This window comes from Anabrus simplex, chromosome X (assembly GCF_040414725.1).
Source record: "Anabrus simplex isolate iqAnaSimp1 chromosome X, ASM4041472v1, whole genome shotgun sequence".
In the NCBI taxonomy this organism is placed as follows: Eukaryota; Metazoa; Arthropoda; class Insecta; order Orthoptera; family Tettigoniidae; genus Anabrus; species Anabrus simplex.
Window position 1 is genome coordinate 3,544,671 of NC_090279.1, and position 144,179 is coordinate 3,688,849.

General features: G+C 39.8%; 1 protein-coding gene across 1 annotated transcript; it reads left to right on the forward strand.

Annotated features, from left to right (window-relative positions):
• Positions 1–23,578: 23,578 nt before the first annotated feature.
• On the forward strand, positions 23,579–109,491 carry LOC137503149 (zinc finger protein OZF-like; the record flags this gene model as incomplete). The annotated part of the gene is made up of 4 exons (XM_068230624.1): positions 23,579–23,583; positions 24,516–24,948; positions 108,778–109,052; positions 109,221–109,491. Coding segments are annotated over exons 1-4 (984 nt in total), but the record flags the coding sequence as incomplete, so codon positions are not given.
• Between the last annotated feature and the right edge of the window lie 34,688 nt (positions 109,492–144,179).

Consider the following 144,179-nt stretch of genomic DNA (forward strand, 5'->3'; position numbering starts at 1 on the left):
TGAGGACAAGGGTCAGATCGCCCCGATGACAGCCGACATATGATAAGGATATTGTAGAACAAGAACAAGAAGATGAATCATTGCTAGATTTATATTGTGAATATATCTGCACAACGTAGAATGCAATAAGCCTGAATTATTCCGCCTCGTGTGGCTTAAATACTGTTTTAATAATAGACATGGCCTAACTGTCACTGCTGAATATTTCATACGGCACAGCGACACACGGCGCACTTCCGTCTCGGAATCCAAGAGAAACAGTGCTTCACGACGGCGTGGTGGAACATGAACCACGTTTCATAGCTAAGTCTAATTCACGGGCTAAATTGTTCGACGTTCTAATACAGATAAAATATGAGGATAATGAAGTATTTAATGAGCAAATGTACAACGTACAGTATGATAAGTATATGATGCACAGTATTGTAGTACCAGTATACAGTACCGGTAATATACAGCGTTTCCTTCCTCATTACGCGCTTACAATGGTACTAAAAGCAATCAATTTTTCCGTTAAATGCACATTCAAACAGTAACTAATGTGAATATTTATAAAATGATTAACGAAATTTAAAAACAGTTCAAAATAGTTATTCTATGTATACGTAATCCAGTTGCAAAAGTAGTCTAAGTAAGTGGACCAACTTGAATAATTATAAAATGAGTAATAAAATCTCAGAAGAGCCCAAGATCGGTATTATGTGTATAGTAGCAGACTTGGTCTATTCCATTTTAAAATTTTACTTCAAATTTAAGTTTTAAAAAATAATTTTAGAAACATTTGCGACTTTCTCTTATAATGTGACCCTGCTTTGAGAACAATAATGTAATGTTTCCGTGTGAAAGACCTTACATTGTGGAGTGTATTGTTAATTTAATCACTTGACTCGCGATTCGGAATATAAAGAGACTCGGCTCCCTAATTACAATTTTTAAATCAGCGCTACTGATCCTTTCAATCAATTGTCAAGGAGACGAATCTTCTAGTTTCTACATCAGGGGAAGAGCTTTTTGTTCTACAAATTCACTTTTTTTGTAGACTATTCTCGAAATTTACAAGTTCCTGGCCTATCCAGGCACAACCTACATTTAACAAAATGAAACAGTACTCACTGCCCTAACTGCTCAACAGTCTAATTGCCTAAAAATGAAGTGAATGATGTTAACTGTAACAGGGGTAACAAGTGCCCATTCTACCTGGCTTTTCATAAAAGCAAAAGGTAAAGTTACTGGCCGAAAATCAAAATGGTAAGGAGGCGAACACATTCACTACTTGATACTTACATGAAATTCTTAAGACCCTATTTGGGCTTATGGCCCGACGTTAGAGAGGTGACTACATGGAGAAAATATTTAATTACAGAAATGCTAGGTGGATTTTAACGGTTACAAAATCATGGTCACCTCAATGTCAACTTGAGAGGGAATACATGAGAGTTACTCTCTATTCTCTGATTATGGTTCAGTTCTTTTGACTTGTTTGAATTTTACAATTAAAGTTTGAAATATACATGTGACAAAATAAAAGTTACATTACTAGACGTTTGAAACTTTCCTCTCAAGCTAGCTCTCAAAACTATCAAATAGTTAAGACGAAACTGCCATTATCTCGAGCTCGTGGACCTCCAGAAGATGGACGAGGGAGCCTCCTTTACGTACACGCTCTAGACTGGACATCATGGCTCATCAGAAAATTTTTGATTGGTCGATAAATAAATATACAACATTTTTCAGCGGCTTTAAGCGTGTGGGAAGAGATAGCAGTGTTGATAACTTTTGAACATCTAAAACAAACACTAAATATTCCAGTTTAGGAAACCTTAACGCACAAAATTTATCCTGAATTTTAATAGTTCATCTTCACCCCAGAGGGCACAACATAAGTCGATAGTAGTGACATATGTCGAGAAACGTTCACACTATTTCCAAAATGGGTTTCAGACTTCATGATCTTTATGGACTTCTACAAGTCACTAGTTTTAAATGCACGAGTCGGGCATACCTCTGGTACAGTAACCATGGCATGGATCTGTTATGTTCTACCACAGCAGTGGGTGCGAGATGTGTCGTAAATGTGGATTTGACTCTTGTTTGCGATCTGATGCTCTTCCCGAGGCCAAGACTACGTGATGGAATGTACGGTAAACCCTATTGCGTGTTGGTAGTGTTGCGTAAATACGAAGAGGAAAATTCTGCGACAAACACAAACACCCAGTCACCGATCGTGAACCAAGTCCAATTGCAATATTATAAGACCTGAATGCATACAGTAGCGGCTCGGGATCAATTCCGCCAGTGGGGCCCGATATAGAGTTTTCGGCCATGGAAATGGGATTGCGGCAGGTATTTCTGAAACACGGGTATCTATACCGTACCACAAAAACTCCAAAGGAGAGTACGTATAGCGAAATATATCCGCCTAAATATATACACTAAGTAGTTAATAATGAAGACATAGAAGTGAACTCACCAAATGGCACATTACTTATACAGTGGTTGAGCACTGGCAAACATTTCTATGACTCTGTTGTTGAAGTTGGGCATTTCACCAGTGTCCTCCTTATGAATTGAACAAACAGTGAGCGAATTCAGTCTGCTTTGAAACTTCGCTCTGATTTCGCTGCTGAAACTGGCGTAGTTAGTGCAATTTGTAGAGTTTTGTGTTCCTCAGAGAACGATTCTTCGGAGGAATGCTTCATGAAGAATGTGAAAAAATCACAGGCAGAAGGAAATATCCTTAAATTATAATTGCGATAAATCACTGAAAGTTCATTTCTCAATTTATCTTGGTAGACAAATGGACTGAAACTTAATGAAAAAGTATTGACTAAATTCGTTGGGAAAATTTCTATGAACGTAGCAAACTTTTCGGAACAAAATTTCGAAACTCCTTAATGTATAAGACTGTGGGAATCGGTCTTTCACTTGGTTGATCACTATATCCCACACTTCGTTGGCATCTACAATCAGATTTAAACCAGAACTCTGTTTAGAGCTTTTTGCTGCTGGAGTAGAACATTCATCATCATCTATCCGATACCTTTCATTATTTTCTCTCTTATTTCTGAAACAGCTGATTCAGAATGTTGTAGTGCATTGGGTATGGTAACTTCCTTGGCACTCTGCATCGCAATCGTGTTATACAAAATAAATATATTTTATAGTCTCAAAGAAGAATTCCAGAAAAAAATATTCTGAATTGTTAAAGTAATATTTTAAACCAAAACACTCCCTTATTGTTACATCATCCCAACCATATTCGTTCTCAATCTTCTCAAAACATTACAATAAATGTGATTTCTTTTAAGACCATACGGCATTTAGTTGAATTGAAATAGTCCAAAAGGGTTGATTACTGCTGAGATTTCTTTATCTTCATCTGCTAAGCATGTCTGCGATGGTTACCACACACACACACACACACACACACACACACACACACACACACACACACACCAGTTTAAACTGCCAATGCCCACACAATGTACGAAATTGATCTATGTATTTCATTTTAGATTATGTTAGCTACATTACGAAAAACAAAGCAAAACTAAAAATCTAGAGGAAAAGTGTTCCACAAAAAAAAATACAGGGATGCCACCTGTAGATTACATTGGTCAGTATAGTTACAGTTTGCAGCCTGCTTAGGCAGCTGCTGCTCCTAACGCATATTGGACTGTCGCGGATGCTGGGCCGGTTTAGATCCTTGGTAAGGCTCAAAGGCTACGAGGTAAGCAAATCGCGTAGGATTTGATCACAGTTTGAGTCCGAACCTTAGAGGTTTCCCCTTGCTTGTTGCTGTGACGGCTGTAATAGGAAACCATAACTTCATCCACTGCAAGATCACTTGAACCGATTCCCTCAAATTGCTGCCCAAAGTTTTGATTAAGAAATTTGAAGTATCTTTCTACCTTACTATGTTCGTTATTGAGGGGAAGGTTCATATTTTCTGAAGGGTACAAATACTGATTAATTTTTGGAAGTGTATTTTTTCTCATGCTTTGGAAAGTAAGTTATTGTAACATCTGATTTTATTTCCAAAAACATTCATATGTTTTCCAGATGCGTTTTGCCAGTCAAAAATAGTACAGTCATATAAAACCTTATGCCATCTGAGCTTATGTCTAACATATGGTTCCTGTGCACAACGCATAATTTTGACATTTTCACAATGAGATTCTTCTTCTGCAATGAACAGTAACTCAAAACATTGAACTGGAGACAGTTGCGGTCCGTCATACTCTGAAGGTTCCTCATGCCCGTCCCTCACCCAATCGGAAAATAAAATCTCCTCCGTAGCTGCCCACACCTTATTGTATTTTTCCTTAGAAGGTGCTCGTTTATTTGCCCCAGAAAAACCAGGCGCCTGCTTTATTTCATTAGAAGGTACCGGCTTGCCACCATCTGCTGTTCCACTGTCAACTTCAACATTCTACCGGGAATGGGATTGAGATCGACAGAATTAGTTGCCTCACCGCCACTTCTCTCATCTGTATTAAATCTGTCATTTTGTAGAAACATAGTAATATCATCTATAGATCTATAGATCTTCCAACATTTCTAGTACCTCATTCAATGTAAGACTGAAAAGGGAGAGAAAACATGAACTGAATATCAGATACTATTCATAACTGAAACTGGACAAAAGTGCCTACTTTATGTGACCAATGACACAAATAGGTAACATCATGCCTTTCATGTCAATAACACATGTTTAAATTATAATATTATGCTTAAGAATGTATCACTTTCATTTCTGACCCTTTAAGCAATATACAAGCATCAACTGCAAAATATAATTACATTTTATCACACCCTTTCCATGCCATAATAACGCGCAGTTGCAATTGCTTCTCCTCTTCAATCCAGTCTCTTACCTCTTGTACTTGAGCGTGAGTTGACTGACCAGTGCAGGTTGCGAATTTAAAATGTTCCATTTCAAATTCCAAGACCTTTCTTTGAGTACTTCCAAAAGGCAGAGAAGTTCAAACAGGAAATTTGATTAATATTAGGTCTCACCTGTAGGTGACATTGGGCTTTGACAGATTAAGAAAGGATTTCAGCTTCGTCATTCCACAAAGAGAAATGCATTTTACTGAATGATTCCTTTTTGATAACTCGTTGAGTTATGGATGGGTAGGGTCCGGGCACTCACCAAACCATTGGGATGGAGTCCTCCATAATTTCTGAAAATTGTCACCTGTACTTTTCAACACATGTGCCGACAAGCCTGCTATGTCGTTCTACATTTGTTGTTGTTTTTGTTTGAGTCATCAGCCCATAGACTGGTTTGATGCCATCCTATTCTGTACCAACCTTTTAATTGTACATAACTGCTTCACCCTACTTCTGCTCTAATCTGCCTTTCATATTCACACCTTGGCCTACTGGCTACACATGCTGAACAAGTGCTGGGTGTATAACATTTTATCTCTCCCTCTCATCAAATTTAGCCAAATCGATCTCCCCTCACCAATTCGATTTAGGGTGATGATGTTAGTCTCTTACGTATCTTATTGCTTTTGGTGAAGGGAGTGATAACCTTGGGAGCTACAGATTTATGTCGGTTCTTGTATGAATGATATGTAGTTGGAGCAGAATGAGTGTTGTCCTTTAGTAAGTTGGCAACACAGGAAGAAGCTGAACCACGGCTTATAATTTACTTTTGTTATACTGAATAACGCTGCTTTAAAGGCTCATTTGTTCATAGGCTGTCTGAGCTTGGCTCCATACTCTTTGTATTTCCCCCATATTATTCTCTTGGAATCCTGAAAGTTAACTGTGAATTATCCTGTTTTAGAAAAACAAGACGGCAGGAAGTGGGTACTTTAGTTGTGATTCAAATTTTGCTGTAATTTTCAAAATGAATTGATTATAATTTTTACGTTAACTTAGTTTAATGAATGAATTAATTAATTAATTAATTAATTAATTAATATAACCTTTCCCGCAGTATCAAAAATGTGTTTGGAATAATGAAATGTGTATAAACAAATCAACTTAAATTAATATGACATGCATTGTGAGATTTTAGAAATCTACTCAATAATCTCGTATGGTAAAATACGATCAATCATGAAGTTTATTGTCTTAACTTACATTTCCATATCCTCGTCCAGGGATTCAGTGCCACAAACAAGAAAAATCATGAAGGTATGTAATATATATGTAACATGTATCACTCATATGTCTTCCTTTTCCATATCATACCAATATTACGTCTTATTTACCTGTAACAATACTTAACATGTTTATAAGTAAAAAGTCTCCCTTCGGCAAACTCGTGTCTATATACATGCTTCATAGAGATTTAGAGAAGAGGTGAAGCTCGTTGTTTAATGAAACTGGTCTCCGCTGGCAATAGTTCCCCCTACACGTGACAGCTTACACTGATAAAGAGCAGGATCATGGAGGATGAGAGCTATCCACGGGCTTTTGTCTCTCTGTGTCTCTGCTCGTCTGATAGCGATCGCATGATTTCATTGGTACAAATTGAAATATACAAAGCTCATAGTTTCCATGGCATGGTGTAGCTGGTCTGAGCGCAGTTGCTGTTGCTGTATCAAAATGGACAGCAATGCTGAGAGACATGTTAATTAGCAAAGTAGAGATGAGACCCTGGTTATGGCAGCTTTCCAACAAAGGCATGTAGAGAAGTGTAAAAGCACCCTTATCTCTTCGTTGGACAACTCGCTGATGTATCCGAAAAAGTCTCCTTCGCTTATTCCACCTCCTCATATGTTTGGATAGGCACTGAACAGCTGTTACTTCATTTTGGAACACTGGCACGGACTGATACACACTTCGCTGTGCAACTCCGTCAAAATGTGCGGCGCAATGCAACACGCCCTGTTCCTAAGATTGCTGTGGATTGTGGAACATGTGTATGAACACTGGATGCTGCAGACAGTCTTCTCTCGTAATTCATGTGCATTCCTAGACAGAGTCGTTTGACTGGTAAACAAATTCTTTCAGCACGTCCTATATGTAGGTGTCTACAGGTGTGAGATCTGGAGTGCCGAACAAAGGACCATTGTGAGGTAACACGTGCTGTACCAAAGAACATAGACATGTGACCCAGTGGACACCTTTCATGTTACAATGACAAACCTGATCTTCATAGCTTGTTTGTAATTTCAGCATTGTTTGTTTCTTTTACCTCAAAATGTATTTCTTAGTTCTTTTACGTCTGAAGTTGTCTACCAAGTGATTGAGACTGATCCACACGTTCATCTTATAGGGTGTTTTACACAACTCTACGTACTTGTGAATGTAACAGTTATTGCGAGAGAAGCAATTAGCTCTGTAACACGTGACCTAGCTGTGTACCGGCCATCACTTCCTGCAGCTTGTCACACTCTCTTTTCTCCGTATAACTTGGAAGGAGTGATAAGGTAAGTCTGTAAGGCTTCGTGGCCTCATTAAATTTCATACCTTTAATGTTTACCTCATTAGAAACTGAGTCTAACCATCGTCGTCTTAGTCTGCTACTTCACTTGCCCTCTTTGTCTGAGTTCATTATTCCCCTCGATAACACATCCTCCTACATCCGCCTTACATGATCCCAAAAATAGTCAGGTTTACACATTTATCGAATGAGTTCATTCATAACTTGGCCTTTATCTCCCTTCATTCTGAATAATCTCCTGCCATTGTCTCCACCTGTTTGAACCAGCAATCATTCTAACTCATTTCATGTCTGTTACTTAAAACTCATGAATAAGATATCCCACTTCCACCAATTTTACTCCCTTGCAGCAAAGTTCCTCGGAAAACAGACCATTGTAGAGATGCTGTCTCACAACTGCGAGCTACTTGCAGTAACTTTTCACAAGCAGGGCCGTGACTCTCAATTTTCTCGAGATGTCCACTCCTATTCTGTAGCAAATGGTATCCAGAGTCTCAGTTCCATTTACCAGGTCATCCAGCTGTTGTTCCTGATTCTAAAACTGACTACAGTAACCTACACCACGAACTATTAATATTAATATAAATTTTATACCATGATAACCGGTTTAAGACTTAGTAGGATAACTGCAAGGACTCTGTAGAAAGTAGGCCTAATTTTCACAAGCCCACAATTCAGTAAATGTGGTTGTTAACATACTGAGTATCAGTTCCCATTAAAAATATTAAAATCGTATGATCATCATCCCAATATTTATATTAAATTGTTGTGTATTCTCAGAGTAAATTCAGTTTGTTGAGAAAGGTTGTTTGAGGAGAAGTATTCTGTTCTCTTGAGTGTATACTTTATTTTATTGATAAACAAATTATTGAGTGCCTGTGGATAATTGACGATGCTCGTTCTGAAGGTTTATTTATTTATTTAATCGTATGGTGGTTATAACTACAAATTTATAAGTCCAGGTCCAAGTGTTTCAGCCACTCTACAGCACTTTCTGAAAGATGAAACAGGTCGCTGGGGCTTCCGGAGTAGGCATGAAGAGGGCAGCGCGGGATGACATGGTCCATGGTCTGCTCCTCTTCATTGCATTCACTTATTGAAGAAACCATCCAATCCCACTTACGGCGTAAGAAATTGCAACATCCATGCCCAGTCCTCAGTCTGTTGAGGCGACACTGTAGTTTTCTTGGGAGGTCGAATCGCTTCATTTTCAGGGTTGGATTTAGGTCATGAGCATTTGTTCCAGATGTAGAAATTGACCACTCATCCCGCCAGCTCTCGTTTAGATTAAAATTATCCCTCAAGAGTCGGCCAGCGAGTATAATTGCTGGTCTCCTAGATCGAAGTCGTCGTGGCGATGTGTAACAAACTTTCTGGTGAACTGGTAATAAGGGAGATGACCAGATCTTCTTTGCTTCTCTCAGCAGAGCTTCCTTTCTCCTTAGGTGGAATATGACTATGTATGGGTAACCAGTGGCGAGGTGTTGACTTTACAGTACCAGTTATGCAGAGCATGGTACCATTCAACTTAGTATCCACTTTATGCACATGTACACTTTCCAGCCACACTGGGGCACAGTATTCCGCTGAAGAGTAGACAAGACTGATACCCGTTAATCGTAAGGAGTCAGCCCAGGCTCCCCAGGAACTGCCACAAAGCTTGTGTAGGATGTTATTCCTTGTAGCGATTTTGTGAGAGAGCTTGGTGAGATGTTCTTTGTAGCTCAGAGTTCTGTCCAGTGTGATTCCTAGATATTTTGGGAACGGGTTGTACTTTAGGTTTTCACCAAGGAATAAGACAGATGGCTCATAGTTTGCGAGTCGGTTGCTGAGATGAAAACATGAAACCTCGGTCTTAGAAGCACTTGGGATCAAATGCCAAGACTTGAACAAAGTTGCCATTTTGACCAAGTCTGCTGAAAGAATGCCTTCTCCATCATCGAAATTTCTGCATGAGCTACCAATGCAATATCGTCTGCATAGATGAACTTAGTAGCTGTGGTTGGTGGTAAGTCAAGGATGTATAGGTTGAAGAGAACTGCGGCCAATACTGATCCCTGTGGCAGACCGTTATTTAATTTTCTTTTGCGACTTTTAGAATCACATAGGAATACTACAAACTCTCTTTCACAAAGCATGTTGGAAATTAGGTTTGCAATTTCGAAGCAGGAAATTACTCCCAGCACTTTAAGAATTAGTCCATGTCGCCTGACATTATCATATGCACTTGTCAGATCAATAAAGAGAGCTGTTGATTTTAACTTCTTTTGGAAGCCTGCCTCGATGTGACTGGTAAAGACAAAACTTGATCAGTGCAGCTACGATTTCCTCTGAAACCAGCTTGCTCCGGAAAAATTACAGCGTCAATGAGTGGTGCTATCCTAGTGAGGAGGACTCGCTCCAAGAGTTTATAAGTGTAACTGAGAAGTAGTATTGGGCGGTAGTTTTCAGGTCTCTGCTCCGACATTCCAGGTTTAAGAAGGGCGATCACCTTTGACCGTTTGAACTGCTTCAGTAGTATAATAGGACAGTTCTGCGACCTCCTCCTCCTCCCGCGGGAAATTAGAATTTTGGCGGGAAATTTGAATTTTGGCGGGAAATTTGAATTTTGGCGCGAGATTTGAATTTGTAAACAAAGCAACGTGCTTTTTGACAGCTGTCATAGAAAACAACGCATCGCTAACCTCACTGCTGCGATCTTGACGGGCCTGAACCTCAGTGGTACCAACTTAACCTAACTAGCGCGAGATTTGAATTGGTAAACAAATCCACGTGTTTTTTGACAGCCACGTGCTCTTTGACAGATAACAACGCATCGCTAACCTCACTGCTGCCATCTTGACGGGCCTAAACCTGAGTGGTACCAACTTAACCTAACTAGCGCGAGATTTGAATCTGTAAACAAATCCACGTGTTTTTTGACAGCCACGTGCTTTTTGACAGACAACAACGCATCGCTATCCTCACTGCTGCCATCTTGACGGGCCTAAACCTCAGTAGTACCAACTTAACCTAACTAGCGCGAGATTTGAATAGGTAAACAAATCCACGTGTTTTTTGACAGCCACGTGCTTTTTGACAGACATCAACGTATCGCAAACCTCAGTGCAGCCATCTTGACGGACCTAAACCTCAGTGCTACCAACCTAACCGCACTAGCGCGAGATTTGAATCGGTAGACTTATCCACGTGCTTTTTGACAGCTGTCATCCGCCATCTTTAAACTACAGAGCACCGTGCTGCCCTCTTTATCGCAGTAGCTGTAAATTCGTCACCTGTCATCGGCAGTGCTGCCATCTTGGCGGGTCTAAACCTTAGTGCTACTAACGTAACCTCACTAGCGCGAGATTTGAATCGGTAAACTAATCCAGGTGCTTCTTGACAGCCACGTGCTTTTTTGTCAGCTATCATCGACAACAACGTATCGCAAACCTCAGTACTACCATCTTGACGGGCGTAAACCTTAGTGGTACCAACTTAACCTAACTAGCGCGAGATTTGAATCGGTAAACAAATCTACATGCTTTTCTGACAGCTGTCATCCGCCATCTTTAATCAAGAGAGCAACGTGCTGCCCTCTTTGCGGTGGCGGTAAATTCCACGTCCTGTACAAGCTCACGTGCTTTTTTCTAGCAGCTGTCATCCGCCATCTTTAAACTACAGAATACCGTGCTACCCTCTTGCGTCAGCTGTCATCCGCCATCTTTAATCCAGAGAGCACCGTGCTAAACTCTTTAGTTGAAATGTGGTGGCAGACAATTTGAGAAGCCGCACTCTTGCGGACAATTTCGTCAGCTGTCATCCGCCATCTTTAATCCAGAGAGCACCGTGCTAAACTCTTTAGTTGAAATGTGGTGGCAGACAATTTGAGAAGCCGCACTCTTGCGGCAATTTCGTCAGCTCTCATCCGCCATCTTTAATCAAGAGAGCGCAGTGCCGCACTCTTTAGTTGAAATGTGGTGGCAGCAAATTCTACATTCTCTATCTTTAATCTACAGAGCGCCGCGCTGCACTCTGTGGTGACGGACAATTTGCAAAACTGCCACGACAGCATCGTGTTGGCATCTTTATTCTTTGACATGTGGTGGTGGCAAATTCCACATCCGCCATCTGAGAGCACCGTGCTGCGCTCTTGATCGTAGTAGCCGACCTCCATACGTGGTATAGACACCTGCAGGCCCAACATCATTTTGTTGCTCTTAAAGTAATAAATGTTGTAGAGATGGAAGTGGTATACCTTTGACGGTAAAGATCTCTACCTTGCTTGTATGTATGAATCATCCCAAAGCAGTGTCTCTGTCTTTCTCTATGAAGTGTTTGAAATAGTCCGATCCCTATCCGCTTGAGAGCACGAAGTCGAATCTAGCAGATGTTTCCTCACGTAGATTGATAGTAGAAATCGCAATCTCTTCAGTGATATGAATGTTGACATCATCTGGTGAATTCATATACCGTAGTTCATTCAGTGCCTTGAAATCTCCTATGACACCTTATTAGTTGAGAAAAAGGATGTAGAGATAACCACACAATCAATTACAAAGTCAATACGGCCAATTTGAGCTGATTATCATAATTAATTGACCCGCTGTCAATTTGAAATGACATTGCGTGGAGCAGAAAGACGGCACGGTGCAGTTTGAATGAAAGGGAAGTAATACAGGTTTAATAAATCAGACGATATCGGCAGCGTGTGTAGAAAAGGAGTCGTATATGATATATGGATGTCGGTGTCAAAGGGTTAACGTGGGGCTGTTGTCAGTTGCCTCAATGAAGGAGATTAAGATACAGTAATTAAGGTACAAGTCTGCAGGAAGTATGACTTACCTTTTGTTCTAATTCATGTAATGAATTGATTACAGTTTTCACTTCATTTACTGTAACTATTAAATATCACCCTTCCTGAAGTATCACAAATGCAATTAAAATAAGGAAATAGGTATAAATATATTTACAGTAAATTTTTGTGACGTACATGGTCAGTTTTTAGAATTCAACTCAATAAACTCGAATAAAATTAAAATAAATCATTATGTTTATTAACTTACTCTTGTCACCCTCTCGTCTGTAAATTCACGGCCACAACCAAGACAAATCACGAAATTATTTAATGTTTATGTTACATATATCACTCAAATATTCTCCTTGTCCATATCGTACAAATGTTATGTATTATTTACTTGTAATCATAGTTAGTAATTTAAGGGAACATGTACGCGAATTTTTAAAAACAAACTAAAACATTACTCTCATACTATCCCCCAGCCTTTCCTTAATCCAACCTTATACAATAAGGACAGGTTATTAATATTTTAGGACCTTTTACAGCCCTAATCTTAAATATCTGCAGAACTCTGCCACGCCCCTTTACATTTCTAATGTATTTAAACTTCATAATATTTCCTGAACAAGTCACTTTGTTGCAGTAAATGTAATATCTGTGCAAAAATAGTAAATTTCACTTTCAAAAGTTGGCTAACCTGCACGATGTTCATCTTACTCCACATCAGTAATAAATAAACTATAGTGTTGATCACAACAGTTTTTCTTAAAATATAAGTAGCAAATATTTTCATAGATATGCCGAGGACAAGGAAATTTGTTTCTGGCAGGCGCAAGTTCTACGGAAATAGATTTACATCTAAGGAGCAAGAAACACAAATCAATACCAGTAATGGTTCTGGCGAGAGTGAGGTTAAGGTGCAATGAAGTGCTTCAAAAAAGAAACTGAAATATTTGGACGACTCATACAGCAGTAACTTTAGTGAAGAAAAGATTCCAAACATAAATCCTGGGTCTGTGATAATTGAACTGAGTGTTGTGTGCAGTTTACTGAACAAATGTTTAAAGTGTAAATGTTGTGAAAGTGAAAGTAGTATTGAACTGCTTGAAGATGTTAATAGTAGGAAGAGTTTAGTCTCAAAACATATCATTATGTGCAGTGTCTGTGGTCATGAAGAACTGTATATACCTCAGGGGTAAATAATAATAGGCTTTATAATATGAACACAAGACTAGGCTATGGTATGCGCTGTATAGGCAAAGGATATAAAGCAACACAAACTTTCTGTGCAATTATGGATTTTCTTCTACCTCCTCACTGCTATTGACAGAATAGTTGCCGAGGCAAAGAGAATGTTCAAGGTGACTTCCAAGGAGGCAAGAACCAGAAAAAGGAATATAAGGAGGAAGAAAGAGGATGAAGAACTTCCGAAACGAGATGATTATGGGACTGGAATGCATTAAACATATCAGGTTACGCCACAACTTTCATTAAAAGCAAAGTTAAACTTTAAGTCCAATTTCCACGAAGTTTAGTTTTCTGACATATTTAATTTAATAGACCAAAAGTACTCAAGCTAGAAGGCTGAAACTTCGTGCATAGAATCAGTACGATAATTGAAGAACAGTAGACTACAATCATGGACCTATCTTAAAAAGTTAGGACTTGACTTCAGCTACACCCAACAAAAAATTGCTGTACTTTTATGTACCAAGTTTTAATTAATGTTGCTAATTCATTTCTTTCTGTATGTTCTCCGTAATAGACTACTTTATGCACACATTCTCTGTATACAGTTAAAAATGGTGGATTTTATTGATAATTTTCAGAGATAAAGGTACCTAAAAAACTGTCTACACTCCCAAAAAGTAAATTACATACAAAGGATAAAGTAGGCTAATTATTAATATACTAGACTACCTAATTTTTCTTTTTTGTTTTATGGTTCTAAAAGGTTAATTTCACTTGTACAGTGAATTTCGGGTGTATATAAAGCAAACTACTGGTGATATCTTGTGTGTGATTTTTAATTAAAATTATGGTCCTTCACAGACATGTACCCTTAAGTTCAGGTTTATATGCAAATACTCTCCCTTAAGCATAACTGGTACCAGTGTGCAACCTTCATAATGATAATTGTAGAGATTTTAATAAGAAATTAGGCTTGTTGTGAAGTGAAGTGAGTCTCCCCAATACCTGGAAGTAGTTGTCTTATACAAGACAGCTTACATGACAAAGGGAGCACATTTGATCACAGATATCCAGGAGCAATTGTCTCTACATACCTCAAATTCTCCCGTAGGAATCACATGATTTCATTGGTACAAATTGAAGCCTACAATGCTCAGCCTTTCCCTGGCATGAAGTAGCCGGTCTGAGTGCAATCGCTGTTGATGTATGAAGATGAACTGAGAAGCATAATAATTAGCAAAATGGAGTTGAGATCCTGGCTATGGGAGCTTCCCATTGAAGACATGTACAGAATTGTAAAAACGCCCGTAAATGTTCGTTGGATAAACGGCCGATATCTCCTTCGCTTATTCCTTTTCCTGATATGTTTGCGTAGGCCGTGCGCAGTGTGTTAATTTTGAAGCACTAGCACGAACTGGTATGCACTTTGCTGTGCAAGTCTGTCAAAAGTGTGGCCTAATGCGTCATGCATTGATCATAAGATTCCTGTAGATCGTCGAACATATTTGTAAATACTGGTTGCAGCAGAGAGTTTTCTCTTGTAATTCATGTTCATTCATGTTCATTTCTAGATAGAGTCGTCTTGACTGGAAAAAAATTCTTTCAGTATGCCCATATGTGGCCATCTACAGGTGTCACATCCGGGGAACTGAACAATCTCCAAAGGACCGTTGTGAAGTGAACATGTGCTGTACCAGAGCACGCAGATATGTGTTCTGGTTGTTATGCGTTAGATTAGGTATCAAATGTTTAATAGACTGAGGTAAATTGACTTTAACTCAAGCGAGTTGGCTATAATGATAATAATACTCACGAACATCAATACAAAAACTAATGTCCAACCGACCAAGAGCAATGATAATAGGAATTAACTAGGTTCGTGGAAGCATTTCGGCAACCAGAGATTTTCGCAGGAAAGTACATTATTGACAAAAGAGAGTAGAAAAATAGTTCAAACAACTCAACGTTTAGCACGTATTAATGCTAAGAATTAAATACACAATTCAGAGGACAAAGTTAAGAGAGCAACACGGAATAACATTCATAAAACGAATCACTGACCAAGACGCAGTGTACCAGCCGCATATTACTTGAATGGTCGCAAAGATAACAACAGTGAAAGTTACCTTAAGAAAATAATCCGGACACCAAATCTCAGATAAACAATAACAAGAAGTGGCGAACATTAAAAAGGAAGAACCCCCATCATTGGAAAAAGGAAAAGGGGAACTCGGGGAAGGTACATGAATCGAAGCAACCGTCCCGCGTAGTTGAATATGGCATAAGTAAAGAAAATATTTCACATGGCCACACACAGTTACGTAACCAAAATAATGCAAAGGATCGTTAACCACCTGTAATCACTGTGCTTCTCAGGGAACTTCATACATTTCGAGATAGCATTATAAACACTCGTAGATGATTGGATAACGGAGCTGCTGAAATGAATGTAAATAAGCCGTACTGTGAGGACTTAATGCTCACAACAAAATATAAATGTCAAGCCTTTTCTCACCCATGCCGTGCTGAACAAGAGTCCAGATAGCGAAGATGTTAAGTCAACTTTAATACACCGAAAGCAGAACCACACCGCTGTCAGAATTGAACTGATTTGTAGAAGCGGAGGGCTGATCTGTTATAGGGCGAGTGTAGAAAGTTCAAAAACACATTTATCATGAGATGATTCCAGACGGCTGATGTTGTAGTGACATAGAGGTTCCCAGGTTGCAGAAGTGAGGAGAATCAGCGAAGGTAGCAGCTGTACGGCGAGGCAGTATAAAGTCAGTAGCGTAGCAGCAAGCGAAGTGACGTTAGCAGCAATGCAGCCAGCGAAGTAACGGTAATTTTTTGAAATCTTGAGAGTTACGTGTTATAATGAATAGTTTTGACGTTAACAAGTTGTTTGTAATTTCAGTGTCGTTTCTTTTATCTCAAAATCTACTTGTTAATTCTTTTCTCCTGAAGTTGTTTTTCCCATATGTTTGAATACATCAGGTATTCTGAGAGAAGCGACAAGCTGTGACACGTGACCAAGCTGTGTATCGGCCATCTTCTCCTGCAGCTAGCGGCATCTGGCGTCATTTCATCCCTGCGCATCTTGGAAGGAGGAATATTCGGAATAAGGACAGGCTTGATACAAACACAAATTACTGTCAAAGGCTCGGGAAGTGTGTCTTATAAGTACTTCTTAATTTCCAACTGTCACGTATTTTGCGTTCAGTCTGCAACCCTATGTGGTTCATTTGTTTTCATAGCTTTAATCTTTATCTCTTTCAGAACTGAGTCTAACCATCGTCGTATTGGTCTTCCCTGTACTTCTCTTACACTCTATTGCAGTATACATTATTTTTCGCCATTCGCCAAACATGACCCCACCACCAAAGCCAAATTAAATCAGCAGCTGTACTGTACGAATTGGGATTGAACTACCCTCATTTCGAATATCCTCCTTGCCATTGTTTCCACCTGATTGTACCAGCAATCATTCTCACTACTCTCAGGTCTGTTACTTATATCTCATAAACAGTGTACCCCCAGATCCACCCAGCTTTCACTCCCATGCAGCAAAGTTGATGTGAAAACGGATTGATGAAAATATAGTGTGGTCTGGGAATTCTTTCTCACAGAATGCCGTTGATCAAACTCTGAACTCACTGCAGTGGCCTTTCACAGGGAGGGCTACAACTCAGAATGTTCTTGAGGTGGCCACACCTATTCTGTAGCAACTTGTATCTCGAACTCATCTGTTGAAGTACGTGACTACAGTAACCTGCACCATGAAATATTAAAATTGAACTTATAATATGGTAATAAGTTTAAGACTTATCGGGGTAACCGCAAGGACTCTGTAGAATATAGGCCTAATTGTCACAAATCCACAATTCAGTACAAGTGTTTGCTAACACATTGAAGCACATTGCCTGTGATATATTTCCAGCTGAAAGTAGGAGTTTTTATACCAAGGTTTAGCTCGTCCCTTGGATACAATACTACAGCTGTAGAAGGGATTTCTGGAGATTATGATACTAGACACGCGTTACGTCCTCTGACACCTTCAGAAAATACGATGCCGTTATCTTATGGAATACTGTCGAAAGAGGCTACTAAAAGAGATGCCTGATTTGAGAAAGCATGGGTTAGCGAATTGAGGGCTTTAGCTGAGTCTAGGCATGATGTATTCTAAGTTGTTGTGTATCTAACCCCCCTTGGCCAACTCTTGTAGGGCACTTTATTCTGATGCTGTGGGGTTCTAAAAGAGTAAAGCTACTCCAGGGGCAGCCTTGCCTTTAATAAGAGCCGAGCAACCTGTGCCGTTGTTGTGTCTGTATTTGTGAACTAGGGGTATTTAGTTGAATCTAGACATATTGTGTGTTAAGCTGTTGTCTATCTAACCTCCTGGGCCAACTCTTGTAGGACACTTCATTCTGATATCGTGGGGTTCTATAAGAGTAAAGCTCCTCCAGGGGCACCCTTGCCTTAGGTAGGAGCCGAGCAACCTGTGCTGTTGTTGTGTCTGCATTGGCGAAATCGCGGGGGTCTGTATCTGAGTCTAGGCATGTTGTGTGCTAAGCTGTCGTCTATCTAACCTCCTTGGCTAACACTTGTAGGGGGCACTTAAGCCCTAGATGAGCAGAGTAAATGCCACTCCTAAGGATTCGAACGTGGAGTTGACATAAACTCAGAAACCAAAAGAGCTTAAGTGCATTTCAAATATCCTCACCCTGATTGAAATATGTGTACGATGAAGATGTACTGACTACAGTAAATTTGGAGACGTGTACATGTCAGCAGAAAAAAGAAAAGAATGACTTTGCGAGCTAAGTTGTATTTTTCCTATCTGGCGTTGTAAAGAAATGCGGCAGTGTGTTATGACCAAAGACACCTGACTTGAGAGAACTTGGAGTCTTCAGCTACAGGTCAAAGCTTGTCCGCGGTGACGTCACTACAGCTCTTGCTTCTATGATGACGTCACTGCACACAGATCCTCATTTTTATGAGGTGAGGTGGAGGGGTAGAATTGCATCAATGGTGTACTGCCAGTCGTAAGGGTGACTAATATGGAGGCTAACTCAGGGGAGAGCTCTGCTAGGACACAGGGGTAAATAGACAAACACAGAGCCTTATAGAGGCAATTCGTTAATTATTCCTTCTTCTTCTTCTGCTTCTTCTGCTTCTTTATCCGTTTACCCTCCAGGGTCGGTTTTTCCATTGGACTTACCGAGGGATCCTACCTCTAACGCCTCAAGGGCAATGTCCTGGAGTTACAGACTCTGGGGGTCGGGAGATACAACTGAGGAGGATGACCAGTACATCAGCCCGCCTCACCCACACGTTAACATCTCAAGATCTAATTGCTGATGTGATTATGGTCAAAAGTGCTAGGTTAAGGCATGCGTTTGACGCCAGGCTTAACTTTACAAGGGCGTTACAGTCTCAAGTTTGAGATTCGACTTTGATGTTGAGATTTGTGGGAGCTTATGGCTACACATAGGACTAGGGATATGGTGTAATAAAAATGTTTTATTCATACGGGGCGTAATATTGGGAAGCATCTTGGAAATTGTAGAAACGGTGAACCTAGGATACATATATCAGCAAACAAATAACTGCTCGTGCAATTTGACTAGTTTCGATGTATTTGTTGACACGTGGAATACAAAGTTCATTTTATCTACAAGTTCGCAACTTAGGTACAATCACGCAGGAAGACCTAAACTATATTTGTACTGAATACCCAATATAATAGGTAAAAATTAATGTAGTGCCGGAATTTAGCTCTGCAGGATTTCGCGTATTATCAGAATTCCCGAATATGGAATGAAATCCCTACCTACACTACACATTCGATGCTCCTGCAGGCCTAACGTCGCGTTGACCACGCCAACCTCCTAGGACTTGACACTGTACCAGGGAGATGGTGTAAGTCTTAATGCACAATGTGCATTATTCACTGAGGCTTAACGCTGAAAAGCGTCATTAGGTCTTGGAGAGTGGAGCGACCGCGCAAGGTATCAGCCAAAGAAAGACAAGAGCTACGAAAGGCGTGGAAATTAAAGACTCTTTAGCCCTCGTAAACGCAATAGCGTGGGGGCCGGAAAAGAACAAGTGTCAACTGAGGAAGGTCGGATAGGAGAGATAAAAGTGAGTGGCCTTACACAAGTAAGTAGAAGCACGCGCATACTGCACCCATGGAATTGAGCTTAGTTGCATTATATTAATAAATTGTAGTCAATATCATAGGTGGAATATTTCCACACAGTGGAAACTCTGTTTCTCACAATACTACAGGAAGCAAGACCACACACAATAGAAGCTTAAGCTGCTGAAGCCTCTCTAAGTCACGTTTTGTTGCCCCCCAATAAAGTAATTACCTCCGAACAATACAGCGAGAGGACGCGTAGCTACCTACGAATTTAGGTCATCCCGATGTACTTTTCCGCTGTTTGTAAGACAGAAAACACCTACCAGACACCCCTCAAAATTCAAATGGGAACAGTCCAACGTCCCCCGCTTAAACCCTCTTATCCAATCAGAAACCTGTATTTGAAATATTTCGAATGGGGCGCTCTTGAATATTCAGTCGTTTGACAGAAACGGAAAGTAATTAATAACTTTTCGACGGCAGTAATACTCCAATTTGTGTATCGTAAAGAGTGAGTGAGGTATGTCGTGTTAATATGCAGCAATATTGAATTAAGTGAAAACGTGTCTGTGAACGAGAGTGAAGAAATATTCGCGCCATTACCGTCTTACATGCAGTAGTACGACAGAAAAAATATTCCCACCGGAGCCATCTAAATTATTTGAATTTGTGTGATAAATTCCGTGATCACAGTGTATTAATGGAACCACCGGGAGTTTATTTATAAATTAGGACAATAATGAAATTACAGATAGGGATGCATGAATTAAAAGTCGCTCCCGAAATCAGTTAGTATTACTCCGCAGACGCACCGAAGGAGGCACAAGCCGTCAGACAAGAAGATCACTCATTCGTCAACAGTTGTGAAGTTTAGACGTGTAATCTAAATTCTCTGACTTGAACAATGTAAGATATCTGCTAACAGTTAAACTCCTGAGGAACTTACAGGTTTACTGAAAGACATTACAGTACACTTTACTACTTTATTACATCGAGAACCTTATACTAAAATTTGGTGAAAATAAGCTATTCACACTTGATATTTGCGATCCAGAACACTTAGTAACATTTTAACATTACATGGGTGACCGAATGGACTTCCTTCAATGAAAGACAGGCTGTCCTGGAAGTACTTCTATTTTGATTCATTCATAAATACCAGGTAAAGGGAGAGACTATGGATGAGTAATTCCACTACAAACAGGTCATTAACACCACTACAAGGGCAAGAAACTCGTAAGGGGATTTAAGCAGCTCGGAGATGTCAGTCCAGGTGCGGGGAAGTACTTTCACTGAGAAGAAGCGAGCCCAGCGCGCACATAATTAGCTCGTAGAAAGCTCCAAGCCCGCGTGTGCCGTGAGAAGAGAAATAGTGTATAATAATTGTCTTCATTTTGTGTATATATCTTTAAGTGTCATTGCGTTAGAATTAAGGCAGCAAGAATATTAAATGCGTGTGCATAGTGTAACAAATACCATGGAGGGATACATCGATTTTGTGAAGATGTATAGTATCTATACGATCATGTTCTAATTCCAAGTCGACGGGCGCCCGATGGCGGGCGAAGCTTCATTGCAACATGTGAGTAAATTCCAATCAGATATATGACTCTAACATGGAATGTACTACCTAATTAGATAGTTACGTGAGCTACCAATTAGATGTTTAAGTATTGTATTTTCATCCCAGGGTGTAGCACAGAGGAGATTTAATAACGATGATTTATTCACGCATGATGTGTTCAATTTCATTTATTTTCTTCTTATTATTATTATTAATATTTCTTTCATTGTTGTTATCAATTTCGATTGATTTGTTTAAATGAATAGGCCTACATTTAAACGATATCAGGGATCATTATTATTTGTTTTTTGTAAGATTGCACATTATGACGGTTCGATTCGCTTAGTCACATGACAGAATTTTAATGGAGTGTAAATTTATTTTATTCATGGTTATTTTGAAATAGTTTATATTAGTTTTAAATACAGTTCGCCTGAATAACGATTATATGGACAGGTGAAAATCGATTTTATTTGTCAACTGATCATAATGGATTTTGGTGAAATAATTTTATATTGTTGTGATATGATAGAGGCATTAAATTGGGAGATAATAATTGAATATTTCGATAATGGGGAATTGGTACCCCACTAAGAAATGATGCTATGTCATTATGCTCACACGACAATAGAGGTTAATATTATGTGATGATTGAATATGCACTACTGGCAATTATCTCAAAATATGAGAAGTTATTGATATATTATCAGCCGGGGAGCTGAGGATGAATGAACAAGCCGTTGGGGCTAAATAAATGAGATGATATTCAAGCTGTGAAAGCTCGTATCGCGATGTTGGAAATATGTGCCGGCCATGAGGAGCCGAGGAATGAAAGTGAGCGGGAGGACCAGTCTCGCAATGAAATTGAAGTACATTAAAAATGGCGATTATCACGATGAATGCATGAGAAGGCAACATGACATACCATCTTATACTAAAAAAATTATATGTAAGCATAGCAGATTGACCCATTGTGAATGACTCATAAGAATAGCCAAAAATCCCACTTAACATGCCAAGATCGTATTACAATGGGTATTCTGGTAATTTTTTTGATGTGAGTCAGTGTTTTATCACATTTTCCTTAATTTTATCGCCACCTGATTTTGAATTATTTTACTCTAAATTCTTCCTCGGTATATATATTAATGAATAAAATTAGGGAAGCCATGAGAAGCTAATATGGTCATGGTAGAACGATATCCTTAATCAGAGATTTGGAATTACTGGACTCTGAGTAGGAAAATATATTATCCATAATGATGCAATCTAAATAATATTATGTTTGATTTATATACGGCTAATTGCGTGAATGAATAATTGTTATATACATAGTGTAAATATGACATCAATTCGTGCGTTAGAGAGCATTCAACCCTGACGGGTATATTTTAATCATGTTATGAGTAGAATTAGGTAATTCCTCTGTGACTACGATGTAATATAGCTATTTTCCGTAGTTCTAAGCCTATTTGTGTGATAATTAATGTGTTAATTTAACTGTAAATAGAACAGTAGCTCACGTAAAATAAGTACATGAAGTGGTAGATTTGATTATACGCTCACATAACATCGCACAACCAAAATTTGTAGAAATTACTGAACGATTAATTTGGTTACTAAATTGTATTTCAACAGTAAATAATACGATGATATTGATGTTTAATAGTCATGAGAATGTTATGAAAGAAATAATTTTGTCAAATGAGAGTTTACGTATTTTGAGTGTTGTTTAAATGTAAAACTTGGTTTAATTGAAGTTCAGTAATATCCAGAGTCAACAATTATATTTCCAGACTTATTGAGTCGAATTATATCACGTTACACAGTGATTTATGTTGAAGATTGCATCGATCCTCAGTATTTAAATGAGGAGATTTTAATGTCAAATAATTTATATAGAATGTGGAGATTATGCTCCCAAAAAGAAACAAAATGATGGAATGTTCTAAATGTTATAAAAGGTTGGTTTAAATTGATAATAACATCGTAAGTTCTTTGTTTGCTATAGTGTGATTTTCTAATTCAGACACACACAACTTAATTGCTTTTATAATAAAACAGGTGATTGTACTGGAGATCATTGTGGTATAAATACTTAATTCAACCAATTTGAGTACTTGACGATGAAATATGATCAGACAATTATAATAAAATTTATAATGGATAAATGTATCATAATTATTTTTTAGTTATTTAATTAGTCAATTAATCAATTAATCTTTTTAAGTTAATTACAATTAATTGTGGTTATCTACGATGGTGAATTTGCATATATATATATATAAATTTGGACATTCAACTGTTGGTCAAAACCTGATCCAGGATTATTGATTTTATGCATTTGGTAATAAAATTTATTTTATTTAAATTCAGTCTGTGTCATGACAGTTATTTAGTGAGTAGTCATATAGCAACCTATAGCTAGGCAATCCCTCAGCGGCACCCTCCAGGCGACCAAGGCCTGAGCACACCTGTGACAGAATCTCAAAAATGCGGTGAGTATTTTATTTACAGCAGCCGAGGCAAGTTAGAAGAAGATGTTCCGCAACTCTACCGACTAAAGGGTGCAATACATTGACTCTTATGACACTATCCCGGTGGAGGCTGTGCTAGGGCTTTTTTCACGTATTACCCCAATTCGAGGTTCTATCCTTCTAACCGGATGCCCTTCCTAATTTGCGACTCTCGGTGGAGTGTTGTAACATAGGTAGGAGGGTGGTGGAATACTTCTGTAAGAAACGACTAAAAAGGGATGTTATGAGCTCTTAGCTTCCGAGCGTGGTATTAGCGGCTAAAGGACCTCAAGCTGAGTCTGGCATTAATTGTAGTTGTTTACATTTCTTTGAATAGGGAATCGAGGTTGCTATTACTTTGAAAGTATGAACTATTCCGTAGACAAACTGAGCTGCCAAGAAACCTAAGACAGAATAATAGAATTTTTAATTAAATATACCCGTATATTAACTTTAAAACTAAAATTAAAAAGTGAAGAATATAAATTCCTCTCACAGCAAAGACATCTCCAAAAATTCATATCATAGGTAATTGACAGGTCGTAACAATCCTAGAAGTAAACATTCAACCGTGAACATTGAGAAATACAGGTAGTTCAATATAAAACGTGGGGCATTCAAAATGACAGGTGAGGGATCTACATTGAAAATAAATTCAGTGTTTAAATCAACCTTTTAGTGTGCAATTTTTTCTTTCTTTTTTTCTTTGTTGGCAACCTGACTATAGTGCCACTCAGCTGACGAAGTAGGTTTCTTGAACATTATAATAGCGTTGCCATGTCTGCCGCACTTCGTAATTTAATCAATTTCCTTTCAGGTAATTTTCATGGTGGCCAGTTTCATTAACATGATCCCATGTAAACCAGCTCTAAGGAGGACTATCTGTTAATTTGTGGTGTTATTGTGCCTTGCAGACTCGGTGCGACTGTGTGCGGCACTCCATGGGTCACTGCGGAACATGTGGAGATGAGGGAATTGCAGCTGGAAGATGACACCAGAGTGGTGGAAGAATTGGTGAGAACCCCTACGGAGACAGAGAACAGCACGAGTTCATGGGAAGATGTGCTGAAAAAGAGGGAGATGGTGATAGAACAGAGGGAGGAGGCATTTGAGAAGAAAGCAAAGGATGTGGAGAAAGCGCGTAAGGAGAGAGAAGAGGAGTTGGGGAGAGAATGTAAGAAGAGAGAGGAGGAAAACGAAAGAGCATATAAGGACAGAGAGAAGGTTGTTGAGAAGAGAGAGCTTGCTTGCGAGATGAGAGAGAAACCTCCTCTCCCGAGAGAGAGGATTGGCGGAAAAGAGAGGAAGGTCCACGGTGGCGGGAACTGCTCGTCCAGTACGAACCAGGTCCCGAAATCCTTCAGCAAATTCTATATTGGTCCGCTGATCAGGGATATATCAATGTGGTGAATTTCCTTCTTGAAAGAAATCCCTGTGTGGACTGGAAACGAACCGATTTGAACCATGCTGAAGAAGGGGACAGCTGCATGTTGTGGAGGCACTGGTAGGAAAGGAGAAAATCGAGGTCGAGAGGACTGTCCTTTGGAAGGAGTGCCATTGGTGTGAACATTGGTACCCACAGATAAGGAGTGCCTGCACTTTCCTTGTCAGCCGTACAGGACCACGTGGAGGTGGTGATGTACCTGGTGGAGGACGGAGGTGTTACTGGGGAGTTGCTGGGTACTACTATTGTACAAGCTGCTCAGTGGGGTCACCTAGATATAGTGAGATACCTCACCACACAAGACCCACTAGTTTCAATGCAAAGACTAATAGTTGCACAGCTCTAACCCTTGCCAAACGGAGGGGGGAAGGCACCATGAGGTGGTACGTTTCCTAGAGCAGTGCTCATTGAATAAGTAAGTTACTTGGACACACAGCAGTAATCTAGTGTGTCTCCCTCTATCCGTAGTACGATCCTTACCTGCGCCTTGGAGGTGAGGAAGAGCCTTTCCTCCTCTCAGGAGGTTCAGTGCTATAACAGTGAGGGATCATGCCGGTAACAAAGAACTCTGTGTTGTGCCGTTGCCTGGAAGCGAATGGTATTCTATGCTAAGTCTTGTATCAATGTAAATAAATTGTTTCAAGGTAATAAAACTGTTAAATATGAGTTAGTGCTGGCCTCAGCCCCATCTTCCTTGTGATTAAATTATCAGCTCTCTGCCTCGTTTGTTCCCGAGGGGTGCAGACCATATGCCGCTCTCTAATTGGGAGTTGAGTAGAGTAATAAACAGTATCGTCGAATTAAGTGGTTGAAGCCGCTCTACAGGCTGAGGACAGTGTGGATAGTCAGCACCACAGATCATCCAGGTATGTGACCTCGAGGAACGTTACCGTCGAAGACGCTGGCATGAAATATGTAGCTTGATCTCACTTCGGTAGGTGGCCTTCAGATATGGCACAGATGGGAAACTTGAAGTTATGTACGTAATTTTCCCATCACACAAATGACAAGCACATCAGTCATCTTATAATTTTCATGTTTTCACTCCTCACCATTACGCTTACGCTTTCAGTAGTTCCTGCATTGATCCCTGCAGAAGCATTTGAATTACTTTTTAAACAGGGGTGAAAGTGAGAATCGATGCAAGTGGCTGTGTCAGCGGAGAATAAGGCAGACTAATGATCCACGTCCCAGTGCTTGAAATGCGATTTTACTAGGGTATAAAATCAGGCTTGAAATTAGAAACCATATTTTGATATTAATTACATAGTATTTATCAAAATAATAATGAATGATCTCAATTAACTTATGACGATAAAAATATATTTTGTATTGAATATTTGGTTTGAAAATCTGTTGGCTCAGTAAACTCGCGTCCTCACCCTGAATTAGTGCAGCTAATTTCAGGTGCACACCCCAATAGAGCCGCATATAACTTTTTAACCACTTAACTGGAATCGAACTCAAACAGTGGCGTATGCTGCCATCAAGACATGGGCTATCACTAGAGTTAGGTTACCCATTTTCGATAGTTGGTTTAGTGAACGTCAAGCCTTAAGGGTTTTGAGCTGCAGCTAATAGCCATCGGAGTAGCCTGCTGTGTTAAGGATGGTTCACAAGCCCTAGCCTCTGCTACTGTAGATGGTAGCAAAAGCATCAGCCTCCTCGTATTCGTAATTCCCCTGGCTCGGGGACTGGGTGCTTATGACGTCTTCAGCATTCACTTCATCAGGTCACCATTAAGCCTTTTCAGAGGCTATGCATTATTATTATTATTATTATTATTATTATTATTATTTCTTAATTCGTTTGTCCTCCAGGGTTAGTTTTCCCCTCGTACCTCTACACTCAAGGCCAGTGTCCTGGAACGTGAGACTTTGGGTCGGGGGATACAGCTGGGAAGGAGGACCAGTACCTCGTCCAGGCGGCCTTGCCTGCTATGCTGAATAGGGACCTTGTGGGGGATGGGAAGATCGTAAGGGATAGACAAGGAAGAGGGAAGGAAGTGGCCGTGGCCTTAAGTTAGGTACCATCCCGGCATTTGCTTGGAGGAGAAGTGGGAAACCACGGAAAACCATTTCGAGGATGGCTGAGGTAGGAATCCAACCCTCCTCTACTTAGTTGACCTCCTGAGGCTGAGTGGACCCCGTTGCAGCCCTCGTACCACTTTTCAAATTTCGTGGCAGAGTCGGGATTCGAACCCGGGTCTCGGGGGGTGGCAGCTAAACACACTAACCACTACACCACAGAGGCGGACATTATTATTATCATCATCATCATCATCATCATCATCTCAGTTGCAAACAATGAAGTTTGTGAAGTTCGCATGAGCCACATAACCACAAATAACTTATTTACGTTAAAATACCCTTTGTATGGATTCTTGTGTTTCTCATCCTGTTCACACTGTAACCGAGTAAGAGGTGGGGTAGGCTTATTCTTAATTATCAGCAATTTAACTTCATATTTCAGTTGCGAGAATGGTTTATCCAATAGCTTACACACGGTTCAGCCATTTCACAGAAGTAACATCACAAGGTCACTGTCACGTTAAACACTATAACTTCAGATAAACTAAAATTGTTCTGAGATCAACTGAAATATAAGGTAAATCCGGGACAGACGCCGCCCCGGTAGAGATGCCGCATACACTGTAGCTAAAGGTTCCCATCGTTACAGCTAGATGGCAATATGTGTGGTTTTTCAGTTTCTAAGGAAGAACTACTGTCTGCGAGTGTGACGAAATTTGCTCGTATATTACGCCAATTATAGCCGATATCATGAGGCGAGTACATGTTTCCTCCTGACAAAGTTTTTGCGTGTGTTCATTTATTGTATATTAAGTTGGCTTCAAATGCTTAAATCAGACGTTTTTAGTACAGTAGACGTCTGAAACATAACTGTAGTTGAGAGTAAGCTAATTTTGGGCCATGATAGCCTTGAGGTATGAAAACAGGAGGGTGCGGCGTCTCTCCCTGATAGTTGGCCTTCGGGCTGAGCAGCGGTCGCTGTGCAGGCCAGAGCCATTTCAAGGGTGTTAAGTGCCGTGGGGTTTTATATAACACAGTGAAGAATCCGTTGCACATGCACATTTATAGTAAATCGAAATTAAAATATGATTTTAATGTTGCAAATTATCAGATAGATTTTTTCCATTGAATGATTATATTATGTGGATATAATTGTCTTGTAGTACCTTCTAGTGTTTGGTTATATTAAAGTTGAAGAAATTGGCTTAAATTTGATTTTTTCATTAATTATTTTACTCGCGGCATCCCTCCCGAGCGAAGTCGGCATCTATACCGGGATCCAGGGAGAGACGCCGCAGATGCAACAATTCCTTTGTTCACTCCTTTCTCCAATTTACTTTCAATTGCCAATATTTTGTTCATCCCTGATCAAATGTACATGTTTTCAAATAATGCTCGATGAATTTGCAACAATTTTTAAAGTAAATATACCGAGATATAACAAAAGACATAAAAAGTGCGGCAACTCTCCCGGAATTACCCTACCAATAATTTCCAACTATAAGCAACCCGTAAGATGTCCTGCACATGCAAAAGCAAATCGTGATACAGTAGCACATGGGTGAATCCCATCAATTCGGACATTTCCGGAGAACTTCGAGTCTTTGGGCCTTCTCTTCCCACCACTGTCTCTCGTTAGCGGCGGCGATTTGACGGACCGAAGCCTAGTACAGCTCAAGGTTAGTATCCCCTCGTTCCCCGCACCTTTCCGACATTCGCCAGCAAGCCTCGCGAGGCGAGTCGAGGGGAGTGAGCAGAAGGCCTGGGCTGCGATGTTAGTCTCCGTTGCCTTGCTCTCAGAAATACGAGCGACGTTCTTTCTCAATGCTTTCGCGTTGTGTAAATGGAAGAATGTGTCAGATGCTTACATTATAATATTTACATTTCCATCGTTCTCATTTGAGGCTTGGGCTTCACTGATAGCCTTGGTAGCCCTCAGTATACGCCACTGAACCCAAGCTAAATTTTATGCTGCCGTAGTTTCAATGAAATGGCAGAATGGGTTTGAACGTAACACAGGTTGAAAGGAGGGAGCTGACGGCTGTCATACTGAGCTATGCACAGGGGAGAACGCCCAATGACATAAGAGGCCTGTCGCTACAAAAATATTGATCCCATACGAAACATGAGTGGGTCACTAGTTGCACTATGCGATATTATGCATTTCAATCTAAACATTTTAACTCTTACTTCCAACAAATCCTTTGCGAATCTTCCCCCAAGAAATGCCGCATTTGATTCCTTGATGCGCTTATGAATAACCGTGGTATCGGAAAAGGAGGCTGCAACTTTCAGTCTGTCGCCACTGATCTGCATTTAGGGCGGTCACCAGGTGGCAGGTTCACTATTAGATGTTCACCCAGTATTTTCTCAAACCGACGTGCACAGGTCTTACGGTGACAATGAGACAGGGAAGGAAGTTACACTGGCCTTAGTTTGCCTGGTGTGCAATTTGGAAACCACAGAAATCAATATTGAAGTTTGCTGAGGTGGGGTTTGATCCCATTTTCTCCCGACAGTGATGTGGTCACTCGCTCTGTGGAAACATTTTAGTTATGCTGAAACTAAGCTGTGATGGGAAAAGTGCAAAATAAAAGTGATTGGGTTCAATTAATTACCCGAGCAGAAATTAATTTCTGAATGTAATCAGTAAAGCTACAATAATCGTAGGACGCGAGTCTTCAGAGAACCACTGAGTTTTTTTACATGGGTATGCCAGAAGGAAATTCATTTGTCTGTTTTGTACCTTTTAGTACAAGGACATTAAGTGGCTATCATCGCTGCGTTAGACTAAATAGACATTCAAAATGATAGCTCCCGAGCGAAAATAGAATGTCACTTTCGAGTTTTCAGGGTAACTTACTGAAATAGGGGAGTGGAAATGCCTTACCCCGTTCACTGTCACGTGCTTATTCCGGCTCCATTCTCCACGACGTGGGGGCTGTATGAGGCGACTTTAAGGGAGACCAAGGACTGTCAACTTGGGAGTGTCGTTTGGTGACCACGGTTCCGCTAGCTGAGTCTGGTATGAGGCTCCTCCACGGTTTGCGAGTCATCCCTCTATTTTGCCAATACCTTCACTTCTCCTCCATTTTCCCTCTGATTTGTGTTAATAGAGGTTGGTTGCCCAGTTGTACTTCCTCTTAGAACAATAATCACCACCACCGTCTCACGATTACCTAAATCTCAACAAGTTGTGAGTAAATGAACGGGTGCTGATGCTCCAAAGTTACCAAGCTCTCGATGCGATGTACATCGATTACTACAATGTATCGATTACAATTTTATTTTCAGAAGTAAATCACAAGTAAAAGTTACTAAGAAGATATTGGTTACAAGTAATTCAATTACTTGCCAACTCTATAAGTAAGATATTCGTGCTCATGACACAAGGTCGTATTACTACGTGTTAACGGTACTGATGTCGGACCAGAGTACAGCTTACTGTATTGTTACATCCTGATTGTTACAGAGCACTTCATAGGCAAGTAATACCTGTTAGCGCTTGTCCCGCAATGGAGCAGGGTCTGGTGTCTCTTGTAAGCCAATGTTCACTTGGTTCTATAAGAGCATCATCTGAAACAAGATGAACATCCCTCATGTCTTCTTGAAGGTGTTTCTAGGACCGACCACGTGGCCTGTTTCCAGTTGGTGTGATGTGAAGTGCCCTCTGTACGCATTACATGGCCATACCAAGTAGGTTATAAAGATAACAGCAGAAACACTCTCGAAAGTGCAAACACTACCACTATCTAGCGGCTCGCAGTGTGAAAACGAACCGCTGTTGACTGCTCCTTGTGCCTGCTATGACATAATACCTGAACCAGACGTCTCGAAATTTCACCTGCACACGAAAATATATTGGTTTTAAGTTTTAGACGAATTACGGAATTGCTATCTAAGTACAAAATGTTTGATCTGCGGTTATAACATTTTAGTAGTCACGAAATACCCTGAGGCATGAAAAGTAACATCCGTTTTAGGCCTACACCTAGACCAAAACTACTGGATTTTACATGTGATAGTCCACTGTCTACAATTTTTACATACCATGTCATATTCTTTCAAAAATAAATTATCCTCCCGTTCTCAAGCTATTTTCTACTAATTGAAGATTAGTCATGACAAATTTCTGTAACAATTTGCATAAACTACAGGCCAGGCAGCTATATATACTGACAACCATGCACATACCATAATTATATATATACTATCTTATATACATCCCAATGCACTTGGATATGAAATTACATAAGCGTTACTTTCTGTAATTTGGCATTTTTCTTTATCTACTGAGATGTGTAGAAACCATTCGTTTTATTTACAAAAGCTTTTTTGAGAACTGTAAACTATTTTTGGGCCAACAAGGAATAACAGTTGTTACAAACACCTTCTACACTAACATATTAATTCACTAGCTGATGTACCCGTGCTTCGCTACGGGATTCTCAGAAAGACTGACTTTGTGGTTTTCTTAACCTGAAATCAACATAGGTCATTACAAAAACGTAAGTATGAATGTAGCGATTAAGGGCAATGCTATCATATAAAATACTCGATCAAATGGAAAGCCGCACGTTTTATCACTTTTAACGAACAGTGCTGCGGTTAGATTGCGGTGCCAATCTAATAGTACAAAGTTCCAAAGCTGGGATGACCAGGCCACAGATTGCCATGAACACTCATCTGCCATTATTCCGCTAAATATACACACTGTTCATTCCAATCAGTGCCTCAGAGTAGGGATTAAATAGCCCGAATGCTATGATGATCCAGTGTGTTACGTACCAGTAGAATCAGAAAATTTATAAATCAGGGGAATGTCATGCTAAAGAAGAAAGTTATCTAACTCCCCAGCTACTTCCCATCAATATTCAGGCAGGCTGTTACACTCGGTACGACTGGGCGTGTTGGCCGTGTGGTTAGCGGTGCGCAGCTGTGAGCTTAGTGGATTCGAACCCCATTGTCGGCAGCGCTGATGGTATTCCGTTGTTTCCCACTTTCACACCAGTCAAATGCTGGGCCTGTACCTTAATTAAGGCCTAAGGCACTCCTAACCCTTTCCTATCCCATAGTCGCCATAAAACCTATCTATGTCGGTGCGACGTAAATCAAATAAATACTCTGTACGCAGCAGTAATCCTATCTACCGGAGATGAAGGGCAACAGATGACACAAAGCACATCACGACAAACAATGGTCAATGTAATGTTATTGTTGATCAATGTTATGAGCTTTCTATATTGTAGGCCTTCACATTTAGTTTTCTTTCGACTCTGTGATTTGTAAAATATACAATAAACTGTAGTTTCTTATTCTCCGACTTTACATACCGATTTTCATTAAATACTGTTTACCCATTTCTGGTTACTCGGCGCTGATATGGACTTAGTAACAAAAATCCAAAATCATTAATATCTTTGTGATCATAGCCAGTACGGTAACAATGTATAAGACATGAATAATAGAAAATTTAATACTATATAACCCTATTTATGTAGCATTCATCGATTATACCTCTAATAAGAAATATGTGAGAATTACATTTTAAGCCTTCCCCTAAATTACCATTTCACTCAGCGTGAATAAAATAATTTTCAGCCTAAGACTATAGCGACTTATTTCCTGACTTTGCATACCGATTTTCATCAAGATAGGACTACTAATAACAATATTTGAGAATTATATTTTAGGCCTTCCCCTAAACTACCATTTTTCTCAGCGTGAATACAATTATTGATAGCCTAGATTGTAGCAACTTATTCCCCAACTTTGCATACCCATTTTCTTTAAAATATGACCACTAATAACATAAATAGTTGAGAATTCAATTTTAGGCCTTCCCCTAAACTACCATTTCACTCAGCGTGAGTAAAATGATTTATAGCCTATATTGTAGAGGCTCATCCCCTGACTTCACATACCGATTTTCATTAAATTCTCTTCAACCGTTTTCTCGTGATGCGTGTACATACATACAGACAGACAGACAGACAGACAGACAGACAGACAGACAGACAGACAGACAGACAGACAGACAGACAGACAGACAGACAGACAGACAGAGAGACATAAATTACGGAAAAGTAAAAAGTGCATTTTCTTGTTACTGTGGATATGACCGATACAGAAATACCATTATTTTCAAATTCTGAGCAATGTACAGACAAAACTCTTATTTTATATATATAGATGAAGGTCTTCACTAACTTGTCTTTGATATCTTGAGTGTCCAACCAATGACATAATTGTCTGCCTTTGCCTGTGTGGTTTGCACATTACTGTCGACGATCTCATTTTCTTCATTACAATTAGGTCTCTTATCACTAATATTTAATCTTACATTCACAGTGTAACTTAGTTTAAATTATTGTGTTTGGTTAGGGGTACTGCAACATCAGCCTCACAATTGCTATCGTGTGAAGGGGATAGTAAGTTATTTATCTAACAGTTCTTAATGCACTGTAAAAATTAGATGCATCTGGAGCGATATTATTGCCCTCTTTATCCCTGACAATGGGAAATTAATTTTCCAGACAATCCTGTGCCTGTCTTCTAGTGAATAGAAATTGAAAATCTATTGCTCCAATAATTCTGACCACAAAATCTTAAGAGCAGTGACATTATCTACCCAACATTGATACCACCTCTGTTTAACACAGTGATCTGCCTTAGATATTTTCAATTTCTACCAATTTTCCTAAATTATTATAACTACTGCAAAGGTGTTTTCAATACTGCTTAGGGCCTGTGGTACTACATTTTGAGGAATTGAAGATGTCAAATAGTATGTCACATATTTCAATTAAATCAGCTCTAATAGCTGCAGAGGGTGACAGTGAATTACACTGAACACGCACCTTTATGCCACAAGCAACAGATTGACTCACAGTCTGAACAGCTAAACACACTCTCATTGGTGAAAAGGAGGGAAGAGAAATACATTGTTTTGTTAAGTTTGGGGCTAGTCTGGGAACAATGGTTGAATCTTTGTTATAAAATTCTTCAGTATGAGACTAGGTAAAAATTTCCACTCCTACATTTAAATCATACTTCTTTAGATAGTTTTTGAGTGATTTAATCAAGTGAGGGGCATTATGGATAAAGTATATTTTTTCACCATTTATTCCTGTTACTGGGATACCGTGGTAGACAGAGGGGAAACAAGGTCGCTCAGCAACGGAGCAAGGTTTCAGGTACAGAAGTAGCTCGGTAGCTTAGATATGTACAATCTTCCGTGAGCACCTTTTGCTCTACAACGTTACCACCTTCCAAAATGCACCATTCAATATTTACACTAACACCTCTACAAGAATAGAAAGAGCATCTATGCTCTATGAACTTATCTAGGAGGCTGCGCTCCGAACCTTATACCCTTACTGCCTCCTCAAGGCAACCTGCAACTTTTATATTTACAACCAGAGCATCTGTGCCCAATAAAATTAACACTTTCCAGGCCTCTCGAGGCACAACCGACATTTTACAATTCAAACCACATTCACTGTCTTAAACACTCAACAGTCTAACATCTTAACATAAATAATCTATTTTACAGAAGTATGGAATACCCATTCTACCGGAACTTGGTGGGAGAAAAAACACAGATTAAAGTTACTGGCCCAAAAATCAAAATGATGCGGAGGCGGACACTTGCACTCCTTGAAATTTGCACTCAAAACATCAAAACCCTATTTGGGCTTCGGCCCGAAGTTACAGAGGCTAAGCCTATACTACTGAGGTGACTAGATGGAGAAAATGTAAGTTAGGAAAGCTACAGACAGAAAACGGTTACAAAGTCATAGTCACCTCTAAGTCAAGTTGATAGGGAACTCAAGAGGTGTCACTCTCTCTAGTCCCGAATTTTAACTAAGTGCTTTTCGGCTCGTTTAAAATTTACATTATACGTAGATATTTACATTTTAGAAGACTGAAAATTTAATGTTACATTATTAAAGATAGGAAACCCTCCCCTCGAGTTAGCTTTCAGAGGCTGTCACATAGTTATTAAAGGGCTGCCATTACCATAATCTGCTGGAATACTCGATGAAGGGCGAGACGCCGCCGCTTCATCTATTAACACACACTCAGTAGACTGGACGATCAATAAGGCAAGGTAGCTCGAAAAGGTACCAGATTTTATATCCGAGAGAAAGGTTCTAGAGAGCTCTGGGCTAAGGCTCAACACACCTCCAAAGTTTATTGGATAATCAAAAAGGTACAAGACGGATCCTATTTGCTAAATAGAAGAAATACAAAATTTTATATTGGTCGATATTTGAAGTTAGTGGACAGAGATAGAAGTGTTGCAAGCTGTAATACACCCAAAACAAAGCATAATCAACCCAGTTTAAGAAACCTCAAGATAAACATTTCGTTAGGATTTGAATAGTTCCTCTTCACACTAGAGTGCATAACATAAGGTTTTGGGCAGAGATATCTGTAGAGAAAAGTCCAAACTTATTGCGCTAGTAGCTGCGACATTCATATATCAGATGGCATTCTTCAAGACGCTTCATTTCCCTTAAAGTCTCTCCTCAAAGTTAAAGTTTGACATTTCGCTGGTTGTTTCGCTGTTCGCAAGTTGTATTTTACAGAGATAAATTTTCTTGAAAAAGTTCATTTTTAAGAAATTACGTTAAAAACAAGTCTTGAAGTCTTCTTCCAGCCGTACCAGTGTAAGATATACAGTTCAAGTTTTGACGGCAAAAGCAGCCGCCGCAGCCGGTGCCAAAGTTGGGTCACCCGGATCCCCCAAGTACTCTCAGATACATCTCTCCCGCTACCTTGAGAGGGGTAGCCATGGTGATGGTCGCCACAGACCAAATATAGTGATAATGCTGCAAGATGGGCAGGCACCACAGCGCTCGCCGGAAAGGATGGTGTTCCAGTACGCCGTTATGCAGGAGACTGGGCCAGAGCAGAGTGGGCCGTTACCACACGCCGGCATCAATCGCCAGATGTTGAGACACGGCCGCAGGTGAAAGAGAGGGCACTGAAACTGTCATTTATTTGGCGACAAAAAATGTTTTTGTGGGGAGCCAGAGTTGTGTATTTTTCTACGTTGCAGTTTTTGATCAGGCCGGCTGCATGTGTGACTAGCAGGCTTGGGCTTAGAGGCGCGCAACTGGATAAAATAAACCTAACTAGAGGGGAAGGTTGTACAGGATTAAGTATATGCAAAAGATACTGCCGTCAGGTGGATATGTGAGGGCCAGAAGGCCTCCCCATATACCTTACACGCTGACATTTTTTAAACATTTACAGAACTGACGCCGAATAAATATAGCTGATACCTTACTGCCATGACTTAGTGGCCTATACTGCAAAACAAAATATTATGCCGGTTTAATCTGGGAAAGTGTTCTCTAAATATCCTCTCAGTGGCTAGGTAACTGACCAGAAGAATAACAGGAGTAAAGAAGTCCAAAAGCTATATATGGCCCATGAAATCTGGGGGCAAGATTTCCTGCAGGTACGAAATTCTTAACCATAACTTGATCTCCAACCTTTAAATTGGTGGGCCTACGTCCACGATAATATATCTCTCTAACCTTTTCATGAGAAGCCTTCAGATTACTTTCAGCCTTCTTCCATAGGTCTCTGGTATTATCAGGACCTATTGTCTCTTGTAATCTGTCATTGAGTGACCAAAGATTAGACAGCGGCGTGTTGGGAATAAATTTAAACACGAGAGAGGCGGGAGTGAACTTGTGGGACTCATGAACAGCCGAATTTAAAGCAAAAGATAACCAATGCAGAGAAGTATCCCACTTGGAATGATCTCCATGATGAAAAGCGATCAACACGGATCGAAGATTACGATTGATCCCCTCAGCCGGAGATGATTCAGTGTAATAAGCGGAAGTTGTTACATGGGATATGGACAGATTGAAACAGAATTTCCGGAATGAGTTAGATATGAATGCCTCTGCATTATCAGAAACTATATATTGACAGGGGCCAAAAGAAGCAAAGATAGTATTAAGACAAGAAATAGTAGACTGAGCGGTAGTCAGCTTAGTGGGAAACAACCATGAAAATATAGTGAAGCCGTCTACACATACAATAATAATAAATTTATTCCCGTTCCCCTTTGATCCCTAATGGGGTCTCATGATAGTATCTGAAGATCATTAGCACAAGAAAGGTTGGAACCACAACCTTCATTTTCTGATCATGTCTCGAAGGGCAACACAAAACGCCGTTCCTCAATACATAAGGGACAACATGTTCCCCAGAAGAAATGGTTTCCGTTATCGGATCCAGCACGGGATCTTCTGGTTGATAATTCTCAGTGTCACGAAACAGAGTCAAAATAGCATTAATACTAGGAGGTGTGGGCATAGAAAGAGAAGAACAAACTTCCTGTTCACTGGTCTCAATATCACTAGAAAACATGTGGCTTAGTCCACCAGCAACTACATTTTCTGATCCCCTAATGTGTCGTACATCACATAGGAAAGCTGAGATCCTGATAGCCCGACGGGCGTTACGTCCGTTACTACGAGGCCACCTTAAGGCTGCTTGTGTCTTTCCAATTCAAATTTGACATGTTCCAGATAAAGGCGGAACTTCTCCGGGGCAAACAAGACTGTCAAAGCCTCTAATTCATAGCTAGAATACTTTACTTCTCGAACCGATAAGGTCCTAGACGCATAGAAGGTATGCCGCCTTCCGAGTTCCGTTTCCTTAAAAAGGACAGCAGCCACAGCAGATGAACTGGCATCACTTTGGACAGTGAATTTCTTAGAGAAATCGGGCATGACTTGTACAGGGACGTTACAAAGAGCTAAATTAAGGTTTTCAAAAGCGGCTGGCTGCGACGGCCCCCATTCAAATTTTACACCTTTCTTGCGAAGTAAGTTCAAAGGGCGCCGCCCTAATAGCAAAGTTAGGAATACATTTCCTGAAAAAATCACCATGCCTATGAATCTAGCCATTCCCGTTATGTCCTTCGGAGGCTTGAAGTCACGAATAGCCTGTGTTCTGGAATGGTCAATATAAACACCATCGGGCGACACAGTATGCCCTAAGAACAACATAGAAGGATTAAAAAAGGGTACCTTAGATAATTTAATGGTCAACCCAGGCTTCCGAAGGTGATTGAGGACTTCCGTCAGATGATCTAAGTGCTCTTCGGAGGTCACTGAAAACACGACGACAACATCGAGGTAATGTGTCAGATATTCGAATTTGATATCGGAGAAGACCCTCTCCAGCTGTCTAGTAAGGACAGCTGCATACGTGTGGATCCCGAAGGGGCGCGGTAGTATTGATACAGATTCCAATCCGTGGCGAAAGCTGTCAGGTGTTTGGATTCTTCTGCCAGAGGTATTTTATTATATGCCTGGTTAAGATCTAATATGGTAAAGAACTTAGCCTTGCGAAACCATGAAAACAAGAATGAACATTCAGAAGGGGTACAGATTGTAACAAAACCGATATATAAGGCCCTCAGGCCTCCTCTTCCATCTATCCAGGAAGTGAAATATACATTTTTTTTTGCTAGGGGCTTTACGTCGCACTGACACAGATAGGTCTTATGGCGACGATGTGAAATATACATATATTACATTGTGTTACTCACAATAAGTAGATCCCATACAAATTAAATTAATAAAAATACAAGGATGGTGGGATTACATTAAGATGAAATAAATGAAGATTTAGTTAAGATGAAATAAATCAGATATAATGAAAGGAAAAATTCCTTAAACTAATATTCTACATGTAAAAGAAAGAGGTAGTACATAAAACTTGATTTTAAAAACAAATTGGATAAGAATTTTGGACTCTCTACCAGGACATCCATAACAAGAGAATGGTTGTAAGTAGCAGCATCAAGTTTACAGATGATCCTTACTAGTGCGTAAAATGTCTCCAAAGTGCTTCCTTGAAAGTGCGAATAGCGCTTAACCCCCTGAAACTTTCGGGAAGGAGGTTCCACTCACGGCAGGCAATTACTGTGATTGATTTATCGTAGATGGCAGTTCTATGGGTAGGTAAAGCAAGGATGGAATTATTAGCAGATCTGGTGTTAAGAGTATGATAAGAGGATAGGTATTTGAAATATGAAGTAAGGTAAAATGGCTTTGAAGAATTAAGGATTTTATGGAGATGGCATAAGGTATGCACAGTGTGACGGATTTCTAGTCGGGGTCAAGATAAGTGGTTATATGAAGGAGTTACGTGGTCATAGTAAAGTAGGTTACAGATGTATCTCACACATGCATTTTTACCACGTTGTAATCTGCTCAATAACATGTTCCGAGTGTTTCTATAAATCGCGTCACAATAGTCAAAATGAGGGGAAACCAGAGCTTCTACCAGTATTTTTTGGGTTTTTTAGGAAAATAAGTATTTATACCCGCGCGGCATGTGCAATGCAGAGAATGTTTTCTGGGTGATGTTTGTAATATGCGTTTTCCGTGACATGTCATCATCGAAAGTAACACCTAGGACTTTTACTGATGACATGAATGGTATGCCAGTATTACACAACCTTATAGATGGAATCTCTGGTGGATTGACTTTCGCGAGTATTTTCGGGTATCCAAAAATGATGGCCTGCGTTTTTGCAGGGTTTAACCTAAGACCAAATCTCAAAGACCAAGAAGAAAACGATATTAAATCCTGATTGATTTTGTCTAGGGTCAAAAATATTAGATTTGGAGATGTATGGAGGTACATTTGTACACCATCAGCATAAATATGGTATTTGCAGTGTATTAGGATTTGGGAGACGTCATTAATGTAAACAGAAAAAGGAAGGGGTCCTAACACCGACCCTTGGGGTACACAACACTGCACAGACCGCCAAATTGATTTGTTTATTCTATCTGTAACACACTGGCGACGGCCTTATAAGTAGGAATGCAACCAAAGAAGGGCGCTGTCCGAGAAATGGAAGGAATACAATTTCGAGAGCAAAATGTCAATGTCAACAGAGTCAAAAGCTTTGCTCAAGTCTAGGAGTATTAAAACTGTCACTTCCTTGTTGTCCATAGCTTCTCGGATGTCCTCTGTGACCTTCAGTAGTGCCGTTGTAGTACTGTGTGCTTGACGAAAACCAGATTGTAGTGGATCAAGTATGTTGTAAGTCGTCATGTAGTCTGTTATTTGTCTATCAGCGATGAACTCTAGCGCATTGGATAAAGCAGAAAGTATGCAGATGGCTCTGTAGTCAGATGGTTCAGAAGGGGATGCTACTTTTTTTAGAGGACGTATAATGCCCACTTTCCATATTTCGGGAAATGTGCTCTCTACAAGGGAAGAGTTAAATTTGTTAATTAGTGCAGGTAATATCACACCCAGAATAACTTTTATCGTCTCTATTCCTATACTGTCATTTCCTTTTGCCGCTGATGTTATCCGATTTATAGCAAACCTGACTTGTGAGTGGGTTGTTGGACGGAAGTAGAAGTTTTCTCTATCTGTTCGCGTCTTTGCATTATTCGCGTCTAGAGCTTCCTGTTTCAGGGCTGCATTTAATGTGCAGTTAGATGAAAAATAATCGTTCAGTTTTTCCAAGGGTATTTTTTTTCGTCGTCGTCTCTTCCTTTGGTAATTCCAAAGCTCTTTATGGATTTCCACAATGCAGCTGTTAAAGCATTTGTTTGAATTAAACTGTGAGCGTGTCGTAGTTTCGCGTTTCTAATCTGTTGGGTCGTAGCGTTTCTTAGTCTCTTATAGTTCAGTAAATTGTCAGGAGTGCAATGTTCCTTAACTCGTTTATAAGCAGCATCGCGTTCAGCCATTAGTGCTCTAATCTCATCTGAGAGCCAGGGAGCTGGTTTTCGCGTAACTCGTGCCTTTTTTCATGGGCATATCTATCGTACAGTTCCGTCATATGTTGATTGAAGAGGGTCACCTTGTCATTTATGTTTTTAAGTTTAAATATGTCATGCCATGGCACTGCAACTGTGTCTTGTAAAAGTTTATTCTTATCAATTCTTCGTAGATCTCTATATGAAATTATTTTAGGTTTCAACTTGGGACTTTTCATAGAATAGGCCATAAATATAGCATCATGTCGCGATATCCCTGGGGCACTAATTTGACCGCGAGGAAGAAGTAATTCAGGTTGGTTAGTGGTAATGAGATCAATTACAGTGTGTGATGTGTCTGTGTGGTGTGTAGCGTTGAGAGGGAGAAACGTTAAATCGCAAGCTTTAAAAGAAGTCTGAGGAGAGTTAGGTTCAAGAAGGTTTATGTTGAAGTCAACCGTCATAATTATTTTTGAGTAATCAGGAACTCAGTCTTGTATTTGAGTCTCTAGATCGCATAAAAAAACCCGCTTTCGGTGGTTTATATGCTACACCCAGAAGACATTTTACTTCACTCACAGTTATTTCCAGGAACATGAACTCAGGTTTTCGCTCGTACGGACCTGGAGATCTACAGATTATTTTAGGGCGTAAGCTGGTCGTAACATATGCGGCAGTACCCCCGGAGGGATTACTAATCTGTCGGATCTGAGAAATGTATTACCCGCCAGCTGCAGTCTTTCTATTGCGTGGTGTGGTTTTAACCAACATTCAGTGATTAATATTGCGTGGAAACTGGGAGGCATAAATAGGGCTTTTATTTCATCCATTCGCGCCTCCGCAAGGAAGTTTTGAGCGTTTATATTGCAAATATTTAAAGCATTACTGTACGCAGAAAGCTGGTGGTTAATGATGTCCCTTGTCGACTAGGAATGGCAAGAAAGCTCAGATGACAATAGATGTGTGTTGCCTGCACAGCTGGTTCCAGCGACAGTGGGGAAGGGTGGAGTAAATGAAAGGTTTTGAGGACTGGTTGCAAGGAATAGGGGAGCCTGTTCGTTTGTCTCAAGTTCATCAGGGGGACTGTGTTGTTCTCAGTTGCGTTGGAGATGATTATGAGAATAATGGGAATGGAAATAACAATTTACAGCGATCAATACGATAATGGCAATGTGTCAATAATGTAAGTGGAAATAAACACGACAAAAATAAGGCACTGAACCAAGTCTGCTGCTACTAACACCAATCTACCACTACGGCAAGCAAAAGTAAACTATATTACTAACTACGTTCTAATAGAGAGTTAAAGTTAAAAATTACGATATACTACAAGGATAACTCTAAAATTAAACTACAATAGAAAGTTACAAATTGCTGTGACCATTTCTCCCGCATATCACTTTAGTTCATTTAATTGTTCCATAGTGCACACTTTATACTTATTTGATCCTATTTTTATATTAATTAGCCCATCAATGGTCCATACCTGGCACAGAATAACGCGAAACACAAACAGACAGTTCTTGAATTAAAACAGAACGGAGTGTTTTAGGCAAGTAGAAATAATAAGTTAGGAGTATGGCCCCCAGTAACTTAGAAGTAGTAGTAGAAAACCAGTTTGAGAGATGAGCATGATGTGACACTAATTTCTACAGCGATAGCCAGTCCAAAACATAAATGGGGAAGGCTAAAATCGTTACCTCGGTAACGGTGTGAGACACCTCCACGGTTCTGCTAGCTCAGTCTTGTGTGAGGCTCTTCCACGAATCCGCTAGCTCGGTCTTGTGTGAATATCCTCCACGTTTCCGCTAGCTCAGACTTGTGTGAGGCTCCTCCCAGGTTCCGCTAACTGGCTCTTGTGTGAGGCTCCTCCACGGTTCCGCTAGCTGGCTCTTGTGTGAGGCTCCTCCACTGTTCCGCTAGCTGAGTCTTGTATGAGACTCCTCCACGATTCCGCTAGCTGGCTCTTGTGTGAGTCTCCTCCACTGTTCCGCTAGCTGAGTCTTGTGTGAGGCTCCTCCCAAGTTCCGCTAGCTGGCTCTTGTGTGGGGCTCCTTCACGGTTCCGCTAGCTGAGTCTTGTGTGAGGCTCCTCCACGGTTCCGCTAGCTGGCTCTTGTATGAGACTCCTCCACTGTTCCGCTAGCTGAGTCTTGTATGAGACTCCTCCACGATTCCGCTAGCTGGCTCTTGTGTGAGGCTCCTCCACTGTTCCGCTAGCTGAGTCTTGTGTGTGGCTCCTCCCAAGTTCCGCTAGCTGGCTCTTGTGTGAGGCTCCTTCACGGTTCCGCTAGCTGAGTCTTGTGTGAGGCTCCTCCACGGTTCCGCTAGCTGGCTCTTGTATGAGACTCCTCCACTGTTCCGCTAGCTGAGTCTTGTGTGAGGCTCCGCCACGATTCCGCTAGCTGGCTCTTGTATGAGGCTCCTCCACGGCTCCGCTACCTCAGTCTTGTGTGAGCCCCTCCACTGTTCCGCTAGCTGGCTCTTGTGTAAGGCTCCTCCACGGTTCCGCTAGCTGAGTCTTGTGTGAGTCTCTTCCACGGTTTTTTGAGGTGCTCGAGTCCTATGGAGTCCACTCTTTCTTTTGCCGATACCTTTAAATGTCATATCTCCTCCATTTTCCCTCTGTTTAGTGTTAATAGAGGATGGTTGCCCAGTTGTACTTCCTCTTAAAACAATAATCACCACCACCATCTGAACAATGTAGTACACGATTACCTAAATCTCAACAAGCTGCGAGTAAATGAACGAATGGCGCCACGCATTTCGAGTGTTGGGGCTCCTAAGTTACCAAGCTCTTGTTGCGATGTATCTCGATTACTACAATGTAACGATTACAATTTTAATTTCAGAAGTGAATTACGAGTAAAAATTACAAATAAAGTAATTTTTACATGTAATTCAATAACTTGCCAATTTTGGAAGCGAGGTCTTCATAAATGTAGTGTTCGTGCTCCTTACAAAGTATGGATTGTGACCAGGACGGTACAGCGCGCAGGTAAAACAAAAGAGAAAATAGAATGCAATGAAGACATGTCCACGGAAAATGGGGTCTTCACTGTGCGTCAGAAGAGACCAGGACTTTCCCAAGAGAAAGAAGAGGTAACCTCTCCTTGGCTCTACGCTTGGTGACCACGAAACTCGTAGCTGAGTCTAACACACTATCTAGTTATTTGTGTGAGCTTCCTAACTTTCGTATTCACTGTCCGATCTTCCTTAGTCAACTCCTAATCTTTTCCGACTATGACGCTATTAGGTTTGTATCTTCCCTTCCTTTTATCGATAGCTTCATTGTCCTCTGATTGGTGTTAAGAGAGGAAGGTTGTCATCAGTTCTGTAACAATCTGTTCACGGTCTCCTGGTCCTCTGCCATGAGCATAACTATCTCTTCCTATCGTTCAATTACTTGACTGATACTGACAATCTTGTGCTCTCAGCCCACACACTGCCTGTGACTGATCAACGAAATATCTTCCCTCCATCTCCCTTGCTCATGGATTGGTGTTCGCTAGAGGTTCTCTTTCCAAATGCCCAATACAAAGGGCACTAGGAAAGTTTTGCAATGTGAGTGAACGCTTTAGACTTTTTCAAAATAATTTCCACCCCACTCAATTTACTTCTACATACCGTACGTCGAAACCAGTCACTGAACCAACTCTGCCACTTTTCTTCGATTACATTTTCACACGCTTGATCCCATGCTGCCAGAAGCTCTTCGTCGGATGCAAAACGCCGCCCTTTCAGCTTCATCTTCACTTCTGGGAAGAGTGCGAAGTCACAAGGACAAGATCAGGACTGTATGGAGGGCGAACAAACACAGTCAACCCTGATCTGGCAAGAAAATCCATTGTTGCATTAGCACTATGTCCCTCTTGCTGCAATATTTTCCTCACAGCTTCAATGTTTTCCCCAGTCACTGATTCAGACGGTCGTCCAGAATGAGGATCGTCTTCAACCCCAAAATTTCCCCTGTGGAACTCCTTATACCAGCCGAAAATTGTATGTGCTGGAGCATTGCCGTGATGCAGGAGCCAAGTGTTGAGCCGTGACCTTGGACGGAGCTGCTTCAGAGCCTGGGTGACCTGAGGCAGACAAGTCTCACTGTACCACTTCGCAGTAACTCCCCTTTTTGTTTGTAGCACAACCCGAGTCAGGATGACCTCTTTAGTGAAGAATACTGCAATCATCCTTTTCTTCACTGACCTTGACTTTCGCTCAGTCACAGGAGTACCTTTATCTTCAAACAGGCACACCTTCTTCTGAGATTTTGTTGGGACATCGTAATAATGGAGTCAAGTATCGTCACCTGTAACAATGCTATTGGCGTTACGTGAAGTCTCATTTTCAAACTGTTTTAGCATTTTTCGGTACCATTTCACTCGATGTGCCCTTTGCTCTGAAAGTGAATGGGGCACCCAAAGGGAACAAACCTCTCTAACATTGAGATGGTCGTGTAGAATTGAATGAATAGCTGGTGCAGGGATGTGGAAGGTCTCTTCTACCTGCCGATATGTCATCCGTCCCTCTTGCTGCAACACTTTCCTCAGAGCTTCAATAGTAGTATAATAGGACAGTTCGGCGGCCACCACCACCACAGGCTCCCAGAGGCCTCCACCACCACCACCACCACCACCACCACCACCACCACCACCACCACAGCCAGAGGCCTCCCAGAGGCCTCCTCCACCTCCCGCGAGAAATTTGAATTGGTAAACAAAGCCACGTGCTTTTTGACAGCTGTCATCGACAACAACGCATCGCTAACCTCAGTACCGCCATCTTTACGGGCCTAAACCTCAGTAGTACCAACTTAACCTTACTAGCGCGAGATTTGAATTTGTAAACAAATCCACGTGCTTTTTGACAGACAACAACATATCGCTAACCTCAGAGCAGCCATCTTGACGGACCTAAACCTTAGTGGTACCATCTTAACCTCACTAGCGCGAGATAAACAGATCCACGTGTTTTTGACAGCCACGTGCTTTTTTGACAGCTGTCATCCGCCATCTTTAAACTACAGAGCACCGTGCTGCCCTCTTTATCGCAGTAGCTGCAAATTCGTCACCTGTCATCGGCAGTGCTGCCATCTTGGCGGGCCTAAACCTTAGTGCTTCCAACTTAAGCTCACTAGCGCGAGATAAACAAATCCACGTGCTTTTTTTGACAGCTGTCATACGCCATCTTTAATCCATAGAGCACAGTGCTGCCCTCTTTAGCTACTTACCTTTGAAATGTGGTGGCGGGTAATTTTTACGTCACAGCTGTCATCCGCCATCTTGCATCGCAAACCTCAGTGCTGCACTCTTTAGCTAGATACCTTTGAAATGTAGTGGCGGCAATTTGAAAAATTCTTTATGCTCTTGTTTGGAAACAAAGCCACGTGCTTTATTGACAGCTGTCATCCGCCATCTTTAATCAATAGAACACTGTGCTGCTATCATGCGGGTAATTTCGTCAGCTGTCATCCGCCATCTTTAATCCAGAGAGCACCGTGTTGCGCTCTTTAGCTACTTACCTTTGAAATGTGGTGGAGGTAAACTCTACGCGCTCTTGCTTGGAAACAAACACATGTGCTTTTCTGACAGCTGTCAACCGCCATCTTTAATCCAGAGAGCACCGTGCTGCCCTCTTTGTGCCGGTGGCAAATTCTACGTGCTCTTGTTTGGAAACAAACTCACGTGCTTTTTGACAGCTGCCATCCACCATCTTGCATCACAAACCTCAGTGCTGTACTCTTTAGCTAGATACCTTTGAAATGTGGTGGCGGCAATTTGAAAAATTCTATGTGCTCTTGTTTGGAAACAAAGCCACGTGCTTTTTTGACAGCTGTCATCCGCCATCTTTAATCAATAGAACACTGTGCTGCTATCATGCGGGTAATTTCGTCAGCTGTCATCCGCCATCTTTAATCCACAGAGCACCGTGCTGCTCTCTGTAGTAGCGAGCAATTTGAAAAGTTCTGTTAGCTGTTATCCGCCATCTTTAATCAAGAGAGCACCGTGCTGCCATCTTTAGCTAGATACCTTTGAAATGTGGTGGCGGCAAATTGAAAAATTCCACGTGCTCTTGTTTAGTAAACAAACTCACGCGTTTTTTGTCAGCTGTCATCCGCCATCTTACATCGCAAACCTCAGTGCTACACTCTTTAGGTACATACCTTTGAAATATGGTGGCGGATAATTTAAAAAGAAAACTTCTACAGCAGCCATCCCTCGACGCTAATTGCACAAGATGGTGGCTATACATGACTCCTTAAAGGTGCTTATGCAAGATGGTCGCTATACATAGGTTCTTATGAGACGCCCTTGGGATGCTTGCGCAAGATGGCGGTTATACACGGCTCCTTATGAGACACCCTAGGGATGCTTGCGCAAGATGGTGGTTGCTTCTATGAGGCGGCTTAAGGGTCCTTGCACAAGATGGCTAGAGACGCCCCTAAGGATGCTTGCGCAAGATGGCGGACGCAAGGTGGCGGCTATACACGACTCCTTATGAGGCGCTTTAAGGGTGATTGCGCAAGATGGCTGCCGCTCGTAGCTTAGAGGCTAACGTGTCGTGCTAGTTCGATTCATTAAATTTAGGGCTTAAATGCAAAATGTTAAATATCTCGAAAACGGTGCACCGTAGAGCAAAACGGACAAAATTGTTCTGCCTAATACGTAGGTTCGCAGTATGAGGAACAAGAAACACATTGTCTAATGATGGGATCAACGGTTCGATTCCTACTTAAGCCCTTTGGCATTGGCAGCTATCTAATTCTACAAGATGGTGGCTGCTCTTATGAGACACAAGATGGCTTGAGACGTCCTAGGGATGCTTACGCAAGATGGCGGACACAAAATGGTGACTATACATAGCTCCTTATGAGACAGCCTAGGGGGTGCTCGCACAAGATGGCGGCTACTCTTATGAAGAAAGCTAGCTTAGAGGCTACTGCGCAAGATAACGGTTGCTGTTATGCATGCGGTGGAGAGAAAATTGAAATTCTATGTGCTTAATCAACAGACCACCCTGCTGCCCTCTTTAGCTAAAATGTGGTGGTGGATAATTTGAAAAATTCTTTTGACAGGTGTCATCTTTAACCAATGGCGACTATACATAGGCTGTTAAGACCTTATCATTCTCCTCCTCCTCCTTCTCTACCTCCTCCTCCTCCTCCTTCGCCTCTTATGTCAAGGCATAGCTTTATATCGAACAAGTTTAAACCTGCATCGCGAAGGCAAGCGTGTGCAGCGATAACATTATTGTACATGTTTAGACTTGCGAAACATAAGAAGAGTAGAATCAAACGCTGTACTCGATACAACATGTGATCAGAACATTGATTGATGTGTTCAGAACACAAAATAAGTGATCAAGACTAGAATCGAACACTGTACTCGATACAACATGTCAGGGGATAGCCTTGTTCTAAGAAGATCAGATTGACACATAACAAGACTTGAATCGAACACTGTACTCGATGTCGTTAACTTCAACATGTGATTAAAACATTGTTTGGTGTGTTCAGAACACTACATAAGTAGAATCGAACGCTGTACTTAATACAACATGTTAGGGGATACCTTTGTTCTAAGAAGATCAGATAGAAACATAACAAGACTAGTATTGAACACTGTACTCATTGTTCTTTTCTTAGCGCGACGATGTTGACCTTTCCATGGAACTTCCGGTAAGTTGTACGTTCCTAGTAACGGCTAGACTTGATAACGTTATTGACAGTTCCTCGTTCTACTGTTAGTAGTTATCAGAAAGAACTGAGTTCTCTCATCTCTGGAGCCTGTTTCTGTTGTGCACAGCAAAGTTCTACTGCTAGTAGTTATCAGAAAGAACTGAGTTCTCTCATGTCTGGAGTCAGTTCCTGTGCAGCACAACAAAGTTCTACTGCTAGTAGTTATCAGAACGAACTGAGTTCTCTCATGTCTTGGGTCAGTTCTTGTGGTGCACAGCAAAGTTCTACTGCTAGTAGTTATCAGAAAGAACTGACTTCTCTCATGTCTGGAGTCACTTCTTGTGGTACACAGCAAAGTTCTACTGCTAGTAGGTATCAGAACGAACTGAGTTCTCTCACCTCTGGAGTCTGTTTCTGTTGTGTACAGCAAAGTTCTACTGCTAGTAGTTATCAGAAAGAACTGAGTTCTCTCACCTCTGGAGTCAGTTCCTGTGGTGTACAGCAAAGTTCTACTGCTAGTAGGTATCAGAACGAACTGAGTTCTCTCACCTCTGGAGTCTGTTTCTGTTGTGTACAGCAAAGTTCTACTGCTAGTAGTTATCAGAAAGAACTGAGTTCTCTCACCTCTGGAGTCAGTTCCTGTGGTGTACAGCAAAGTTCTACTGCTAGTAGTTATCAGAACGAACTGAGTTCTCTCACCTCTGGAGTCAGTTCCTGTGGTGTACAGCAAAGTTCTACTGCTAGTAATTATCAGAACGAACTGAGTTCTCTCACCTCTGGAGTCTGTTTCTGTTGTGTACATCAAAGTTCTACTGCTAGTAGTTCTCAGAACGAACTGAGTTCTCTCACCTCTGGAGTCAGTTCCTGTGGTGTACAGCAAAGTTCTACTGCTAGTAGTTATCAGAAAGAACTGATTTCTCTCACCGCTGGAGTCCGTTTCTCTGGTGCACAACAAAGTTCTACTGCTAGTAGGTATCAGAATGAACTGAGTTCTCTCATGTCTGGAGTCAGTTCCTGTGGTGAACAGCAACTTTCTCCTGGCGTAAGTCAAGCTGAGCGATTGGCACTGACTGAGTCGGTCATCTGGAAAAGGGGACACGTCCAAAATATTGCATATAACAGGAGAGATACAAAATGGAATTAACAAACGAAATTTTCGAATTTGCATATAACTAGTAAAAGGCCATTTATTCCTATCATACGGATTTCAGATCCCATCCCTGAAGGTAAAAAGAAATCAAATTTTGTTTTCGGGATGCGTACAGTTTTCCAAGTGAACTGACTTTTCTTAGAAAATATAAACGAAATTTTCATCCCTGTCCTTTAGTTTTGATTTTAATTTGAGTTTCCGTCACAACGTCGCATTTCAATCAATCTATAACATTTAGAAATAAGAGAATTATGAAGTGATCCTAAACAACGCACATATTATAGTTTTAACAAAAAAAAATCAGCAAACATATTCATTCCGTCTTATAGGACATTACATTTTTCAATACGGTTCATGTTCTCTCATCGAGAACTGACCTTGTAACCATTGTAATGAACATACTGTAGTCCCTGGGCGTAGGTTAAGAATATAAAACAATAACTGCAAGTAGCTTCTCTTTAAGGGGATCAGAATTATTCTTCATGCAGAGCTTCCTGCTCAGTAATTGGACAGTTGTTGACAGTGTCATGGTAGACTTAGTATACCTTATACTGAGAGAACGAATGGAGAATAACGTAAAATAATTGAAGTATTATAAGAAAATTAAGTATCACACTTGACAACTGTTTTGACAACACTAAGTATGTCGTACTTTTCGTAAGAATGCAAGTGTATTTTGCACAAATACATCTTCTGACAGGGCACACTTACATTCAGTGAATTCATCTATATCAGGAAGTGTATTTTCAGCTTTCGCAGTGGACTTCAGCTTCGAAGACTGTGTCAATCAGCGGTAAAGGACTAACAGATCCTTGTACTTTTGCTTGGAAATCGGAAGTGCAGTGTTGTAAACATATTCGGCTGTAGTTTCTTCGATACAAGCAGGTTTGTGTCATCATTCAGTGTGTATTCTGATTTCAGTCGAACTGAAGGATTCACCTGATGATGAGAAATTTCACTTTTGATCTCTTGTTCTCCTTAATCCTTGGCTAGCTTCAATTTCATTTGTAGAGTTCCACACTTGTTACATGTTTGAAAGATATTCCCTAGAATATAGAGTGCGACCGACACGGAGTACATAGTGAGATTCAGCCACACATCGCATCACCAGGTGACTTTAATATACAAAACATTTCTCAGCTGACAATGTAGGGTCCCAATACTGCGAAAACCATAAAAGTGGGGAATTTCCTCAATTGTGCCGAGAGTTGAGGGGCTAACGTGTTATGTTGTGAGCACTGGAGAACTCTATCAAACTAAAAAAGCAAATTTCGAAAATCACTTCGAGCCTAAAACCGCTTCGTCATTATTCGTTTTCCTCCTTGTTCAAATCCTAGCTGAAATGTTCTTTCTGTAATGCGTTCCTTGGTTCAGCACTCTCGTGGATCTTTTTTTTTTTTGAAAAATGGATCACGTCCAACGCAGGTTTCTCTATACCGGGGCATCGATCCTGTACTACGCACTAACAAAGTGGTGGAGCATGGCTGTGCAGGTGGACAACGCCACCGCTGATGACCTGGTCAACTTGCCGCCCGGTTTCCAGTTTCAGAACCCCACCAGGCTACCCGCGGTCAGTCGCGGCGCTCGCGGGGCCCGTGGGGCGCCATCCGGAGGAACAACATAGTGACGACATCTGGGAATTGCCTGCCGCCCAGCACGCCGTGCATCAGCCATCACCAGTTGTGTCATGGACTTGTGGAGGGATTCTGTGTATTGTTTTGTTCATTACAGCCTATGCAGCCTTGATCTTATTCTTTTGTTAATGGTATTCTCATGCATAATTTGTTTGTACTAGGTCTTCGGACCGCCCTCCTGTATTCTTTCATGTTAATAAAGCACTTGAGGGTTCCAGCTTGACGCCACAATCGAGGTGCCGACTAAGCGAGTTTGGGGAGTACCCTCTGGTCGGACGCCCGATTGTAGGTCTCCAGCGGAGCCTCTCGCCACCGTCGCTCAGACGCCCGCGGCTGCGCCGAATGCTGCCCGGCGGTGGAAAGGTGACGCCCCATCGCCCCGAACCGACAGCCGACTGACGTCCCTCCCAGGGAGAGTCTCCTTATATAGAATTGAGGCTCGCGTGTACTGAGGACAGCACTTCCCGGGAGGGAGCGTCAGCAGGATTATCGGCCGACGCGATGGGCTTTACTGAGAACTTGTACATACAAATCAAGAAGAAATGCATTAGAATGGAGGGCAGGTCCGCGGCCCGACTACAAAGTGTATCGGGCCACGGAACTCTCCGTATACACAAGAACAAGTGGGCAAAGTCCTGTACGAAGTGATGCACTGCCACGACCGCGGCCACATTGATCCGATGAGGCTGGTGGAATGCCTGTGCCCAGGCCTGGTTCACTGCAGGGCAGACTGCTGCAACGCTTTGTGGGGTGGCGTCGCTGTAGAGAGCCACCGGACACCTGGCGGGGCGTCGACAGGAACTGAGGGGTGAAGAGTCCTCGTACCCAGAAGAACTCGCCTGAAAGGATGTGTTTAGCAGGGAATACCGGCCACCCCATGACCCAGCACAGCCAAGAAACTTAGCCGGCAGCCTGTTGGAGTTGATGTGGGGACAGGTCGTGCAGCTCGCGCACAATGGAGAGGGCGCGCTGCTGGGTGACATGATGCATGGTCACCTCTTGGCTGGGGATGTCGATGGTGACGCCAGGATACGTCAGTATGGGAGTCGGGTGCAGCACCGACTTGGAATAGTTGAGGGTGATGCCGAGAATCCGGGTAAGATAGACATCGATCTCGTGCATGAGAGCGTCCGTGAGATCGGGGCTATGGATGAGCCAGTCGTCGAGAAAAGGGATCATCTCAACACCGAACTCAAGGGACTGCAACGGCCCAGCGTTGGCCAGGCTATGTCCCATCGGCAGGCGGGTCCAGCGGTAGAGTATACCGTAGGGGTGTCGGGATCCATGTGGGGCCATATGGACGAAGACTTAAGTGAAACTCTGTATAGACTCACATTAGCGCTCGTAGTGGTGCTTAAGCGACACAATGCATTGGCTCACACTAGCGCACGTACTGGTAGACAAAGGCAAACTGCTAAACTAATCGACCGGGTAACGATGATTAAACAAATGGTTGCAGTTTTTAGGAATCAATATAGAATATATTCTCATAGTTTATTATATTTTATTTACTTAACAGTCGTAGCTCATATCGCTAGGATATTTTCAGCATTGAGTTGCTTGCCAGAGGCCTAGAACTGTGGATTTTCCTCCCTTTTCTTCTTGCGTTATGCCATATGTGGAAGCATTTTTGTTCATTACTGCCGATGTGTTTATAAAACACCCTCCGCACACTTTTACTCATACCCCATCTGTTTTATGAAATGAAACATATGACACAATTCCAAATGTCCCCTCATCAGGATCTCCTGTTCTGTATCAATATGTGGTGTTCTCTCGTGCGCACTTTTACTCATACTACATCTGTCTTAAGATATGAAACACATGACACAATTCTAAATGTCCCCTCATCAGGATCTCCTGTTCTGTATCAACATGTGGTGTTCTCCCCTGCGCACTTTTGCTCATACTACATCTGTCTTAAGATATGAAACACATGACACAATTGTAAATGTCCCCTCATCAGGATCACCTGTTCTGTATCAACATGTGGTGTTCTCCCCTGCGCACTTTTACTCATACTACATCTGTCTTAAGATATGAAACACGTGACACAATTCTAAATATCTCCTTATCGGTATCAACATGTGGTGTTCTCTTACCTCTGCTGCCAAGAGACCAATATTCTTTCGATAATCTTTCTCGTACGTCTTCACGAAGTCTCTCTTTACACTTTGATCGATAGTCGCTAAGTGGTTCCATTACTCTGGCTCTAAAGTGGTATAAGATTTTCCCTTTCCGCTGTTTTCAACCTGCGCACAGCATTCTTTTCGCGAAAAACCTGATGGAAAACATTAACATCTTCTCCACTTGAGCTTTCAAAGGCAGAGAAAACGGATCGTTTCCCTGTTGTCATTCACTTCTTCACTTTCATCTCTGGCCATTGGCTGCAACACTCAAATGACCATTGTTGTACTCCTGAGCACGTAAGCCCGTACACCAAGGGTGGAACCTTACTCTTTCTCCCCTGTAATGTAAAGATAGTGATTTATAGCTACTTTTCTAACTGTTGGGTTTCTATTCAGTGTCGCTCACCATACAGTTTAGGGACCCCACTTTCCGATACGACGTCTGCCACGTTGGCACTCTACAGTCAGGATTTATCTCGTGAATTGCCTGAATTACGTATTGCCACTGCAGTCACTAGTCTTACATTTGCGGGTTTAATTGTAAATCTGTTTGGCTAATGCCAGGTGGCATTTGATAACGTAGCTTGTGTGAACGCAGCATTTTATTAATTTGGTTTTATTTCGTCCAATACTTACGTACAGAAATCAGTTAGGATGTCTAACGAGCACGAAATGTCATCAAGAACTCCCACGAAATGAAAGCAACGCTACCTCGTTCACAGAACACTTCAGACCGTGCTACGGGGAATTGAAAAAGGAAGGCGATGAGTTATCACTCTTAGTGATATGGACTTTATGGCAAGAGTTTTACAATTAATTAGGGCAAGTGTTAATTTTATCATTATTCCTGTGATAAGTTTCTGACAATGAGAATCAGTTGAACTGGAAAAATTCTTCGTTATCAACCTATCCTAACCAAACCTAAGCTAAACATCTCTTGTCTCGAATTTTAATGCGGTTTGCAGACCTAGCCTTTGTGTATTCTTATTGCCTTACGGGATATGTGTATGTAATATACTAGCTCATGTGTATTATTACAGCGTGGTTTAATTTAGATTTCTATTCTGTTTACTGGGTAACATCTGCCGCCTGGGCGACTGTCCTTAATGCTTCCAGTAATGCTGGGTGGTTTGCACACCATTTCTAGAGGTGAAATCCTCCACTCTCTAGTAAATTAATAGTTTGAGACTGCAACTGAAGAGCATCCTCTATATTTTCACAGCCGCTTATTCGGTCATCAGCATAAAAATCTCTGCGAACAACTTGTGCGTCTCTGGGAAAACCTTGATTCTTCATCTTCAGCAAGTTGCTTCTGTGACCTGGTAGCTAGGAAGGCTGCTGCTGCTGTACCATATGCTACAGTTGTCAGTCCATAATGACCGGGTGAGTTCCTAGGAGATTCACTCCAGATAATACGCTGAGCGTTCCTATCATCTGCATGAACCATGACTTGCCGATACATTTCAGCAATATCTGCAGTGAAGGCAAAGATATGAATTCTAAATCTTAGAAGAATGGAGTAATGATCATCTTGTATTGTCGTTCCAGCCATTAATATATCATTAAATGAAATATTGTTAGAAGTTTTAGCAGGTAAACCAAATACAACCCTCGTTTTTGTAGTTGAGCTACTAAGCTTAAAAACTGGATGATGTAGTAGATAATAGTTTCCACCTTCATTCTCTGACCTTAGCCATATACCACATGGCTTCATACTAGTGAAGAAGGTTACAGAACTCGTGCTTAAGTGAAGCCTGCCTACTGAAATGCAGTTCTAGTTGTGCTAGTCGTGACATGGCATGACTGAAGGAGTTTCCCAGAATCTCAGGTTTGTGCTTGAGGGGTAACTAAACTATAAATCTACCTGTAGCTTCCGTAGTGGTACTGTAAAGTGCCTTTCTGTTGCTCTCTCTTCTCTTGTCATGACTGGGGACGTAATCTCTTCTATTTCCCAGGACTGCTGTAGCTGCGTGTCTAACCTGTCCTCTGACTTCGAGAAACATGTGATTAATGTAAGACATTATTCTCTTCCCCTGATGGTAGTGTCCCGCAGTAATCCATCCTAGTTCAGTGTCTTGAGGAATAGGATAATCTCGTGATCAAGTTCTGTGACCAAGTTCAATAATGAAAAGAACTGTTCTGTACTCATTAACAAATCAATGTCACTTGGCGGGAAGAACTTGAGGTCAGTGAGCTTCAAGTCAGTGAGCAAGTTCCAATGTTCATGCTGAATGTAGAGCTAACACTCTACCCCGCCAAGTGCCAAAGTTATGAACAGTGGAAGCCTTTACCTTTCACCATTCCAATGGCCCCCATTGCTTGTACGGAGATGACTTTGTTTTTTCCTTTTTAAATACAAATACTCATGTTTATTATGTTTGTTTATTCACACTCCCTGCTCTGTAGGTAATTCAGTGTCCATGGAATGGCTCTTGATGTTGTAAATTACCGTTCATTTATTTTGTATTGCATACTTGTGTTGTTATTATTATTATTATTAATATTCCATACGATATCTCTTAAAATGTAAATAAACTAATATTTAATAAAGTAAATTATGCTTATCTCTTTGGATTCATTTATTTTATTGCATATTGTTATCGCTATGGCAACATGACTTCTTTATGATGTAGACACAGTATAAAAGTATTTCTTCCCAAATAGATTTGTTATACACCCCGTGTGGGTGAAGGACGAAGATGAAGAATACACCCACGACGTACTCTGTCTGTTATAGGAGGCGACTATTAGGGGCGACACAGGGATGATAGTGTTAGAACCATGAAAATAATTGTGATTAGTACCATCATGCGGGGAACTCCATGGGTCACCTTTACTTGCGAGTGGTACCACTATGTTAGGTACACAGTAGGTTTGTGATTAGTAGCAACATAAGGTGAGTCTGTATGGGTTTTCCAGTACCCGTGATTGGTACCATTGTGCGAAACACCACGGGTCTGGGCGTTGTCTGCGATTAGCACCACTATATCAGCGACACCATGGGTCTGCGTTGCCTGTGATTAGTGCCCACTATATGAAGAACACAAAGGGAATACTGGAACCTGTGATTAGTGCGCCTAGGTGAGGAACACTATGGGTTTGCGTTGCCTATAAGTAGCGTCATAATGTGAGAAACACCATTGGTCTCCGTTACATGTGCGAAGTAAAATACTTTTGAGTCATACCATAATGTATGGAACACTATGAGTCTACACTATTTTTTATTAGTACAGCAACATGACAAATACTATGATTTTACTTTACTAGCGATACGTGTCCTTATGACGGGCCATTGACCAGCATTTTGGACCCCTTTAGAAAACAAGCATCCTTGATTCAGGATTATGCTTTAGAAGTAGTCCCTTGGTCAGTAATACTATCGTATATGATAGTTTCTGGGTCGGAACCACCGATTGTTTTAAATTCATATCCACCCATTTATCCTTCATCATCACGTTTTTATTCTGCTCTGTGGACGATTTTGAATTTTAAATTGTCATTCTATTTCATCTCATTTCATACTATTCGGGACTGATGACCTAGATGTTAGGTCCCTTCAAGCAAAAAAGCACCACCATCATCACTCGGTTAATTATACCTGCACCAATTAGACTACAGACTAGGGAAATGCCTTTTATTGCAGTACATAACGTTCTTACTTATTTGTATAATTAAAGATCTGAAGATCCATATACGGTTATAACTGGTATAAATCGAAACTGGGTAATTTGGGAGAGAGAAAGCCCATGTGGTATTGCGCGTCACAAGAAACTGAGTGAATTGGCTGTGCAGTTCGATTACACTGCTGTGAGCTTGCTTTCAGGAGGTGATGGATTCCAACCCCTCAGTCGGTAGATCTGAAGTTATATTTGTTTTTTCCTTGGTTCCCTCGTTTTCACTTTAGGCTAATTCTGTGGCTGTACCTTTATTAAGGCAAAGACCGCTTCCTTTCATTTTAGTATTAGATCTCTTTCCTATCCCATTCTTGCCTTACAACCTGTCCTCTATCAGTGTGACTTAGGCCAATATATTTAAAAAAAATCTTTTAATTTTGTTTGACTCATTAGTGCCCCTGGAGAATTCCTGGGCTTCCCTAATGTGGTAAGCTCGAGATACACCAAATTGTAAGTTCAAAACATGTTTAAAATGAACCTCCTTTCCCCTAATGCTTATTAAAGACAGACGAAGAATAAAACAACATCCAAGCCAAAGGAAGGATGTATAGGTCCTACGTGGTAAGTCCTTGAACTTATGGAAATTGCAATAAAATATACAATCTAGATCTCTCTCCTTTTCCCTCTCGCTCCCCCCTCCCGTTGACAATACGGTTATACTAATGCCTAAATCAAAATAAAGGCAGGAAATATTTACATTTAATTTAAGCTGATGAAGAAGGGAACGTATGACTAGCTCGGGTTGGCGGGTTCGAGTCTGGTAGTATTTGAGGGTGTTCAAATACGCCAGTCTCATGTCTGCATACATACCGGTACGTAAAAGAATTCTTGTGGGATGAAATTCTGGCTCCTCGTCCTTTATAAAAACCATAGATTTAGTTAGTAGAAATATTAACATTATTATTCTCAATTCAGAAATGAGCTTGAAAGCTGACCTAATTTCCGTTCACATAGCTTAGCACATTAGTTCTCCTCTATGTGTCCTGGATAAGCTTGAAGACATAACCAGCCTGTAAACTGAAAATATGACGAATAATCTCTCTTTCAGGTTATTGATGAGAGAAAGAAACTGAGAAAATCGAAAAGAAAGCAGCTTGATTTGTTCTGGGTGATATGTGACAAAAGAATAGCTTTACAAATATGTTGCAAAGTTTGGGCTGGGAAGAATTGGAATAAAGGAGACGAGCTGCTCGACTAAGTGGTATGTTCCGAGCTATCAGTGGAGAGATAGCGTGGAATGGCATCAGTATACGAATAAGTTTGAGTGGTGTCTTTTAAAGGAGATTAAAATACGAAGATAAGGCTGGAATTCAAGAGGAAAAATTGGGGCAAATATTCGTTCATAGGATGTGGAGTTAGGGATTGGAATAACTTACTAAGGAAAACGTTCAATAAATTTCCAATTTCTTAATAATCATTTGAGAAAAAGCTAAGAGAAAAACAGATAGGGAATTTGCCACGTGGCCGACTGTTGTAAATGCAGATCAGTATTGATTGATTGACTGATTGGTTTAATGATTGATTGATGATTGATTGATTAATTGATTGATTTACGCTCGTACAAAAGAAAGTAAAGGCACTAAGTAATTTCTGGAACTTTCGAAAATCACACTGCAAAGACTTCACGCAGAATCCCAAGGAATGTAATGCTATTCTTCAGAAGATGCTCAGCGAGCGGTTAGCTACAGAAGTAGTAATAGCTGGTCAAGTTTCTAAGTAAGGATGCGTATATTTTATATTATGACAAAAGTTTTATAATATGTACTTATTTGTATTAGACAGTAATAATTTTATGGTTAATGTCGTTGAAAACACCTATTTACAAAGCAATCCACAAAACAAAATAATAATAACATACACTTACATTGTGACCAAGAGCTGAGCAGACAGCCGCCGATCTGACACCTTTGAACTTAGAAGACACACAGGGCGCCTCCTTGGAAACCGTGCCGCCTTATGGGGAAGGGTGTAACTTAGGAATACTGGCTCCTTCGATTACACTGCGATGCGCCGAGACGAAACGGCGAGTTGGTTTCACATTTTGCGGCCAACAGCCGCATACGTTAGCCGATGAAAGATGGGCGATATCAATGCGAGAGTTGGAAACAGAACTGAAGTATTCGAAAGGGTAATTGGTAAATGTGGGGAATACATGGAAGCTAATGGGAACGGGAAGCGTTTGTTGGACTTCTATGCTAGTTTGTGTTTAGCTGTTACGAATATATTCTTCAAGCATAAGGCTATTCAGGTGGGGAGCTAAGGGTAACAGATCCACAAAATATACTATATCTTAACCGATTTTAAATTCTGGAAGTCTGGTAGGAATGTATGAGTTTTACGTGGATTTTTCGGTGATATAGACCACTATCCGATCTGTAGTGAACTGAGTATCTCTAAGCCTAGGATACAGAAAATGAAATCTATCTGCAAACGAACAAGAGTAGAAAATCTCCAGGACGAGGAGATTAGACAGAAGTACATGGATATGATTAGTGAGAAGCTTCGAACAGTGGACAGTAAGCAGGTTCAGGATATAGAAAGAGAATAGGTGGCATACAGGGATGCTGTAGCAGGAACAGTAAGGGAATGCCTAGGAACACGTATGTGTAAAGGCGGGGAAAAGCGAACATCTTGGTGGATTGATGAAGTGACGGTAGCTTGTAAACGTAAAAAGAAGGCTTATCAGAAATGGCTCCATACTAGGGCTGATGCAGACAAGGAATTGTACGTAAATGAATGAAACAGAGCGAAATAAGTAGTTGTTGAATCCGAAAAGAAGTCGTGGGAAGATTTTGGTAATAACCTGGAAAGACTATGTCAAGCAGCAGCGAAACCTTTCTGGACAGTAATAAAGAATCTTAGGAAGTAAAGGAAAAAGGAAATGAGCAGTGTTTTGGGTAATTCAGGTGAACTCATAATAGATCCCAGGGAATTACTGGAGAGTTGGAGGGAATATTTTGAACATCTTCTCAATGTAAAAGGAAATCTTCCTGGTGGTGTCGCGAACAACCTAGCTACTGGGCAGGAAGAAAGTTATGTTGGTGAAATTACGCTTGATGAAGTGGAAAGGATGGTAAATAAACTCCGTTGTCATAAAGCAGCAGGAATAAATGAAAATAGACCCAAAATGGTGAAGTATACTGGGAAGGCAGGAATGAAATGGCTTTGTAGAGTAGTAGGATTAGAATGGAGTGTTGGTAAGGTACCTTAAGATTGGACAAAGGCAGTAATTGCACCTATCTATAAGCAATGGAACAGGAAGGATTCCAACAACTATCGAGGTACCTCATTGATTACGCAGGGAACGGATTTATATGTAATTGCATATCTCTTTAGGCAGATAAAATTAATTATATTTTTCATTATCTTTACGAATCATGACGCGTGGAGTTGAAAAATGGAGTATTTATTTTCCATATTTTTGAGTTTAGTACATATGTTCTATATTCTTCGTCATTAAAATCAATATAGTCCATATTTCGGTTAAAAAGTATTAAATCATAATAAATTAGCAGTCATCTCAATAATGAAGAAATAAATTAAAAATCAATATTCGAAAAATTAATATTTTAAGTGGTGTGCAGGTCATTATCACGCCTGCCCAGGTCTGGGCTGATAAAATAAGCTGATAAGCGGTGCGAAGAAAGAGAGAGGTCTGGATCACACTTACAGCACTGATAAGCTGCATTACATAACATCGACTGTGTCTGTGCCATCATTTTGTAACTAGGACCGGGCGAGTTGACCGTGCGCGTAGAGGCGCGCGGTTGTGAACTTGCACCCGGGAGATAGTAGGTTCGAATCCCACTATCGGCAGCCCTGAAAATGATTATCCGTGGTTTCCCATTTTCACACCAGGAAAATGCTGGGGCTGTACCTTAATTAAGGCCGCTTCCTTCCAACTCCTAGGCCTTTCCTATCCCATCGTCGCCATAAGACCTATCTGTGTCGGTGCGACGTAAAGCACCTAGCAAAAAATAATCGTAACTAGGAAAATCTCATTCATCGACGATGTGCTAGTTGTTTCCGAATTAGTTCGTAATTCGGGCATTCCCTTTGATTGCTTCATAACTCCATCTAGTTCACTACCAGTCTTCACAGTTTGAATTAGCAATGAGACGGCTCATAGTGTTCTAGTACGTTCAGTGTGTGCAGTTGTACATTGATATTCATTGAAGAAATTAACATTGTTACAATGTGCCTAATGTAGCTCAGTCAACCAGTTTAAAATTAAAAAGTTACGTATCAGAATTTAAAGAAGATGGTTTATCAACTGACAATGAGATAATATTTTGTAATTTGTGTCATTGTGCAGTGCCATCTACTCAAATATTCCTAGTGCAACAGCATGTTTCAACCAATAAACACCAGGCTAACAAACAAGGATATTCCAAGCAGAGACAGTTGTTTCTGACACAACCAGCAACTTCCAGTGTAACGTTCGAGTTCAACACCGATCTCTGCCGTGCTCTCATCTCTGCTGACATACCTCTCTTATAATCAGCGCTTCAGGGAATTCCTCAAGAAATAAACCAAACGATCCATCCTGGATGAGTCAACGTTCAGAAAAACGTACTGTTCAGCCATATACGATGGAACTGTTCGGAAGATAAGGCAAGAGATTAAATACGGTCCAATTTCGGTTTCCGTGGATGAGACAACAGACAAAGAAGGCAGGCTAATTGGCAACGTAATCATTGGCTTGTTAAGCGAAGATTATTGTAAACGGATTCTCTTACACTGTGATGTTCTAGAAAAGTGCGATAACAAAACTATAGCAAAACTGTTCAGTGAGGCTATGAGTAACCTCTGGCCACAGGGCGTTAAGTATAATAAAGTGTTACTTTTTATTAGCGATTCTGCACCTTATATGATGAACGCCGGAGAAGCATTATGTGCTGTATATCCAAGGATGACTCATTTAACATGTGTAGCACATGCCTTTCATCGTGTGGCTGAAGTGGTAAAAGGCAGTTACCCCAAGGTAAATTTATTGATTTCCTCAGTAAAAACAGTTTTTCTCAAAGCCCACAGAAGAGTTCATCTTTTGAAAGAAATGTACCCAGAGATTCCAGTGCCGCCTAAGCCGATTCTAACTAGGTGGGGTACGTGGCTGCAAGCGATTGAATATTATGTTGAATATATATAGGCTGTATTAAGAACGTTCCGCATACCATGGACTCTGAAGATGCAGCCTCAATTGAAGCCGCGAAAACAGTTGTTTGCGACATGTATGTGAAAAATGACTTATGTTACATTCAGCATAATTTTTTATGCATCAAAATAACACTGAAAAGGCTCCAAAACTCGCACTTCCCACTTTCAGAAAGTTGTGAAATTGTGAATAAAACTGTGGAACAACTAAATCCTGCAAATGAAGCAAACTGTGCTTTCAAATAACCCCGGACAAAGGTTGCTGCAATGCTGTGTGGAGATTTAACTGTAAAATTAACACTGGATTGAACGCCAGCAGATATTGTGAAGTTGAATTATGCCCCCATTACGTCTTCCGATGTTGAACGCAGTTTCAGTCAATATAAAACTGTCCTTACAGATAATAGATGGAGATTCACTTTGCAGAACTTAAAAGAACATTTTGTAATCCATTCTTTTGGTAACAGAGAATAAAATATTGTGTGTTCTTCAAATATATTAAAATGTGAAGTGCAACATTATGTTGCATGTAGATCTACTTTGTTTAGCTTCTTTCAACTTTGATAAAAATAGAAATGAATGTTATATGTGCAATTTTATGTCCATATATAATACCATATTTGAATAAAAATAACTAAATATATATGTACATATTTCAAAAAATATTAGTACATATAAATCCGTTCCCTGTATGATTACTATCATTCATTTCATTCATTCATTTATTTCAATTAATTCCAACGAGCCTGCAGGCTCATACATAGGAATTGTACAGGACATTACATACTGGCGGGCACTTACACATCAAAATATAGTTTGTGTACATAAGATAATTAGTAAATGGTTGAACATATAAACACATACAATATATAAAATATGTACATCATCAATATGAGGATTACAGAGAATTATTTCTGACTGTATTTACAATTACGTAACATGAACGTTGCAAAGGTACAAGAATGGATTATGGAGTATTTTCATTTACATAAGAGTTGCTGAAGTACAAGAATAGATTTCAGATTATTTGCAATTACATAGCACAAAAGTTGCAGACGTACAGGAATTGATTACAGAGTATTTACAGTATATATACATAACACAGAGTTGCAGAGGTACAAGAACAGATTACAGAGTATTTACATTTACATAACATAAAAGTTGTAGAGGTACAAGAATAGTTCCGGACAGTTTGCAAGATTGTTTGGGAGAATGCCTTAAATGTCATCTGATATTTTGATTTAAACAGCACTGTACCTTTCCCAAAAGTAATGCTTGACTCTTTGTTTGAATTTTGCTAAAGTTGGTGCTGTTTTTATCTCCACAGGGATGTTATTAAATAACTGGATCGCAGAGAATTTCAAGCTGTTTATACCATATTTATAAGAGCAAACATTGTATAAGGCAAAGTCATTTGCATGCCTATATGGATGGTTGTCAGAATTCAGAGTATATGTAGTGTTGTGTTGTATAAATTTATGTTTTATTTTATACATGAGTACAGCTGTATTGAATTCTGCACTCATGCTTAGGGGTGGTATTTTAGCACTTAGGTATAGATATTTTATTGGTGTTAAGTAGAGAAGATTAAGTATATTTCTAACAGCTCTATTTTGTACTACCATTAGCCCATTTAAGTCGGACTTCTTACAGCGCATCCAGATTATATTCAAATATTGTAGGTGACTATGAATTAAAGAGTAGTAGATGTGTTTTAGAAGATGTTGTGGGATAAGATAACTAAGTTTCTTTAAAATTCCTGCAACAGGTGTGATCTTTTTAGTAATGTATTCAACATGGTCTGTCCAGTTCAAGTTCCTATCAATCACCAACCCAAGATATTTGACAGTTCTAACTAGTTTTATTTCAGTATTCTGCATATATATTTTACTGTGTGGGATTTCATTCTGACCTTGTTTTGTCATTATCATATAATTAGTCTTTTGCACATTAATAGTTAATTTATTTGCTTGAAACCAAAAGCACAGAGTATTGAGGTCTTCCTGCATATCCTTAACAATGGAGTCTATATTACTACCAGTATAGAACAAGTTTGTGTCGTCGGCATACAGTATAATAATAATTTCGTGTGGCTATTTCTAGCCGAGTGCAGCCCTTGTAAGGCAGACCCTCCGATGAGGGTGGGCGGCATCTGCCATTTGTAGGTAACTGCGTGTTATTGTGGTGGAGGATAGTGTTATGTGTGGTGTGTGAGTTGCAGGGATGTTGGGGACAGCACAAACACCCAGCCCCCGGACCATTGGAATTAACCAATTAAGGTTAAAATCCCCGACCCGGCCGGGAATCGAACCCGGGACCCTCTGAACCGAAGGCCAGTACGCTGACCGTTCGGCCAACGAGTCGGACGTCGGCATACAGTGTGATACGTCCTTTCAAGCGGCAAGTTGCAATATCATTGATGTAGACTAGGAAGAGTATCGGCCCTAATACTGACCCCTGTGGAAGGCCATGGGTTACGCTAATTGCTGAGCTCCTACAGTTATTCAGCACTACATACTGTTTTCTATCGGACAGATAATTATCAAACCACTTCAATGCAACACCACGAACTCATGCTCTCTCTAATTTAGCTAACAGTCTTTCATGGTCCACTGTATCAAAGGCCTTCTTTAGATCTATAAACAACTCACCAGCAAAACTATTAAAATCTATTGACTCTTGCAGCATATTTATGAGATCTATGGTTGCTATTTCAGTGTTAGAGTTCTCACGAAAGCCATATTGTGCATTGTAAAAGAAATTATTTTTGTTTAAAAAAGTGAGAAGTCTCTTTTTAACAATAGTTTCTAATATTTTGGAGATTATGGAAAGAATACAGATAGGCCTATAGTTACTAGGATTCCTCCCATCCCCACCCTTGAAGACAGGAACTACTTTAGCTACTTTTAGCTCACTAGGTAATGTACCAGATGCCAAGGATTCGTTAATGATATCTGTTAGCATCCCACTTAAAGAATCCTGGAATTCTTTTAGAAAGTTGGCAGTTATACCATCCTGCCCACAGCTACTCTTGTTCTTTAAATTTGATATTATAGATCTTACTTCTGTTTCATCAGTCGGATATAGGTAAAATGAGTTCAAGTAACTAGGAACTGCAAGTGTTTCAGTGCTCTGGGGAGGGATTGCTGAAGCCAGGGCTTTAGCAATATTTGTAAAATATAAATTTAATGATTCACATATTTCCTGACTGTCTGTAATTATCTTGTTATCTATTTCTAGAGATGTACAATTATCGCCTTTTGTTGTTTTTCTGTTATGTATGATTTCATTGATTATTTTCGACGTTTCCTTTGGGTTCTTGTTATGAATTCTAAATTTTTAAGAGTAATATTTGTTTTTTAAGCTCCTTTTTAGATTTGTCACATTGTTTCTACACCTGCGATATTCCTGATTGAGATTGATGTTATTCTTTAGGGTGGGATTTTTAAGTTTTGCATGTAAAATGTCACGTCGCTTAATAAGGCTGAGAAGTTCAGAAGATATCCATGGCAAGCTACCAGTTCTTTGTGTTCGATGACTTTGTGCTTTCTGTTTTTGTGTACCAAGCAGTAGCTGGTCAATAAAGGAATTATACATTATGTCAATTCTACTAGTAGTGTTGTTTATGACTTTTGTGTTATGTTCAGTGATATTACTACTTTCAGGTCTATCATTATTTTGGTCTACATTAGTTGCTTTCAGCCTTTTCAGTTCAAGCGATTGTGATGGAGATTTAGAATTTGGCAAAAGAATATCAAATATTAACATATTATGGTCATTTATATAGCTACCAACATTTGATAAATAATAATATATTCCAGAATTATTTATAGACACATGATCTATTAAAGTGCTTGTGGTATCACATATTCGTGTTGGATATACATTATTGCATTGCTTGAAATCATAGCAAGAAAGCAGGTTCATGTATTTTCTTTTTAGTTGGTCACTAGTTATCAATATTCGTGTCACCCAAAAATAGGCATAAATTGTTAGTTGTTTTACTTAGAAAATTTTCGAGGGATGCTAGAAATGGTATGGCATTATTCTTATTTGGGTTATATCCTGCAATTAAATCAATACTTTTATATTTACTACTACTAAATTTATCCCTATAAATTTCAACCCATATCAAGCTATGATCAAGTTCACAATTCATTTTCACATTTGCTTTAACAGTGCGAAATGTAAATACCTAAGCCACCTCCAGCTTTGCCGTCTCTGTGTGAAAAGATGCTTCTATAATTTGGTATATTATAGTATTTCGCCTCCTCACTTTTTACCCAAGTTTCTGTCACAACCAATATATCTACCTGGCCTATAATGTGCAACAGAATTTCTATTTCCTCAAGTTTGTTTCGGATACTCCTGCTGTTTAGGTACAAGCACCTAACCGCACTGTAAGATTTTGACGGGCCAGTAGAGCTGTTTCCGTCCAGGTGAGAAGCAACTGTATATGAACTGATGTTCTGTAAAACAAAATTATTTATGGAATCGTATTGTATTTCATAACAGCCTAATGGAAAAATGGATTATTTGTTGTAATACTTAGGTACTGCCATTAACGAGTGTTGGTATGATATCTTGGATGTGCCGTTACACTTGTGTCATCGCTCTGCAATTTTCTAATATCATCAATGCTCCTAATTCGCACTGATCGATGGTTTTCAGTCCTTCGTACGTAGATTTTGCAGTCCCTTGTCCAAATATATTTATATCCATGTTGCCGTAGGTCCCTGGCCATCTTGTGGAGATATTTATTCCCCGATGTCAGATGTTCGTTGATATATACAGGTCGGTTAGCTGCTTGGATACCTAAATCTTTTGAGCTTAGTGTTCATTTATTCTTCCTTGCTGCGAGCAGCTGATCCCTTTTTAACCGGCTGCAAAATTTTACAAGGAGTGGAGGAGGGAGTTCCTGCTTCTTTTGGGGTAGACGATGACACGCATATCACTGTCGGTCACTTAGACACCGAGCGCATTGCCAAGTGCTTTCACAACTGCGACTGGATTCTCGTCACCAAGCTGAGGCAGTCCATGAATTTCTACGTTGTTCCTCCGGACGTACTGTTGGAGGTCTTGATTTTCCTCTCTAAGCTTAGAGACTTCTTTGTCTGCTATTGTCTTTTCCCTTACGAGGACAGCAACCATAGACTTCAATGCCGCTACTTCTGCCATAGCGTTTATAATGTCATCAGTTATTTTGTGCAGCTGACGCTTAATATCGTCAAAACTCTCAGCACAGAAGGTCACCGACTTTCTAATTTCCGCTTGTTCATCTTCGATTCCTTCTAGTTTACACAACCTTTTGTGGATGTCCCTAACTACAGATTCCATATCCCCAAGGTTATGGTCACTCGGCCCTACAGCCAGATCACCATTCAAACTATCACACTTGCCGCAGTACCACTTCTTTGATTTGTCCTCAATTAGTGTCTTGAATTCCCGTTTATTTAATTTAACACACGCTCTGTGATGTTTTCTATGACACTTACCGTCACAGATGATGTAGTCGTCCTCGGCAGTAATTGATTTTATGCACGAACCACACACAGCTAGTTGCTTATTGCCCGCCATCTTGCCTATACCAAGCAAAGTATTCACCGGCATCTCGGAAATCAGAGAGGAAGTTGCATGAAATCCAGTGTGGTTACAGAGCACGGAGGGTCTGTCAAGATCCAATTTTCAGTACGCACCAGGTGAATGTAAAATGTTAGAAAATGAATAGACAGCTGTGTATTGGTTTAGTATATCTAGAGAAAGCATATGACAGGGTACCGAGGGAAATGATGTTCACAATACTGCGGGGGGGATGACGTTAAGGGTAGATTATTAAAATCAATCAAAGGCATTTGTGATGACAATTGGGCTCCAGTAAGAATTGATGGTAGAACGGGTTCTTGGTTCAGGATACTTACAGGGGTTAGACAAGGCTGTAATCTTTCTCATTTGCTCTTCGTAATTTACGAGGATCATCTGCTGAAAGGTATAAATTGGCAAGAAATGATTCAGGCGGGTGGAAATTTAGTATGCAGTCTGGCGTCTGCTGACGACTTCGTCTTAATGGCGGATTGTGCCGAAAGCCTGCAGTCTAATGTCCAGGAACTTGAAAATAGGTGCAGTGAGTATGGAATAACAATTAGCCTCTCCAAGACTAAATTGATGTCAGTAGGTAAGAAAGTCAACAGAAGTGAATGTCAGATTGGTGATACAAACATGGAACAGGTAGATAATTTTAAGTACTTTTGTTGGTTGTTTCCCCAGGATAGTAATATAGTAAGTGAGATTAAATCGTTGTCTAGTAAAACCAATGTAGTGAGTTGGCAGTTGCGATCAACATTGTTCTGTAAGAAGGAAGTCATCTCCCGGACGAAACTGTATTTACATCGGTGTGTTTCCAGACCATCTTTGCTTTACGAGAACGAAAGCTGGGTGGGCTCAGGATATATTATTCATAAGTTTGAAGTAACAGACATGAAAGCAGCGAAAATTGTTGCTTTTAAAACAGGTGGGAACAATAGCAGGAGAGTAGGCCTACTCGGAACTAGCAGATAAAGTCTAAGTTAGGAATGAACTCGATGGATGAAGCTGCACGCGTAAACCATCTTCGGTGGTTGGGACATGTGCGACGAATGGAGGAGAATAGGTTACCTAGAAAAATAGAAGTCTCTATTATGGTGGGTAAGAGGAGTAGAGGGAGACCATGATGACAATGGTTTGATTCAGTTTCTAACGATTTAATGATAAGAGGTATAGAATTAAATGAGGCCACGGCACTGATTGCAAATAGAGGATTGTCGCGACGTGCCGTTTTTGTAAATTCACAGAGGCTTGCAGACTGAACGCTGAATGGCATAACGGACTATAATGATAATGCATGTATATATGTATTAAAAGCCGTACGATTTTATTTCCGTTAGTGTACGAAGAATTGGATCGTAAAGTTCAGGCAGCTGATTCCTCCTTCCATGGCTGTCCACATTCGTTTAGACTTACGGACCTGCTTTCGTATTCTCTTTCTTTCACCCCGAGAGGTTCCTTCTAACTTATATATCCTCTTTGAGCCAGACATAGCGGGACACAAGGTTCTTAAACACTGCTAAAGGTTGGGCCCAACGCGAACCGAGCTGCTATTGGTTAACGAAATGACGTCACAGTAGGAGCAAAGCAGCCGAGCCCGGAGCGCGCAAATCAGTAAGAATCTCATAATATCAGCTAATATTACAGTTTCTCAGAACTAATTGCAGACCAGACATAAAGATTACTGCAGTTATAAGATAGAAAACGAGTACAGCATAGTAACTTTTCATGATTTCCATTACGAATAAGGCGTAAACGTGACGGCACTCTAACCAACGCTTGAAATTTATTAACATTTCAAAGTTCCTCTATTTAGTTTGAGGAAGGTTACGCGCTTTCAAGTCTGTAAACATAAATATTTAGAGATATGAAATCTTTGTCATATTAAATCTTTACAGCAGAAATTCCGTGATGAACTACCGTATGTTAACATACGATATACTGACTCACTTCCGCAGGTATGGAGTTTAAAGCTTAACACATACTGTAACAGCAGCAGAAGTAAGTTTATATTCGAAACCATGCATAGATAGTCCTGGAAAACCTACAGCCTGTTTTCCAGTCTTTGACCGGGTCAGGGATATAATGAATGAACCACATATAGGCTATTATTACAATGGGGTCGCCACTCCCAAAGTGATTTATTAATGACTGATCAATGCTATGAAATGATAATGGAAAGTGTTGCTGGAATGAAGGATGACAGGGAAAACCGGAGTACCCGGAGAAAAACCTGTCCCGCCTCCACTTTGACCAGCACAAATCTCACATGGAGTGACAGGGATTTGAACCACGGTATCCAGTGGTGAGAAGCCGTCGCGCTGCCGTCTGAGCCACGGAGGCTCCGCATAGATAGCACTTCATTAGAACACAGTCCTACCTGTGAGATTAGATGTCATGAAGTGGTTGCTTTTGAAGATGAAATCCACTGTCGTGCCTTTCGCCGATGAGCTGCTATGGATTTTTCAGTTCTTGTCCGAATGTTCATTTGTCGTATGCGTATAAATATTCTCGTTCTAACATACATTTTTAATAGATATTTCTGGTGGTACAGCGGGGAATTTACTGCTAAATATTTGACACACTTTGCGTATAATACACTGACTGACAGAGCAAATGCAACACCAAGAAGGAGTGGTTCGAAAGGGATGAAAGTTGGGGAAAAAACAGAGACGGCACGGACGAATAATTCATGTTTATTTCAAACCGATATGCAGGTTACACAATGCGTACGGCATCGACTCAGTAGGATGTAGGACCACCGCGAGCGGCGATGCACGCAGAAACACGTCGAGGTACAGAGTCAATAAGAGTGCGGGTGGTGTCCTGAGGGATGGTTCTCCATTCTCTGTCAACCATTTGCCACAGTTGGTCGTCCGTACGAGGCTGGGGCAGAGTTTGCAAACGGCGTCCAATGAGATCCCACACGTGTTCGATTGGTGAGAGATCCGGAGAGTACGCTGGCCACGGAAGCATCTGTACACCTCGTAGAGCCTGTTGGGAGATGCGAGCAGTGTGTGGGCGGGCATTATTCTGCTGAAACAGAGCATTGGGCAGCCCCTGAATGTACGGGAGTGCCACCGGCCGCAGCACATGCTGCACGTAGCGGTGGGCATTTAACGTGCCTTGAATACGCACTAGAGGTGACGTGGAATCATACGCAATAGCGCCCCAAACCATGATGCCGAGTTGTCTAGCGGTAGGGCGCTCCACAGTTACTGCCGGATTTGACCTTTCTCCACGCCGACGCCACACTCGTCTGCGGTGACTATCACTGACAGAACAGAAGCGTGACTCATCGGAGAACACGACGTTCCGCCATTCCCTCATCCAAGTCGCTCTAGCCCGGCGCCATGCCAGGCGTGCACGTCTATGCTGTGGAGTCAATGGTAGTCTTCTGAGCGGACGCCGGGAGTGCAGGCCTCCTTCAACCAATCGACGGGAAATTGTTCTGGTCGATATTGGAACAGCCAGGGTGTCTTGCACATGCTGAAGAATGGCGGTTGACGTGGCGTGCGGGGCTGCCACCGCTTGGCGGCGGATGCCCCGATCCTCGCGTGCTGACGTCACTCGGGCTGCGCCTGGATCCCTCGCACGTGCCACATGTCCCTGCGCCAACCATCTTCGCCACAGGCGCTGCACCGTGGACACATCCCTATGGGTATCGGCTGCGATTTGACGAAGCGACCAACCTGCCCTTCTCAGTCCGATCACCATACCCCTCGTAAAGTCGTCTGTCTGCTGGAAATGCCTCCGTTGACGGCGGCCTGGCATTCTTAGCTATACACGTGTCCTGTGGCACACGACAACACGTTCTACAATGACTGTCGGCTGAGAAATCACGGTACGAAGTGGGCCATTCGCCAACGCCGTGTCCCATTTATCGTTCGCTACGTGCGCAGCACAGCGGCGCATTTCACATCATGAGCATACCTCAGTGACGTCAGTCTACCCTGCAATTGGCATAAAGTTCTGACCACTCCTTCTTGGTGTTGCATTTGCTCTGTCAGTCAGTGTATTAGGTATGTGTCATAGTTCAGCACGTCCGTGAGTGTCCCTGAAAATTAACTCAAATTCCTTTATTTGGTTTACCATTTTAACGATGGAACGAGTAGACCTCCCCGAGATAACATTTGTATCAATCCCACAGGGGCTGTACCAGAAGAAATGGAAAGCATTTCCCCAGTGGGACTTCACATTGACCTGTCATATTTTCTTTCACGGTTGGCGATGTAGCCGGCGAGGTACCAAAATCCCTTTGCTGAACAATCAGGTGTCGCTGTAGATGGCGGTGAATCTTCTTCTTCTTTTTTTTTGTTATTTGCTTTACGTCGCACCGACACAGATAGGTCCTATGGCGACGATGAGACAGGAAAGGCCTAGGAATGGGAAGGAAGCGTCCGTGGCCTTAATTAAGGTACATTCCCAGCATTTGCCTGGTGTGAAAATGGGAAACCACGACAAACCGTCTTCAGGGCTGCCGACAGTGGGGTTCGAACCCACTATCTCCAAATCACTGGATACTGGCCGCACTTAAGCGACTGCACCTATCGAGCTCGGTCGGTGAATCATTAACGGCACAGTTTTCTATCGCAATGATACTGTACAATGAACACATAAATTTCACTCCAGCTACTATTACACTGTTCACGCAACTAACGAAAAGAAAATATGTGTACCTCACTGCACGAAACACAGCAACTTAACGAGATCTCACAGAAACGAACTAAGACACACACACACTACGCAAAATACAGTAGGCCACTGTATAAACCAACAGCAATATACGGAAAGAAATTATATATAGTTATTACGTGGAAATATTTTCTTTATAAGACAGACATACATAAACAATGAAATGAGTTACACATGCGGTTGTATGCTACACAGTCACGGTGCTCCTGTGATGACGTCACGAGCAGGAGGAGGGAAAACTAACATCTACTGCACAACCAATCTGAGCCACCCGTGAGCGGGATATTGCACTCCGTGCCGCCAGTGCCCTTTTCAGTAAGTGTCTCATACTACGATTGTGGACATTACGAATGTGTTCAACTACAGCTCTCCCCACAGTTGTGTATTTTAGTATATATGAGTGTTACAGTGTGATTTATTACAAGTATTGGAACTGTGTGATATAACAAGCCCATTCACATTTCAAGTAGCGGAAGAAGTGTCTCACACTCTACAGTTGTCACAAGTAATACATCCTTTCCTAAATTCAGCCTGTTCTACTGACTGTTACAAATCAAATTTGTTCTTCAAGAGTTTGTTTTAAGTGATTAAACAACATTCAAATATCGGGTTTTTTTTTCTAAGTGGCTGGTATGTTGTTGTATAAGGCCAATTCTACAGCTTATTCCGCTAAGGAAGCTACGGATTTTCTTCATTGAGGAATTGTGATTTATGTCTTTTTACACTGCGTCCACAACCTCTAACATATTGTCGGTAATATTCAAGTTCAATAATGTACATTTGCTAAATGCATAGATCTTAAATGAGAATATTAGAAGTTAATATTAATCCTTCTCAGTTTCAGCATTCTACATATTTTTAATATTTAAAGTTATTAATTTTCTTAAATTTTATTTTTAATTAAGCATTAAAAATGAATACGCATATAACTAGCTTGCTTTAGAAAACTCCCAGCCTTTGCTTTGCAAGTGCCTGCGAGTTGTGTGTAGTAGCGTCTTGATAGAGTTGCACAACAAACGTGCAACATTTCAAACGTACTCCATTTCACGATAGTCACCCATTTAACTGGTAACGACACGCAAAAAGAAGGAAAATGTTTTCTTAACGACATACAGAATCTGAAGATAACTCCAACAACAGCAGCAGCTTACAAAATTGCAACAAATACTATACTACACTACGTAATTCACTTGTAAAAAAAGGCAAAGCAGTATAGTATAAATATGTATCCGGTCCTATTTATGTAAACATTTCATACATTCTAACTGTCCAGTTATATCAGATTACAATCTCACAAACGGTAACAACCCATAGTACTGTTGTTAACCTATGTTAACCCTATCTTACGTTTGAAAAATGTGCACATATAGCACTACAAATTAGCACTTTTAATGCAAAAATTTATTTTAATAAGCTACCATATACCAATATTTTAGTTATGAAGAGTTCATTTTAACAAGATTGTCACATGCTTGTACCTAACAAGCGGCAAAATAAACAATATAAACAAGGGATTGAACCATTCCCATCAGACTAACTTCAAATATTTCCAACTGGCCTTCATATTAGACCATAAATTTAAAAATGGTAACAAATCATAGAACTAATGTGAATAAATGTAAACCCTATTTTAATATATAAAACAAGCACAGAAGGTACCACATACTTGTATTTTAGTATTAAGGATCTATTTTAATAAGGTACTATATACCATTTTAGTCATGAAGAATCTACATTAACAAGGTTATTCTATGTTTCTTCCATTAGACCGAACTATAAAAAGTGAAATTTCATAACTTATATATAAGAATGTAATCAGGCTATTGACATTTCAAAAAGCAGATATACAGTGACATACCTCAAACAACGGTATATTTTTGAAGACCCTACAATAGTCTCACTATTATCAATGTGCACAAATGCAAGAATAATTTTATTTTATACTTTGTAATATAAATTGTAACATGACAACATGTAAAAAACAACATGTAATTTTAAACTAAAAATGTACACACTTTACCATTTTAGAAAGCAATTTGCTAGTGTTTTCATCAAATAGATAAATGATATTGAATGTAATAATTTTGACACTGTATGTAAAGAAGTATAGGACCTATATACGCAATAATTTAGACATAGTGAGCCTATAAATCTCACACATATACATTCAAAACTAAGATGTGCCCACCAATTAACTGAAAGATTAATATTTTACATGTGATGTTTTTGTAAATATCTTTTTTATATATGTGTCAACTGAAGATGATCCCTTAGGGGTTGAAACCGGTCTTGACCTAATTTACCAGTTTTGAAGTAAATAAATCTTGTATTGATAAGGTGGTGACTTTTAAATTATCTTTATAGTGCAGCTATCAAACTCGGTCATGTAATACCAGGGGTCCTTTGACTATGATCTTGATATCGACAGATAAGTTAAATTATATTTCCTACGGAAGTGATCACTGTTTTAGAAATCATATAAAACTGCAGGTCCTTAGCTTTGATTGAAGTATCAGTCATAGAAAACTTGAGGTCCTATAGGTATGATCATAATATCAAGTGTCATGTAAAATTTCGTGTTTTTTTGGTATGATCATAATATTGATGTTCATATAAAATGACACAATTGTTGCTTAGCTTGTTGACAAACACCATAAGTATCAATGACATCAATAAGGTAATATATTTTTCTGGCTTATGTTTCAGTGTATGGTCAGTGGAAGTAATCAACCATACCAGTACCTTCTAACTATTTCAGTTTGCAGTGCAAAATGGACCTGGAAGCAAAAATCAAAGAGGAACCAGCCTGGCTTGAAGGAAAAACAACTGCATCACTTGTAAGTCTCATTCCAGATAACTTTATAGAGGTCAGAAATTAACCCTTAATAGCTGAATAAGTTTGGCAGGGGCATAATTTTCTATGTGCTTCCTCAGTATTAACACCAGCAGTCACCAATTGCTGAATGAGCATCTATGCGTAGTACAACTCTGTTTTGCTTATTTGTCTGGGAATACACCACAACGCACTACACAAAGCTGCCAACTCTTAGGAACTTAAGGTTGGGCTTGGATTAGTCTGTACTTTTTACTGTCAGTATCGAAATTACTTTGGTTTAGGGGTTGCACTTTTTTATTTTTCCCCTCTGATTAAAATAGAGGATGGTTGGCCAATTGTACTTTAAAAAACTAATATCCTCCTAAACTACTGCACCAGTATTAGCACCACATGTTAAAAATTATTACTCCTACCATAATTAGTGTAGAAGAAGTTAAATCACAAATCTTTCATTAGTGTTTTTGAGCCTGGATACACCAGTCTCCTAAACAAAATGTCAACACAGGTGTGATTATTCTGGGGTACCCTCACATCCACAATGTGCTGGAAGATATTATTATGTGTTTTAAGGAACGAGCAGATTTGCCTATGACATACGAGGGATGAAATAGCTCAAGATCTGAATGTACGTTCTCTCAAAATAAGTATTTTGCTCAGATGTTGAATTCTTCTAGAAAGACAGAATAGTGATTAGTTCATTTTATTGTGGTTTCCCATTTTCACACCAGGTAAATGCTGGGGCTGTACCTTAATTAAGGCCACGGCTGCTTCCTTCCAACTCTTAGGCCTTTCCTATCCTATCATCGCCATAAGACCTATCTGTGTCTGTGCGACATAAAGCCCCTAACAAAAAAAATGTTCATTTTATCCCTCAAATACAGGTCAGATTCTATGTTATATAGAGAACTATGTCTAAGGGTTCTAGAATGTATGATTTCTGAGAATGATTTCTTTTATCTGCCCCTTCTTAGTGGGCTCTGACACTTTAAGGACTTAAGGCATATTAAACAGATTTTTTTCTTTCCTCTTTGTCATTATTTCCCTGTCCTTTCTGTGCATCCTTTTCATCCATTCCTTAGTTCAGCTACTCTTCTCTTCTGTATTGAATGTGTTAAGTTGGCATATTCTAGAACTTGTTACTTTAATTCACTTTTATTAGTTACTTAATTTACATGAGAACGTAAGCTTTTAATCACAGTCCCCCCTGTAATGCTGACAAGGTTTTATGAATCTAAGAGTGAAATTTAAATGTCCCGTAGTAGATCATAAAAGATCTTCTGAAACTGCAGATATTAACTCCAACACTGCTGATTCTCCACTGACGGTGTCCTCATCCCCTCAGCTCCTCACAGAACACTAGATAACATGCTTATAGTAGTGCAATATTTCATTTCTAGCCGCTTTGACTTTGGGTTACATCACATCTTTCACTGTTATATGACTGTGATAAGTCTGCTTCTTTCATGTTTATGTTTTTTATTATACACTTGGAAGCATTGAAATTTGCTGTTTCAAACAGAACTTTATTAATGTTTTATGTAGCCCCTGTGATCTCATCAAAACCATAGTAGAGAATGTGATTCCATTATTTCAAGTAATTTTAATCTGTCTATAAACAAACTCTATGCCGACAACAAAAAACCATTTAGAAATGTAACGCTTCTAATTGGTTCAGACAACTTTTATCATTTGATTGATATGATTGATCATATGAATACAGTTCATACAATTTAGTGTTTATGCCTATGGCTGCGTCCTTCCAAATTCTGTGTGAGATAGCCCCCATTCCCCATCTTCTGGTATGGCTAGAAAACGTTTGGCATTTTATATTTTGTTCTCAGTCTCATCCTTTCTCTGACATAAGGAGTGAGCAAGAATAGTAACACCATTCTCAGTACAGCCTTTGGTTATAACAATCCTCTGCTGGTAGAAATCTTCCTTAAACATTAGTGAAATTTTGAAAGTAACTGTAATACTGGAAATTAATGAATTTAGATGCTCATTTGTAGGTGACTGTATTTGTAGATGTGTGTTATGAGCATACCTAATATTTCTTATTTTCCACAGGAAAATTTTGAACATGTATCAGAAGTGATAGCTCTGAAAGAAGAAGTTAAATCAGAGTTAACCGAGCCAGAGTCATCACAGGAAGACTCTCTTGAGGTAATGTATATAATTTGATAATCCATCGTCAGATAATGGAAAAGGATAGAAAATAGCTCAACAGATACCAGGGTTTGATCCATCTTGTTAGTGCACATGATTGATAGTCCTACCGATAATATACTTTTTTATGAGATTGACTGTTTACATATTTAGTTTTCACTTTTCCTTCAAGTTGTTCCACGATCTTGCGTTATGAATTGTGTAGCAGTTAGGATTATTCCAAAGAACTCTACTTTATGTCATTTGGTAGCTAGTATCATTCCTACTAATACTTTTGAATTTGTTAATTAGTTTTGAACACAAAGTAGCTGAAAGGTACATTCTTTTGTTACTGTTACAGAATATTTTACTAGTCGTTTCCAAATGAGACACCTTTGTTATCGTATTGATTATATTAATTATTGTTTTCTAAATAATACAGTAATTTATTGATACAAGTTGCAGGTGATATGCTTGTTTACTGTGATTGTTTGCTTGTATACTACACACATTGTAGCCATCTCTTGGCAAGTGAAAAATATTCTTTTTCTCCCTAATGTGGTCTGTGATGGTACTAGTCCAATGTGACTTATAATATTTGTACCGGGAGGTGAACCTCAACCCCACACATTGAAAAGAAACGCCTTAGGGAACACTATCTATCGAACAAAACTTGAAACCACTAATGCATAAAGTTGGGACATTGATCAGAAGATGTCACTACTGAATAACTGAGTATGTTATTTTAACGTTTCCTAAACTGACTGGATTTCTTTGTTTTGTTTTGGTGTACATCAAAAAGTTTGAATTTTTCTCCATGGATGTCCCCACACAAAGCTACGGTCATGCACTCTGGTGCAAGGTGGAATAATTACTGATTTAAAGAAGTTTTGGGTTTATAAGTTTTTTCAACTAAATTGACTTTCATTTATTTTGATACTTCAATGTTTTGCAACACTTCCTTCTCATCCCGCCAGCTTTGAAGTCTGGCCAATCACAAATTTTCTGTATTTATTTTTCAGCCAATCATAAGCTTCTTGTAACTTTTTGAGTATCAAACAAAATGAGAGGGTGTGGTCAGATTTTGCCCAGAGCCTTTTCGAACTCTCCCGTCGGGTATAAATGCCGCGACTTTTTCTAGTTACCTTGTCTTATTCTCGTCAAATTTCTGAGTGTGTGTTAAGACAGGAGGCCTAATTCTTTGGCAGGCAGAACGTCAGCCCAGGTAATGGCCACCAGTTTTCTATATCTGTAGCTATCTCCTTAAACTCACAGGAGGGGAAGCTTCTAATGTGTAACTATGTAACCATCTGTTTTCAAAAATGTAAGCTTTCATTCTGCTAATGTAAAATTTCATACAGACTTAAACTGTAAATTGGGGGATAGAGAGTGTGTTACCCTCACGAATTCCCCTTCTGTTTATCTTGAGGTGACTACGATTTTGTAACCTTTTTCTTCTGTAAATCACTCATTAACTTCTCTTTCGAGTCACCTCAGTTGTGTAAAATTAGCCTCTGCATCATTGGGCCACAAGCCCAAGTAGGGTTTCAAAAGTTGGTTTTCAAGGAGTGCAAGTTTACGACTGCATACATTTTGAGTTTGGACCAGTAATATAACCTGTTGTTCTCTTCCATGAAGGCCCAGTAGTATGGGTACTAGTTACCGCTGTGTAAAGGAATTGTAGGTTGTGCCTAGAGATGCCAGAAATTGTATAGTTTTGTGTAATGTTTCCTTGAGTAGGCTGTAAGGAATTTGGAGCACAGCATCTTTGGTTGAATTTAAAGAGCATGTAAACTCTTGTCTGATATTGGTGCAATTTTCAGTCGGGCCTTTGGAAGGCCGTATGTTTAACATTTGGTGCAAGGTGCTCTGGAACTGTGTCTTGGGAGATATCTCTCATTATCTAACCAAACGCAACATTTGTGATGTTGTAAACTTGTAAATTGGAGCTGGAAGCTCAAAACTTGTAATTTACAACACTTGGATATGTATTCTTGTTTGCTATTTTGTTCCTTGATCTTGTGAAGAATTTTGTTAAATTTGAGATCTGAAGAGAAATATAACCTTTGTTTTAAAGTTTAAATTAATCTTTGATATCGTAGATAGACCCATTAATGCTGACACCTTCTTTCACCTCTCGGCGTTCCACAGATAATCTCAGAACAATATTACTTAAACATGCAATGAATAAATAAGCCATTGAAGAGTTATCTTGCCTTTGTGTTTCATACTTCGTAAGGGATAGTGTTTGTGAATAGACCTTGTAAGTTCACCATTACTCACCTGAACATTCGTTACATGAATAATTCATCATTACCAGGATGCACATTTGATCACTGTCATCGCCCACTTCATAGCATGCGTGTCATCTTCTTTTACTATGACTATGTTGCTATGGGGTATTTCATTGCCCATTTATTGAGATATTCATTTCACCATCTCATCCAGGAGATCTGGGTTAGCTGCTGAAAATATAGCCATGTGGGCAAGGTTGTGATGAGAGAGGAAGTATAGTCATGACCAGAGGGTGTAGTAATTGGCTCTCCTTTAAGGAAATTGGTTGTAGTTAGGTAAGAAGTGTCTAAAGGTTCATCATTTAGCTTTGGTGAGAGGATGTATGTGTTTCAAGAATGGTACATTCTTTGTTGGTGAAGCGATAAGAATCCATCACTTGTCTGGGGCGTAAAATCAGACTCATGACAGCTGCTTCCTAGATTCCACCAAAGTGTGGTGTTGCAGGAGGGATGAAATGCCACATCAGTCCCATGCCTGCAGTTGTGCTAAGAGTTGGTTTTCTGAGGGTTATTTTGCAGGAAGGCCTTGATTTCTGTAGCTGCTCCATTGAAGTTTGTGCCATTATTGCTGTAAATGTTTAGGGGTTGACCTCTATGAGAACTAAGTTGATAAAGTGCGGAGAGAAATGATGTTGTGGTGAGATCGGGTATTATGTCTAAGTAGAGAGCCTTATTAGCTGGCAGTCTGGTCTTGTTTGATTTCACACAATTTTTTTATTAGATTTGGGCCAGCATAATCTGTTCTAGTTTTAAGGAAGGGGTATGTCAGGGTTAAAGGCACCATTTTGGTATTTCTCATTAATTATTCCTCTATGTAACACTTTGCATAGAGTAATCAGGATCCTAATTTTTATTCCCCCAGGCGTGAGATTACGGCTGATGATGCGTATGCAATGGCCGAAACATAAATTAGTATGACACGATGTAACACCTGAGATGTGTATGAGTGTGGCTTCTTTCTGTTCCCCTTTCTGAAGAGATCCTAAACTTATCTCTCAGAGTGTTGAGTGCCAGGATGAAGTGGTCCAAGGTGTTCTGCCATCATAATTATATTTGTGAGGTGATACAGAATTTCTAATATTTCCAGTCTGCTAGTATTGGAGTATTGTGCAGTCATCCACTGACAAGAAGATGGCCTTCTTGATTTATGGATTAATAGTCTTTATATGAGTTGTTAGTTTCCTGCACAACATTAATATAATATTTGTGTGAAGGGTTCAACTCCGATACAAACAGTTGACTTTAATTTTACTCCGTTGGTTGTTTACAAAAATCTCAGGTAATTATATGTTACAAATCTCATGACTGGTCCATATTGAAATGTACATTAATTCAACGAGGTTACAAAAGTTTATTGAAATACTCGTATTCAATACACATTGGGTTCTTAAAATTAAGAATTTCATCTTGTCATACTAATTTAAGGGGACATGTTTCGCCCATTGCATGTGCATCATCAGCCGTGATCTCATGCCTAAGGGATTAAAATCATGATCCTGATTACTCTAGTCAAAGTGTTACATAGAGGACCGTGTGTTATAAAAAGGAGGAAACTTAGTCCCATGCCTGCAGTTGTGTGAAGAGTTGGTTTTCTGAAGGTTGTTTTACAGGTAGGTCTTGATTTATTTAGCTACTCTGAAGAAGTTTGTGCCATTATCGCTGTAAATGTTCAGCCTACAGCCAACAGCGCATAAGCTCAATGCTCTGCCCATCTCCTTCGCCACACCCCCTTCCCTCAATACCACACAGATACAATACAAGAAGTGCAAGTGTCATTTGTTCTGACGCTACAAAGGCAACTAGTTCATACCAGAAAGGTTGACGGTGTAGGTAAATGTATACACAGTGTTCTTCACAAAATTTAACCCTTTTTTCTCTGATCTTAAATATCGTTCTACCCTCCTCCCATTACTGATTCTTCATTACACATCCCTCAGTAGTCGATTTCAACATTGAAGCTGTAGCCAACTTCAAGCATGAGTGTCTCCACTTGACTAATTCGACCAAAGGAGGTTACCACATCAACTAGTAAAAACATATACAGCAACACATGGTCATGAACCTTTTTTCAGTTTAACGAAAATAAAAAGTGAGTGGCCTCCCCATACAAATATGGGTTTGATGCTGCTTGTTGTTTTAAGGGGCCTAAAATCGAAGGTCATTGGCCCAAATAAGGGTTTAACAGGGTGTCCACCTGCATGGATAACCGCAAATCAGGGAATGTCAGAGAATTGGATTAATAGCGGGAAAACCAGGAAATGTCAGGGAATTCAGAAAATATCTGGAAATTCGTTCTTCGGCCAGATAAAATGGACATACCTTATTTATCCCTTAATAGAAGCACATTTTTAAATTTTTATAACACTAATCTTGGGTAGGCTTACGTCTTTTATGCCAGGAATAAATTGTAAAGGAAACTGAATAAACATTCAAACAAAACCAAGTGTGATATTGAATGTGATGTAACCAATAGCTTCAGTAGCTATATGGGTAGCCTATAGCGCTCTGATCAGTTGATCCAATTTTCAATGTTTTGATTTGCTTACTATTTTATATTCTGTGTTGTTGCTGAATGGAGAGGCCTATATTGCATTTTCAGCTTTCTAATAGCTTAAATATATGGCTTCCACAGCGAAATATGCACATAGACAACAGATGACTCTGTTTGTTTCTTATGTAATGACGTTTGCGATAGTCACTACCTCGTAAAATGTAAAAAGAGACAATAAACACTGACTGAATGCAGGTAAGTGTGAAAATCACTTGAACTTAATACTCATTCAAGTGCTCATTGCTATTGTGATTATTATTATTATTATTATTATTATTATTATTATTATTATTACAATTATTAAATGTGCTGATGTAGGTAAACCTTGTGTAAATGCGTAATGCATCGTGACACCATTCGGGCCGCACCATGTTGAGTTTCTAACCTATCTGATGAAATGGTTCGTCACGGACGTGGGTGAGTGAGGCTCCTCAGTAATCAAGTGATTTGAAGGTGTTATACAGCAGTGGAAGTGATAAAAACTTGTGGCAGTGTTACGTTTGTATTTATGAATCATACCAACACATTTTCTCGGTATTGTTCTTTTTCTTCCAAATTTGCATTGTAAACAAAATGGGCCGCCAAAACAACAGACTTAAAGGCCCAGCCACTACCATCGATGCCAACGTAGACCACCTCATGAAGTGCATGCTGGACGACTTTATTAACTCGGACAGCTTCCTTAAAAAAATTGTGCAGGCCATTTTGACCTGCATAACAGAAATGGTTATAAGAGAACTTGAAAAAAGTTTAATATTTAATGTCAAAGCATTTTGAGAGTAAACTGAAAATCTTGATAAAAAGGAGGTGGAAATCCACAAAATGAAGGAGGATATGGACTCCAAATGTTATTCATTTGAGCAATACAACAGGAGGAATAATGTAAGATTTTCGGCATCCCCAAATGTTTGAACGAAAACTGAGATGAACTAGTGCTCAGCGTGTGCAAAGCAGTAGGTGCATATGTTACACTTAATGATATTGATAGGTGTCACAGACTAGGTCCTTGATCACCATGGAAAACAAGACCTATCCTATTCAAATTTGTGTCTTATCACTCATGGCAGAATGTCTTCACTAGGAAAAGGAAACTGAAAGGCTCATCCACAACAATCTGTGAAGATTTTACAGCTACCAGAATGTCGATCAAGACGACAGCAATCCAGTGTTTTGGTTCTAGAAATACTTGGACTGACTCAGGAGACATCATAATCAAGAAGGCTGACGGGATGAAATTAAAAGTGTGCCAGTTAAAGGAACTTCCTATGGCATAAGCTTCTCTTGCAGTGCTATTTGATTACTTGACTATGTGAGTCCAAACCCATCATTTACCGTAAGTCACAGCTGAGGAGCTAGCTTTTTAATTTTTTCAAGTAAATTTGTCTATCTATCTATCCATTTACTGTATTTATCTATCTGTCCAAATATCTATTCACTTAATCTGTCTTCTTATCCTACCATCTGTCGATCTACATATTCTTTAATAAAATTTTCCTAACTTGTTCTCTTTTAAGTCAGGCCTCCATATTACGTGTACATAGCTCTAACGTCAACACTACGTATAAAAAGCTCCTACCTTAGTATTCTCTATGCCTAATCTGCTGTTGCACATTTTCACTATTATTATTACTGACAATTTAATTACCTAAAATATGTTAATTGCTGACCATTAATAGGGTGTAGTCACATGCTGTGTTTTAGTTTCATTTTAGCAATTGGCAATGCATACCACAAACAGCCATAATCCCTCTGACCATAGCAATATTTTCCCTTGCCACACTTCCCCTTCCCCACCTATCCCATCAACCTGTCTACCTGCTAGTCCATTCACCCTAATCTCCCCCTCCTTGAAGTTACAACTCACGTTGTCCAGTCAGCCCTAAATAGACATAAAAGCACACTTCACTTATGTCACCTTAGTGCCAAGAGTTTAGTTTCTCAGCTCATATAGATGAACAAAATATGTCATAGAAAGAAAGAGATCCACCTAATCAATACTAATTTATTAAAATTTTCTTCTTAATAACAGGACCTGTTTCGACTCTTCACAAGTCATCCTCAGCTGTCATGTACATTCACATTAGAATATTTTTTTTTAATAGTTGTACCTTGCCCATAAACATTTCATTTTTGACTGACATTAGGTAATATGTTTCAGAGTGAATAATACTGTGTTTTATGTCTAAGTTTAGAAAACTATTATATATTAACGAGATACCACTTTTTGAACACATTAAATCGATTACAACGTATGATAAAACTTTGCTATGTACATATGACCTTGAATTAGATCATTAACGTTCAAGTTTTACGAGTAAAACAAGTTCCTAGAATGACTTTGTCATATTGCTTTGTTTTTAGTTGTAAGGTCTATATTACTTAATTTGACAAGGTATAAGCCTAATATAAAGTATATTATAAAAGCATACGCAGCTACATTTAAGCACATTTTATAGACCTTAAGACTAAAAACACAGCAGGCACAATTTACCAGTCGGTGTTGCACAGAGATATCGATGTGGACCTGTCTTCAGAACATACTATAGTCCATCTTCGTAGTAAGCGTCTTTCTGGACGACCGGAGGTGTGGCCTGGCCTCGTGTGCGAGGAACTATGGGAGCGTTCGCGCTGGTGGTGGGGGAAGAACTTGAACCTTTCCTCCAGCTGACACAGTCGAGTTCAGGCAGCGGACGTAGCCCTGGGAACTGACTGAATTAGTGTGGAAAGCTTAGGCGCGAAACGTTCCCGGGTCGGGGTGGTCATTATGCAATGGCTCATCGGTGTACTTACATCACACTAACTTAAAGATGTAGGAATTACTTAATATGATAAACTAGTGAAAATAAAATAGTACCGTACATTATATAAATCAAGTCTTACATTTCGATTGTCTGCGTTAAACCTTGTCAATTATCTACATAGGCCTTTGAGCATAACATTCTAAAATTTCAGTTTTATTCCAGTACGGAAATACTTCGTAACTTTCGTCGTTAATGTTGGTGACATCAAAAAATCAGAGGGTCATGCCTAAAAGAATTCATATCGGATGATGCTTTCGATACAACGTGAAATAAATCTCAGTGTATAGTAAAAGAGGAGGTCAGTATTTTGGCACTCTGTAGCCTTTAATTTATTCTTGTGCCATTTATTATTATAAATTCTTACGAATATGCTAGTTGCTTTACGTCGCACCGACACAGATAGGTCTTATGGCGACGATGGGATGGGAAAAGGGCTAGGAGTGGGAAGGAAGCGGCCGTGGCCTTAATTAAGGTACAGCCCCAGCATTTGCCTGGTGTGAAAATGAGAAACCACGGAAAAACATTTTCAGGGCTGCCCACATTGGGGTTCGAACCTACTATCTCCCGAATACTGGATACTGGCCGCACTTAAGCGACTTCAGCTATTGAGCTCGGTCTTACGAATATGAAATCTGTTATATAAAATTGAAAGGTTTGAACCATTTAGTAGAAAATCAATTGAACATAAGACAGTAACTTGCAACTGGCAATACTGTGAATAAAGTAGGTTCGTTTGAAACTGTACTGTATACCAAGGAAAGGCGCATCGGTAAGCGCTATAAGTTCATCAATCGCCTAACGAATAGGAGGAAGTTGTTTCCACTGACAGCCCGGAGATATAATCTACTTAACGTGATTTCTAGTGAAATGCGTATAAAAGAGATTAATTAATGCGAAATTGTCGGGAAAATGCAGAGAAGAAGCATTAGTAGAAATACTTCAGTTACTTTCATAATAACATTAGCAATGTCTACTTTTCTTGTCCATAAGAAGAAATATAATAATATATAATACTCTTGAATAACCTGCTATTGTTATGACTGAGAGAACAGGTCTCCTACAGCAACAACAACAACAACAGCAGCAGCAGCAACAACGAAAACAATAACAAAATGCTCCGGAACAATAGACAATATAAATCTGTCTCATAAAATCAGAGCAAAAATATTATCGGACTTCTTACGTGTTCTATGATCACGTTTGTTTAATATTCGGAGTTCAGTGATCTTATTTACAAATTATTCAGAATAATCTTTACTCTCGTCTGAATCAGTGTCACCGAGCTCGATAGCTGCAGTCGCTTAAGTGAGGCCAGTATCCAGTAATCGGGAGATAGTGGGTTCGAACCCCACTGTCGGCAGCCCTGAAGATGGTTTTCCGAGGTTTCCCATTTTCACACCAGGCAAATGCCGGGGCTGTACCTTAATTAAGGCCATGGTCGCTTCCTTCCACTTCCTAGACCTTTCCTATCCCATCGTCGCCATAAGACATATCTGTGTCGGTGCGACGTTAAGCAAAATAGCAAAAAAGAATCAGTGTCATCTGAAGATTCACCGAGGTTGATGTCGGACTGGTCTAATTCTAATTCCTTATGCATGGTGTTGTCACGCTCCCAGTATTCCTGCTCAGTGTCTTTTACGTGGTCGCAACATTTTTTCCGTTTGTCTTGCGAATACTCTGCGAGCAATATCCGCAAACAGCTTCCTTTTTGTCGAGTGTGTCTGCTGTCAAGTCACGAGTGGTCTATAAGACAGAGAAATATTTCGTACAGAATCATTTTTATTTACAGTATATTGGGAATAGGAGCGCCTCATTTATGAACAGTGAAGGCATTAGAGATGCTATGGCAATCATTTTTATGCTAAAAAACGAATTATGCTGTATTACTATTAATTATATTCTTATCACGGACCTCTCCTTTGACATCTCCTCAAACCGACTCAGTGTGATTTAGATCTGGATGATATGTTTCATATGTTCACTCATTGTATAAACACTTTCAAGTGCCTAGCCCCGCAGTGGTCTCCCAGATTTAGAAGAGGACCTAGAAGCCATGCTCGTCACTTCAGTCATTTCAACTTAGCCCGCACGTAACAACACGCGCCGCTTGAGAGACGTTTTCACTTCAGCGCTAGCCTGGCGACTGGACCTGCTGTAGGAGTGGGGGGACGATAGCTCCCACCACTGCATGCGCAACCATTTCTCGCGCAGGACGCTTTCAACCAAAATGGACTATAATGCACATGTCGTATGAATATAGATTTCCTATCTCTAGTCTTTCAAGGTGTTCTGGATTTTATGGACATGAGTGTATTTCAGTCATTCACAAAATTTACCAACATCAATAGGTAGATCAGAAGCGATAAGAATCTGCAACAGCAGAAAGTAATAGAAAATATTATTTCAAGAATGAAGTCCCTCTGGAAATGAAATTAACATTTAAAAGAGTTACTTAAAATTATATGATGGAAGTTGATTTGTTGATTTATTCATGGCTGGCAGCGTCTCATGATTGGTCCCTTTACCACCCTTTAGGGTTTGGTGGGATCTCTCCTTTAAGTTAGACATTGCGGAAGGAATATCCCTTGCAAGGTGCACCATGATGAAAGTAAAGATTCCTCTTGCAAGCAGCATGATGATTCCCCTTGTTCCTTGTCTTGCAGGCTTCTTGTAACAGTAGGCTTCCTCTCTCTCTCTCTCTCTCTCTCTCTCTCTCTCTCTCTCTCTCTCTCTAACTGAAGCGGCACATTGATATGTGTTTCAACCATGCCTATTTAAATGTCAATCGACACTTAACTTGCGGGTTCAGATGATTTATGCATACCACACGTGTTCTGGAATTAATATAGTCGTGGTTATGTCTTGTAGAAGACGAAATAAAGTGTTACCTTTATGAGACACCACGACTAATAAACGTCTCTTGGCGAAGAATATCTTGTAGAATTGTAGTGGGAAAGCGAAGTGAAGTTGTGCTCTAAAGTAGAGCATTATGAAATCAGTAGTGTAGGAGCTGAGTAAGTTGAGCGTCGATTACACACTGCTTTTATCAGTTCTCGGCCTAGAAAGTGTGATTAATTGGAAACCAATCATAATTTTTTTCACATCTTCTTAAAGTATCATTGTTCGAAACTGTTCTTGTGAAGAGTTCTGAAAACTTTCCGGGCGGTGTTAGCCTTGAAAATGTTAACTGTTCATATCTGTCGCATGCTAACCTCCTGACCAATAAGAGAAAAGGAGTGGATCGCCACACGGCCATGCAGCAATGAGCCTAAAGGCGAATTTCTCCAATGTTATCAGATCCTGGCCTTCACCAGAGCTGTTGTAAATGACCCACTGACCGAATTAAATTAGGCTTTTGCGGCAATCTCAATTTTAACTCCAGTTATGCCATTTTCGGTTACAATATGTTGTAGGTGAAAGATTTATTACCGGGCAAGTTGGCCGTGCGCGTAGAGGCGCGCGGCTGTGAGCTTGCATCCGGGAGATAGTAGGTTCGAATCCCACTATCGGCAGCCCTGAAGATGGTTTCCGTGGTTTCCCATTTTCACACCAGGCAAATGCTGGGGCTGTACCTTAATTAAGGCCACGGCCGCTTCCTTCCAACTCCTAGGCCTTTCCTATCCCTTCGTCGCCATAAGACCTATCTGTGTCGGTGCGACGTAAAGCCGCTAGCAAAAAAAGATTTCTTTCCATAGTATACACTGCTGTATAAATGATGCAGAATTATTAAAAGTGTATTATTTCGATACATTGATGCGGAATTAGTAAAATTGGTTTGTTGAAATCCTGTGTGTGGTGTGGAAACTGCATTTGCACTATAAAGTGTTGTGTAGAACTTTAAGGTGAAACTATCTGTAGACTTGTACAGTGCTTATGTAGTGTCATTCTACATAGTTAACAGTTAACTTCTCTGAGATGCCCAGCTATCTTTTAGCTGTTAATGTCAATACTATAATTGGTTTTACAGTAAAATAATGATAATCATTACATTTACTATTTCTTAATTGATATATCACCCAAGTGTCATTGAAATGTGTTTGATCCAACCCTGTCTCCTCACTTTTGGAGATAAATTGACCTGTGAGTATTTCTCTATGCCCAGATATCTTTGATCCATGATTCCCGTTTACAGCATATACCCTGCAATTTATTAGTATTTTCGTTCATTTCTCTTCCAAATATTCCATGCGATAATTCTGGACGTCGGTTTATCTTCACGTGTATGTGTACTTTGTTTCTTAATATGGATAGATTTGTGTTGATGTAGGACAGTCAAAGTTCATAGAACTATTGTGATAAACCTTTTTCTTTGTCCCTCAGTGAGAGACGTTGCTTGTTGAATCGTGTGGTACCGAATGTTCACATTGTCAAGAAATGTTAGTTGAAGTGAATTGTTTTACTCTAACTGAAGTGCTGTTAGGTTCAACTTGCATTAGCTTGATCACCTCAAGAATCATATCTTTGGCTGTTCTTCTGAGTAAGGTTCTTTCATGGGGTTACTTCGGAATGTGTTGTAAGAATATAAGCATAAATTTGGAAGCATTGTCTAACGTAATTACAATGCCGATAAGCTTGATAAGTCTCTTAAAGGGATTCTTGGTGAAGGGCATACAGAGAAGCTGCGAAGAAGTAAGGGCCACCTCGATCCTAGATCCGAAGAGCATACGTAGGCAGCCCATCTTGACTTCAAGGGAGGAAGGCATGCTCTGCATAGAATTTTGGGAATCTACTTTACTCTTTACTTTTCCAAAGTAACCCCATGTATCGTAAAATTTTGGACATGTATATGAAAACTTATGTCCAAATGTGCATGTACATCTGGGGAACTGTGAAAGCTGAATTTCTAAAATAAAAACTTACTTTTTAACGTATTGTATGAAATTGCATATTAAGATACTCTCACAAAAAGTATTGGAAGAGAAGGAATTCCAGCAATTGCTTCCTTGTTGTACTGAATAACTGGCCATGTAGCTCTTGGCCTGCATTTATAAGATGCTGGGCTCGAACCCACTGTCGACAGCCCTGAAGTGCATGTTTCACATTTTCACAGCAAACAAATGGTGCGAATGTACCTTAATTAAGGCCACAATTGCTTCCTTCTCATTCCTAGCCATTTTTAGCTCATCATCGCCATATGACCCATCTGTGTCGGTGTGAAAGAGAAATGGTAGAAACCATCAAATAAACAATATGCCGTAGGTTATGTTCAGTTAACTTTCATTAATATGGCTTAAATTTATGATTATAACTGGCCACTGTTCTTTGACTGGTAATTACATTCAAACTATTCACCTTTTTGTCTCTTTGATGTATCAAGGAAACTAAATTTTATGTACATAGTCAAGGAATATTTACATTCTCATAAGTTCCATAAATTCATACTTTAGGAATATTTGTTGCTTCAGTTAATCTATTGTAGTTAGGATGCATCTAAATGTGGCTTAGAATTATTGTAGAATAATTATTTTATTAGTAAATATCATTCTTGCTTTATTATTACTTAATCTTTTCATTCTATTGTTCCTGTTAACCTGTTGCAATTTGGATAATGTAAGTCCGGTTTAGAATTGAAGTGTAGCTATGTAATTAGATTTTAAGTTGCTCGCTTTGGAAAGGCCAGAAATCTCATGACATCAAAGATGTCTGTGAACTTATCTGCCAGGTTACATCCAGCAGGAATGGTGTTGATTTCATTGTGTGCGCAAGCATGCAAGATTGAGTTGCTAAGGTTCAGTGCTATTCCGAAAGCCTTATGTGAATTACATTTGACGTTGCATCCTCTCGAACTTGTGTTTTCTATGTCACAATCTGGCTGTGATGACCTGGATATGGAAGAGCATTGGCAGGAACTACGAGGTCATGTTGCAGCGTATCCTGAAGATGAGTTTCCACTTCTCTGTGATGACCTTAATGCGCATGATGGTCACTAAGAATTTTTATAGCTGCCATGGTGGTAATACTTTCGGTACCTGATATGACGATGGAGCTCATATTTGAGGTTTCACTTGTGGTGACTGAAGCAAGCAAATTGACCTTATCGTTGTTCAGCACCGTGATCTACGACGAAGAAAGGATGTGAATGTCATATCACCTGACTGTATTCCACCTCTGCATAAGGTAGGCATAGCAGATTTAAGGACCTCTATGCCCCTGAAACATCAATTGGTGGAAGCTTAAAACTAGAAGGAGACCCTAGCAACAACATAAATTTTCCTCTTGTTGATCTTGATGCATTTGACAACAAATTTTCCTCTTGTTGATCTTAATGCATTTGACAACATGTAGACACATTCTACAGATCTTTCACTGCATCCGTCACAGTAAACTTGGGTACGATATAACCTAGTTCCTCTTGTATTGAATATCTATCGTTCCTATGGATGATTGCAGTCCAAGAAGAGTTGTAGGATAAGACGAAGGCATACTGTATATAAATCTCAATCGAGACGCACTCACTGTAATGACCTGTGTACAAGGTGTATCAGAACTATACTGACAGAGAAATCAGGGATGCTCTTCGTGGAATGTTGAGAATGATGGTGCAGTCAGATTCTCAGGGAAATGTTTCCTATTGAGGAAATTAAAGTGACCTTGTTACTTCCGGTCATGCAGTTCAGATTGATGAACTTGCTCTATTTGCTATGTCAGAGAGTCAGCCGCTGTGCGTCAGAAAAGAGAAGGGGTGGGAAGTGAAATTTGGAGAAATAGGTAATTCTCGGTGCGAATGCACAAGTTTCTCGTTCTTTTCGCATAGTCGCTTCCACACTCCGATAGGCACTGTACAGTTTGTTCTACACGAATTGACTACTATGTGAACCCTATAGAAAGAGAAGACATCTTGTAACAAGAATACAGGCAGCTTTCCAACCCGTTCGCCATACACTACACATCCTGGACATGATCACTCACTACTACGCCATAGTGAACTATACACCAAAGTAGGAGGGGGCCGTATTGAACATACACTGTAATCAAATCATTCGGCGTGTTGATTCCTTCATTAAGTATTTCATTGAGTTTACAATATTATGAGGGAAGGAATACACAATCTTCGAGCATGTTAATTAATATAGAATATTACTGCGACAAACAGACGAGAGGAGAAACAATCTGGTGCTTTCCTTGACTAACATGCGTGTCTTAAATACAGTGTGTTCTTTAACTGTGTGTGCAGTTACAGCTATTAGATAAATGGACTGTGGATATTGCCTGTTAGAGACAATAATATTGAAGTCGTATGAGGAAGCATTATCTCTGTCTGCCCATACACTCCACAACATCTCCCTAACCCTGTCTTCCCTGAAAGGCGGTCAGCAGCTCTTCAATTTCAATCGCGCACCAGGAAGTAACAATTTAACCTCATTTTGTCAAAAATATAATTTTTCCCGCCAGTCTGATTGAACGATTATTCTTAACATAATACGTAGAGCATTCTTGAATTTTTGTCGGTGTAATTCTGATAAACACTGTACACCTCTGAGCTCAAGGGAAGAAGAAGAGAACTATTTTCCATCTGACGAAAATTGACACAAGTATTGAGCACACTGTCTGCATTAGAGACAAAGATGACCAGTGATTAGAGGACAAACAAGAAATCCTCAATCATTGGCAACAACATTTGTAGATATTTCCTGCATTGAATTACCACATCACCCTATTCCTGATTGTAAGTCCCATCTTATGCATCACATGAAAGGAAGTGGAGAGTGCCAGTAGGAGTAGGAAGGACCAAAAAGCGCCAGGACCGGATGACCATCCAGCAAACTTCTGGAAGATGAGGCAGTTTAAAGAACTCATTATCAACTGGCTGAGAAGCTTATTCAGTGCCAGAGTTGACTCTGGCTCTGTCCCCAGTCATTGGGCTGTAAACATCCTTGTGCCTATTTTTGAGCAAAATGACGATTCAGCAGAATGTGCAAATTACCATCCAAATTACACCCAATTGTACATGAGAAGATCTTTTAGAGTAGCCTTCATTATTGACTGGGTGAAATCGCCGGCATTATTTCTATCCAATGCATCTTCATTAAGGGTGTTGGAACAACTCATGCAATTTTCACTGCCAGAATGCTAATTGAAAAGCACTGAGAGCACCAGCCGGCAGTGTACATTGTCTTCCTTGATACTGGAATTACTTTCAGCCGTGTTACTACGGCTTGTTGCTGTGTACGGTGTTGAATGTTGACAGATTTAGAAAGGTATTAAGTAGCAATTACGCAACATGGGAATGTGTATACTTCATTAGTCGATGGGCATCGCAGCCGTCACTCGTGACGCATAGGATATGTCACCAATGGTTTGGTCATGTCCTTTTGCAGTACTTGACGCAGTTGACAATTTCACCTAATCCTTTGAAATTACTTTACAGTATCCACTATAAGGAACATTGAATGTAATATACAAAAATTTAAAACTAGAAATGCTTCTGGGATGGGTAAAATTTCTGGGCATATACGAAAGTCAGTTCTTTGAGATATTGATTAGAGTATGTATGAAACAGCTATACCAGATGAATGAATTCTTAGTGTAGCAGCACTCTGTGTATAGAGAAAATGTGCTAAACTTAAGGCTAGTAATTACACAATGGTCGTATTGACTTGTGTTGCATGCAAGCTCTTGGAATGCATTCTTTCTGATTATGTTATACACATTTAAGAAATTACCAACTGGCTCGATAGAAGGTAGTTCAGGTTTAGGAAATATTATTCCACTGAAGCTCATCTTATGGATTCCAGCAGGATATAGCAGATATATTAGATTCAGGAAGTCAAATGTATCACGATTGACATATCCAAGGTTTTCTTAGGGTAGATCTCGGGAAACTACTGACAAAAAATTAGTGCGTTTGGGATAGATAAAACAGTGGCTAAATGGGTGACTATAAAGATATGGCCAAATTATTAAACATTAAAAATTTGAGAATTGAACAGATAAGATGATACCAATTTTTAAGTTGATGACATTAGTACTTGGTATGCACCCCCTTAGCTTTCATGAGCGACTTGCTTAGACTAGGCATACCCTCAAACAGTATTTTACACTGACCCCTTAAATCGTCATCATGACACCAGATCTGAACGAGCTTCTCAATAAAACCAATTTTTGTCGTTATAATTTTTTTGACTTTTCTTTGCTATTTTCTAAGGATTTTCTATGGGGTTCATGTCTGGACTGTTTGTAGGCTTCGTTCTTGCATAAAAATCTTATCTTGCATGATATTAAATTCACTTTGGCCAAACTACTCTTGCACCTGAGCTACCAAACGGGTTCTTAATACTTTACTGTTCACGTCTCATAGTTCCTTCTACAATATATAATCGTCCACAGCCATACCAAGAAAACACACTCCAGACCATCACTGAAGTTGGATGCTTCACTCAATCTGGATGGAATGCTTCTCCTTATCTTCTGACATATTGACTTGTCTCTTCTTCGACAGGAAATACCGATTCGTCACTAAAGCACACCTGAAATAAATAAAACAAATAAGCCTAGGATTAAATGCAATAAGCTGTATGGTTTAAAAGAAGAATTTCATACATTTACTGTGCTGTACGGTTACATCACTTAGATTGGGTTATAATGGAATAATGAATGATAATTTAGGAATTACAGTAATTGTCATGGACTTGCCTGTTTCCATTCATCAGATGACCAATTCTGGAGAGTCTTAGCACACTGGAACCTGTTTACAGCCATAGCAGGAGTAAACTTCGCTTTGCCTTGAGGTCATCTTGCTTTCATTCCAGCATTAAACAGCTCTCGCCTCAGAGTCCTGGCTAATACAAATGACGCATACTCTTCTAATTTCTTACGTAAATCCAAACTAGTAACCTTGCAGTTGTTTACTGACAAATTAATCAGATTTGCTTCCTCCTTGGGGTTGGTTTCTTCTTCTGGCCGCAGTTTCCAACACGTTGTTGACATTTTGTCTTGGGCCGATGACCTTCGATGTCAGGCCCCTTAAAACAACAAGCATCATCATCATCATCACATTTTGTCTTCCCGTTATCTTCACGTTTTAAAATTCTACTTACAGATTGCTGTGGTATTTGCAATCTAGAATCTATTTCTTGTTTTGATTGACGTTTCTCAAGAAGTAGCTCTCTGTCAGTGCCTTTCTTGGCGAAAGGTCTCTTCGTCTCCCCATAACCTCAAAATTTGAGAGTTCTCTAGAACCTCTCTTAAGAAATATCAACTGAACTCCTGAAGAGTATCAATAATACATGTAATTTTCAGAATGCACAGTCTTAACAATAGGTCACATTATTTAATTCCAAACAGCAACAATATGCAGGTAATAAAGATAAACAACAGAATATGCTCACTAACAAAAATGACACAAGACCAGTGATACTGAAATTACATTGTGGTTCTCACTGTAGCCACTGTATGAAAAAATACAATAGTGTGGACCGGGATATCCCAAGTGGAAACTTTGCCTCCAAACAAGTTCAAGGATTAGGCTATAAAGGTCGATAGTTTACATAAAGGTAGAAATATACCTTTTACCATTAAAATTTGGCCTCGTCTGGTGTATTTCTAGAAAATAGAACTCAGAGCATAAGAGTAGGTGAAGCTTTATTTGATCCTGTAACAATTATGGGATTGGGTCCCACAGGGCAGTATTATGAAACCTTTATTTTCTGATATATGTAAACAATATGAATAATGAACTGAAATAAGTGATGATGCTCTTTGTAATAAATAAGTTTCAGGATTATGAGTAACTGAAAAAGACCTTGACAATATAGTAAGTTGGACATCGTGCAATGCTGTATTTGTAAACGTGGTGAAAAGTCAGTTTCTTTGTTTCACAAATAGAAAGAGTCCTCTCCGGTTTTATTATTGTATTGATGGGTGAAATTTCTTAATGGGGATCTCTGTAAGTACCTAGCTATTCATAATAAGGATATAGCTTCATTATGGTAATCATTTAAACACATTGAAAATAAAATTTACAGATCCCTTAATATGATTATGAGGTTATTTATTGGTTGTAAAGAAGAGGGCATATAAATCTCCAGCAAAGCCACAATGAGAGTGTGAGACCATCACCAGTATTACTTGATTAGAGAACAGGAAATAATCCACAGAAATAGCTCCATTTCTTGCAGGTGATTTCTAACAAAAGAGTTGTGTTACAGAGATGTTGCAAAGTTTCAGCTGGGGAGACTTGGAGAAAGGAAACAAGTTGTTTGATTAAGCAGTATATTCTGAGATGTCATAGGAGAGATGGCTTGGAATGACATTAGTTGATGGATACATTTAAGTCATGTTCTTTAAGTGTAGGAAAGTTCACAACATGAAGATAAGTTTGAATTCAAGGGGACAAGTTTTGGCAAATGTTCACTTATAGGAAGATGATTTAGTGATTGAAATAATTTACCATGGGAGTTGTTTCATATATTTCCACAATCTTTTTTCTATATAAACAACCAAGAGCCCTAATTGCTGTGGTTTGATTGATTCATTGATTGATTCATTCATTGATTGGGACATTAATTGATTTATGCTTTTGGTCTTAATGTGATGTACAGAGGGGGGATGATGGATATTTCTATGCTTATGATTTAAGCATAGTCCACTTGTTGGGAAAGTGGTGGGAGTACTGTGGGATTATTTGATATTACAGTGAAGTGTTTTTGGAAAGAAAGTATATAGGAACATGGAAATGAACAAAGAGGTGACAAGTTAATTCATATGTAGGAAGATGGGAACAGGGGAATATGAATATAAGAGGATGAAGAATATGGCTAATCATTGTGGAATTAGGGATCAACAGAAAGAGAAACAGAAGCAAGGAATGGTATTGGCTAATGATTTGGAGATACTGCTTACTATTATTTATTTCCCTAAAATTGTACATGTTCACATACATGGAAGTACCTCCACCCATACATGTATGTGTACATATACTCTGCTGAATATTCACAACTATGTAGGTGATTTTAAATTTACAAATTTGCAATGTTCCTCCCTTTCTGAGCTACTGTGTCTACTGCTCTCCTACAGTTTGTTCCTATTCATGTTCTTATATCTTATCAATTGTTTGAAAAGCAGTGGCAGAAGGGTCTCAGGTTAAAACACAGCAGGTCATTGTGCAAGTTAGGTTCCAAAAAGGGTAAAAAATAAAATAAGTAAATGCACTGTAATTTTTAACCTAATAGAATTTGTATAGTATTATTTGAAGTAGTTGCACAAGTGGTATGTGTGTTGATTATGTTTGTAAAACAGAAAATATTATGAGTAAGAGTTTGTAAATTCTATACATTTATTAAGGATGAGCTGTGTGCTTAATAGAAAAAAATAGAAAAAATTGTAGAATACTGTTCTTAGGAAATTGTCTTCTTCTCTGTTCTTTTAAACTTTAGTGCTTGATAATAATGTATTTTTGTGTACCATTTGCCACCAAGGTAGACACCTCTCTTGCATTTAATGAGATTTTCATTTGATTGTTCCTTTCCATTATATATTTTTTTAAATGGGAGATAAATTAATTATACTCTTCTTGTGCCACTATGAAATTTATTTTCTCAGCTGTTTCTATTTTAGGCCTATATATTTTTATTCCTTACTTCTCTATTCTACTTTTCTTATTTCTTACTGGCAGCCTTCCGAAGATACTAAGGAGGAAGTATTCATAGACGAACAAACTGATGATCAGCTGTTGCCATGCATCAAAGAAGAAACAAAGTACGTACACTACAAGTCCTATACAATATGGAATATGTTGTACCTATTCATAGTTGTGTTCAGTAGTGGATGGTTTATCTCCAAAAGTGGCCATTTTCATCAGTTCTTTACAAGGTTACATTTAAAACTAATATCTGAAAATTCTATTGGTTAAAATTATCTAAAATATTCAGGAACTTTAAGGTCATATTTAATTTTCCATCATGTACTCGTAGTTTTATTCAATATATATCTACAAAAAGAATCTCTGGTAAAGCTAGATATTTTTGAAGTGTATTTGTTTACAATACCTTTAAGCAACCATGAAAAAGTGTTCTTCCTTTCACTTTCTCTGCATCATTTGTTCATCACATTCTTATCATTTGAAATGCTATCTGAAACTCTTGCTTCCAGATATTCTGAGTAATATTCTTGTACGTTCATGCCAACAGTGACACACAGAAAAAGCAATATTTGTAGATTAAAAATTAAATCTACTAATTAGAAATTGTTAAGTTTTATGTACATTGTAAACAATAAATGTTTCAAACTAACATAATCAGTTTCATTAATCAATATAATGATGGCTGAGTTCAATAATGTGATAACTCGAAGAATGTCATTTTGAAATTATTTTGTTAGATTCCTTTTTTCTGATCATTTCTGTTCTCTTGTGTGTTAAGTCAGATTCCTCCATTTGTGGACGCCAAAGCAGATAATGTGTTGTAGAAATGAAACTTTGAGGTCAGGTATGCTACATCTTCGGTATCATAGTTTTCAAATAAAACTTGTGCATTGTTGTAAGCACAAAAATTGTGCTATTTAATTTATGTTCATTCCAGTGATGTGGTCACACTTTCTGATTCATTTTAGTGTTCATTGTCAGTCAGGTGCTTCTAGTGTGTTGATTGCAAACATACTTACACAATTAGTATTAACTAATAAAATGGACAGGTGCAAGTGGAGTTTTAAATTTGTGCAGGTTGCCTAAAAAAACTCAGAATTCTTCAAGTAAATGAATTTATTTTCTCATAAAAGTAGATAAATAGGCGGTACATTATTGCTTCACGTCCGTAGGTTTATCCTCAACGTGCCCTACACGTGACCCTCGGGTGGTGCTAAGAAAGCAATAACTGTGGCTGCTGGACCTATCTTTTTAAAGATCCTCTAGCAATAGCAGAAGTATTTCATGGAAATGGCTCTTCTCAGAGCTACCAGACAAGAAACATCGGACCTTTCATCCATGTTTTCGAGCTTAACGTAGAAAGCATCAGCAGAGCAAAATGTGACTACCTATCCAAAGTTATCCTGAATAATAATATAGATGTTGTGGTTATACGTGAAATCCATACAGCCAATGAAGAAGAGTTTCGGAAAAGGGGCCTCATTGATGGTTTCACAGCTCTTCGTGCAACATATCACAGTGCACATGGTATAGCTAGTTATGTTCGTAATAATATCCAAGATGCCTCAATGCTCTTTCAAAACGAAGACGTAGACATCCATTGTGTTGCTGTCCGAGTGGCACATGTTACTATGTTTTGCATTTATAACCCCCCAAACGCACAGTGGTCAGGTACTGTACTCCCGACTGCTCAACACCCTGCAGTTTATATAGGCGACTTCAACACCCATCAGAAACTATGGAAGTACTCGAATAACAATGAATGTGGAAAGAAACTCGTAGAATGGACAGAAATGAACAATCTCCATCTGATTTTTTACCCTAAAGATCGTGGTACTTTCCAATGAGCTGCATGAAATAGGGATTTCAATCCTGACTTGTGATTTGTTAGCTGCAATGATGCAGGACAGCCCTTACATACCAGTCGTAAAGTGTTAAGACATTTTCCCCACAGTCAACATGGCGCCATTGTAGTGGACATTGGCATCAAAATTCCTGTTGTACCGTCAATACCACATGCTCGGAGGAACTTCAGAAAAGCAAATTGGTCAACACTCACCACTGAACTGGATAAATGTGTTTGGTGGATTGCTCCCAAGTACAATTACAAGCGTTTCGTAGATGCATTTATGATGGAGGCTAAGAAGAGTATGCCATAGAAAAGAATACATCCCTGTTGGAATGCAGAGACTGATGCACTCTATAACGAATATCTGCATACTGGTGATGAAGACATAGCTGATGAACTTCTTTCCAGCATGGATACTACACGGAGGGAACGGTGGATTGAAACAGTGGAGAATATCGACCTAACTCATTTCAGTAGAAGATCTTGGGGGCACCGCAGAAAACTTGGAGGAAGGGCACCTTTGGTGAAGCAACAGCTTGGAGTTACTCCGGATCAAGTAGCATCTCATATCGTCACAACTTCCCAAAGTCCATCAGATAAGAAACATACCAAATACATACTGCGCCAGCTCCAAACTCTGGAATCAAGAACACCACGCACATCAAGGTATTCACAACCGCTTACGGTGCAAGACATCAATGCTGCTCTCAAAGACGTTAAACCAAGTACAGCTCCAGATTTTGACGACATTCATCCAGAATTTCGCATTCATTTAGGAAAGAATGCAAGAAGATGGCTGTTTAGGTTTTCTACCGACCTTCTACAGAACAGACAACTCCCTTCTATCTTGTCATGTTTTCACCTGAATAATCGCCAAGCTGGCATTAAACTTCACATACGTTTTTGTCACCAAGAACTTAGGCATAGCAGCTATCCGAAATATTTGGGGATTACACTTGATCGCACACTATCTTACATACAACATCTTAAGAACCTGTCCAGAAAGCTCAAAACACGTAATATTATCCTTCAGGAATTGTATGGCTCAAGTGGGTGTTCATCAGCAAAGACTTCATGATCTTCTGCTTTGGGACTGGTTTTCTCGTGTGCTGAGTACTGTGCACCAGTTTGGCTGGATAGCCCATATACAAGACTAATTGATACTCAACTGAAAGCTAGCTTGCGGTTAATATCTGGTACTGTCCAGTCCACATCCCTTTATTGGCTCCCAATTATGTCAGGTATAATGCCACCTGTTTTAAAAAGATCAAATGCTCCTATCCGAGAGTTCAAGAAGATAGAAATGAACCCTCAATTGTATGTTTTGGATGATATTCCTGTTCTCAAGGTAATGAGGTTCGAGTCACGACATCCATCTTTGCATGATGCTGTCGCATTGGCTTTATGGGAATTTTCACCCTTTAGAAGAATGGAGAAGTCGCTGGAAAGTTGCCACAGACAGTTCCTTACACAACATCTCTTCTGGTGAACATCATCTACCGCGTAAGATTAGGACCACTCTGAATCGGGTGAGAAAAAATCATGGACCATGCAGGGATGCCCTTTATAAGTGGAAATATATCTCATCACCAGAGTGCGACTGTGGTGCATCTCGGCAGATGAACTCCATATTGTAAGTGAATGTACACGACATTCCTACACAGGTAGCCCGAGTAACTGTTTGGAACCAACAGAGGAAGCTATACAGTGGATCACTCAACTGGACATTCTGCTATAAAACATGTTTCTTGTCTTTGTATATTTTAAATACTATATAATTGTATATATGTATCTAACTTGTTGCCCTATGGTAATAATAATAATAATAATAATAATAATAATAATAATAATAGGTAAATAACGTTGTGATATTATATTATTTCAAAATTGTAATTATTGTCACTGACCTTACAAAGTACCACAAGTGTATGTCCTGTTTTAAAACATTTAATGCAGTAGTGTTTTTGAACTGTAGTTGTGACATTGCTAATTAATTTTTTGCTGTCACACCTTTGTTGGTTACTGTGTGAAATGATCTTTGATAATCCCTAGGAAATGCTTGTATACTCTCGGATTGGTGCTCTTAACTAAGCCCTTGTATCAGCACGTCATGCGATGGCTAGTCATAGCCTAAGGTTTGACTTCAAACCAGATTTGTGATGGAAACTACGAATTCTGAATGGTTTATTTGATTTTGTGAGTGGTTAGAGTCTTCTCGGCTCTTATGTGGTTCATTGACTTGTTCGTACTGTACATTCACAACTAGTGGCAAGAAATATTCATGTCGGTCCTCAGAACTACCCAGTACCAGCTCACACTCTCTGTTTCTTTGTAATTCATGTGTAACAGGACACAATAGGCTACGTTAGAGAACAATTTTGCATTATGACCACCAGTAAAAATGTTGCTTATGAATCCTTTTCACACACAAAATCATATTTCTATTTTTGATGGAGTCTAAATTAGCTTTCTACTTTCTAAACATATTTTGTGCAGAGACCAGCAAAGCGACATGCATTTTATGTGTCTTCTTTTTTCTTGGCATATATGTCAGAGGTCAGTCCATTGTCTATGTAGCTTAGTCCATTTTACATCATAGATTTTAGATGCTTCTGAAGGATTCAGTCGACCGGATCTTATCTGCTACTTCCCACTTTGTTTTATATCTCACCTCAGGCGCTATTGTTTCCTCACTCTCATTTCAGCAGTCTACAAATATCATGCCACAAGTTAAATGACTTCGTTTAAAATGTCTAAACTATTTGCCATGCCAGTTTGGTATTGAATTACATACGAAAAGATTTTAAGATTCTAAAAATTTCCTAATTGCTGACTTGTGGAAATACACGTATTTCTGAGATTACCAATTAGTGATGAGATTACCTTCCATTTGTGGAGAGACACATCGTCCTGAGCTAAATAGTGATGAGGCTTACTTCCGTTTGTGTAGGACACATGGTCCTGAACTAACCACTTAGTTATGTGGCTTTCTTCCAGCTTTAGAGCGTTGAGTGTCACATGGCCCTGAGCTGACCACTTTGTGCCACTCCTCCATGGTCTTCATATTTATAGGCGTGATCGGAGTGAAAATAACAAACTGATTAATATGATCGTCTGCTGTCTATGACGTATGTAAGCTGAAATATGAATTGCAAAATTCTATTCAGGCTAGAATACACTGATGGACTCCCCTCTTTTAGGTACTCATAGAATTTCACCGGATATTCAAACTGTCCTTCCCATTTAACACAGATATACCCATTTTTTATTTTTTGGAGTTATAAGTTTTTCTTCACAATGCATTTATAGGAGTCACTTAAACTCGAAATCCAGAAGCGTTCAGCCATTCAAACACTACTTTGTGAAAATAAGTTTTTATAGATATCGGACATAGGCTTTAGGGGAGAAAATTTGAACATACAATAAACTAATTTGAATGTTAGGATGTGTAAAATATCCTTTGCATTCCATTTTTGTAACAGAATATTCATCAGTCTGCATCTGGTGGCAGGGTTCGGAGTTGAGGTTCATTGACTCCAGTTTGTTCGGTCTCGGGCCATGTCTGCATGTAGTCTTCCAACTTTCAGGCCGTTGTGCACTTTATCAGTCTATGCTGTCTGGTTCGTCCCTAGCGCCTCTTTTCACCGACTTTCTGTGTAATACTCTGACTTTCCCAATGTATCGTCCTCTACACGCAACACTTGCCCAAACCAGCGCACTCGTCTTTCCCCAATTTTCTTCTGGATCGCTGCAATGCCAAAACATTTTCTAATAACATCATTTGAAATGTGATCTAGTCTAGTTATGCCAGCCTTCCACCTAAGCAACTTCGTATCCATGATGCCTATTTTGCGTTCTACCTCTAGAGCTGGGCAGCATTCGTTGCCGTAGAAAACGACAGGATGGATATCGATAGGACAGATATCAGTTCGGTAGAACTTAGTTTAGAGATGGCCCTTCGTCCAAAGTTCGAAAGGGGGCCTGTTGTCATTCTCCACTTCAGTCAGGCTTTGTATATCCTTAAGTTGACTTTATCAGTAAGTCGGCCATAATCATGGATTGTGGAGCCAATATACTTAAATATCTCTACTCGTGCTATATCTTCAACGTCAACATGCATGGTTCCAACTTCTCGACGATGTAATACAATGTATTCTGTCTTGTTCTTGTTGAGGCGCGGGGCTTATTGCACTAGTCGATTGTTCCAGTCTTCTGTTTGACGCTGCAGGTCTAGCGTATTCTCTTCAGCCAAATGATATCATTTGCTTAGAGAAGTGTTCATGGTATTGGACTGCGCAGGTTTGTGGTAATTGTGTCCATCACATGAATGAGCTGCAGTGGTGATAAGCCGGGGCCTTGATGGACTCCTACAGTTATGCGGAAGTCATCAGACGCTCCTGCGGCAGCTTGAAGACAACTCATTTGTTCTTTGTAGAACAATTATACCCTCTCAGCAAGGTGCTCTGGAATGCCATGTACTCGTAGGGCTGACTGATTAGGTCATGAAGTACCCGATGGAAGGGCTTCTAAGGGTCCAGAAATTTGTGATGAAGCCTCTTATTCTTTTAACAGTGTTTCTCAAGTAACAGTCGGGCAGCATGGGTTTCTCCTATTGCGCCACAATTTTACACAAATCCAGCTTGGCTTGTTGTATGTTTGTCTAAATCGCTAATCCTTTAGTCGAAGATTTGTTCTAAGTCTCTCATTGCGAGACTCAGAAGTATGTTCGGGCCGTAATTAGAAAAATCGCCAGGGCTTCCCTTATTTCTGAATTGATACTCCGTCGCTAGTCTGTTTGTTTTTTACCTTCTTTGATTATATGGTTGAAAAGCTTGCTTTAGCCACACTGCTGCATCCCCCCATTGAGAGAAACAAAACTCTGCTGGAAGATAATCGGGACAGATGGCTTTCCCTGATTTCATTTCCTTCAGCATAGCCTGGACTTTAGTGACGTCATTTTCCTACGTTGGACCTTCAACAGCGGAGGTGATTAGGATTGGTAGATATGGAAATTCCATGATTGAAATTCAGTCAAAAGAGTTCCGCCACTGTACTCGCGCTTCCCGCCTGTCCAGTAGCAAATCGTCTGTTTCCTCATTGATGCCGTAAAAACTTTGGACTTCTGACGTTTTGCGATGGCTCGATTGGACTAGCCGTTAAAAATTCCGCCCAAATTCGCGCATGTCACGTTTCACATATAGACCTGCCTACTGGTTTGATTTTGTTACGGCAAAGACCTCCTTCATTTTACGAGTGGCTGCCTTGTAGGCATTCTAACCAGCAAGAAACTCGTGGTACAGCCGCTTCTTCAACCGTACTGCATATTTAACATCTTCATTCCTTAGCCATATGACATGTTTAATCCTTCGTTGTCGCCCTGACTTAATTGTTCCAGGAATAGAGCGAAAGGCGTCTTTCAGTTTAGTCCGGCTCACTTCAACTATGGTGATTTGTGACTCTGTAACTTTTGCAACGACGTTAGTCTCCTTCTTCAGGGGCAACCATTTGATCCCAATTTGTCTATTTCCTGTGAAGTATTGGGCTCTTGGTGACTTTATCCGCAGCTTAGATGACTGGTCGTTGTTGCATCGCAAGGATTTAATAAGGGACAACTGTTATCTTTAGAACATCTTCGAGATTTCACCCTCTCACAAGGATGTAGTCAATGCGAATTGGATGGGAGCCACTGAAGTACTGAGTAGATGAATATCACTCTTTTTGAACCGTGTGTTTGCGGTGATCAGTTTCTGCATAATCGCGAATTTGTTGGGCATCGTCGTTCTTTTCTCCATGTCCATGAACGCCATGGACTGTTTGTTCTTCTTTCCTCGGTCCGACACGTCCATTCAGATCAGCGGCAGCGGTCTTCTTGTCAGGCAGTGCCCAGAACGCATCTTTGGTTTTCATGCGCACGTCAGTTTGTGGAGCGTTGCGCTGAAAAATTGGAATTTCCTTCTCTCCCCAATGCGGACGAGTTACATCAAGCGATTGTCAAACTTTTGCACCTCGGAGACTGAACCGTCAAATTTAGCTGATATGACAATATCAACACCATGAGCTGTTCTTCGGTTTCTGTTGTACACCAGTTAGTAACCACACCTCTTTTCACATGACTTTTCTCTATTCCATCTTTTTTTCCGCACCTCTCAGATGCCTACAAGCCTTCTCTCAAGCGCAGTGGCTTTTTCGCTGCTTCACCCAGGCATAATTCAATGATGGGATACAAAATGGGGGTACTAGCATGGTTAGCCGTCACAGCCCGTGCGACTGTAACCCTAGCATACTTTTCATGCTGACTGGGCACTGGCAATGCGCGTACCTTCCAGGGGCTGCACTAACCTTGGCTCCGATACCATGAGATATATTTCTGTAATGATGTAACGGTATTATTTTACGGCCGGCTTGTCTTGAAGCATTTAAGTGCTCATGACGGAAGGTAGTAACGCAGCTGCGGACATGGAGAACAGATGCCTTTTGCAGCCACTCCTCTAGAGAAGAAACGCTACCCTCTTTTCTGCATTAACTTCCAGAAATTTAGTGTACCTCTTCCGCCATCTGGTCCCTAGTGAACGTCTCCATCTCCGCCAAAGTTGCCATTAAAGACTTTGTACATGTTTGGTACGCGAGAGCTTTTATATTTTGCTCAAGTTCATCGGCAGGCCAGCGGCGAACCCCTATCCGTCACCTGGGAAGCGCCCCGTGTTACAGCAATATAGCTGGTTGGTGTAGAATATTTATCAATGCTAAATGAAACATTATTTTACTGAAAACTAATTGTGAACCTGATAAATTACTTGTCACAGGAATCAAGTATTCACGTAAAGAAGAAGGGTTACAGACTTTTGCACCTTTGCTTGGTGTGATATGCCACAGAACGCATGACATACCATCCAGGGTCGTATTTCCTGCCCCCTGTTGTCTAGTGGCGTCAACATCAATATCTTGTTTGATGATCAAGAGGTTTAGACTGTCATATCTGGAATCAATGTCCCCCTCTCATTTGTCCACTTATTTTCTCCAAACAGTGCAGTAACGACACATAGTCGAGCCTCCCATTACTTTGCTTGTGAGCCAGTCATGCATTCGACTGGGCCATGTGATTTCAGTTCATACAGCATGAATTGGAATGTACCAGTCCATGTTACGATATATTTTAGCCTGCGTGATCGATTTTCCCATGTCGCAGTTCTAAGCGGATCTCACCTTTAACCAAGAAATTTGCATTTCCCGCCCTTCTTCCGTAGAATATGTAGAACTACTCTGTGGTGGGGAGACAGGCTCAGAATTGGATGCTATCCAACTATGTTATGAATCCACTAAAAATAATCACGTCGCCAGTGATCTTTTGAAATAAATAGAATAATATTCCTTCTTTTACATAGCAGCAATATCCACTACGGTGCAATTCAACGTCTTGTCATCTCGAATTTTGGCTCAAGCCTTGATTTTCATGCTCCTTCTATCCGTATTGTTAAAGTAATACTTGTATGAATATTCAAGGGCATGATAGGTTGCGTTTGGTTTCAAAATTAGGATATTAGGACATTGTAATAAAACGCTACCACCAATGCCATATTCTGTTTTGCCTTCATAATGTCTTTAACAGCAGTGTCTTGAGGAGAAAAGACAGTATCAATGCTAGCGATTGAGCCGTCATATACTTGTTATATTTCAGCTTTGCCAGGGATTTCATCAGGATTAGTGGCTACCGTGTTAAATACAGGAATTAAGATGTAGACTGATGTAGTACATGATAGTAAGTATGATCGTCCTTGTATAAACCTACCGTCCTATATATAGGTTGGCTATGTTTGATTGCACATCAAAGATACATATTTCGGAAAAGCGACACATTGACATAATAAAATGCTATAGGGATATAACAATGTACACATACAATATGTATATTTGTGTGACAAAATAACATTCATAAAAGATTAGCCGTGTTTCAACAGATCTTGCTGAATGTCGGCAAACGTTCTCAACTTTATGAATATCTACAGCACAGACATTCTCTCAAACAACCTCAAGGACAAGGTCCTTTACAAAAATTATTACTTCCCTGCAACAAAGCGCAGAGTGCTTCAACAAGATCAAAACTCCAAAGCATATGCCGTTCTTTATGTAGGAGAACAGACTACGGATTTCGATAGAATAATATGTGCTGGATTAAAGTGCTTGTATGAGTATTTACCCTTTTAGGCTGGACCACTTCTCATGCTTTCTTGAAATGAGGTTGTCTATTAACTCGTACATTTCTAAACCGTGACAAGTTCCTTGCGCCTAAGAAAAGACGCAACATATTCTCGTAACAAGTGAGAGCTTTTGAAATTCAACCTCAGATGATATTTACTCTCAGGAATGTAATGTTTATGAGTAACGAGCTGTCTGCACTGGATATCAGTGTTTGGAATGTCCAGTAGCAAATCCCCTGTGTGAGAGTTGTAGTGGATTTGGCTGTTGAACTATTGGTCACATGGTTTTCATTTGTCACTGTAGATCGAGACCCGAGGTGAACTATAGAGATCATCATCCTCCGGACGGCGGATCATCTAGTTTTAGGTGTAGTGTGTGCAGTGAAGTCCTGGCTAGGAAGTTGGACCTCTTGCGACATCTGAAGAGACACAAGGAAGATCGTCCCTTCAAGTGCGATCACTGCGGAAAGGTGTTATGTAGCCGAAGCAGCTTGTCGAAGCACCTCAGGATCCACCCGCTCCAAGTGTGCGGATTTTCTGATAATTGCTTTACAAAGAGGAAAATGCTCACTGGCGACACGCGATTGCATAAAAGTGGGATTATAAACGAATGCTCAGTATCTAATAAAAATTTAAGGAAAAGACCGGACGTTATGCGGTCTCACACGGGCGAGAACCGAAACTGCTGCAACGTCTGTGGAAAATCCTTCAGCTGGAAAAAAATAGCAGGTCAAATGGTTATTCACACAGGCAACAAGCCTCACGTATGCACTGTATGTTGCAAATCATATGTCAAGAAAAGCAGTTTATCTTATCACAAGCTGACTCATGCAGGCGAGAAGCCATACAGCTGCAATGTCTGTAGAAAATCATTTATACAGAGCGGTAAACTAACGGAACATATGAGGACCCATACAGGCGAGAAGCCATACAGCTGCCATGTCTGTGGCAAATCATTCATACACAGAGCTAAACTAACCGAACATTTGCGGACCCATACAGGCGAGAAGCCATACAGGTGCCATGTCTGTGGCAAATCATTCACAACGAATTGCACTCTAACCGGTCATATGCGGATTCATACAGGCGAGAAGCCATACAGCTGCAATGTCTGTAGAAAATCATTTATACAGAGCGGTAAACTAACGGAACATATGCGGACCCATACAGGCGATAAGCCATACAGCTGCAATGTCTGTGGCAAATCATTCATACACAGAGGTAAACTAACCGAACATATGCGGACCCATACAGGCGAGAAGCCTTACAGGTGCAATATCTGTAGCAAATCATTCATTAAGAAAGGCATTCTAACCGCTCATATGCGTATCCATACAGGCGAGAAGCCATACAGCTGCAATGTCTGTAGAAAATCATTCATACAGAGAGGTAAACTAACAGAACATATACGGACCCATACAGGCGAAAAGCATTACAGGTGCAATGCCTGTGGGAAATCATTCACAACGAAAGGCAGTCTGACCGATCATATGCGTACCCATACGGGCGAGAAGCCCTACAGGTGCAACGTCTGTGGCAAATCATTCATACAGAGAGGTAACCTAACCGAACATATGCGGACCCATACAGGCGAGAAGCCATACAGTTGCAATGTCTGTGGCAAATCATTCACAACGAAAGGCACTCTGACCGATCATATGCGGACCCATACAGGCGAGAGGCCATACAGTTGCAATGTCTGTGGCAAATCATTCATACAGAGATGTAAACTTACCGAACATATGCGGAGACATACAGGCGAGTCATAAAGAGAGGCAAACTAACCGATCAAATTCGGGCCCATACAAGCAAGAAGCCGTACAGTTGCAATGTCTGTGGCAAATCATTCACAATGAAAGGCAGTCTGACCGATCATATGCTTACCCATACAGGCGAGTAGCCATACAGGTACAATGTCTGTGGCAAATTATTCATACAGAGATGTAACCTAACCGAACATATGCTGACCCATACAGGCAAGAAGCCTTTCAATTGCAATGTCTGTGGCAAATCATTCACAACGGAAGGCAAACTGACCGATCATATGCGGAACTATACAGGCGAGAAGCCATACAGCTGCAATGTCTGTGGCAAATCATTCATACAGAGAGGTAAACTTACCGAACATATGCGGAGACATACAGGCGAGTCATAAAGAGAGGCAAACTAACCCAACATATGCGGACCCATACTGGCGAGAAGCCATACAGTTGCAATGTCTGTGGCGAATCATTCATAAAGAGAAGCTAACTAACCGAAGATGTGCTTACTCATACAGGCGAGTCAAAAAGAGAGGCAAACTAACCGATCATATGCGGACCCATACAAGCGAGAAGCCTTTCAGGTGCAATATCTGTGGCAAATCATTCACTAGGAAAGGCAGTCTGACCGATCATATGCGGACCCATACAGGCGAGAAGCCAAACAGCTGCAATCCAAACCGACTTTCAACCTATTAGGTCGTGTTACGTACATTTAGTACGTATTGAAGGTATGTTAAGTACAGAACAAAAATGGCCAACCAGACACCAGTGGGATCCGAACCCACAACCTCCCGTTTTCGCGTCGGTTGCTCTACCAATTGAGATATGGTGGCCTAGGCCATCTTTGTTCTGTTGGAAACGATCTAAGCTACAGGTCTGGTACTACTACCATCTCACTGTAGAGTGCGTTTAAGTTGCCCGTTGAGGGCCAAGTCAATGAATATAGAATTTTCACGACCGCATTGTAATCGAAACAGACTTTCAGCCTATTAGGTCGTGTTACGTACATTTAGTACGTATTGAAGAGATGTTAAGTACAGAACAAAAATTGCCAACCAGACACCAGTGGGATCCGAACCCACAACCTCCCGATTTCGCGTCGGTTGCTCTACCAATTGAGCTATGGTGGCCTAGGCCATCTTTGTTCTGTAGCTTAGATCCTTTCCAACAGAACAAAGATGGCCTAGGCCACCGTAGCTCAATTGGTAGAGCAACCGACGCGAAATCGGGAAGTTGTGGGTTCGGATCCCACTGGTGTCTGGTTGGCCATTTTTGTTCTGTACTTAACATCTCTTCAATACGTACTAAATGTACGTAACACGACCTAATAGGTTGAAAGTCGGTTTCGATTACAATGCGGTCGTGAAAATTCAATATTCATAAACAGCTGCAATGTCTGTGGCAAATCATCCATACACAAAGGCTTTCTAACCTGTCATGTGGGGACCCATACAGGCGGGAAGCCATACAGCTACAATGTCTGTGGCAAATCATTCATAAAGAGAGGCAAACTTACCGAACATATGTGGAGACATACATGCGAGTCATAAAGAGAGGCAAACTAACCGAACATATGCGGACCCATACTGGCGAGAAGCCATACTGCCGCAATGTCTGTGGCGAATCATACATAAAGAGAGGCAATCTTAACGAACATATGCGTAAACATACAGGCGAGTCATAGAGAGAGGCAAATTAACCGATCATATGCGGACCCATACAAGCGAGAAGCCATACAGGTGCAATGTCTGTGGCAAATCATTCACAAGGAAAGGCAGTCTGACCGATCATATGCGGACCCATACAGGCGAGAAGCCAAACAGGTGGAATGTCTGTGGCTAATCATTCACAAAGAAAGGCAGTCTGACCTAACTGTTCTTATGCGGACACACACAGAAGAGAAGCCATACTGTTGCAAAGTTTATTCCACTGAAGCACAACTTGTAGGATTCCAGCAAGATATAGCAGATATCCTGGATTCAGGTGGTCAATTGGACTGTATCGCGACTGACCTGTCTAAGGCATTTGATAGGGTAGATCGTGGGAGACTACTGGCAAAAATGAGTGCAATTGGACTAGATAAAAGAGTGACTGAATGGGTGGCTCGGTTTTTAGAAAATAGGACTCAGAGAATTATAGTAGGTGAAGCTTTATCTGGCCCTGTAAAAATTAAGAGGGGAATTCCTCAAGGCAGTATTATTGGACCTTTATGTTTTCTTATATATATCAATGATATGTGTAAAGAAGTGGAATCAGAGATAATGCTTTTCGCAGATGATGTTATTTTGTACAGAGTAATAAATAAGTTACGAGATTGTGAGCAACTGCAAAATGATCTCGATAATGTTGTTGGGTTGTTGCATTTTCAGTTTAAAGCTCGCAAATGAGCTGTTTTAATTCAGTAATGGCTACTATACCCCACCCATATCCAATCCCTCCTTCAACGATAACGTCCCTTCTTCCCCAACATCAATAACCGAACCACCGCCGTCTCAATCTATATACGTAGGATTGAGACGGCAGTGAACCGTACTGCCGAACCTTACCCCCACCACTACCACGTGAAAGGGTTTGACAGCGGCAGAGGTCCTACCCTTCCGAGGGCCCGGCTCAGACTGAATACTTTTGCTCTCCACTCACGTGGGGGCGCTGTTGTACTTCACGTCACTCATCCTAAGCCCACGTGACGAATTCGGCAGCTCCTATTGGTAGAAACATCTCCCGATTGCTATTGGTCGATTTGAGTTTGACAACTTGGACCACGTGGGACGACCACGTTTTTGACGTTTGTGACATTTTGCTTTACTTTGATATGTGTGCGTATATCTGTTATCTTCGTTTGCGTGTTTGAAGAAAAAGAACAAGATATTTGAGGTAAGCATCCTTACTGTTCTTGTTTTACTAATCTCCTGAGGCCAGAACATGAAAACATACCACACCAAGGCAAATGAATTTCGGATAATTTGAAACATAAGTGCGGCCAGTATCCAGTATTCGGGAGATAGGTTCGAACCCCACTATCGGCAGCCCGGAAAATTGTTTTCTGTGGTTTCCCATTTTCACACCAGGCAAATGCTGGGGCTGTACCTTAATTAAGGCCACGGCTGCTTCCTTCCAATTCCTAGGCCTTTCCTGTCCCATCATCGTCATAAGACCTATCTGTGTCGGTGCAACGTAAAGCAACTAGCCTTATCATAGTTGTCCCCCTGTGGGTAGGGGCAGTAAAATAACAGCCACAGCATTCTCTGCCTGCTGTAAGAGACGACTAAAAGGGGTCCCATGTGGGCTCTGTACTTGGGAGCTTGGGTAGGCGACCACGGAGACCTTAATTGAATTTTGGCACTACTTTCGCTTACTTGTGCCAGGCTCCCCACTTTCATCTATCCTATCTGATCTACCTCGATCACGACCTGTTCTTTTCTGCCCCCGATTGTATTATGTATGGAGGCCTAGGGAGTCTTATTTTCCTCAAAGGGCATGGTCCTTCTTAGCTGATACCATAACTTTTCCCAGTGTCAGCCCCCTTCCATTTCTTCTCTCCGATTACTAATATATATAGGGGATGGTTGCCTAGTTGTACTTTCTCTTAAAACAATGAACTAGATTTTAGGCCCTTTTAATCAACAGGCATCATCATCTTAAGCAAGGAGATTTGTGGTGAGGGCAAGATATTTGGTGGCCATGACATATACTAGGAACTGTCCCATCATTCGCCTTACTGCAGGCGAAAGGAAAAACCAATCTCAGGACAGCCAGTGGTAGGGGAACAGCCCGTTTCTGTGTCCCAAATGCAGAGGTGTAGAAACACGGTGGAACCATAGCCACCCCTCCTCTGCTTGGTTGGCCGGTTGGAGTGCATGCTGTCAGACCACAGATCAGCCTACTCTGCAACCATCAACATAGATTTCTGCCCTCGATATACAGTAGGTACAAATGGCACTGTCTGAAGTGAGTTTCCACTGTCTTCAACTGGCATTTCGTCTAGGTCACAGCAAAGTCCCGTGCACACCGTAATGTTGTGGAAGTAGCAGCATATTGTTCATAATACTGTACTAAAGTAGCAAGCATTTCCTTGGACATAGCTCTTAATAGGTGGAGCTATGTTTTGACTTGGCATGGGAATGTTTTGTGCTGGATCAGCTGCCATATTATTGTATGTAGATCCTGATGCTACATATTTCTGTAAATTTATTAGAACTCCTCTCCTGCGGATGGACTGAAAGGAAGCATTGTTTGTACCTCCTGCATGTTGTAAGAGCGAGCAATCACAGAATCTGTAAGCTCTCTCTTGTCTTTTAAACCCTCAAATATATTCATGATTCCATCCTTTTCCATGTAGCAGAATTTTTTTATATATCCTACTGTCACATAAAATAGAACATTTTTTATTGTAAATAGTGTAGATCAATGAATACAAGGGATGCATACAATTTTGTAGCTTGACATTGTTTATCATCTAAATACAGATGACTGATTGAATGATATGTTGTGTTTTGGTGCAGTATGTAGGAACAGAGTATGTGCTATCATGTCTTGGTTTCTTCAAACACTACTCTGCCAGAGATTTGTCATCCTCTAGTAGATGCAAAAGAAGTACAAATCTCAATATTTTTCAGTGTGTGGCCCAAGGTGCCTCTTTTGACAGACTGAAAGATTTATCATATTGTAAGTTCCTTGGGAAAATACAAATGGTGTTGCTGAAAACTTTTGCAATGTCAGTGCAACGTTAAACTGCGATAAGAGAGAAAAGTATTATGTTGTACCTTGTCAGTTCCAGTCTTTCTTTCATAAATGAATGATCTTGTATTTGTGTTGTATTGAATAGTTTTCTGGCTGATGAATATTAATTGATGATTAACACTGCTGAATACAATTTCTTCACAATTTTATACCTGTAACACTGTGGATAGTAGGTAGAATATAGCTCCATAAATCAAAAGATCATGTTTCATTTCAATTTACCTTTGAATCCTAAAAAATCCCTCCTTAGCATATGAGTTTCCTTTCATCATTTTGGTTCCTGCATATGGTTTTCTTTCTTACATTGTATTTATATTTTATTTCCTGCATAAGTGGCATATCTTGATACTGTTGACTGTTACAGTTGGCTTAAGTAGTGTTAAAGAGGACTGATGTACGAGGGGATGTTAGTGTCTATTTCTGTCACAGGTCTTAATCTGAGATAAGGATTGCCAATCCTGCTCACCTTCAGGTCACTTCCTTCCCCCCTTTGTGAGTTAGCTTCCTTTTTCCTCAGCAGAAACAAACAAAAGCAGCACAGGCAAGGCCAGTCACTCCGATCCTTCAAGGCTTTTTGAATGAGTAAAAATAAAATATAGCTCCATAATTGAAATAATTATAATAAGCAGCACAAGCTGGTAAGCTTCTTTTCTCCAGCAAAAAATTATTAATAATAATAAAACACAGCCCAGCCTCCAGGTGTATTGTTGTTCAGAATGCAGTATTTCAGAAAAAGGTAACAGAAAGAAGGAAAGAAAGAAAAGGAAATGAAAGAAAATAGGCGAGAAAGAAAAAAAGAAAAAATATATTTAATATAATATTTAAGAGTGGAGGGGGACGAGAACCTGGGGACCTTCCGCGCGCTAAACGATTTAAATCACCCGCCCGGTAATTTTAGTTCAGCCCTGTTTACACTAGAGGCGCTGGTGTGCAATTCCTGGCGATCTTTGCGCAGCCGTTGCGTTCAGAAGTGAAAAATAACGTTGAGAGTCATCTCTTACTCATTCTCTTTGACCACGTGTAAAGCCCACTAGAGCAGGACTGCATTGATAGTTGATAGTTAGAAATATAACGGGACATTGCACCCAGTGCTGTTTTCAAGAAGTGTCGTGTACTCTGGAGTTCTCACTGGTAATTAATCCTTTCCTAAATTCAGCCCGTTCTACTGACTGATACAAATCAAATCCGTTCTTTAAGTGTTTGTTTTAAGTGATTACACTGAATTAAAATATCAGGTTTTATCTCTAGGTGTGAGGTATGTGTTACATAAGACGCGTATTAGCCATTTGTACAGCCTATTCCGTTAATTTATTGTGCTACAGATTTTCTTCATTGAGAAATTGTGATTTCTATCATTTACACTGTGTCCACAATCTCTATTGTCGGTAAGGTTCAAGTTCTATAATTTACTTTTGCGAAAATTATAGATCTCAATTGGGAACAGTAAGAAGTTAATACTAATCTTTCTCAGTTTCAGCATTCTACATATTTTTAACATTTAATATTTTTAATTTTCTTAAATTTTATTTCCACTTAAGCATTAAAACTGTATACACATATAACTGGCATTCTTTTTGAAAACTCCTGGCCTTTGTGTTACATGTGCCGGCAAATCTGTTCCTCGTGTGTTGTAGCAATATAACGTAACTTACCCCGGTACCTTACCTATCAAAATTGTTTTGGAGTGAAGAATTTTTCTGAAGTTCTACGCATATTAGTTTCAGAAAGAAATTACAATATGTAGTGCATAATTTTAATTATTGAGTTGCTGTGTTATTTACCTATGTTTGCAATTTAATAGTGACGCTGTGATTGTTGAGTTTTTCTTTACATTGTAGGCTGCAACATATGGTAGTAGGGTTCGAAATTTTGAGAAGTTTCCGTTTAGGATATCATATGTAGAATTCTTGTTATGGTTATGAGTGTTGTTATTGAGATTGTTCTGCATAGTGTCAGTCATAGAAAACTTGAGGTCCAATAGGTATGATCACAATATTAACAGTCATGTAAAATTTTGAGTCTTTTTGGTATGTTCATAATATTGACGGTCATGTAAAATTTCAAGCATAATGCTTAGTCTGTTGACAGATAACCTAAGTAGCAATGACTGCAATAAGGTAATATATTTCTGTGGGCTATGTTTCAGTGTAATATCATTGGAAGTAATCAAGAACCCCAGTAGCTTCTAACTACTTCAGTTGCAGTGTGAACTGGATCTGCAAGTAAAAATCAAAGAGGAACCAGCCTGGCTTGAAAGAACAACAAATGCATCACTTGTGAGTCTCATGGCAAATAAATTTATAGAGATCAGAATTTAACCCTTAGTAGCTGAATAAGTTTGGCAGGGGCATAATTTACTGTGTGCTTCCCCAATATTAACCCCAGCAGTCGCCATTTGCTACATGGGCATCTAGGAAATGTATCACGTTGAGTGCCGAGCCGATTGCAGCACACTATTCCACTGGTGCCAGGCATGTTTTTGAATTGCATTCCGCTGGTGCCAAAGCAATTGTACGCGTTGTAGTCTGTTTATATAATCTTGGGATATATTTATATGATGTACTAAGTAAATTTTATCTCACCATACCATGGTCATGTGTGACGCCATATGGTGTCACATCAATTTTTAGGAAAGATAAAATATAGCGTGACGCCATATGGTGTCACAGAATTTTTTGACATGGAATGTGCAATACGAATTTCAAATACGGGATATTTATTTGCTAATTCAAATTAACGCAATACTTATGAAAACCTAGTAAAATGCAAAACAAGTACTTATATTACATTACATATTGTTGCTAACAGTTTTCTGATAACTCTAAACATTGAAAATATGCGTCTCGGCACGCCCGAGTACTTGTTACTCGTTGTAATTTTTCAAACCTTATTGGGATCGTTGTTCAAACATCGTCCTTTGTACACTTGTTTCATGTGCTTTTTTCATATTTACGTTTTGCACATCTGATCGGCAAGTCAAGGGGAACGCGCTAACTATACGCTACCTGGCTGCTGGCGCAGCTCGACGCAGCCCGGTTGGTTCACGTCCGCTGCTTCGCTCCTCCCTACCTCTCCGCCACACCCCGATACTCCCGCGGCACTTCTAATTTTATGACTATTTATTTGACAATTTTGGCGTTTAAATTTGTGCTGGGTACATGCAGTTTTCACCTTAGCATTCTACTGTCTCCCACGAATATTCCTACCAAATTTCAACCGAATCCGAGTGTAACACATGTATGTGTTCCCTCGTAAGATTATTACCAATATTTTCCATTTTTTATATTTTTGCACAACTATATAAACTGAGTGATAATACGTACGTAAACGAGGAATAAACAATGCCTGGCACGCTTTCACCTGTGACAACGACCACAGGCCACTCAGTGGCTTCGGAAGAATACTGTGGCGCCATATGGTGGCATACAGTAAAAATACATAGCTGGAATAGACCCTGAAGTTCGCCCTTCACGTAGTACAAATTTTACGCGCATAGATGTCACAGCTGATTATCTACGGCGCATCGCCTGAAACTCAACTGTGCCGCCATATGGCGTCACGCCAACTCTGATTTCAAGAACGGTGTGCCGCCATATGGCGTCACGCCATCTCAAAATTGAAGACCACCGTGACGCCATATGGCGGCACGTGGCACCCAACGTGATGTCTCTCTTTTGTTTCTTTGTCTGGGAGTATGTGATAATGTGCTACGCAAGGCAGCCAACTCTTAGGAAGTACAAACAACAGTATTTATATACATCTATAGGTACAACTAGTGACAGAAACCTTGTTCATGGGGCAAGGAAAGGGGTTCTGGTGGCACATGCTCCCAGATTATGGTTGCCAAGTGGACAATTGGCCTCTAGCATTTACTAGGGAGATGGCAGTGCATGCTATGTTTGATAGTGGCAAAAAGCTGAATTAAAGTTGTGGACTTGATAGTGAAGGAACCTTGGTTAGGTCCACCTACCAATGAAGTTGTGACAGGCAGCGTTTCAAGATCTAGGCATCAGGACATTTCATGAGCTAAGTACCCATCAAATGACTGTTTATTGTTTATTGATTACCTCTGGCATTTATTGAAATGGATTTCTGTAGGTTGTATGGTTATGTTTTTATTCTCCATGGTTTGGTAATGGTATCGTTGTGGGATTGACATCATCTCCTATCATACATTATCCAAATTTAGTGCTAGTAGCTGCTGAACGGAAGGACAATTGTGGGTGCTGGATTTAATTCGGTTATGACCAGTAGGTCTTTCAATCTCATAGTGAACTTATTTTGCCTCCAAAAGAAATTCCAGGTAAGATTTGCATCATTTAAACTTCTTTACAATGTTACTAATGTTGGGTGATCTCATAGTAAAACTCTGCCTTGGCGGAGAAGCTGTGAAATAATTTTGGAGAAGAAGCGACTTATTGTCATCATCTTTCCTTGCTCTGTCTGTTGCTACTGTAAACACAGTAAATTGTAATCTTCTGAATGTGTGGCTTACAGTTCAGTCTCTCTTCATCTGATAGTTTACATGGTGATGTGATAACATTCTACTTGCATGTTGGCGATTGTAATTTGGGTCCATTCTAGAGGTATTTGATGAAGCTGAATATCCCAGCACACGTCTGTAGTTATACTGGCATAAAAGTCAACTCCTGCACATCATTCTTGCACCTCAGAGTCTTTGAAAACCTTGAAAGTTGGAAGAGGGATATTCAATGAGTAATTGTGGGTCGTCAGCAAAAATCTACTCCCAACACTGTGAACTGCTAATTTATAGATGTGATATTGTCCAGGAGTTACTTAAAGGTGAAATTCTGCAGCTTATGCACACTGTTCTCTGAATAAATGTTTGCTAGTTGAGTTCTAAATTACAGATACTACAGAAGAGAACGGTGTCTGAACATATCTGAGATGCGAGTGCACTGCTATTCAAGATCTATACTCTTGACACTTCTTGTTATGTTCTATTCTTGGGTATATAGAAAAAAACAATAGCTGTCATCAACAACAACGGAAGTCAAAAACTACAATGTGATCCTACAAATAAATTTCCAAACAAAATAAAACAAGCTATCCAGCAAACAGACTTCATTCTCACAGAACAAGAAAAAGAAAGCCTCACCATAAAAAAATCCCAAACTCCCCACAGTAAGAGCCACCCCCAAAATACACAAAAGCTCATGTCCCATTAGACCAATAGTAAATTATGATGTGCTAAGTTACAATTTAAGCTAACAACTGAAAAAATCCTAAAAGAGAAAGTCTCACATAAAGAAGACAGATAAATTAAAACCAGCCTAGAACTAATCAACCCCTTTCCGCCCGAACGCGCCCGACTGTTCACTTTGCCTTACGGTCCTTATTGCCCGAAAACACTCAGCTGCATTATCTGCATACGTGTGCAATCTATGCAATAGTTTTGTATTTTTTGGTGGTGAATTGTTTATTAGGCATTGATGAAAATGCAGTACAATATACAAGGCTTAGGAGGTAAAAGAAGAGTGAGAATTTGTCTTGAAGTTGTCTAGGCAACGGTCTTGAACTTCCGCGAGTGCTGGTCAGCTGTTTAGATCGTAAACATGACGGGATTGAATACTGCGGATATTGAGACTGAGCTGAATAACGGCATAAGAAATGACACAGAATTGTTGAGCAGGGGTGGAGGTAAATTTTTAGTGAGTAAATAACATATCAACAAAGATAATTTTACTGATAACTGTGGTATAAGTGAAAACGGATATCTAGAAATCGGACCTGATGATGATGCGGCTGCAATTCAGATAACACAAGCATTTTGTTTCATTATTCAATGATAATACGGATAATGTTGAACCTATCAATAATTTCAAAAGAGTATTATGAGAAATAGGTTATATTTTTACATATGTTAGGCGGAGACAATCTATTCATTGACATTACCGATTGCGTATATATGAATGCAGCAATCAAACAGACGCATTTCAGTAAAATAGAAACAGAATGGGAAGACACTTGCTAGAGGAAATGAAAGTTGATATACAAGGTCACCAATACACTTCCAGAATCTAATCTTTATTGGCTTAGGGGGATTTAGACAACATGAGAATGTGACGAATACAGCCTACCTCAGTGTTGAGTATCTCCAGCACGGGTGGGGGTTTGAACCGACAAACTTATGACTCAATGAATAGAGAAATGGACATGATGGTATGTTAAATGTTGTAAATGATGGCATATTTTCTAATATTATTGAAAATGTGAATACATTGTGATCAATATTTTTTATAATATTTAACCTTAAGTGCGGCCTGTATCCACTAATCGGGAGATAGTGGGTTCGGGCCCCACTGTCGCCAGCCCTGAAGATGGTTTTGCGTGGTTTCCCATTTTCACACCAGGCAAATGCTGGAGCTCTACCATAATTAAGGCCACTTCCACTTCCTAGACCTTTCCTATCCCATTGTCGCCATAAGACATATCTCTGTCGGTGCGACGTTAAGCAAATAGAAAAAAACAACAAGCATCATCATATATTAAAGTGACAACGTTACCCGAGTCATTTAAAGCAACAATCGGTTCATTATTCAGGTCTGCCTTCGCGAAGGCACTTTTAGAATCAACCAAATCGGAGATTTTATTACATTCCTGCCAACAAATAACTCTCTCTGTATCCACATAAAATTCAGGGGCAAGATTCACAAGTATTACTATTAACCTTTAGTCATTGATTGCGTTTTTTGAAAGAGGTTGGGCAATTATTCTTAATGTTCTGCCTCGACCTACACAAATAAGAACCAGGACCAGTACTACGCTTTATTGACGGGCGAGCATTCCGAAGGTGGTCACGTAATCCACAATTATACCATTTTTAAGATTTCCACTATTCCTAGATTGAGGCGAGGCCGGGTTAAAAGGAGGAGGGTGGGGGTGGCAGATGGGTCTGGCCGCGTCCCCGTGCTTGACATATTCAGCACAGGTACAAGCAGCCTCTAATTCCACAAAATTAGTCGGGCTCTTCCTGAGGAAGAGGTAGGATCTGTTGTAGGGCGGAAAACCTTTCAGAATATGTGCCACCATTTCTTCTTCAGGCACCGAAATTAGAAATACCATGCAATATAACCTCGAGTTTAAGATATAGTTGAGTCCTAAAACAATATTGAGGAAACAAATTTTGCAGTGCTAAAGAAGGGATAAATTTTTATAGTACAAGCTCATGAAATTCCGTAATCTTTATATTCTTCGAAATAGCTTCAGAAATTTCACGTTTCAAGATTCCCTCACAATGGCGGAACAAGGCATTTAGAAATATTCAGTTCACCAGTTGGAACAAGTTGAAGATGAGTTAAAAAAACACTTACAGTGTAGTATCTTGCCGTAGTCGTCAGTACGCTTCAGCATAATATCCTTACTTACGTATGGTAAAGGTAACCCTTAGAGTGCACTCAAAAATTCCAGGCGAGGTACATTAAATGATAATAAAATTTAAAAGGAAATTGCAAAGTTCACGAGGGCGTAAGCCCTATCAAACCAACTTCACCCTGGGTCCACGATAATCACTCTATCCATCCCGTCAAGCGAGAAGCACGCCGTCCTTCCATCACAGCAGAACCTTAATGGCGACAACCCAGAAGCCTGAAGTCAGACCACAGTCGCAATGTTTACGTGCGCATACTCGCTCGGTGGAGGGGGAGAGTGGCGAGATGATTCATACCGACGACACTAGAATGCAGAAGAATACTGGAAAAGGCACTGTCTGGCCATACACCACAGATAGGCACATTAATAACTTTAAAGCCGGTGGAAGTTAATGTTTATAAATATTGAAAACCATAGTATCTGTGACCATGAATCACTTGATGAATAACGCAGCGGCGAACCACAATAAAGAGTGGAATTTCAATGGCCATGTAGCCAGCACTAAAGTATTCACAGAGAGGGTATACATTATTACTCCGGTAATAAGAGGATAAATAAAATAGCTAGTCATTGTTGAAATAGGGATCAGCAGAAAGGAAAAAGGAAGCGAAGAATAGTATTGGGTAATATTTTGGAGATAGTATTTATTATTAATACTATTATTTATTTATTTTCCTAAAATTCTACATGTACAAATACACGGGAGTGCCTCCATACCCGTATGTATGTGTGCATATTCTCTGCTGTATATTCAGAAATGCATAGGTAATTTTAAATGTACATATTTACAAATGTTCCGCTTTTTCTACGCTAAGTTGTCTACTGCTATCCTACAGTGTGTCCCTTTTCTTTTTCCTATCTCTTATCAGTTGTCTAAAAAGGAGTGGCGAAAGGACTTGGGTTAAGACGCAGCAGGTCGCTATGCAAGTTAGGTTCCAAAAAGTGTAAGAAAATATATAAATGCAATGTAAATTTTATTCTAATATCAGTTGTATATTATTGTTTGAAATAACTCCACATGTTGTATATGAGTTGATAATGTTTTTAAATACAGAGGATAATATGAGTAAAATTCCCACGAACCTACTACTCTGGCTTAGCAGGGGGAGAAGTGGTACTCCCACGTGGCGCGTCCCAGGTGGCGGATAGGGGGTCTTAAGCGGCTTGCTGGCGGACTTGAGGGAAATAAAATACCTCTCGCGCACCAAGCACACAACCCCCCTGTGGGAGGGGGACGCAGACGAAGAATACACCCACGGTATTCCCTGCCTGTCGTAAGGGGCGACCAAGTAACCACGAAACTACTTGTGATTATTACCACCATGCGAAGAACATCATGGTTCGATTTTACTTGCGCGTAGTACCACTATATTAGGTATCAAATATGTTTGTGATTAGTATCATAGGAGCACTGTGCGGTCGGCTTTTGCAGTACCTGTGATTAGTACCACCATATGAGCGGGACCATGAGATGATAGCTACCATGGTCCTGCCTTGTCTGTGATTAGTACCCACTCTATGAGGAACACCGCGGGATAGTGCAGGTCCCTGTGGCTAGTACTCTTATGTGATGAACACCATAGGTTTGCGTTGCCTGTAAATGGCGCCGCAAGGTGAGAAAACTCATAGGTCTGTATTACATGTCGAATTTCATAACCTGTGTGTAGTACCATAATATGTGGAATACCGTGAGTCTCTGCTACATTTGATTAGTACCGCAACATGACAAATACCATGTTCTACCTTCCTAGAGGTAAGTAGCGTTATGCGGGGCCGATAACTTGGATTTTCGACCCTCTTTAGACTGCAAGCATCATCCATTCAGTGTTATGCTATAGCAACAGTCCCTTGGTCAGTAATCCTATTGGGCCGGTGACCTTCGACGTTAGGCCCCTTAAAACAACAAGCATCATCAGTAATGCTATTGTTTTACGTCAGTTTCTGTGAATGCAAGGCATTGTGCGTCGCATCCACCGATTGTTTTAAATCCATGTCCATCCATTCATTCTTCGTCCTCACGTATTCTGGTCAGTGGAGAATTTTGGACTTTTAATTTGTCATACCATTTCGTCTCATTTCGTACCATTAGGAGCCGATGATCTCGATGTTAGGCCCCATTAAACAACAAGCATCATCATCATCATGAGTTAAATTTTGTAAGTAATGTAAATTTATTAATGATGAGCTGTGTGTTTAATAGAAGAAAAGTAAGTGTAAATTTTATAATACTGTATTTTAGGAAATTGTCTTCCTGTCTGTTCATTGACAATTTAATGCTTGATAGTAAGGTATTTTTGTGTACCATTTGCCACCAAGGTAGACACCTCCATTGCATTTGAAGTGATTTTGATTTTATTGTTCCTTTCCACTCTTATATTTTTTAAATGGGAGATAAATTAATTATACTATCCTTGTGCCACTGTGAAATTTATTTCCTCAGCTGTTTCTTGTTTAGGCCTATATATTTAATTCCCTTACTTCTTTATTCTACTTTACTTATTTGTTACTGTGCCATTTCACCGTTCTCTATTTGCATCAGTAGGAACAAAAATGGCGTTCAAACCATTACAAGGTCAATGTGAAAGCAACTAACAGCGGTACGAGCCGAAATGATAATCCTTTCAACCGGTAGTCACCGAAAGAACCATTCCTAGAAGGCTGTGAGTAAAGAATGACAGAAGCGGATTATTTAAACTAATTATTAGAAAAAAGAGACTTCCATTAGAACATTCGACACAATTCAGCACTACGGCAAGTAAGACGGAGTCTAGCAAAGAAATAAGCCAACTTATCTGTTTTTAAGATCAGCTATTGACGGAGAATAAAATCCGCGGCAGCCCACTCAACGTCAACTGCATAGATTGAAATAACTGCGCGAAATATAAAGACCAGCAAAAAGGAATCATCAAGTCTAGTACAACTAATACGTCACGGCTGGACTTGGAAGCTTTATATTTGTCTGATACTGCACATCGTAGAGAGCAGAATCCAACCAGCTGTCAAGTGCAATTCTAATAAGCACGGAAAAATTGCATTCGCTCGGCAAGCGAGAGAGTTTACAAATAGTAGCACATTTAGAACTGTTATAGCGAAACTAGACGGCCCAGAGCACATTCATTCTGATATCATAGGCAGTACGAAACGAAGATAAATTACAACATGACAACATTAACTAATACATTGTATTATTCTGTTCTTAACGTACCAGAAACCACTATGATGTTCTAAAAGACCAAGGCAGAGACTACTCCGACTATGGTGGCGCTTTACGAGGTTGATGACCCGGGAGGATTGGAAATCAGCTGAGAAGACGAGATGGACCCGATTACCTAAAGCAGAACCATGGAGCGAGGCCTACCATTCCCGATGATCAACAGCGAGATGGCAAACAGGGCCCTATGAGTCGTTTTTCGTAAGTAGAAACCTTTGTTTTTTTTTTGGCTATGTGTGATATGATTTGTGACATTGTGCGTGCGTATATAATATTGAAGTGTAATTACATGGGGCCGATGACCTTCGATGTTAGGCCCCTTTAAACAACAAGCATGTAATTACATGGATGTAGGTATTCATCTGAAGTTACTGTTAATCCCATATATAGGCGTGAAATACCAGTGAAAACCGTTCGCAAATTTATCAATGTGGTGTGAGAGAAAGTAATAGTTATTTTTAATCGTTATCAGTGAAGTGTTGGAGTATAATATGAATGTTAATATACATGTATGATGGCTTTATCGGAATAGCAAGCTTGGAGATCGTATTTAGGGAATGTTTACGACGAAGTATAGTAGTACAGCTTAGTATTTTGAGACACTTTTCTTTGATACTATGAAGGTAAGGAAATGTTTTTTTTATATGTGTAGGTTATGGCACATATGCAGCGTATTTAATGAGATGAGTGCTTGAGATGCATTGATATGGATATTACGTGATATTTGAAGTGATAAATGGTGAATGAAGTGATAATATAAGCGGATGTTAAGTTGTGATGGTGATATTTATTTTTATTTGAAAGGTTGGTCATAGTAGTCTTCTAAGAGATGATAGTACGTGCAAATTATGCATGCTAAGATATATAATGAAATGTACTGCTTTCAATTGCTGTTTTTATTCCCAGATACACAAAGTAGGTTAGGATACGATCTCAATGCCATCAACACAGAGTTGTTTGAGTATGTAGGATCATCAGATGAGCCAAGAGGCTAATAACGTTAATATTTAGGCCGTCACTGAGTTATTTATGACCACTTTCAAGTACTCTCACACATGGTAACCTAATTCCTGATTTTATGGGAGCAGTTTGACACATCACTGGTAACTTAGTCATTGATATATGGATTTTTAGATGAAGGTAGAGTCTTCTAATATGCCAATTTTTCCACTTATGGTATAATTTATTAGAAAGTTAATTAAATACACTTGGCAATACGCCAGATACGCACTTAAATTGAACTTTAACCATGGATTAAGATAATAATTAAGTGAATGAGCCACATAAGCCTTATGATAGAATTAATTTGAAATCAATTACGACTTAGAGTGGACCTGAATTTGCTTATATGGAGATCAGATCTTATGAAACATGAAACATCCAAGCGAACTTTTAAACATATGAGTTAACTAAAGTCCTCAGAAGATAGACATTGCTTTCCCATACGATTTTCTACTGTGTATAGACACAGATGTTAAGTTTAGCAAAGTGACATTCGTTTCACCGGTCATATGTGAATTAAAGGTTAAATAATGGAATTTTAAGTAACTTTGAGGAGCAATCCAGCTCAGTGAGAAGAGATTCCAGATCTTAATGAATTATTTATTTGGCTATTTGCACTGCGTTCTACATTCCATTTTAAAACTATAATCTGAAATGATCTATATAGTTGGGAATATAATTTTCTTTTCATTTTTAACCAATTGGATGCATCTAATTCTTTCAACTCTATTTAATATGTTTCATTTGATTTATATATTTTAATTTTTCAATTGATTTCTGCAAACATTACTTAACTATGACTTAGTATTTCAACAGGCCAGGGTTAATGAATCGATGATTAAGGCCTAGATTTCAACTACTTCTTACGGGTTTTTCCAAACCTATTTTTATTTATTTCAACGTAATTGCAACTGATGGAGATGTTTATAGCATTATGAAGCTGTCTACGTTGTACGAGGCATTTTTTTAACGATATCTTAGATGACATTTACTTGATATTTAGACTGAATAGTCAATAAAAGCTGAGTAGTGAAACTATATAATTCTTTTAATGCCTACTTAGTATAAGAATTAGATGTAAGACTGTAAGGACTCATTTTCTGATTGAGATTTCGTTAGCAACACGTACGAATCACTTGAAATATCGTAGTAACCTGAAATTTGCGATTAATTTTGGCGACATGCGAGTATGGTATCCGACTGATAGCGTGTTGGAGACGTCCTTCTGCGTAGGTTGAGATATACCATAGGCCGTCGGCGTACTTTCTCAAGTGGAACCCACAACCCAGCAACATTAATCAGATAGAATCATTTATCAGGAGCTAGTCTGGATCTCATGTATCCTCACCTGGACGCGGGAGCGGTGCATTACTTACAGCCTTCTGAAGATATTAAGGAGGAAATATTCATAGAAGAACATACTGATGTTCAGCTGTTGCCGTACATCAAAGAAGAAACAAAGTACGTACACTACGAATCCTATACAATATGGAATATATTGTACCTATTCACAGTTGTGTTCAGTAGTGGTTGGTTTATGTCCAAAAGCTGGCCATTTTCATCAGTTTAATCGCTTCTTTACAAAGTTTCATTTAAACGCTAATATCTTAAAATTATATTGGTTATATTTATCTAAAATATTCAGGAATTTTAAGATCATATTTTTGTTCCGTGATGTAGTTATACTGAATATATATATATACAAACATAATCTCTGGTAAAGCTAGATATTTTTGAAGTGTATTTCTTTACAATACCTTTAAGCAACCATGTAAAATGTGTTCTTTCCTTCACTGTCAATGCATGATTTGTTCATCACATTCTTATTATCTGAAATGCCGTCTGCAACTATTACCTCCAGATAGCCTCAATAATTTTGTACGTTCGTACTCTGCCAGGAACCATGTGTGGCCTGGAACATAATTTTATTTAATGGAAGTCAGCGCAGCGGGGGACGCTAGCATGCGATGTAGCGCAACAGAACGGTTCGAGCATGCATACAGCAAGCAAGATACGTCACGCAGCGCGTGATGCAGCTATAACAACCCCTGATATTGTCGAACATACTACAAGAAATTGTACTAACTTTGGAACCCACTGATATATCAATTAATGAGATACGCCATCGTATAGCCCATTATATAAAGGCAAACATACTGCAATTTCATTAATGTCGTCCTACGGACTTAAAGAGAAATTCAGGTATAAAAAACTTGATTTTTCCACGAGAGGAGGAAGCTGAGCTCGGCAGATTGGTATAAAAGAACGGGGTTTTGCTAGGTCAAGTCAGTTCAATTCTCAAATCGCTGCGGTCGTGTAGTCATGCTGTCTCACATGAACGGGTTCGCGAGGTTCGAACTTAAAACATCACATCGTACGAACTCTACGGTAAAGTTTTCGCCAAGACTTATAAAACAATAACTCGTGTTGGAACTTAGAAACTTTTCTAGTGATATGATACTAACATAATAATTTCAAAGTGTTGTCAAAGATTTATGATATTTAATCACTGTACAGACTTAGTACTTTCCACTGCAAATCGAACAAATTTAATTGATTTAAACTTCTATTCATATTCAAATGAAACTGACTTTAAACATTCAAGAGAAATAAGCGTATGAATATTAAGACGATTTTCAAGTGAAATAATTAAACATTTAATCTGTCAAACGAATCTATTTCATAAAGTTACCTTAAGTACGTGTGTAATAATTACTGGTTGAAGTTTTAATACGGTTAAACCTTCATCACAAGTGAACAGTATTTGACGTTGTATGACATTGCCGTCATAGGAACTTGTAAATATCCGCGAATTAAGTATTTCGTTATGGTGGATAAGACTGATTTTCGTGTGTAAATATGTTATAACTGTGCTTCAATATAAACAGTGAATCCAATCTAATGAGCAATAACAATCATCTACCAGTGATTAAATATTAGAGGAAATTCACGTAGTAAAATACAGTGCCAATTTTACGACTTACAAGCATAGAACACTCACAAGTTAATCTTGTCAGTTGAACGTTTTCGTGCTAATAAATTTTATAAGTGACATCTGAAACCCTGACATCGCCTATTTTGTCATATAAAGCTGCTGTCATTTTGACTACGTGGGAGTTGGAACGTGGTGACTTCATAGAATTTAAACGTGGTTACTACGCGGGACATGGAACGCGGTTTGAGGTTCGATTCGGAACGTGGTTACTACGCGGGAATCAGACGTGGTACCGTGGGGATAGCATCACAACACCAGCTATCGAGGACTTCATATGATGTTCGTTGAACCGCATTTGTCTACATTTTCAGTTTGATATTTGGATGTTTCTGGTGACATGAGTGCCACTGTAAACAAACTTGAGATTTAAACAGACTATATTACAAGTTGAACTGTAGAATCAGTGATTTCATTCATAATTCAACAAACTATTTCGCTCATTGGATTTCACATTAAATTTTATAAATATTGAGTGACAGTTCTAAAATAGACTATAGCACCGAACTTTAGAAGAAGATAAAATTTGCCAAATTTTGAAGTGTTAAAATATTGAAAGTGGTGTAGGGAAATTCATTTTACACGTGTAAGGGTGTTACATTCATTTTCAGTTTTTGTCATTTGAACCAATACTTGAAGAACTTTATGAACTTTATCAGGAAAGAAAATATTGATTTTCAACGAAAGATAATCGTTTCATGTTAAAAGATGGACAATCATAAATATTTATTTTGTTTCAATTAGCCAGGCGACATGAACTTGCTCAGACAATATTTTAATTTGGTTTAATGCTACGAGTCAGAAATAATAGGGAACTTATTCATCAAATTCTCCAGGTGAATAAATTAAGTTTTAAAATATATCCATTATTTCGCTCTGCATCTAAATCTCTCTGTATCTGCTCCCTAAGGATCGTTCCCCCTTCAGAAGATTCTTATGCACATATCCTTAATTTTTCCTGGTACAGTACTAACAGTGACACACAGAAATAGCCATTTTTGTAGATTATAAACTAAATATACAAATTTGAAGCTGTTAAGTTTTATATACATTGTAAACAGTACAGTAATTTTAAACCAACATAATTAGGTTCATTAATCAATATAATGATGCCTGAGTTCATTAGTGTGATAACTCAAAAATGCCATTTTCAAGTATTTATTTGGATAGATTCCTTTCTAATGATCTTTTCTGTTCTCTTGTGTGTTAATTAAGATTCCTCCATTTGTAGATCCCAAAACAGATAAGTTGTAGTAGAAATGAAACGTTGAGGTCCGTTGTGCTACATCTTAGGTATCGTAGTTTTCAAATAAAACGTCCACATTTCTGTAAGCAAAGGAAATTTTTGGCATATAATTTATGTTTTTTCCAGTGTTGTGGTCACACTAGCTGATTGTTGCCAATTCCCACTTTTCATTTTAGTGCTCATTGTCAGTCAAGTGCTTGTAGCATGTTCATTGCAAACACATTTACACAATTAGTATAAACTAATAAAATGGACAGCTACAACTTAACTATTAATTTGTGCAGGTTGCCTAAAAAATTCAGAATACTTCAAGTAAGTGAATTTATTATCTCCTAAAAGTAGGTAAAGAATAATGCAATGATATAATATTATTTTAAAATTGTAATTTTTATCACTGAGTTTAAAAAGTAGCACAAGTGTACATCCTGTTTTCAAACATTTAATGCAGTTGTTTGTTTGAACTGTAGGTATGCCTTTGGTCTATATGCTAATTAATTTTGTGCTGTCACACCTTTGTTCGTTACTGTGCGCAACGATCTTTGATAATACCTGGGAGATGATGGTATAATCTCGGATTGGTAAACTTAACTGAGCCCCTGTATCGGCAGCTCATACAGTGGCTATTCATAGCCTATGATTTGACTTCAGACCAGATTAGTGATGGAAACTATGAATTCTGAAAGGTTTATTTTATTCTGTGGGTGGTTAGAGTCTTCTTGACTGTTATATGACGCATTGATTTCTTCTTACTGTACATTTGCAACCAGTAGCAAAAAAATATTCATTTCAGTCCTCAGAACTACCCAGTACCAGCTTACATGCTTTCATTAGTCAGAGTAGAACCATGCACACAACTGAAGATCTCCCAAATACAACTCTTTGAGGAGGAAATTCTGCTGTTTCTTTGTAATTTTTATGTGACTGGACACAATAGGCTGTTAGAGAACAATCATATATTATGGCCACCAATAAAAATGTTCCTTATGAATACTTTTCACACGCAAATGCACATTTCTGTTTTTGGATGGAGTTTAAATAGCTTTTTTCTTCCTAAACATATCTTGTGCAGATGCAGTCTCGAACCGGCAAAGCGACAAGCATTTTGTGTGTATGCTTTTTCCTTGGTATATAAGGCTCTGAATGATTCAGTAGACCGGATCTTATCTACTGCATACCACTTTGTTTTATATCTCACCTCATGTGCTATGTTATCCTGACTCATTTCAGCATTCTACAAATATCAAGCAGCAACTTTAATGACTTCTTGCCTTGTCAGTTTGGTACTGAATTACATATGAACAGGTTTTAAGGTTCATAAAATTTCCTAATTCCTGACATGTGGAAAGGCATATGTTTACGAGCTTACCAATTACTGATGAGATTTCCTTCCATTTTTGGAACAACACATCACCCTGAAATAAATAATTAGTGATGAGGCTAACTTAATTTTGTGTAGACACATAGTCCTGAACTAAACATGTAGTGATGCGGTGTCCTTTCACTTGTAGATGTCGAGTGTCACAAGGCCCTGAGCCGACCTCTTTTTGTCTCTCCTCCATAGTCATCATATTTATAGATGTGATTACGGTGAAAATAAATTATTATGATCGTCTGCTATCTATGACGGATGTCAGCAGAAATATGAATTGCAAAATTCCAATCAGGCTAGAATACACTGAAGGTCTTCCGTCTTGTTGTTACTCGTACAATTTCACCGGATATTCAAACTGTCACTCCCGATAAAAACAGATACTCCTGATTTTTTTATTTTGTTGAGTTGTATATTATTCTTTATAATGCGTTTATAGGAGTCACTTAAACATGTAATCCAGAGGTGTTCTGCCATTCAAACACTATTTTGTTGAAATAAGGCATAGATATTAGACATAGGCTTTAAGGGAGAAAATTTGAACATAGTAAGTTATATGTTAGGATGTGCAAAATATCCGTTGTATCCCATGTCTATAACAGATTATTCATCAACCTGCTTCTTGTTATTCTGCTCTTTTAATATTAGTCCTGCCTGGTGTTGTGATTCATTGTCTCCAGTTAGTTCAGTCAAGGGCCATGTTTCTATGTAGTCTCACAGCTTTCAGTTCATTTGTTCTATGCTGTCTTGTTTGTCCCCGGTATTCATGTTCGCTTCATTACAAAATCCATAATTTTACACAAAAATTTTAAAATTGTGTTAGTAGTTAACAGGAAGGTAAATGAAGACTGTTATACTATAGGATTGCCCACTTTATCATTTAAAGTCTGTCCAAGAATTTCTTGTTAACAAAAATGGCACTTTTTTGAGACTATCTAGCAACTACAAAAATGCATTTATTTTAATGTTTCTTTCGCCGAACTATCATCGTTAGTGTTCTTGATGTCTCCTACTAAATGTATTAATTTATCACCATTTCACAAAGAATTATAACACCTTCTTTCAAAAATTCAAAATTTCCAAAATAATTTTTCATTTCTTCGTTCTCAGTTTTTGAACGCGGATATTTTTTTTCTCAGTTCTAGTACAAGATATTCCTAAATTAATTATCATCAATTTGAGACCTTTTCGAGGTAGATATCCGATTTAGAACTCGACTCATTGTTGTTCGAACCTGAAAAGAAAACATAGTTTTTAGTTTTGAGTAAATTTAAAGGGTTGTATTACGATTAGACCTCTTTCTTTTTACCTGAAAGTATTAGAATTCTCCCGCTGTATAGGTGCGACCTTCCCCTTCAAGTTTCTTGTCCTATTTCAGTTTTCTTCTTCCCCTGAGGTACCTTCTTCGCTGTCTTTGTTCGGAAGTGCTCTGAGGCTGACTTATGCGTACATATGCCTCATCAGCTTGTGACACTCCTGATGCTGAGTACATATCAGGCACAAACTTAATTCTTCCTAAAACCTCTATTTGAACCTTGTTTCCACAATTAAAGTGTAAAACTGCATCCATTACACCCAGTTTGAGAGTGGATAGCCCCACATATGTATCTTTTCTACACCTGTTCCATACCGTACCATTGCATGACTCATTGGTATTTTGAGTCAAACCATGAAAACATTTGAATAACATTTTTGGATTGCAGAGCCTTTCATACACAGGTTTCATTGCAGGTGCCAACGGCCGTAGCCGTTTTGAAGCACCAGATCCTGTGAGATCTCCGAAGTTATGCAACATTGGGCGTGGTCAGGAGTTGGATGGGGTGTCACACGCTGTTGGTGGGGGTAAGAGAATGGAGGAGCAGAAAGGAACTGGCCACCCTTCTGCAAGTAAAATCCAGCTCAGGAACACCTCTGCGGAGGTTCGAACCTGCCTATAGGCAGAATAACCCTTACCTTACCATTGCATTAGGACTTCCAGTGGTATTCCTGCTTTATGCTTATAATTTTCAAGTAGATTGCCAGCTGTGGCTCGTTGGTATAAACACCAGCTGTCTGTTCCTATAGGGCACCTGTGGTGGGGAGGCACTTTATGGGCAGTCAAATGATACAATGTTGCCCATAGAGCATTTGTCATATCTTTTATGAAACTGTAGTTGGAACGCAAAGCAATTCCAAAATAATTCTGACACTTGTCTCTCAGTGTTCCACTTGATTTGCCTCTACCACCCATGGTTTGTTATGTTGTACAATTTTTCTAAGAGCTGTTCCTAAATGCTTTTTATAGTGGCCCACACATTCCAGTTTATTGACTTCTTTACCATTGTATGGATTGGAATCACACACTACCTTGTAACTTTTGGAATCCCCATCCCCATAGAAATCTACATACTCCAGACCTCTACTCTCACCTGAGCGAGAAAATATTTTTACTGTTCCATATTAGGCGAAGACTCACTGTAATTTTTGGCAAAGACTGTAGTATGATCCAGCTTTCCAACCTAAATAGAATGGGGAATGCATATAATCATTTCAATGCTTCTTACATCCAATACAGTTTCTGGACATTATCTCAACAACGAATATACATCCAAAGGCACACAGGCAAACAGGCAACATGACAATATTTTCACTAAAAACACGCAGTTATGGAAACCATGGAAGCTCTCAATACCTAATAGTATTACTGCTGCATACAAAGAATAAGCATGTGGAGCCATGTATGGAAAGCTATTCTGTATCAACGAGCGCCAAACTTGAATTAAATCGAAAGGAACCGTGAAATTCTCCGTGCAGCGAAGCCACGCCCATCTTAGACCGAGACACGGGTGTACTGTTCCCTTTATATCAATTTTCTGAGCATATTTATGCACGAAAGATGTAAGTACTATACATTTTCTTAAAGTAGAAGAATAAATCGTTCATCAGGAAACAAAAATGAAAAAGTGAAAATTCTGTCTAAATACGCCATTTCAAACGTTTATGAATACCTTAAACACGTAATCCAGAGGTGCTCTGTTATTCAAACACAATTTAATGGAAATAAGAACATAGATATTAGACATAGGCTTTAAGGGAGAAAATTTGAACATAGTAAGTTAAATGTTAGGATGTGCAAAATATCCATTGTATCCCATTTCTATAACAGATCATTCATCAACCTGCTTCTTGTTATTCTGCTCTTTTAAAATTAGTCCTGCCTGGTGTGAGTCTCCAGTTAGTTCGGTCACGGGCCATGTTTCTATGTAGTCTCACAGCTTTCAGATCATTCGTCTTATGCTGTCTTGTTTGTCCCTTGCGCCTCTTTTCACCTACTTTCTGTGTATACGCTAAATTTCTCAATATTTCGTCCTCTGCACGCAACTATACCCAAACAAGCGCACACGCCTTTCCTAAATTTTCTTCTTTATCGGTGCAATGCTGGAACGCTTTTTAATAACATCATTTGAAATGTGATCTAGTCTAGTTATGTCAGCCGTTCACCTAAGCGTCTTCGTATCCTTGATGCTTAGTTGGCGTTTACCTCCTATTTAGCTGGCCAGCAATCGTTGCCATATAAAACGACAGGACGGATAACAGTTCCGTAGATATTACATTTCAGGTGGTTCTTCATCCGACGGTCACAAGGGCGCCCGTTGTCATTCTCAACTTCAGCCAGGGTTTGCTTATCCCTAAGTTGACTTCATCAGTAAGTCAGCCATCATCAGAGATTTTGGAACCAAAATACTTAAATTTCTCTTCTCGTACTATATTTTCACCGTCATCATGCATGCTTCCAACTTCTCGGCGATGTAATGTCGTATATTCTCTATCCTTTTTGTTGAGGCTTGGGACGTATTGCGCTAGTGGATTGTTCCAATCTTCCGTTTTGCGCTTATTCTCTGCACCATTTGCATACAGATGTGTCCATGGTATTGGAATGTGCAGGTCTTATATAATGGTATCCGTCAAAAGAATGAACAGCAGTGGTGATACGGAAGGGCCTTGGTGGAATTGTACAGTTTCGCGGACATCATCAGACGCTCTTGCGACAGCTTCAGCATAACTCCTCGGTTCTACATAGATCAATTATTCCCTCTCAACAAGGTGCTCTGTAATGCCATGCTCTTGTAGCGCTGACTGATTAGGTTATGATGTACCGGATGGAAGTCCTTCTCAGGGTCCAGAAAGTCGTGATGAAGCCTCTTATTCTTTTCGATGTACCTCTCACGTAACAGCCTTGCAGCGTGTGTTGCTCCTGTTGCGCCACAATTTTACACAAAACCAGCTTGGCTTGTTGTGTGTTCGTTTAAATCGCTAATTCTTTTGTCGATGATTTGTTCGAAATGTGTCACTGCGTGGCTGAGAAGTATGATCGGACGGTAATTAGAAAAATCGGCAGGACTTCTCTTATTTTTGAATGGATACTCCGTCGTCAGTTTGTTGGTTCTTAACCTTCTTTGATGATCTGGTTGAAAAGCTTGCTTTAGCCACACTGCTGCATCCACCCATTGAGAGAAACAAAACTCTGACGGAAGATAATCAGGACAGACGGCTTTCCCTGGTGTCATTTCCTTCAACATAGCCTGGACTTGGGTGACGTCAATTTCCTATATTGGACCTTCAACAGCGGCGGTGATTGGGATTGGTAGGTACGGAAATTCCAAGATTGAAATTTTGTCAAAGTAGTTAAGACTCGCGCTTCCCGCCAGTCGAGTAGAAAACCGTCTGTTTCCTAATTGATGATGCAGAACGTTCCGTGTTTCGATGCCCCGATTTGACTAGCCGTTAAATATTCCGCTCGTTTTAGCGCATGTCAAGTTTCATATATAGACCTGCCTACCGCTTTGCTTTTGTTACAGCGACAACCTCCTTCACTTTACTACTGGCTGCTTTGTAGGCATTCCAACGAGCAAGAGACTCGTTTTACAGCTGTTTCTTCAACCGTATTGCATACATAACATCGTCATTCCGAAACCACGTGTCATTGTTAATCCTTCATTGTCGTCGCCCTGACTTAGTTGTTCCAGGAATGGAGCGTGCGGCGCCTTTCAGTTTAGTCCAGCTCGCTTCTAATATGGTGACTTGTGGCACTGTAACGTTTGCAACAATGTTGGCCTCCTTCTTCAGGCGTCACCGTTTGATCCAAGTTGGTCCATTTCCTGCGAAGTATTGAGCTCTTGGTGACTATCCGCATCTTACAGATAACTGGTCGATGTTGCATCGCAACGGTTTCGTAAGGAACAACTGTTGTCTCTAGAACATCTTTGAGATTCCTTCGTCCGACAAGGATGTAGTCAATGTGCGTTGGATGGGAGCGATTGTAGTACGTAACTGGGTGAATATCACGCTCTTTGTACCGTGTGTTCGCGATGATCAGTTTCTGCATAATCGGGAAACTGTTGGCAATCATCTTTCTTCTGAACATATCCATGAAGGCCATGGACTGTGTGTGCTTCTTTTCTCCGTCCGACACGTGCATTCAGAGAAACCGGCCACGATAAGATAGTAAGCAGTGTTCTAGTCAGGTAGTGCTCAGAAGTGATTTTTGGTTTCCTTGCCAAAACCATTAGTTCTTCTTCGGCTTCCATTGTACATCAGTTAGTAATCGCACCCCGCTTCGCATGACTTTTCTCCCCTCAATCTTTTTTTTGCACCTCACAGATGCCTATATACCTTCTCTCATGTGCTGTGGCTAATTTGCTAATTCATCCAGACATAGTTCAGTGATGGGTTACAGAATGGTGGTACTCGCTTGCCTAGCCGTCACTGCCCGCGCGACGGTAACCCTTGCATACGTTTCATGCTGACTGGGCCCTGCCAAAGCGCGTACCTTCCAGAGGACGCCCGAACCTTGGTTCCGATTCCATGAGACATATTTCTGTAAACATGTGACAGTATTATTTTACGGCCTGCGTGTCTTGAAGCATTTTAGAGCTCATGACAGCAGGTAGTTACGCCGTTCCGGACATGAGGAACAGACACCTTGTGCAGCCCCTCCTCTAGAGTTGAAACGCTATGCTCCTTTCTGCAATAACTTCCAGAAAGGTAGAGTAAATCTTCTGCCAACTGCTCCGTACCGAACGTCTCCATCTCCTCCAAAATCGCCATTAGAGACTTTATGCGTGTTTCGTCCGCGAGAGCTACCATACTTTGCTCAATTCTGCCGGCATGCAAGTAGGCAACCCGTGTCCATCTCCTGCGACGTGCCACATGTTCCAGCAATATAGCTGATTCGTGGAGAAAATTTTTTTAATGCAAAATGAAATACCATTTTACTGAAAAACTAATTGTTAACCTTATAAATCACTTGTCACAAAAATGCATTATCACGTAAAGAAGAATGGCCTTTCTTTTGCACCCTTTACTTGGCGTGATATACCACTGAACGTATGACATAAAATCCGGTGTCATATTGTTTGTGCCTTGTTGCTTAGTGGTATCAACATCAATATCCTTTGCGATAATCATGAGGTCTAGCATGTCGTATCTGGAATCAATGTCCCCCTTTTATTTGTCCACTTATTTTCTCCTAAGAGTGCAGTAACAACAAGTGGTCGAGCATCCCATTACTTTGCTTGTGACGAAGTTATGTATTCGACTGGGCTATGAGAATTCAGTGCATCCACCATGAGGTGAGAAGTACCAGCTCTTTTTACGATATGCTTTGGCATGCGTGATCGACTTTTCCCATGTGCATGTTGTAAACGGATCTGACCTCTAACCAAGAAATTTTTATTTCTCGCTCTTCTGTCATAGAATATGCTGTGGGAAGACAGGCTTAGACTTAGATGCTATCTAAGTATGTCATCAAGACACTAAAATATTCACGTTGTCCGCGTTCTTTTGAAATAAAAAGAATCCCATTCCTTCCTTTACATAGGAGCAATATCCACTATGGTGCAATTCAACGTCTTGTCTTCACGAGTTTTGGCTCAAGCCTTGATTTTCATGTTCCTCCTAGCTATAGTGTTAAAGGAACACAGCCATATTCATTGTTGACTGCATAATGTCCATGACAACAGTATCTGGAGGAGAAAAGAAAGCGTCAGTGTTAGGGAAAGAGCTGTCATGTGCTTGTTATATTTCATCTTTCACAGCACTTCATCAGGATGAGTGGTTTCCATTTTGTATATGGCCAATGTTAATGATATGGTAGTACGTATGAACTTCGTTGTATAAACCTACCGTCCTATATGTGGGTTGGCTCTGTTTGATTGCACATCAGAGCTACGTAATTAGAAATGACCAGACTCTGAAGTATAGACTGCTACATTGATGTGATAATAATGTACAAATTCAATAAGTATGTTTTGCGTGACAGTAACTGACATTCATAGAAGATTAGCCCTGCTTCAGCAGATCTTGCTGACTGTCGGCAAGAAATGTTCTCAATTTTATTAATATCTACAACAGAGAGATTCTCCCAGACACCCTCAACAACAAGGGCTTTTACAAAAATTATTACTTGACTGCCACAAAGTGCAGAGCACTTCAACAACATCAAAACTTCTAAGCTAATGCCGTCATTATGTAGGAGAAAGGACATACACGGATTTCAGTTTATAAATGTGTGCCGGATTAAAGAGCTTGTTATCCTCTTTTTCGAGTATACCTCTTCTAATCATTGATTTTTTTTAAGTAAGGTTGTCTATGAATTTGTACATTCCCACATCCTCACAAGTTACTTGCGCGTGATATCGTAATTCGAGAAAAAAAGACGCAACACATCTTCGTAACAAGTGAGAGAAATGTGATGTTCATGTGTAATGATATTCTCTGCGTGGGATACTAGTGAGTGGCATGTACAGTAGCATTTCCTTTGTATGAGAGTTTTGGTTGACGTGGCTGTTAAACTATTCGTCACATGGTTTTAATTTGTCAATATAGATCAAGAGCCGAGATGAGCTATGCAAATCAACAACCTCCGGATGGTGGAGCAACCTGTTTAAAGTGCAAATTGTGTGGCAAGACATTCAACAATAGATGCCACCTTTCACGACATATTCAGGGTCACATAGTCCAAAGGCCACATGGTTGCATTGTATGTGGTAAGTCGTTCATAACGAAAACCTTCCTAGACTGTCGCTTGCAGACACACATAGGCGGGAAGCAATTCTAATGCAATATATGCTACAAGTCATTCGATAGAAAATCCCACTTAGCACTTGACCTACAGACTCACGTGGACGACAAACCAAACTGCTGCCATCTATGTTATAATCCTTCACCCGAAGAGAAAGCGTAGTCGCTCACATGTGATCTCACACGTGTGACGAGCCATACCGTTGTGATATCTGATACAAATCCTTCAGCAATAATTCTCGCCTAGGTTATCACTTTCGGATTCACACGGCTGAGAAGCTACACTGTTGCACTATGTGTGGGAAGCAATTCATCCATAAAAGTGGACTTATGGCATATATGTGGACTCATACTGCCGAGAAGCCATATTTAGGTACTATTTGTGGCAAATCTTTTAGCCAGGAAGTTGGGCTAACATATCACATACAGACTCATACCGGAGACAAGAAACTGCAATTTAATTCGTGTGGCAAGTTATTCAGTAGAAATTGCCATTTAGCATGTCACATCAAAACACACGCAGACCACAGGCAGCACGAATGCAATGTGTATGGAAAATCCTTCGTAAAAAAAGTACAGGTAACACGTCACAAGGTGAGCCATACGGGGAAATATCCACACTTGTGCAAGGTCTGCGGCGTATCCTTCAGCTCAAGATCCTGCGTTGCTCGTCATACTCGGATTCACGCCGGCGAGACCCCATTCTGCTGCAATATCTGTGGTAAGCTCTTCACGCAACGAGGTGGACTCACGCAAAATATTCGGACTCACAGTAACGAGAGGCCATACTGCTGTAATGTCTGCGGCAAATCCTTCAGCGAGCAAGTCGTTCTAAAATATCATCTGCGAGCTCACATGGGCTATAAGCAACATTCCTGTAATGTGTGTGGGAAATTATTCACCACGAAATCCCGAGTAACAGGTCATATGAGATCCTACACGTGCGAGAAGCCATTTTGTTGCACTGTATGTCGTAAGGCTTTCGGCAGTAAATCACACTTGGCACGTCACATACAGACACACACACCAGCCAGTCGCCGTACAAATGCAGTATATGTGGCACGCCATTCATCACTAAATTCTACCTGGAATGTCATATGCGAACTCACACTGGTGAGATGCCACCCGCTTGCAATATCTGTAGCAAGTCATTCCGTGTGCAATCCGCCTTGTCACTTCAGATGCGGACTCATACCGGCGAGGTGTAGTTCGTGTGCAATTTCTGTGGCAAATCATTGAACAGAAAATCCCAACTGGTACGTCAAATACTAACTCACACGAGAGAATAGCTACACCAAAGCAGTATCTGTAGTAAGCACTTCAACGGAAGAATCGCACTTCCAAAACGCTTAATGGCGAGCGGCCATACCGTGAAATATCTGTCGCATATCTTCAGCCAGAAAATCAATTTAGCAATTCAGATCCGAACACACAGTGGTGTAAAAGCACACGTGTTCTCAGTAATATGATAAAATGTTTAGAGATTCATGTAACTTAACGCTGCACATCTGAACCACACTCGAGAGTTGGCCTTTGCCGTGTTTTAAGGCAAATCTTCGCTCGCAGCACCACGCTGTCGGTGCACGAGCGTCACGTGGTCGCCGGGATGAAGCCGCACGTGATTTAATACTGTGGTTTTGTTTCAAGTCACACTAACTACTGAACGAATACGACCATCTCAAATTCGGGAGATGTAGCCAGGCACATGCGGTCGCACACAGTAGAGAAGTAATAAGTTCTTCAGCCACAACGGCGCCTCCTCGTCACACCTCAAGGTGTATACCGGAGAGCGGTCCATCCCTTTGTTTTCATCCTGGCTTTTTATCATAATGCTTCGCTTTTTCCCATGTAGTTTAATCTGGAATGCTGATTTCTCGAAGTCCTTTTCTTGTAGATAATCCAATTATTCTTGCCTTTTAGCGAGGAGGAATACTAAAATATCTTTTTAGTTTGTCATTCATCAACCATTCTTTGAATATGGTCATGCAATTTCAATCGCCTTTTTCCAATTGTGTCCGATATTTTCTCAATATGTTGGTATAATTCCGAAGACCTCCTCTTCATCCACACCCTACTATGCATACCTGGCCAAACATGTCCGTCAGGACATTTCCTTTTAGTTTTTCGATAATTTTAGATAGTGATCTTTCTCCAGTCTGATCAATGTTTCTGACATGTGTGATGCTTCAGACCTAATTACGTGTTATAATATATTAATTTAGCGTTCCAGGATATTAATTTTTGTACCTTTTCCATGTGATACTATGACATACTTGTACTATAGAAAACTTTTTCTGTTTTCTTCATGATTTAATGTGGATTGCTGGAGAATTTCCCCAAGTATTAGAAATTATTTACGTGAGGAATTTCGCCAAACTGGGTTACCCGGTTTTGTTTGTCCGAGTAGATACTTCCGTGTATCGGGTTTTCTATTATGAGATTTGGATTCATTTTAGATGCAGTTTCATGAAGTTTTTCTAGGGACTAAATTTGTTGCCTATTGTTGGATAAATCAACTAGACAATATGTGATGGCCAAATATTTGATGTGAACTTTATCATTACCAGCTTGCCAGGAACTGCCTTGAGGCAACCTCTAATGCTAAATACCATAGTTATACAGCTGAGATAGATTAAAATCTAACTCTACACTGTCTTCAACATACTAGCGTGATAGAATCAATTATTGTTGTTACTAGTATGAAATCATTATTGTAAATATTAATTGATTTTAGTTATGTAGCCATACGCTAAAAAAATAATTTTTGTTACCATTGTTGGCGTTTATAAATTACAAGTTGACCAAAACTTTTCAATTTGTATACACAACTGATTGTACGTCTGTGCACATGAAATCTCGCAAATTAACTTACTCAAAATTCCTCTAAATTTCACTGCTCTAATGCAAACACGTGCTTCATTACGTCTGAAAGAATTCGATGAGAAATGCGCTAAATTAAACGTCCCATGCCGAATAATAATTTGACGAAATTTTCTAACGCACGCAAGCATCGTACTTTTCGCCTCGTGTCCTCTCAACACAGAAATTAATAAAATGTCATAATGTTCCATATTGAACTGTATCACAAATTAAACTGAAACCAGAAATTAAGTGGTTCAACCTATTCAATGCAAGTAAAGAAGAAATGTAGTGTTACATACTTATTTGGTTGAAAACAGTGCCGGACATCGCGTGTGTTGTGCCACTCTTCAGGGACTTGCGCTTTGACACAAATAAGTGACTGTTCTTCGAGTTCATCTGGATTTTATGATTTAAAATCGGACAGTCCTAACCCCTATTGTCTTATAATGCTTCATGAACTGCTTTTGTGAAAGACATATCCTTTAATTTTTTGTTTCCCTGTTCATTGTTTTTATTTTTTTAATTGGCTGATGATGACCCAGATTGGTGGTCGAAACCGGTACCTCTTTTAACCAAATAAGAATGTAATACTACATTTCTTATTTACTTGCATTGAATACGTTGAACCACTTAATTTCTTGCTTCAATTTAATTTCAGAAATTAATATTTGAAGCTGTGATAAAGTTCTCCTAAAATAATACAAGGTCATATCAGCTCTACACATAGCAAAGTCACCGGACGACATTGTAGAAGTTACTGGAATAAACAGACAGTATTTAACCTTTGTCACCGCTCAATTTCTGCTCTTCGTCGTCCTCTGTATGTATGGATATACTGGTTTATTTTACGCACTTTTGCATAATAATATTTTGCAGTTTCATTATTTTATTTCAATTAGTGACTGAATTCCAAGAATCTGAAAAAGAACACAAAATATATACCCTCGCAATTTTCTCCGCACGCTAATAATATGCATTCAAAAAACTCACCGAGACTAGGATCTTCGCCGTTCAAAAATCAAGGGCATAGTGGTTGAAGATCCTCAGTGCTATCCAACATCCAGATCCTCCCCCGTAATGACATTGAAACTCCCAAAGTAGAGCTCAATTAATAAGCCATCAGATACTGTGTTTAGATTTGTGGAGCCTTCCGGCATCAATATGAGAATTTTGTGTTTGGTGATTTCAACAGTCAGAATACAATATGGGGCTACCCAGGTACCGACAAAATAGAAGAGGCTGGCATAGAATGGGCAGATTCGTGCGATCTAATTATATTGCATAACAAACTTCCAGCATCATCCAACAGTGCGAGGTGGAACATGGATATAATCCAGATATTAACGTACAGTATCCGCGTAAGCAAACATATCTCAGTTATCAGCGAAATAAGTGGGGAAAAAATCCCTCATCGTTCTTCATTACAGACTGTTATGCCCTCCAGCGTTCAACCGTCTACCCTCTGTGAATTTACTAAACGCCCCCATAATCCTCTATTTGCAACCAGTTCTGTGGCTTCGTCTTAGATTCATACGTCTTACTTTTAAATCTTTAGAATGTGAGTTCCTCTTCGAAGAAGATATCATTTTATGAAGGCTGATTAGGAGAAATGTAGCATTTCACTGGACGAGAACATTCTGAACGTAGAGTTTTTACTGAATCATATGATTATTTTGCAAATATCGTGAAGCATTGTTCTCGTATCTCAATTCCCTGAGGCTGCACACTATATACAGAAACTAGGGGAATATTGTAAAAC